Below are 121,896 nucleotides of genomic sequence, written 5' to 3' on the forward strand. Positions count from 1 at the left end.
GAAAGCCGATCTCCGACATTAATTGCCGAAAGCATGAAATTCTGGGATCAAAACAGAAAGGCAAATTGGGAAATGCAGCGGATGAACAGACGCCTTGGAGTCTAATTGACAAGAGTTTAGCACTAACACAGGATATTTTGAAAGGAAACTGTCACAGTTATTTTACACTGATTTTTTTTAATATTACTATTGTACAACTATTTCTAAGTTCAAATATGCACCATAAATATTCCTCGCGCAATAGGAAGATTTATAGATAAGGCAGATGCATTTTACAGTCTCGACCCTCGTTTTTGAAGCTACACTCCTTTTGGGTAGTTTTTCAAGAACTTTCTTGAATTTCGTAAAGTAATGAATTCTCTATTCCACTTTAAATAAACTCTCTCTCTCGTGCTTTCACATTAAAAAAAATAGTTGTAATCATTACGATCATTTGCAGAGAATCTCTGGGCAGTTTTTATGGGCCCGAGCCTGCCAAAAGTATATCATGTCGAGCAACACCGTTGGGGCGAGGACAAGGCAAAATTAAGCACTTTGGCCCAGTTTGAATATTAAAAAATAAAAGTAAAAATCAACAGGCACCTCCCACGGACTTCACTGTGCTAAAATTGCAAACTAAAGAGCAAAGCGAAGAGGGAAATGGTTGAGCTAATAACTTGGAATAGCTGCATTGGTTTGTGGTTGCCTGGTTCGCCTTCTGGCAATTGCCGCTTTAGAACAGCAATGTGGATGGTCTGTCTTCAACCCACTCCCCTCTGCAAAATATTTTATTATAATAGAGAACCGTTATTTTCTCAACTCTGACTAGAATTAGAGGTCACCAAAGCAGCAAGTTTGCGGCACAATCCTACGCGCATCTACTCAGAAGTAAGTGGTACTGAATTCATTCGGGTTTTCCTGCGCGGATCATGCTACCAGGCGTTTATTGCACACACCCCCCCCTGCACGCTTATGCTGTACCCTATGCATGCAATCCTATGTGCATTTACACGGGAGTAAGCGCTGCTGAATGCCATAGGCCTTCCTTCCGATTAAGCACATAGGAGCGCAGTAAGCATTTTAGAGTGCTGCGAGATTCTTCGCTGCAGTAAAGGAATTGGGTTTCCCCGTTGGAATCTACTGGATTCCTGTTACAGTTATGTCTCTTCTCAGAATTCCGACGATGGTAACCTCCTCAGAAAAAAGCTGGAATGCAAACCAGATGCGTTTGCATCCGCTGTAGCTCGGTGCGCTCTGGTCAGACCAGATCTCTACAGATTTAGGCCATCCTTAACGCCCCCCCCCAACTAGGATCTTCGGATCCCGCCCAGTTTGCCCGCCTTACAACGCAATCCTGAGCGACGATCCCAGAGTGTTCAGTGAGAATTACTCCCTCGTAAGCCTGGGTTGGGCCTTTGCAGTCCTGAGAAGTAAGGCTGCAATCTTACTCCCACGTAAATAGAGTTAAAACTGCAGCCTTAGCGCTGCTCACCCAGGAGTAAACCCGCTTTGACTTCAGTAGGACTTACTTCTGAGTAAACATACTTCTGAGCGCAGGACCGGGCTCCACACGCCTGCGTCCCGCAACAATTGAACCAACAGTATAGCTGCTGTTGATCAGCTGGAGCGGCTGGCCCGACGAGCCCTCCTAAGGGTTCCGATCCAAAGTGCGCGCCCAGAGCATCCCGGCACGGAGCGCAAGCGGCGCGTTTGGAGCAAACGCAGTGTCACCCCATTCACTTCTGTAGAGTGCTCTCTGGTGGGGAGGGGGCTCGAGGGGGTCTCGTTGCAGGTGGGAGAGAGGGCTGCGCGGCTCCCTTTGCCAGCCTCGGGAATCTGTCGGAATTTCGGGGAGCGGGGCCCAGCATTTGGGGTGTAGGGAGGCGAGGAGCAAGGACGCCGGCGGGTCTGCACGCAGAACGAGCCACAGGTAAAATCAGCACGCCTGCGCGCATCCTTCTGGTCATTTCTCTCTAAGGCCTGTGAGAGGCGAGGGGCGGCGCGTGGCCTTGCAGGAGATATTCTGCAGGATCGCGCGCACCCGGGGGACTTAGCAGTCCCCGCCTATCCCCAACCAATCATTCTATGACACCTGTATGGGGAGATGCGGGATTGTTTGGGCACGCAGGCAACCGGCCCTGCCCCTGATTTTTAAGAGGGTTGCTCCTGTTAGCAGAGGAATTGAAAACAGGAACTTGGAGATTTCAGAAATGAAGTCGTTGCTGAACGAGGTAGGCGAGTGAGCTCCTGATAGAACAAACACCACTATCACATACTGTATGTATATATATATATATTCCCCCAAAAAAGGAAGTTGCGCAATCCTCTCTTGCAAGCAAGATGTCCTCCCTCCTTGCCTTCAGGAGGATCAAAATGGAGCACAGCTCTTCTTTTATTAGAATTGTTTTAATATGAAAAATAAAAGCAAGGTTTTCCAGAGTGGGCCTGGAACAAAGCTTGGGACAATAAACTATGAAAAGGCAGGAAAGGGTCCCTTCTTAAACGTACAGGGAGTGGATTATAATTAATTAATTTACTTATTTACTCCTAGAATGCATTAAGCTGTTTGTAGCGGTGTGCCTCAGTTTCCCCGTCTGTCAATGGCGAGAGAGGAAGAGGCCGTATTTCAACGGCGCCTGCGTGAGCTTAAGGAGATGGTCAGCGAAGCCGCCTTTGTCTCGGATCCTGCAATCTCCTCATACACTGAAAAGCAAAGGCTGCTGATTTTACTCTCAAGCGAAGGTGGCAGAGAACTCTGTTCTTGTGAAATTCTTCCCTCTCTGGCTCCCTTTCTCCAGAGTAGTCTCGATAAGGTGAATCGCGTTAGCTGTGGGATTCAGAGAAGGAAGATCAGGTGATATCAAATGAGCCCCCGCCTTGCCACCCAATGAATAGCAAAGAAGAGGGGCGGCCCTAGCCCCTCAAAAGGTGTGGCTGGGAGAGACACCCTCTTTGAAACCCCGGAGATCTGCTGCCAGTCAGTGTTGGGCAATACTGACCTATATATTGACTAGTGGCCTGACTCTGTATGAGGCAGTTTCTGCGTTCCCAGGTGTCTGTCCTCTTTAATTTAAAGCGCAATCCAGCACGGATGGGTAGGTCAGTGATCACTGTACCCAGTGCCCTGACTCTTTACACCCTGATTCAAACCGACACCAGCAGGGCGCTGGGCGACTTGGCTGCGAATGAAGGGCATTTTAAGCCAGTGCCGTTCACTGCGGAGCGAACGTGGCCTGGATCCGGCTCTCAGAGTCTTTGCGTTCGCTCTGGTCTCAGCAGCCCCACTGATTTCAATAGGGCTCCTTCCTTTGACCGGCGCGCAGACGGCAGATAAACTCTGCCATCGGAGTAGCTTGACGCGCCAGGATCTCTCTATCTCTACAGTCGCTTTAAACACCATTTTTGTAGGCCCGGAAAGCCTAAACACTTGGCACGAGTGTTCTTTGGGTGTTCATCCCATTTAATGATAATGATAATAAATTGATAGCAAGGTGGGGGGGGACTCAAAGTCACCGTCTTCCCCCCCCTCCCCTGAAGATAATATTTCTCTCTCTCTTACAAATTGCATGCTCTTTCCTAAATTTATATACTGTTTTATAATAAAAAGCTCTCAGAATATTCCACAATTAAAAAGACTTAATGAAATAAAAATATAAAACATCAAATAATCAAACAGCATTTAGAAAGCAGGCAGTAAATAAAGAACACAGTTTGTTTTAAAACATTTCAACAGAGCCTCCACCGTCTTTAGCGCTCCTGTTGAACTTGATCAGGCTTAACGCGTTTGGGGCTCCTATTCCCCTGGCAATTGACAAGGCGGACCATTCTGAATGAAGGCACTTCGGTTGTTTCACATGGGATGCCAGAAGACTTTTCCTTTCCTCTCTCCAAAACCAAGGCTGTGTAGGAAAGCGCTTCTTTTTGCTTTCGTTTTCTTTTTGCCATTTTAATTTTAAGCTCTCAAACTCATTCGGCTTGAGAGAGGCCTACTGCTTCAACTCAAACTTTTCTCTCCAGGGAGGCCTAGGAGCTAAACTACATATCGCACCGCATCCCGGGAGTGCAGTGCCGTACTCGTTCCCACAACCCCTTTTTGGAATTCGCTGCCAGGCGGTTGGGATGGCGGTTGGGTTAGAGGAAACGGACTGAGACTGGAAAGGCGCGAATTCCTAGGAGACGGGCCTTTTGGCCATGTTTATCTCAATGGCTCCTTTTAGAGAGTTCAAAGGCTGCCGGGCTGCCAGGGGTTGGGACACGCAAATGGCAAAGGGTGGATCTTCTTCTTCTTTGGCAATCCCTCGTAGACGAGTAAGATTGTCTTCCATGAACACGGTTTTAACAGTGTCCGTAGGTGACTGTGGAGGCCAGTTCTGGATCCACACGTCCTTCCACAGTGGGGACATATTAGTTTCCGGGCGGGAGTTGATCACGGTGTGGATTTGCCAAGCATGCCTTCCTCTTAGCACATTTTCCCCTTCTGTCCTGAATTCGAGTGTCTTCAAAGTCCATATAAAAAAATTCCTTCCAGTAGCACCTTAAAGACCAACTAAGTTAGTTCTTGGTATGAGCCTTCGTGTGCATGCACACTTCTTCAGATACACTGAAACAGAAGTTGCCAGATCCTTCTATATAGTGAGAAGGTGGGGAGGGGTATTACTCAGAAGGGTGGTGGGAATTGGAGATTGGCAGGTAGCTGAGATGAGCCTGTTGACGACTCAAAGTCCATGACACCTTTGGTAAAGGCTGTTCTCCAGTTGGAGCCTTGGCAGGCCAGTGTTTCCCAATTGTTGGTGTTTATACTACTTTTTAAAAAAAATTGCCTTGGGACACTCTTTAAACGTATTTTGTTGACCACCAGCATTACGCTTTCCATTTTTAAGTTTGGAATAGAGTAGTTGCTTTGGAAGATGATAATCAGGCATCCGAACAACATGACCAGTCCAACGAAGTTGAGATTGAAGAATCATTGCTTCGACACTGGTGATCTTTGCTTCTTCCAGTACACTGATATTAGTTCTAAAGGGTGACTATCGCTTCCCTGACCTGTTGTTGTTTAGTCGTTTAATCGTATCCGACTCTTTGTGACCCCATGGACCACGCCAGGCACTCCTATCGTCCACTGCCTCCCCCAGCATGGTCAAACTCATGTTGGTCTCTTCCAGAACACTGTCCAACCATCTCGTCCTTTGTCGTCCCCTTCTCCTTGTGCCCTCCATCTTTCCCAACATTAGGGTCTTTTCCAGGGAGTCTTCTCATGAGGTGGCCAAAGTCTTGGAGTCTCAGCTTCGGGGTCTATCCTTCCAGTGAGCCTCCCTGACGTATTTGTGGGTTATTCGCTGTTGGAAGCGGATGCCTCTTACTTTAAGAGACGCTAAACAGCTCTTCATATATAATTCTTCTTCCGTTTCTTGATTGGTTTTTGTTTACTACAACTGCTGCGAAAGTGGGAGTCACCTCGAAATGTTGAAATATGAAATGCACCTCGTGTTCAGTGTGCCAGCTAGCCAGCCAGCCAGCCCTGCCCTTTTCTAAGGCACGCCATTCCGCCCCCTGATCCAGCAATCCTTTTTGCCTTCCCTCGCCCACCCTTAAAGAAGCGGCAGGCATTCCGTGGCCAATGAGCGTGCGCTTTCTTCCTCGGTGTAGATTCCGCTTGAGGGTCCCCCTACAGTCAAAATATTATTTGATTGTTTGTAGCTGTACAAACTTTTGGGTCCCCCCAAGCTTGTTGCTTCCTCTGTCGTGTGTCTGGATGGTGCCCTTTTGGCTAGCGCTGGGAGAACTTGCCTGTTCTTCATATGCAGGTATGGGCGTTGCCTGGCTTTATGTTGGGGTAGGTGGAGCAGACCCCTTCATGGATCATGGACATAAAAAAGGAGAAGCTTTGAGAAAAAAGTGAGAGTTCCCAAGGCATGCTCTGGTTCATGGGGTCACGGGGAGTCGAACACTACTAAGACGACTAAACAACAACAACAGGTGGAGCAGAACCTCAGTTAAGTATTTTTATTGATTTGCTTGATTTACTTGCACCCCTCGGCTACGCCAAGTATGTTGGGTGATAAAGATCATCATATTCTGCCCACTTCCTCTGGGGAGCTGATGAGACCTTTCAGGCCTCTCTCATTGGCAGATGAGCGTTTCAGATGCCTTAGGAAATTCCCCAGTAACTGCCGCTGCTTGAGGGTCCGGTCTCAGCTTTAACCATAGAAACCAATAAAATATTTGAGGGGGCCGGCCCACCCCTCTTGTTAATGGGCATTCCCATTCAAATAGTTTCCTTGTGCCATGTGATTGATTATGTGGGGCGCTGTTTACCCGCCCCCAATATTTTATTGAAGTTGGCACCCCTGGCTATAACTCTGCATTAGTGTGGGGTGTGGGGGTGTGGCTGGGGGGTTGCGAGCGAGGGGGGGTACTTTTTTCTTTTTTTCTTACTGTTGAAGCGCCCGTCTTAAGAACCAAGGTGAAGCGGTTTCAGAAAAGGCAATTGAGAGGTGCCATGGGAGAAGTTTTATGGAGTTCAACGTGGCATGGAAAAAGGGAAAAGGGGAAGGTTTTTTTTCCCTCCCTCTCTTCTTGACACCAGAACTCGTGGACATGCAATGAAGCTGAATTTTGGGCGTTTCAGGGAGCATACAGCGCGCGGTCCGACTAGGGAACTGGCTCCCGCAGGAGGCCGTGAGATCGCCACCAACTTGAATGGCTTTCGAAGACGATTGGGCAAGCCTAGGCAGGAGAGAGCGATGGGTGGCTAGCTCCGCGATGGCTCGGCTCTGCCTCCCTCGTCAGAGGCAGCAAAGCTTCAGAAGACCAGTTGTTGGAAAAAAACAGGCGGGGAGAGAGCTCTGGTGCTCAAAACCTGCTTGAGGGTTTCTCATTGGCTGGTCAATGGCCGGGGTGGGGCATTGGTCTGATCAAGACGGCTCTTATGGGGGGTGTGTGTGTGTGTGTGTGTGTGTGTGTGTGTGTGTGTGTGTGTGTTTGTAAGCTACAAGTACAGTGGTACCTCGGGTTAAGAACTTAATTCGTTCTGGAGGTCCATTCTTAACCTGAAACTGAGATACCACTTTAGCTAATGGGGCCTCCCGCTGCCGCCGCGCGATTTCTGTTCTCATCCTGAAGCAAAGTTCTTAACCCTGGGTACTATTTTCTAGGTTAGCGGAGTCTGTAACTTAAAGCGTCTGTAACCTGAAGCGTCTGTAACCCAAGGTACCACTATATTCCTTGGATAACCCAAACCACAGGTCCAATGACATGGGCGTAGCCAGGATTTATTTTAAGGGGGCAGGCTTTATGTTGGGAGCGGGGCAGAACCGAGTTATTTGCGATGCAATCGGTCAGCGAGTTAAGTATTTTTATTTACTTACTTGATTTGGGGGAGGCGGGCAGCTTCCCCCTGCACCCCTGGTTATGTCCAAGACCTGTGATCCGCCTGCCAATGGATGTGACCCTCCTCGTCTCCTCTCACCCTACTCTCCACGTGGAGCCCCTGCAAACTCCTGAAAGATTCCGCCTTCGAGACTGCAGCAGGAGGGTGGGAGCTGTCCGGACGCCGAAGGCGAGCACGATTTCGAAAGGTATTTTCTACTCTTAATATAGGCCTACTTTGAAAAAAAGCTGCAGGATCCTTTTGTCACAACAACACAGTTCTCTTGCAGACACACCAGTGTGGGACAAACCAAGTTTGGGAATTACTGATTTAAGAGTATTAACAAAACGCATGAACGCCATATTAGCCGGAAAGCGAACTCTAGATTCTTTTCCAGAAGATCTTTGCTGCTGGTGGCAACGTATTTCTAATGCAACCTTTTGAGTAAAGAATGCAAAATTAACGAGGACAAATCTTTTCTTTTTCTTTTTTTTGCTGTTGGCTAAGGACTTTGCAAGTTTACTTTGGGTGTGCATTCAGAACCCGCACCAAATATGTGTGGCAGAGTAGACAATTCATTTTACTTCGGGACAGTTTTGAGAAACTGCATGGTTTATAATTCATCACCTCCCTGCTCTTTAACCCTCGCCCAATTCCCAGAAATGTTCGCAAAGGAAAAATATTAATACGTAGGAGCTTCTCAGAGATTAAAAAGTGTGATTTCTTCTATCACGCTTGAAATTTGCGTGTGAATTCACAGAACCAGAGAATTGTAAGGTTGGAAAGGACTCTGAGGGTCATATAACCCAACTATCTGAAATGCAGACGGCCGTCCAACCTCTGTTTAAAAACAACCCGATGAAGGAGAGTGCACCACCTTCGGAGGAAGTCCGTTCCGCTGTCCAACAGCTCTTACTGTCGAAAGGTTCTTCCAGATGTTTAGGTAGAATTGTTGTTGTTGTTTAGTCGTTTCCGACTCTTCGTGACCCCATGGACCAGAGCACGCCAGGCATTCCTGTCTTCCACTGCCTCCCGCAGTTTGGTCAAACTCATGCTGGTAGCTTCAAGAACACTGTCCAACCCTCTCGTCCTCTGTCGTCCCCTTCTCCTTGTGCCCTCCATCTTTCCCAACATCAGGGTCTTTTCCAGGGAGTCTTCTCTTCTCACGAGGTGGCCAAAGTCTTGGAGCCTCAGCTTCAGGATCTGTCCTTCCAGTGAGCACTCAGGGCTGATTTCCTTCAGAATGGATAGGTTTGATCTTCCTGCAGTCCATGGGACTCTCAAGAGTCTCCTCCAGCACCAGAATTCAAAAGGATCAATTCTTCGTGGATCAGCCTTCTTTATGGTCCAGCTCTCACCTCCATACATCACTACTGGGAAAACCATAGCTTGAACTATACGGACCTTTATCAGCAAGGTGATGTCTCTGCTTTTTAAGATGCTGCCTAGGTTTGTCATTGCTTTTCTCCCAAGAAGCAGACGTCTTTTTAATTTCGTGACTGCTGACACCAAATTAAAATTAGGTAGAATTACCTCTCTTGTAATTTGAATCCATTGCTACCCACCTGAGCAGCCGAAAACAAACTTTCTCAGTCATCCACGATCTGACAGCCCTTCAGGTATTTGGAGATGGTTATCATATCACCCCTCAAAACGCTTCGAGGTGTGTTATGGAAAGCAATCCAAAATTTGGGGTTAAATAAGTAAACACAAACAAAACTTTGGAATCCCCCCTCCAGCCTAAAGCTAAACAACGAAAAAGTCAGGCAATCAGATTTATTTTAGCAAAAATGCAAAAGGGTATTGAGGTACATTTCACCCTAATCGGTCTCTCGCACACGGGACCACATGTTGGGCGATGAAATCTTGTCTCATCCCTTGGGCTCCTGAAGCAAAGCCTTTGCTGGCTTGGTCTGTCCCCGTTCGTCAGCAAATGCCTCGGCTTTCCCTCTGCTCTTCAAGAAAGGAGCTCCAGCGAGTCCACCCGGCTCAGTGAAGTCACAGCGCGATTTTATACACCTCTACTCAGAACTAAGCTCCACTGTGTTCAATGGGACTTACTCCCAGGTAAGTGCGTATAGCATTCAGCCTAAGGAAGTTGCTTTGAAATCACTCAGCGTGTGGAGAAGCCTGGAGATGCGTTTACCACAAGGAAGCCTTGGAGAGACATTAAAAAAGAGAGAGAGAAAACTAGGGAAAGCCGCTGAGAACTTGGGGACTTCTGATTCATTTTGTGGACCCTAATAATGGAGCTCTCTAGCAGTCGTCCTTGGTCTTTGCATCATTTTTTCCGCAAATAACCCTGCGGGGTAGGCTAGGGTGAAAAGCAGCGGTCAAGTGGTACACACAAATACACATTAGCAGCAGTAGTCATTCTATCCTGCCGTTCTCCGAAGCTGGGATTCAACGTGGTTTCGTGGAGTGGCTTCTTTTCCTCAACCTAGAAGCTCTCCACGCCCCCAGCCGTCGAAGAAAGGAGGGAGGGAAGCAAATGGGGGCGCAGTGTGGAAAGAGTAGTGGGAGATTTAGAGAGAGGGGATAGGCACGCTCGTGGAGAGAGAGAAAAAACAGTCCCGTTGAGCTCCATGGAAACCTAAGCGGCCGCCACCTGTGCGCATCAGGGCTTGGGTCCTGGGACACTGTTGCAGGCTGAAGTCCGCAGGATGAGGGACGGCGCCCTTCCAGATTTGTCTGGACTCATCCACATGACCAAGGGACTGGAGAGGGGGGCGGTACACCTTCAGGGTCAAAGGCTGCCCATCCTCGGCCTGCTAAGCAAGTTTACTTCGGAGTAAATATCGCCGAGTTCAGTTCAGGCGCCTTCCTATGGCTCTTAGGCCGTTGCCTTGCGTCTGGTTGATTGGAAAGCGAATCTCGCTGCCTGCTTCCGTGAGATTTCCTCCGACATCATCGCGCATAGAACTATAGCCATGCATATAGGATGTTCTGGACATTGATGCGTCTTTTTCTGAGGTTCTCGGTTCTATGCATGGTGCTATTATTATTTAGATTTATAGTCCAGCCCTTCACCCAGAACTCCCCCAGGGTGGTAAACTACAATCCTTTAGAACAGAAGAAATCATTTAAACATAAAATCCTTATAAGGGGGGCGGGAGAGAAACTGACGGCAAAAGAATATGGCTCTTTATATCAGCTGCATAACCTGTACATGATCTGAGAGTAAGCCTCATTGAACTTGCTTCTGCGCAAGCAAGCAAGCATAAAGATTTAGACCGCTGCTTCATACTGAGGGAGCTCTCCGGGGCAAGGACTCCCAGTTCTAAGACTTGGGTCCAAGTGCATGAGACTATAAGGTGTCTTGTGTCTAAAATGGCTTTGCTTTACCAATGAGAGGCTAGAAGCAGGCTCAACACTTCTGGGGGGAGGAAGAGGAAGGGAGTAGGGGAGAATCTGACTTCCATTCATAACTTGATCCCCACCCCTTTCATATCTATCTGTCTGTCTATCTATCTATCTATCTATCTATCTATCATCTATCTATCTATCTATAATTTACCTACATTGTGCAAATCTTTTTAAAAATTATATTTTATTACATTTTCAAAAGTTTAACATATGATCCTCTTGTTAACTCAGTTGGTTAAAACGAGGTGCTGATGACGTCAAGTTTGCAGGTTCGATCCCCGTATGGGCCAGCTGCATATTCCGGCCTTGCAGAGGGTTGGACTAGATGATCCTCAGGGGTCCCTTCCTGCTCCACAAATCTATGATTCTATGATATACACTCCAATACATAATAATTTTTCTTTCTCTTTCGTGGACTACCCACCCCGTTTCCCGTGGTGTTTCTTTTCTATCTTTTATAGCATGACAGCAATACTTTAATCTCTAATTCCTTCTGCTGCTCATAGTTCAAATCCTACTCGCGAGTCCATCCATACAGCCATTCCGCAGTTTCTTTACGGTCTGGAAGGGTTGCAGAAGGAGTGAGATGCCCTGTTCAGAGAGAATTAGGTATTTGCAAGTGAAAGGGCTCTGGGCAGAGAATGAATCGAGACTTCTCTTTTACCCACCGGAAAGGCCACGTGCGCTTTTCGAGCTGATCTCATCTAAGTCAACCCATATCCACAAAGCATTTCCCCGTCGCCCCAATGCATCTGGGCGTCTAGAGACAGCAATCTAGGCGCGGCAATGCAAGGAGACTTTTAAAAAGGCTTGCCACTACAGCTTGCCACTATAGTAAATCTAACCGTCCGAACGCTCATGTAACGCGTGTTAACATTTAAGCTCAGGCGAGACGACCCAGTAACTCTCTCTACAAAAAAACAGCTTGGCAATGCCGCCCGTCTCCCCCTTCCGCCCTCGAGCAGAGCTCTGCAGGCTTTGTGCGGGCCAAGCAGGGCCAAGAGCCACGCCCCCCTCTCGCTGAAAGTGCGCCTGTCATTTGCTGTCCGGGGCGGGGCGGGCGCTGGCATTAAGTTCCTGCACGCAATTGGATCAGCAGTGCGCGCACGGCAGCCGCGCGCGATCGAGGTGGGACCGCATCGCGTCGGCCTGCCTCGTGGACACGCGTGGCGCACTCGGAATGGGGACGCAGCAAGCCAACGCGCTCACTCGCGCGGCCGCCGAAGGGAATTTGGCACAAGCGCGCAGGCTGCTGGACGCGGGAGCGGATCCCAATGGCCTGAACTGCTTTGGCAGGAGTCCGATCCAGGTAGTGGTCAGGGCGGAACGGGCTGCCTGTTTGACAATGAAAGGAAAAAAAGTGCTCAAACCGCGGCTTTCCGTCCTAAGTGCGGGCACGCATCTGGTGCCCAAAGCGCGCTTGGAAACGTTGCAATGGAACCCCGCGGGATGGGTCGGTAATAGGAGAGCGAGAGAATCGGGGGGGGGGGGGAATCTGCGAGCTTACGTCTGCTGCTGTAAAGAAAGATTTTGGAGAACAGGACAAATAAACTTTCCTTGTCGCTGTCAAGGTGACAGATTTAGGAAATTGCCCATAAAAGGATTTCTCTTCTCTTTCGCACCATTTTTCTCCGTCGACAGCAGGGTTTGCACACGCGCGCGCACACTCCTATGTAGCCTAGCTCTGCTAAGCACCTTCTGAAATATATTTCCGCTTCAAGGGATTCCTCCCTCTCAAAGTTTTATCTGCTTTCGTTTCTGACGAGAGATATCCCCTCCTCCTCAACGAATCCCCATATTAAATAGCAATTATCATCTTCTCTTAAGGAGTCGTTTAGGACGTGCGCTTTCTCTAACTTACATTGGTCTTCAGCACGTGGCTTTCCGGGGAGGGCACGTACCCAGGAAATAAATAGAATTTCTTAACTGCCGGCGTGAATGGAGCGTCAAACTCCGGTCGCAAACGTGAGGCGATCGCGCCTTTGATCAATTCGGGTTGCCTCGCAGCCGTCCCGACGGACCTCCATTTTAATCTGCATTATTCTACATCTCAGCAAAATGCTCTTGCCCACCTCCAAAATGGCTGGCTTCTCTGTGGATGGCGACTGTTAGAAACACCCAGGAATTTGTGTGAAACCTATCTTTTTGCAAAGCTGATTTCTGTATTAATTTGTTGGAGGCGGAACAGACACTTTTGCAAAAATAAAATTAAAGGGTGGGGAGCCTCTGAGGCGCAAGACTGCCCGCGAGGTTTAAGCACTGGAGAAAAGTATATATTATATTTCCTTTATAATAATAATCAGAAACCGGAAATGCTCCTAAAAAACATTATAACCAGAAAGGGGAAGGGGGTGTCTAGCTCTCGATCAACGCTTTGCGCAGAAGAGCTGATTCTTAGGCTGCAATCCTGTGCGAACTTAGCTGGAAGTAGGACCCTACTGAATTCGGTAGCACTTGCTTCTGAGTAGACATGGATAGGCATGCGCTATGAATGATCTTTTTCTCGATTATTTTTTTTTAAAAAGACACCTTTAACAACGCGAGTCCGTAGCTGGGAGTCAGCCCTATTGAATTTAATGGTACTTACTCGTGAGTAGGACAGTGCAGGTCAAATTATATGGAACTCAAGTATTTCTGAGAAGATATGGCTAGGCTTGGGCAGGGCTGTAAATTATTTTCCGATTTTTATTTTCATTTTTGCTCCTAACCGTTCTTGGAATTATATAGCTACCGGCGTTGCCGAATGTATCCCACAACTGTTTCCGTCTTTCAAATCTGATAAAAGTTCGACCATATAGTCCCATCAGCATGTGTCTCAGTATGGAGAAAGAGTGTCCCTCGGTGGTACAGCACAATATTTGCGTGGCGGGGTTGACTGTCCTGGAGAAATCGCTGGCTCAAACCCCGGAGAGCCGACTCCAAATACACTGCGATCTGCTCACAGTGGTACCTCGGGTTACATACGCTTCAGGTTACAGACTCCACTAACCCAGAAAGAGTGCTTCAGGTTAAGAACTTTGCTTCAGGGTGAGAACAGAAATCGCCCGGCGGCAGCGGGAGGTCCCATTAGCTAAAGTGGTGCTTCAGGTTAAGAACAGTTTCAGGTTAAGAACGGACCTCCGGAACGAATTAAGTACTTAACCCGAGGTACCACTGTATACAAAACCTGACAGTGGACCAAAGTTGTTGAGCTTTTGTTAGGAAGCCCAAGTTTCCCCCCTATTTTTATTGGTGGGGGGGGGAGATCACTGAGGGGCCAAAGATCTACCAGGATCTACCGGTAGATCACGATCATGCCAGGTCAGTGTAAAGAAAGGGTTCGCTAGATGGACCAGAGGTTTGACGGAGGATGGACCAGCGCTTAGGCGCGTTCCCAGCAGTGAGTAAGACCAGCACCCTCCGTTTCCTTCTCAAAACAGCGACCCCTGCAAGGCAAACTGCTCCCCCGCTCCTCATCACAACCCATCTGAATTCAATTGTGGTTTTCAGTTCGATTCCTTTGCGGAGGAGGGTGTAAAACGGAGGCTTGACATCAATAAATCTACTCAATAAATCTACTCAATCTAACGTTGAGATTCTCGCGTTAATAAAGTCCCACTAACTGAAACCACTCCTAAGTCAATTATTTCGTATTATAACTTTTTTTAAAAAATGTGTTACTTATTTAGAGGTACGGGGAAAGGGTCGGCAGGAGCTGCTCTACAGCTGAGCGATCTTAAGCCTCCTCGACTCCGACGGCAGTCGAATCGCCCATTGAGGTTTCCCCGATTGACACAACGGAGAGACAGCGGTGGATGGATGTTGTTTCTTGATTTCAGTTTGATTATCCAGTTAGTACAAGTGATATACCAAAATCACTACCGTAAGAGACACGCGGTGCTTTCAGAATTATCAAATGGAACTGGGCAATTGTTCTTTTTGACAGTGCTCAAGGGCAGGATCCCTCTAAGGTTGCGCTAAGGTTATCCTGAGCCGTAGCTGTCAACTTTCCCCCTTTTTAAAGGGAAATTCCCTTATTCCGAATAGGATTCCTCGCAAGAAAAGGGAAAAGTTGACAGCTATGTCCTGAGCCTGTCCACTTAGAAGTAAGACTCGCTAGGTCTCCATTCCCTCGGACCCGAAATACCTATGCCAAAAGATTCGGGTAGGTAGCCGTGTTGGTCTGACGCAGTAGAAATATATATTTAAAATATTCTAAAATGTCAACAGGTCTACCACACCTATCAGCCAATCACCCATTCCCACCACCCTTCTGAGTAATACCTCTTCCCACCCTCTCACTATATATATTAAGGTCTGGTGACTTCTGTTTCAGAGCTCATACCAAGAACAAACTTAGTTGGTCTTTAAGGTGCTACTGGACAATTAAAAAATAAATAAATAAATTCTACGCCAAAAGATTAGTGAAATTTAAGGTTGCAATCCTGCCCTTACAGACCTGGGAATAAGTCCCACTGAATTTAATAGGATTCTGAGTAGAGCTGGTTAGGATTCTGCGGTAAATCTCATTGAACTAGTATGCACTTGCCTGGGAGTAAACACATTTCTGCTTAATGAGGCTTCTTTGGAGAGCGGTTTTCTATTATTATTATTATTATTATTATTATTATTATTATTATTATTATTATTATTATTTCACTCTTCATCCGTAGATCTCAGGGCAGTTCACAACATAAAATTGCAATATTAAAAACCACAAAGTACAGAATAAAAATAAGAACAGAACAAAACCGACAATCCCCACTCCCACAATTTACATTTACACCCTAACTTTCCTCAAAGGACCTCAAGGGTGAAGTACATCTCCTCCCTGTGAGGTAGGTTAGGTTGAGAGGGAGTGACTGGCCGAAGGTCCCCCAGTGACCTTCATATATATATATATATATATATATATATACACACACGTGTGTGTTCTATCGTGACCCAAGATAATCATTTAATAAAATCACACACACACACACACACACACACACACACACACACACACACACTGTGTATATATATATATACTCGTGTGTGTGTGTACACATATATAAATATATATATAAATATATAAAATATATATTTATATTTTATAGGTAAAGGTAAATACATATATAAAAACATATATATAAAATACGTTTTTATTAAATGGTTTTCTTGGGCCACAATAGAACATACAGAGTCTTTGTTTTCAGAGACTGATTCAAACAAATCAGTCATATTCATAGTGAGACATTCCTGTTACAGGCAATATGGCCTTGAGGGAAAAGAGAAGAGGGGAGGAAAGGGGAAGGAATTAAAATTTCATTCCTGTACATAGTATATCAGGAAAGCTTTTGTGTCAGCATCACATAAACGCTAACTTTATTTATGGCTGGCTGGGGCGGCGGCGCGGAAACAAGAGGTCCCACGCGTGGTTGGTTTGCCGTGTGCTTTGTTTGGTGTAATGGGGATTTAAGGCCTCGTTTCCCGGATCCTAGCCTAGCACCCTAACCACTACACCACACTACCTCTCTTGCACTGTAGCATTGCACTGTCAATCTGCATCCAACCCCAAGGGCTGAATTATTATTTCACTCTCTCTGTGGCGCTGGGTGAGTTCCCTTCCACCTCTTCAGTCCTGTATTATTACTGTATTATCTCCTGCTATTATTTTGATGCCAAGTCTGGATCCATCCCTTAAGGAGATGAACCCGGAGTAGCTTACAGCAGCCCCTCGGTCGTGGGGGTGCTGTTGTTGTTTAGTCGTTTAGTCGTGTCCGACTCTTCATTAACCCATGGACCAGAGCACGCCAGGCACTCCTGTCTTCCACTGCCTCCCGCAGTTTGGTCAAGCTCATGTTAGTAGCTTGGAGAACGCTGTCCAACCATCTCGTCCTCTGTCGTCCCCTTCTCCTTGTGCCCTCCATCTTTCCCAACATCAGGGTCTTTTCCAGGGAGTCTTCTCTTCTCATGAGGTGGCCAAAGTCTTGGAGCCTCAGCTTCAGGATCTGTCCTTCCAGTGAGCACTCAGGGCTGATTTCCTTCAGAATGGAGAGGTTTGATCTTCTTGCAGTCCATGGGACTCTCAAGAGTCTCCTCCAGCACCAGAATTCAAAAGCATCAATTCTTCGGCGATCAGCATTCTTTATGGTCCAGCTCTCACTTCCATACATCGCTACTGGGAAAACCATAGCTTTAACTATACGGACCTTTGTTGGCAAGGTGATGTCTCTGCTTTTTAAGATGCTGTCTAGGTTTGTTATTGCTTTTCTCCCAAGAAGTAGGCGTCTTTTAATTTCGTGGCTACTGTCACCATCTGCAGTGATCATGGAGCCCAAGAAAGTAAACTCTCACTGCCTCCATTTCTTCCCCTTCCCGGTCGTGTGGGTACCTCCGCTTTAATTCAGAACACCGAAAATGGAATACGTAGAATCGGACCACGCAGCTAGTGGCAATCCTAGGCGGAGCGCGGCGCTGGCGCCTGACTGACGACGCATCTTTTCTCCTTTGCCTTCCAGGTCATGAGGATGGGGGACCCGCGCGTGGCCGAGCTGCTGCTTCGATGGGGAGCGGATCCCAACGTGCCCGATCCCTCCACCGGCTCCTGCCCCGCGCACGACGCGGCCCGGGAAGGCTTCCTGGACACGCTGCGCGTGCTGCGCTCAGGCGGAGCGCGACTCGACCTGCCCGACCGCAGAGGGCGCCTCCCGGTCGACGTGGCTGAAGAGAATGGGCACCGCCACGTCGTGCGTCATCTGGCCCGGCTGGCGATCGGGGAATCCTGGAGATAATCCAGCAACGATCTAACGCTATGGTCAATGCTGCTTATGCTTATGGTAGCACTTCTCCCTTGCATTATTTTGCATGGGTCTTCTTTGTCAAAAAATAAAGCTTTTTTGCAGTAAGTTGCCTCTTCCTTCCTTCCTTCCTTCCTTCCTTCCTTCCTTCCTTCCTTCCTTCCTTCCTTCCTTCCTTCCTTCCTTCCTTCCTTCCTTCCTTCCTTCCTCAGCAACAGCCGGAGGGTCTACTGTTCCCAATGCTTGTTTCAGAGCAAGACACACATGTAGAGAGGATTCCCCCCCCCCTCTTTAAACGCTGCAAAATATATTTTCGGGGAAAATATCAGGCTCACGCTGTTCATTTGCTCTCCTTTGTGCCTGCAGTTGCGATACAAGGCACACACACAAAAATGAGTTCCAGTTAAGGGGCAGGAAAAAGGAGGAGTTTATAATACTTAAAATAACTCAGTTGGAATATGACGTTTGTTCTCCACACCAAGCCTGACGCGGATTTGAATGGCAGAAAGTAGAGTTTGTAAAATTGCAATCGCATAAGCATTCAGGGGCGAGCAAACTCCTTTTGGCAGTCGAAGCGAAGGGCCTTACTTGTGAGTAGACATGTATAGGATCCAGCAATGCAAAACACGCTTATCTGGGAATAAACATCTTAGTAGAGAGGATCTCATTGTCTGGCCTTCCAAGGTCCAGATCATGATTAAACGGAGAGGAAATCCAGGCGGTGGGGAATTCGACTCGAATTCCCTGGTGGGAGCATCTCCTTGTGGATTTCCTCTACAAATTTATCTGTGGACGGCTTAGAGAGCTCTTTGCACAAGCGGTTTAGAAATCATCTTAAGGACGTAAATAAAATTAGAGAGGATTTATTTAGAATACAGTATAGTTTCTCCCAGAAAGCCTTTCTTTAGGAGGCACCGCTGATCACGAGTAGAGTGATACATATTTAACACGTGTCGCTCTCCCCTCTCTACTCGCATGGGCCGAAGGCTGCTAACTGTGCTAACCGTAGTCAAAATAGAGGCCACATACAAAACTATGCGCACTTAAAATTTCTATTGAAATAAATGGTTTCAACCCGCATTTCTGAATTATGGCTGTGGCGTGCATGCTATTTCCTCTTTATTTAATTTTTTTAAAAATGTCTGTACTATGCTATTTCCACTTGATTTACTTTTAAAAAAAACTCTTTACTGCGTCTCAGGAGCGCAACGCAGAATAAGTGGAGGGGAACTGTCTAAGCATGCTGACATCCGATGTCCTTTTAAATTGAGGGTTGTTCTTGTTTTTATTTTGTATTATGTATTTTTTATATTGTGAACCGCCCTGAGCTCTGGGGATATACGGCGTTATCTTAAATAATAATAATAATAATAATAATAATAATAATAATAATAATAATAATAATAATAATTTATTATCTTAACAACAACAACGTCACACAACCCTCCACCCCGCCGCCTCCCACTCCTCCCTCCTATTGAGCATTCCCACGTTATTATAATTCTAGAGAAGTGCCGTGTAAGGCGAACCAGCAGCAGATGACAGTCGCTGGATGAGCCCCTTCACACCATCAAGGAAAGGAGGAATGATAATTTCACGCTAAGCAGCTAACGTAAACACACACTGTCAGTCTCTAGACTACGGTCAAGTGCAAGAGCGACAAACCATTGTCGAGAATGAAGCTATTTTGTTACTTATTATACTTTGGCAGGTGGACTAAAATTAAGTCAATAGCCCCGTCCCTTTTGGAGCCAAAGGACTATCAAGGAATGATTGTTCACGCGCAAGGATCGGGCAAGGGAAAGGATTGATGCCTTTGATCAGCCGGACTTTCAACCAGAGTGGAGTAAAAACAAAAAAGTGGAACTATGCATAGTTCTGATTGTTATGGAAATCTAAACCTCGTTAGGGGCGAAAAAGATAATTATGCCACCACGATAATTAATTGATCCGGCTTCGAATGGGCTGCTTTTAAAGAAAAAGAAAGAAAGAAAGAAAGGAAGGAAGGAAGGAAGGAAGGAAGGAAGGAAGGAAGGAAGGAAGGAAGGAAGAAAGAAAGAAAGAAAGAAAGAAAGAAAGAAAGAAAGAAAGAGACAGTCAACCGTTTCTTTAGGGAAATACACCTATCTATCATCTATATTATCTATCTATATCTACCTACCTACCATCTCTCTCTCTCTCTCTCTCTCTCTCTCTCTCTCTCTCTCTCTCGCCAGCCACACACAGATGCACCAGGCAAAAATATCTCACCAATTTTGTTTAACTAAGAAGGCTAACAAAGGCCTGCATTTTTGGCAAATGAATATATGTAGCTCTATAGGTTGACAGGTGTGTTTTGCTATAGGGTGTGAACAAACTAGATGTCTTATTCAGGCGCCTACTTTTCACTAAGCTTTTACCAGAAGAAGCTTTTACCAGAAAAAAGGATATTTGCATTCGGAAAGATTATTGGAAACAGAGAAAAAAAATGTCAACATCTGGTTAAGAGTGTGGTGTTGATAGGGCCAAGGTCGCAGGTTTGATCCTCCTCTGGCACAGCTGCATATTCCTGCATTGCAGGGGGTTAGACTAGATGATTCTTAGGGTCCCTTCCAACTTTACAATTCTATGATCTTGCAGAGAGAGCTCTCATTTTCTCCGTGCTTGGTAAAGGCGTTAAGTTGTGGGTGAACATATCAGACGACACAGCGATTCTTCAAACAACACTTGTTTATTCACAGGCCAGAACTAAACTGAACTGAAGGGTTCAGCCAGCCTGCTTATGTAGAGCTCCACTAGAACGCAACAGTAACCATTTTCTGTAACTATCCAATCACTGAACGTCACTTTCAACCCCTTATTTGCATATGTGGACCTGAGTGAAAACTATCTACAGTATCCCCCTGCTGGCCCAGGGTGAGAACTTCAGTACATAACAAAAGGAGAATTGATACACACACACACACACACACACACACACACACACACACACACACACACGGCCACTGCAGATCTCAATCTTTCTTGTTATCACGCACAGATCTTGCTTCCCATATGTCGTTTCCACACTCATGGATTCCGAACGGAATTTTTAAAACCTCGCAGCCACCAATGACCGTTGTTTCGTTTTGCCTTTCCACCAAAAGGAGCGGCTGCGATTGCCAAGAGGAACGAGGAGGGCTTTGGCACAGACCCTGCGCCTCCTTCCTTCCCAGCCTTTGGGAGACCACGATTCTCTCCTCCTTACTTGGGAGATGCGCTTTTTTTTAGGCGCTACATGTAAACAACAACAACAAAGCAGTGTAGGAGGAGGGGCTTCCACAGAGGCCCCGCCCCCTTGCCTCTATCTGTGCCCTGGGCGCAAACGTCTGAATGGCGACCGGGCGCCTCCAGGAGGGTCCTTGTCATTGCAGGCGAAGGATCTCTTCCTACTTTGAGATGGCAAGCAGGGAGGGCAGAGGTTACAGTTGCGTTCCCTGCTCTCCCGTTCATTTTAACGACACAGAAATAATACTAATAATACAATTGCTAATAATACACGCAAGTCTGAAGAGAGGAAGGCCGGGCTCAGTTGCAGAGGGGAAGGAGGGGGGCTATTTGGCGTCCCCTGCCGGGGAAAGGAGGTGGGGGATGCGGAAAAGGGATGCAGGGGCGCAGCCAGGGTGCAGGGGCGCAGCCAGGATTTAAGTTTGGGGGGGTGAGGCAGGACACCCTCCTTTCTCCATCTTCTGTCTGGCTCTGTGTAGTGGATTCGAAATGAAATGTCTCAACTACAGTGGTTTTACATTACAGTGGTCCCTTGGTTCTCAAACTTAATCCGTTCCGGAAGTCTGTTCCAAAACCAAAGCGTGCCAAAACTCAGCAAAGAGCAGTTAAAAGAGCTGAACATAGCAGACCTAGTCAAAGAGGCACAAATATTTTATCCCACCACAAAAAAGTCTCTGCTGGCCTCTTGCTCAGCCATGCACCACTTGTATCATACAGCAGTCATTACGCACCTTCCGGAGAGTAACGACCTGGCTAAGGCTTGACACCATCCAGGAGAAGGAAAACTCTGCCCCATAACCTCTGATGCCTTGCAGCTATATTCCTTTGTGAGAAAGCCTTCAGGAGCAAACCCGGAAGAAAAAATTGTACCCCCTGCCTTGTGGGGCATCTTTGGGAGAAGAGGCTAAGGAGGAAACCCAAGACAAATCCCCAGTAGAGTTCCAGATGGTTGGATGGCATCTGGTATGCCTCCTTCCAGCAACTTCTGCAGCCAAGCTGGTGCCACATGTATTGCTCTGCTTGAGGCTGGGAGGAGGGGCTGGCCAGTGTCAGGCAGTGACAGATTTACGTATAAGCAGCAGCGTAGCGTGGGTTGTCAGCACCCGGGGCAAGGCAAGTAATTTGCGCCCCCTAACCCAGGGCAAGGCAAGTAATTTGCGCCCCCTAACCCCGGGCAAGGCAAGTAATTTGCGCCCCCTAACCCCTAACCTGCCGCCGCTGTCAGCTTCTTCTTGCTGCTGCCTGGTCTGGTCTGGTTCTCTCCCGCACTCAGCGCTGCGCTGGGCGGCCGCTGCACTGTCCCTCCCCCAGATAGTCCCTTGCTCTCTCTCCGCATCGCACGCCTGGCACCCACCCCCTCCACAGTGGGCGGCGACCCAGCGGCTCAGATTCGCACAGCCAGCACTGCAGTGAGAGAGTGAGTGAGCCAGGTAGGGGCAGAGAGCTGCGAGTGCGAGCGCGCCCCCCCAGGTGTTGCGCCCGGTGCGGCCGGCCCCCCTGCATCCCCCCACGCTACGCCACTGCGTATAAGCTAAAGAAGCTATAGCTTAGGGCCCCACTCTCTTGCCCCCCCCAATATACTTCTTCTTAATTGTATTTCACCATTAATATACTTCCTCTTAATTGTATTTCAGTTCAACAATTTCTTTGATAAAATACATATTTTGTTTTGTTCAAATGGCTTGAGATACCTATGAGGTCCATAAATTACCATACAGCATATATTCAACACAAAAAAACAGCGACCATTTGTTGTTGACAAAGGACAGCTGGACCTATAAAGGGCCCCATTACCTTCAGGAGCTTAAAGGTAAAGGGACCCCTGACCATTAGGTCCAGTCATGGCCGACTCTGGGGTTGCGGCGCTCATCTTGCTTTACTGGCCAAGGGAGCCGGCGTACAGCTTCCGGGTCATGTGGCCAGCATGACTAAGCCGCTTCTGGCGAACCAGAACAGTGCACGGAAACACTGTTTACCTTCCCACCATCTTATCTTGCACGTGCTTTCAAACTGCTAGGTTGGCAGGAGCTGGGACCCAGCAACGGAAACTCAACCCGTCGCGGGGATTCGAACCACTGACGTTCTGATCGGCAAGTCCTAGGCTCAGTGGTTTAACACACAGCACCACCCGCGTCCTCATCAAACCTAAATCCAGCCCTGGTGTCAGGCTTCATGGAATCTCCCTCCCTCACAGCAGGCTGCCAGTAATGGATGGACAAGGAGTTCTTACCAATGTCTTTTATTCAACATTCACAGAGAGAGGATTAGAAATGTCGTCTCTTGGGGTAATGGTGTTGCTCCAAGTAATCTCCTCCCCGCTTCCCTTCTCAGTCGTCAACAGCACCAGCCCCCCTACGAAGGCTGCTGAAGGCCAATTGCCTCTTAGCCCTCTGTTCTCCTACTTTCACTGTTCACCACGTTCTGGTAGAAGGGGTGTGTGGAATGCTCTCTAGTGATAACATGCCAACCAGCTTCTCCAACTCTGCTCCTCCCCCCTCCTCTTCTCCCATTATTTCCCAGCTTTGCCCCTCTTCTGTCTCTGAGCTGTGACCCTCTGCAAACCAACGTTGTAAATCTATACTGTCCTCCTCTTCTTGGGAAGGTTTCCTTCTCCAATGTCCTGTCCCTGACAGGCAGCCTAGGACCTTCAGGCACACTGCCCAGGCTTGCGCCCTGGGGAGGTCCCTTCAGCGCAGCTAATGCAGCAGAAACAGGGCGGGAGGCAGTAGTTATGAGTCAGCAGTCTCTGCAGCCACAGCAGGCGCTGCGATTCTCTAGTTTGACTTCATGCCTGGATGCACACTCCATTCTCTCTCAAGACAGATAGATGCCAACAAACAACCTTTAGTGCATTTATTTCCTCTTGTTTAGCAAAAATTGGCAGGTGAGTGAGAGATTTTACTTTCTTGGGCTCCATGATCACTGCAGGCGGTGACAGCAGTCACGAAATTAAAAGACGCCTGCTTCTGGGGAGAAAAGCAACGACAAACCTAGACAGCATCTTAAAAAGCAGAGACATCACCTTGCCGACAAAGGTCTGTTAAAGCCATGGTTTTCCCTGTAGCAATGTATTGAAGTGACAGCTGGACCATAAAGAAGGCGGATCACCGAAGAATTGATGCTTTTGAATTATGGTGCTGGAGGAGACTCTTGAGATTCCTGTGGACTGCAAGAAGATCAAACCTCTCCATTCTGAAGGAAATCAGCCCTGAGTGCTCACTGGAAGGACAGATCCTGAAGCTGAGGCTCCAATACTTTGGCCACTTCATGAGAAGAGAAGACTCCGTGGAAAAGACCCTGATGTTGGGAAAGATGGAGGGCACAAGGAGAAGGGGACAACAGAGGACAAGATGGTTGGACCGTGTTCTTGAAGCTACAAACATGAGTTTGACCAAACTGCGGGAGGCAGTGGAAGACAGGAGTGCCGGGCGTGCTCTGGTCCATGGGGTCACGAAGAGTTGGACACGACTAAACAACAACAGCCCTGTGTGCTTTCCCCCCTGCCAGTGCCCAAGCAGATGTTTTGGGGAAGCTCACCAGAAGGGGAGCAGGGCATTAGTCTTCTTGCTTGTATTCCCAAGCAATTGGCATTCAGAGGCGTACTTCCTCTGAGCTTCGCTGGCCTCATGGCCAGCAGCAACTTCATTCTGCACAAATAAAAAAATGGGTGACTCTTACACAGAGATTTTCAAAAGGATATTCTGTGGAACTCTGCAGCATTGATACTTCCTAGAGGTCCTTCAAAGACTTCTTCTTCTTTGGCGATCCTTTGTAGTCGAGTAAGATTGTCTTCCATAAACACGGTTTTAACAATGAGTCCCTAAGTGACTGTGGACACCAATTCTGGATCCGCACGTCCTTCCACAGTGGGGACATTGGTTTCCAAGCGGGAGTTGATCCCGGCGAGGGGTTGCCAAGCGTGCCTTCCAGTGTGGTGTAGTGGTTAAGAGCGGTAGACTCGTAATCTGGGGAACTGGGTTCGTGTCTCTGCTCCTCCACATGCAGCTGCTGGGTGACCTTGGGCCAGTCACACTTCTCTGAAGTCTCTCAGCCCAACTCACCTCACAGAGTGTTTCTTGTGGGGGAGGAAGGGAAAGGAGAATGTTAGCCGCTTTGAGACTCCTTTGGGTAGTGATAAAGCGGGATATCAAATCCAAACTTCTCTTCTTAGCACATTTCTCCCTTTCGTCCTGAGTTTGAGCGTCTTCAAAGCCCATGACACCTTTTGTAAAGGCTGTTCTCCAATTGGAGCGCTCACAGGCCAGTGTTTCCCAATTGTTGGTATTTATACTACTTTTAAAAAAAAATTGCCTTGAGACAGTCTTTAAACCTCTTTTGTTGACCACCAGCATTACGCTTTCCATTTTTAAGTTCAGAATAGAATGGTTGCTTTGGAAGACTATGATCAGACGTCCAAACAACATGACCAGTCCAACAAAGTTGGTGTTGAAGAATCATTGCTTCAACACTGGTGATCTTTGCTTCTTCCTGTACACTCGTATTAGTTCACCTGTCTTCCCAAGTGATATGTATTTTTTTTTCAGAGACACCGTTGATAGATAAATAATGGTGATAGATAGATAGATAAATAATGGTGTGCAACCTCTTCTGAAGCACAGCTTGCCCGTCACTACTAACCTTCCCCTGTAGTGTGTAGCTGCGGTGATCTTTGCTTATTCCAGTAAAAGGTAAAGGACCCCTGGAGGGTTAAGTCCAGTCAAACTTGACTGAGTGCAACACTCAGTGTACTGGAAAAAGCAAATATCAGTGTTGAAGCAATGATTCTTCAACATCAACTTAATTGGACTGGTCATGTTTGGATGCCTGATTATCATCTTCCAAAGAAACTACTCTATTCCTAACTTAAGAATGGAAAGCAAAATACCAGTGGACAATAAAAGAGGTTTAAATATGCTCTCAAGGCAAATCTTTTTTTTAAAAAAATGTTATAAACACTGACACCTGGGAAGCACTGGGCTGCGAGTGCTCCAGTTGGAGAACAGCCTTCACCAAAGGTGTCGTGGACTTTGAAGAAGCACAAACTCAGGAGAAATAGGAGAAATGAGCTAAGAAGAGAGCATGTTTGGCAAACCCTCACCATGATCAACTCCCATCCTGAAACCTATGTCCCCACTGTGGAAGGACGTGTAGATCCAGAATTGGCCTCTACAGTCCCTTACGGACTCATTGTTAAAACCGTGTTTATGGAAGACAATTTTACTCGGCTACAAGTGATCGCCAAAGAAGCAGCAGCAGCAGCTGCGGAACAAACTTCAGCTGTGGTTTTGGAACCGATCTGCTCAGCTAGGGCAAAAGTGAGACCTGTTTGGCTTCACCAGTGCCCGGCACAAACTCAGGGCCTATTTCATTCCTCAGAATCCTCTACAGTGACATGAGTCTTAGGACATGGGTGGGCAAACTAAGGCTAGGGGACTGGATCCAGCCCAATCGCCTTCTAAATCCAGCCTGCAGACGGTCCAGGAATCAGCATGTTTTTACATGAGTAGAATGTGTCCTTTTATTTAAAATACATCTCTGGTTATTTGTGGGGCATAGGAATTCATTCATTATTATTTTCCAAAATATAGTCCGGCCCCCACAAGGTCTGAGGGACAGGGGACCGGCCCCCTGCTGAAAAAGTTTGCTGACCCCTGTTCTAGGACATACAAGCCAATGTGGAAAAGGTTTAAAAATCACTGTTTTAAAGCATTGTGTTTAAGTCTTATTTACTCTGGTGGAAGTAGATCTAAAACCATTCTCTCTATACTGATTGAAGGTGCTGATTTAATACATCTGCGTAGACAAAACAGGGCTATTGAGGGACCAGCAAAGTTTTCAGAAGTTGAAACACCTGTAATTTCCTTTGTTTGTTGAGTTCAGGAGTAAGTGCCAATCCTTGTGTGACCAAAAGAAAATAAAAGGGGAAATCTGTGTATGAAAGAGAGGGCTTAACAGGCTTGGAGGACTTCCAGTGTTTGCATAATTATTATTTTTTTACTTCTGGCAAATGATGTTACGTGTAGGTAGAAGCAACCTTTGAGGTGTGTCTGTGCACTCTCCAAAAGTGTGCTGGCAAGATAGTGGCTGTAGAGTTGAGGGCTGGTGCACTCATCATAAGAGAAATATTCACTGAGTCATCGGTGGCAGAAAAAAGCCACTAAACCGTAGCCTAGTGTAAACCATCCTGGACCTTCAGGCACTTCCTTCTCCTTGGTTGGGGTTGGGCTGTACTTGCAGACACAAGTGCCAACTCTGCCTCTGTGCTTCTCTGGCATCACCATAACCCAATCAGTGAACTCCAATAAGGCTACATTTATAGGACCCAATAATGCAACCCACAACAGCAGGGGCTTCTCACCCTCATCTTTCATTGTGATTGTTGTTGTTGCTTAGTCGTTTAGTCGTGTCCGACTCTTCGTGACCCCATGGACCGGAGCACGCCAGGCACTCCTGTCTTCCACTGCCCCCCGCAGTTTGGTCAAACTCATGCTGGTAGCTTCAAGAACACTGTCCAACCCGCTCGTCCTCTGTCGTCCCCTTCTCCTTGTACCCTCAATCTTTCCCAACATCTATCAGTGCTGCAGAGTTCCACAGAATATCCTTTTGAAAATCTCTGTGTTAGAGTCACCCATTTTTTTATTTGTGCAGAATGAAGTTGCTGCTGGCCATGAGGCCAGCGAAGCTCAGAGGAAGTACACCTCTGAATGCCAATTGCTTAGGAATACAAGCAAGAAGACTAATGCCCTGCTCCCCTTCTGGTGAGCTTCCCCAAAACATCTGCTTGGGCACTGGCAGGGGGGAAAGCACATAGGGCTGTTGTTGTTTAGTCGTGTCCAACTCTTCGTGACCCCATGGACCAGAGCACGCCCGGCACTCCTGTCTTCCACTGCCTCCCGCAGTTTGGTCAAACTCATGTTTGTAGCTTCAAGAACACGGTCCAACCATCTTGTCCTCTGTTGTCCCCTTCTCCTCGTGCCCTCCATCTTTCCCAACATCAGGGTCTTTTCCACGGAGTCTTCTCTTCTCATGAAGTGGCCAAAGTATTGGAGCCTCAGCTTCAGGATCTGTCCTTCCAGTGAGCACTCAGGGCTGATTTCCTTCAGAATGGAGAGGTTTGATCTTCTTGCAGTCCATGGGACTCTTAAGAGTCTCCTCCAGCACCATAATTCAAAAGCATCAATTCTTTGGCGATGAGCTTTCTTTATGGTCCAGCTCTCACTTCCATACATCACTACTGGGAAAACCATAGCTTTAACTATATGGACATTTGCAGTGATCACTGCCTTGCCGTGGCAAAGGGGCTTGAATAACTCGAGAAGCTATGAGCTGTGCCGTGCAAGATGGACAGGTCATAGTGGAGAGTTTTGACCAAACATGATCCACCTGGAGCAGGAACCGGCAAGCCACTCCAGTATCCCTGCCAAGAAAACTCCATGGACAAAGACAACAGGCACACAGGGCTCGTTAAGGCATTTGTCTGATTCGTTAGGTCTCTTTTTAATAATCAGTAAAGGCAACTGACAAGAGAATCTTTCCTATTTGTGGACAAGGGTGGCACCAAAAATGTTGGCTTTTGGAACTTCAAACCTGAGCATTCAGCCTTGTACTTGTTTCCCAGGCCAAGTGAAATGTTTGGATTTATAGGAATTAGGTCAGAAGGGGATTCACAACCAACAGTCAGAAGCCTTCTTTGCCCAAGCATGCAGTGTATTAAGCAACTTTCCTTCCGCCAAACAAGTTAGGGAAAACCCAGAGCCGGCTGCATCAACAAAAACAGTTCCTGCAGTCTGCAAAGAGCAATCCAGCTATAATGCTGGCATTCGTTTATCTTCCTATATACGTAGAAACGCAAGACTGTCGTCGCACAGGCCTCATTGGAAGATTCGTAGTGCCACACCACGCCCCTTGGATTTACATGTAGGCAGGGAAGGGCAGAGGGTCAAAGGAGAAGGCAGGTTTTAAAATGGCGGTGTAAACGAATAAAAGAGGCCTGAATAAAGGTACACATGTGCTGTAAGGATACTGGAGGGGGGCACTTGGAGGAGCTGGAAGGTTACGGGGATCTTGGAGGAGCTGAGAGGATGTGGGGCTGGAAGGGGCTGTGAGAATATGGGGCCTTGGAGAAGCTGTGGGGGGGATTGAAGATGTGAGGGAATGGCGGGTTGGGGTTTGGTGGGGGTAGGGAAGGTTGGTGAGCAACAGAAACAGTGGTAGGAGCTCCTAGGTGTTGTGATGAAAGCAGGGTGGGGTGTTGCTTTTTTGGTCTCAGAGCAATTAGGAGAGAATACTAATTAAATAACTTTCGCCACAAAGACAGGTATCCATTCTAACATTTATGAACTGGATTTTAAAGAGCTATGTGTTCTTTATTTCCAAGAAGGAAAAAAATCTGTAAATATAAGCTGAATATTTGGTGGGCGTAGGACGGGGGCGGGAAGCCTCAGGCCTGAAGGTCAAATATACTTTTGCATATGGTTACACCCACCTCTGCTACATGGCCCCTCAGAAAGCTGCTCACGAGGAAATATGGTCCCTGGACACACACAAAAATTAGGTTCCTCATCCTGAATAGCTCAGGTGGTTAGAGCATGGTGCTGATAATGCCAAGGTTGCAGCTTCGATCCCTGTAGGAGGCAGCTGTCTCGGCAGAGTAGACCTGAAGGAGCGTCTCCTCCCCCATCATCCAGCCCAGAAACAGAGGTCCAGTGCCGAGGGTCTTCTGGTGGTTCCCTCCCTGCAAGAAGTGAAGTTACTGGGAACCAGGCAGAGGGCCTTCTCAGTGGTGGCACCCACCCTGTGGAACGCCCTCCCATCAGATGTCAAGGAAACAGAAAACTATCTGACTTTGAGAAGGCACCTGAAGGCTGCCCTGTTTAGGGGAGTTTTTAATATTTGAAGTTCTATTCTGTTTTAAGTGTTCTGTATGTAGCCACACAGAGTGGCTGGGGAAACCCAGCCAGATGGGCGGGGTATAAATAATAAAAGTATTTATATTATTATTATTGCATGGGGTTGGACTGGATCGACTCTTCCAACTCCACAATCCTGTGATTCTATCCCTGCTCCAAAATATGCCATGTTGGTATAAAGTGTTAAAACTATCTGTAGGAATTGTGCTTGGCAAAGCAAAACAAGCCATTTTTTTTTACCGCCCAGTAATATGGCTGATAGTATCCAAGTTGCCATCATCTTAAAGCAGCCATAGTCCACATTTGTTTTTATGGTGGGTGAAATCTCTCTTCATTTTATCTGACCTCTCACTTGCACATGAAAAACCATTTAGTTTGAATTCTTTCTAACCCCCCCCCCCAAGAAGTCTCGCTTACACACAGGAGGTTACGTTTGGTTTTATTAGATAGAAGAAGCACATTCTTTTTCTTAAAGGCAAGTGTGGGCGTTAAAACAAACACAGTGTAGAAATAAACCGCAGGGATATTATCTGTGCGTATCGCGTACATTCACCGACGCCACTCTAACAAACCGGAATGGAGCCATCGCATTCTTCGGAGGAATAGAGCAGATCGTCACAACACAGTAAGGCAGGTGAAATGGTTTGGTACAGAATTCTCTTAGCGCAGGCCAACGTCTTCCCAAACGCGACGCCTGTGCAATCCCAATGGTCCCCTTAGAAGCCAGCATACCCTTCCCTTCTCTCGCGACGCCACCCTTGGCGGCTAACCAATGCGACTCTTTCCGCATGCTCAGCCATGGCGCAACATGCTCACTTCAAGGAGAAACTCTGGTCCCTTGCGGGGGGCATCAAACAGGAGGCCCCCACCAAGGTCCCTGGAACGCAGTGTTTTTGCTGACCTGGATACAGTCATACCTCACGTTACGGATGTTTCAGGTTACGTATTTTTCGCTCTATAAGACGCACCAGACCATAAGATGCACCTAGTTTTTGGAGGAGGAAAACAAAAAAACCACACCATTCTGAATCTCAGAAGCCAGAACAATGAGAAGGATCGCTGCGCAGTGAAAGCAGCGCTCCCTCTCGCTGTTCTGGCTTCTGGGAAAGCTGCGCAGCCTGCATCCACTCCATAAGATGCACACACATTTCCCCTTACTTTTTAGGAGGGAAAAAGCGAGTCTTATAGAGAAAAAAATACAATAAGTCTTTTCAGGTTGCGTCCTGCGACGACCCGGAAGTACCGGAAAGGGTTACTTCCGGGTTTCACCGCTCGCACATGTGCAGAAGCGCTAAATCACGCTTTGCGCATGCGCACAAGCGCTAAATCGCGCCGCACACCTGCGCAGATATGCTGCTTCAGGTTGCACTCTTTTCAGGTTGCGCACATGCCTCCAGAACGGATCCCGTTTGCAACCAGAGGTACCACTGTAGAAGAGAATAGCTGAGGAGTCAGAAGGACTTCCGGTTGAAGTGAGCATACTTGGGACATCGAGCATGCGCAGAGAGCAGTGGCAGCATGTTGCTGGTGGCCAGCACTAGAATGTCTAACTGGAGTTATTCCATGACCTGCTGTCAGCACTGGGTGGGTGAGTGGGGGTGGGGGTGTTAGCAGCACGTTCATCAGATACCATTCAAACGCTCCCATCTAGAAGGCAACCACTTTTGTAAAAACGTAAATAAATTTATATTAAAAAAGTCTGAAAAGGTCTTAAAAAAATATAAAAAACACAAAAGAACCACAGTTCAAAAAAACAATTTCTTTGCATTTTAAAAAATGCCACTGAACAAAGACATATCAATTCCACTGATTTACAAGATTTTGGGTTTTGGTTTCTGGGTTGTTTTCCTCCCTGTCTGGAGTAGTTAAAGGGTATAGGCTGTCATCTCGCCTATACCTTGACATCTTTGAGATGGGTGATGAGCCAAGAACTTGTTAGAACTGCATACCATGACATCTTATTTTCTTGTTCCATGTCTATAAACAAGATTATTAAATGTTTGCTAATAATTCCTATTGGGTGGTAGTCAGTTCCCGCAATTAATTAAATTCCCAGTCTGGTGGGCATGTTCCACTCCTTAACCTCTACACGTTTTGTGCCAAAACGAAAAGTATTAGCAGATAGAATGAAAATGCTGCGTATTTTAACCATATAATTTGAGGGCATTGCAATGTTCTCAAAAGATGCATCTTCTCAAACCAGCTTCAGAGCATCTTGCCGTGCTTTTAATGTTTTGGTAGCATAACTGACAGCTGCAGAGTATTCTGAAACACAAAAATGAAAAAAGAAAAAGAAAATAGAGGATTACTTTTCAATACAGTTTAAAGCTTTTAATTGCTCAAAGGTATAAATGCTTTATACAAACTTGTTCTAAATTTTGGACAGCTAACTTCCCCCCAAAATTTCCTCCAAGGCAAAATAAACGAGTTCCTTTGAATTGTAAAGGAGCAAAATATTGGTTAAAAGGTAAATCAAGTCATGGAAGTAATTTTAGGATTTAGAGTCACAATAATGAAGCTGGCATTTATTACCACTTTTAAAAGTTCCAGTCACCAGGGACCTTTATGGACCTCAACCCACACTCACACAGAAGATCCTCAGTCCCGAGGGATTTATTTGGGCTTTAGCTCTTAGTTTACTACATACTCCATTTTTTGTTCTACATCTAGAATGCCATGACCTATAGTGAATACATGAAGCAAAGAAGGACAGGGATCCAAGGAAGGCAGGACACATTTTCTCTGTATCAAATGCTATTTCTTGGGAGCTGCAGAATTCCTTCCCACTAAAGGCAAAGGAAGTTCATAAAGTATAAATTTGCCATGTGTCAGGGAACTGCCATCGGAAGGACGGGAGGTGGAAGGGCTCACAGAGGTTGGGAGAGACTCAGCAGCTGAAGAGGGAACCAGCAGGGGGAGAGGAGGAGCTCCGAGGGAAAGTGAGCAGGAGGGATGGCTCAGAGACACTTCCAGCGAAAACAGTGGGGAGGTTTCAGGACCTCCTATAGGGACACCCACTCCTCGCCGGAAACTGTCACGCAGAGAGTCCAGAAGACGTGTTTCCGTTAAGGAGCTTTTATGTTGGAAGAGATTCCGAAAGCAACCACTGTCGGAATCTGCCAGCGACTGACGGAGCCATGCTTAAGGGGCTCCGTTACAGACAGAGGTTTGCGGACTTAACCAAACTCTGAAGGACAAGGATTTTACGCACAAGCAGCTCATTGTCCCATCACACCATGCTAATTGCATGGACCATAAAGAAGGTTGATCGCTGAAGAATTGATGATTTTGAATTATGGTACTGGAGGAGACTCTTGAGAGTCCCATGGACTGCAAGAAAAGCAAACCTAACCATTCTGAAGGAAATCAGCCCTGAGTGCTCACTGGAAGGACAGATCGTGAAGCTGAGGCTCCAAGACTTTGGCCACCTCATGAGAAAAGAAGACTCCCTGGAAAAGACCCTGATGTTGGGAAAGATGGAGGGCACAAGGAGAAGGGGATGACAGAAGATGAGATGGTTGGGCAGTGTCCTCGAAGCTACCAGCATGAGTTTGACAAAACTGTGGGAGGCAGTGGAAGACAGGAGGGCCTGGCGTGCTCTGGTCCATGGGGTCACGAAGAGTCGGACACGACTAATCGACTAAACAGCAACAACAAATTTCTTACAGTGAAAGGTGTGTCCTCCCAGGTCTCACCTGGGAGCACCCTCCTCTTCTCTCAGCGAAAATGAGCAATTCCAGATTTACCCGGAGTTAACCAACTCTCTCTATACACACACACACACACACACATATTCAGTTTTCCTCCATGTGTGGATGCTTAATTTATATTATTCTATGTTGCCCATACAAAGATATTACGTATAAAGCAACCTAGAAAGGACACATTTATGTGGAACAAAGGTAACGTGTTTTAATATAGTTTTGCCTGTTTCCTATGTATATACCCGGGTTATCTCCCGCTTGGAGTACTGCAATTCGCTCTACGTGGAGCTACCTTTGAAGGTGACCCGGAAACTGCAACTAACCCAGAATGCAGCAGCTAGACTGGTGACTGGGAGTGGCTGCTGGAACCACATAACACCGGTCTTGAAAGACCTACATTGGCTGCTAGTACGTTTCCGAGCACAATTCAAAGTGTTGGTGCTGACCTTTAAAGCCCTAAACGGCCTCAGCCCAGTATACCTGAAGGAGTATCGTCCACCCCCATCGTCCAGCCTGGACACGGAGGTCCAGCTCCGAGGGCCTTCTGGCGGTTCCCTCGCTGCGAGAAGCAAAGCTACAGGGAACCAGGCAGAGGGCCTTCTCGGTGGCGGCGCCCGCCCTGTGGAACGCCCTCCCACCAGATGTCAAAGAGAAAAACAACTACCTGACATTTAGAAGACATCTGAAGGCAGCCCTGTTCAGGGAAGTTTTTAATGTGTGACATTTAATGTGTGACATGTATTCTTAATCTTTGTTGGAAGCCGCCCAGAGTGGCTGGGGAAACCCAGCCAGATGGGTGGGGTACAAATAAATTATTATTATTATTATTATTATTATTATTATTATTATTATTATTATTATTTCTGCAGCGGCACCCACATCAATAGGTAAGAAGAGAATAACTTCTCTGGGACAGCATCTCTTCTACCGAATACAAGCTCTTGGTCTATCTATCACGAGCTTCCGGCGCCAGTAAAAATGTCAGGCAAAGGAAAAACAGAGGTCGACTCAGTATTCTGTTTTCCCTTTCCTGCTTTGAAATTCTGCAGCTTTCTTTGGGGCCTTTTTGTCCAGCTAGCCTTCTTTTAATTTGCTGGTTTTTAGTTTTCAAACACACATTAAGCATACACATATATCTGTTGCTCTCCTTTCGCTACACACTAACTTTTGAAACACTTTTAAAGAGTTCAGACACAAAGATATTGGGAGGAATTAAAAATATATTACTTTCAAGTTCTGCTGGGTTTCTGCCCAGTCCATGGAACCGATCAGGGGTATAGTAGTCAGCAGCAAGCTTGTTGCTTTATTGGCGTTTTCCTTCAATGTCTTCAACACTTTATCCACCGAAACCTGGAAGTACAACAACAATGAAAGCAAATTCCACTGAATTAAAAAAAACCACACACACCACCCATATACTTATGAGTTGATATGTATAGGATTGCATACTGGAGAAGTTCAAAACAATATTTAAATGTCTCCGGCATGGGTAGGCAAACTAAGACCCAGCCCAATCGCCTTCTCAATCCGGCCTGCAGATGGTCCGAGAATCAGTGTGTTTTTACATGAGTAGAATGCGTGCTTTTATTTAAAATGCACCTCTGGGTTATTTGTGGGGCATAGGAATTTGTCCATTTCCCCCCAAAAAACTATAGTCCGGCCCCCACAAGGTCTGAGGGACAGGGGACCGGCCCCCTGCTGAAAACGTTTGCTGACCCCTGGTCTCAGGTAAACTTTGTGATGCATTGAATTCAAAAAATTGAGTTTGCAGCTGACTGTTGAGTGGAAGGGGGGAGGAAGAGAGAGATGCTGGCAAACTTCGTGGTATATCAAATGCATTACAGTGGAACCTGGGAAGCCAAACGCCTTTGAACTTGAATGTTTTGGCTCCCGAATAATCAAAAACCGGAAGTGATTGTTCTGGTTTTCAAACGCTCTTTGGAACCCAAACGTCTGATGTGACTTCCGCGGCTTCCGATTGGCTGCAGGAGCTTCCTGCAGCCAATCGGAAGCCGCGCCTTGGTTTCCGAATGTTTTGGAAGTCGAATGGAATTCCAGAACAGATTCCACTCAACTTCCAAGGTACCACTGTACTGCTAAAATATACGCAGGGGGACATGAGAAATCTTCCTCCATGTTTCCCCAAAATACTCCTCCCCATGAAAACAGGGGGCAACTATGTTGATTTTTAGTGCTGAAAGGAAAGAAAGAAAATAAGCAGAACTGGGAAGAAGACGAAACACAAATGAAAGAAGAATGGATTTTAAAGCTAATGGGCTTTGCAAAACTGGTGAAACTAACAGCAAAATTATGAAACTGACATGAGGGACGATGCCTGGAAGAATGGAAGTCCTTTTGGGAATATCTGAAAAAATGCCATGATCAGATGAAATCGCAAGCAGGATTTGAAATATAAGCAGTGGAAGGAAAATGATAATACACTGGTACCTTGGTTTTTGAACGGCTTGGCTCCCGAACAAATCAGCTCCTGAACACCACAAAACCAGAAGTAAGTGTTCCGGTTTGCAAATGTTTTTTGGAAGCCGAACAGACTCCCGGAACGGATTAAGTTCGACAACCAAGGTACCACTGTATTTGAAATGGAAGAATATGTCGTAGGTGAAATTTTCTCAGAGTGCAGTATGTAAATAGGATGGGATTAACAACAGGGTGGAAGGAAAGGCGGGAAGTCAAAAGTTTAAAGAGAAATGTAAAACAAATTTGAAATCTGGAATTTATATGTAAAGATTTAAAAGTGTAGTAAAAATTTCATCTCTGCCAAAAAGGGGGGGGGGGTTCCTTCTGAATATTTTTCGTATCTCCGTAAAACTGGGGTGTCACCACAAACCTGCCAGCGCCTCCCCCTTCTTCTTTTCCCCCCAATTTTTTATTGGTTTTCACAACATTATAAACAAACAAACACATAAGACAAACAAACATAAATCATAGCCTTATTGAAAATTACTCTTATTAACATTGTTAAGTGACTTCCTTGCTTCCCCTTGGCTGAATTTCATTGCATATCCTTTTAACGGTTTTCCAAATTGCAGTTCTTATAAAATTTAACTTAGACATTAACATCCTTAGATCTTCACATTATGAAATTAAACATATTAATTCATCACTTAACATATTAATTCATCACTTAACATAAATAAAATCCTAAACCAATTAAGTATCTGCAAGCTGTTTTCAGTTAATTTAACTTAACATATTTAACTAAGTAATCATTAATTTTTGTCCATTCTTCCTTCCTGATACTCCTCCTCCTTCTGTTAGCGGACTCTTCCGGTTAGGTCGGCTAGCTCTGAAAAATCCATCATCTTCACCTGCCATTCTTCTATTGTTGGTAATTCTTGGGTTTTCCACTTTTTAGCTAACAAAATACGAGCAGCAGTTGTGGCATACAAAAATAATTTAACATCTTTCTTGGGCAATTCCAAACCTGTTATTCCAAGAAGAAAGGCCTCTGGTATGTATGGCGCCATTTTAGCTACCTAAGGATCCCTGCTTGGCAACTGTGAGGGTTTGATTAGCTGCTTGTGCGTGAAAACGTGCTCCCTCAGAGTTTGTGCGCCCCCACAAACCTCCGTGTGTGACGGAGCTTCTCAGACATGTCTGCTCTAGTCACTAGTAGAGTCCGACAGTGGCTGTCTGCGGAAGCGTTTCCAGCAAAGAAGTTCCTTAACGGAAACGCGTCTCCTGGACTCACGGCGTGACAGTTTCCTGCGAGGTATGGGTCTCCCTATGGGAGACTCCGATACCTCACCACTGTTCTCGCTGGAAGCCTCCCTGAGCCCTCCCTCCTGCTCGCATTCCCTCAGAGACCCACTCCTCCCCCTGCTGGTCCCTGCTTCAGCAGTTGAGTCTCTTTCATCCTGCCTGAGTCCCTCCACCACCTGATGCTCTGATGGCAGTTCCCTGACATCCACCTCCCCTCCAGGGCCCCCCTCACCCCCTCCCAATTCCTCCCCCCTGGGAGGTGAAGGGCTAAAACCCCGAAACGAATCTTCCTCATCTTCTGACGTCTCGAACAATTCTCTCCATCGATCGTCGTCCTGGCCAGCTGAATCCTCCTCCTCTTCAGAATCTGGGAACCCCTCCAACTCCTCTTCCTCGTCGGTGGTGGCAAAGTATTCCCTTCGGAACCTCGCTACAGGCTGAGGTTTACGTGGGAACCTCTGATGAAAAGTCTCTATTAAAACCTCGTCATTGACATCCTCTGCCCTAACCCAGGTGTTTTCCGACTCCGGTTCCCCTTCCCACATTACCAAATACTCTACTTGATCTCCCTTCCACCTGGAATCGAGGATCTCCGCTACATGGTAGCTGTGTTCCTTCTCCTCCATTGCTGGTCCCCTAGTGACCCTCCCCTCACTGTCTCCTCTATACGGTGACAACAACGACCTGTGAAAAACTGGGTGCAGCTTCATGTGGTTCGGTAACCGGAGCCTGAAAGCCACTGGATTGACCTGCTGTATGACTTCAAACGGACCCAGCCTTTTGGGTCTTAATTTCTTACAACCTCCTTTGAATGGCAACCCTTGGGTTGACAGCCACACCTGGTCCCCCACCCTGATGCTTTCACCTTCCCTTCTGTTTTTGTCTGCTTGCCTCTTATATTCCTCCTTAGCCCTGTTTAAGTTGAGTTGGAGCTGGCGATGGATCGCTTCCATTTCTTCCACGAACTGTTCCGCAGCTGGAACGCTCCAGTTCTCCCCCTCCCCCCCTGGGAAGGCTCTGGGATGGCACCCGTGATTAGCCAAAAAGGGGCTCATCCCCGTGGACACGTTCTCTGCATTGTTGTAGGCAAATTCTGCCAACGCCAGCTTCTCCACCCAATCATTCTCTCTGTCATTAACATAACACCTCAAATATTGTTGGAGAACCCCATTTGCTCTTTCCGCCTGCCCGTTGGTTTCAGGATGACGGGCCGTCGAGAAATTAACCTCTACATGCAGTAAGCTCATGAGCTTCCTCCAGAACCTGGAAGTAAATTGTTTCCCTCGGTCTGAAACCACCCTCAAGGGGGCGCCATGCAACCTAAACACATTCTCTACAAACAATTTGGCGGTTTCTTCTGCTGTAACCGCATGTGAGCAGGCTATGAAGTGGGCCATTTTAGTTAACAGGTCTACTACAACCATGATGGCTGTTTTCCCTCTAGACCTTGGCAGATCAGTCATGAAATCTATTGCCACTGCTTCCCACGGTCTCTCAGGTGTGGGCAGTGGTTCTAATAAACCAGCCGGCGCCTGCCTCTCCCCCTTGGCTCTTTGGCATTGTTCACACCCTCTCACATACTCCCGCACATCTTCCCTGACCTTGGGCCACCAAAATTCCCTGGTAACCAGCCACATGGTTTTGTGTTGCCCAAAGTGCCCTGCTGTGGGGCTATCGTGCAGCTGCTTGAGTACTTTCTCCCTCAATTCCCCTTCAGGTATATATAACGCTCCCTTATAATACAATGCCCCATTTCTCTCCTCAAAACCACCGGGTTTGTCTTCCTCCCCTCTGAGATCCCTGAGTTTCCCCTGGGCGTATGCATCCTGCACCGTACCCTCTACCAATTCCCTTTGCCCCACCAAAGTCGCCCCACACACCCAGCGGTCCTCTGGAATGATATGGGTTTCTTCGGGTGCTCCCTCCCCCTCCAAATATTCAGGTTTGCGTGAGAGAGCGTCCGCCCTAACATTCTCTGGGCCTGGCACATAACAAATCTCAAAGTTAAATTTGGAGAACTCTTGGGCCCATCTCAACTGCCTTTGGTTGAGCACTCGCGCCGTTCTCCAGTACTCTAGATTTTTATGGTCCGTGCACACTTGCACTTTATGTTGTGCACCAACTAGCAGATGCCTCCATCTCCGGAACGCCTCATGAATAGCAAGCAGTTCTCGGTCGTACACCGTGTAGTTCCTCTCGGATTTGTTCAGCTTCCGCGAGAAGAAGGCACACGGACGCCACTCCGACTCCTCCTTCCCCGGCTGCAGAAGAAGCACCGCCCCTATGGCTCTGTCAGATGCGTCTGTTTCAACCCTTAGCTTCTTTCGTAAATCCACATGCAGAAGTTGTTCTTCAGAGGCGAAGGCCCTTTTCAGTTCCTCAAACGCTCGCTCCGCCTCCGCCGTCCATACAAACTTCTTCTTACTGCTGAGACAGTCAGTGATGGGCGCCGTCAGATGGGCGAAGTTGCGGATGAACTTACGATAAAAGTTTCCAAACCCTAGGAACCTCTGCACATCCTTCTTGGTTTTGGGTGTTTTCCATTCCAGCACTGCCTGTACCTTGCCGGGATCCATGGCCAATCCCTTGTCTGACAGGCGGTACCCCAGGAATTCCACCTCCTTGGTATGGAACCGACACTTCTCCAGTTTGACCCACAGCCTGTTGGCTTGCAGTCTGCTCAACACTTCTCTGACGTCTCTCACATGTTGCTCCTCATTCTCAGAATACACCAACACATCATCTAGAAAGGCAACGCAATTCTTGTAGAGCAAAGGGCCCAGCACGTGGTTCATAAAAGATTGAAAACACGCGGAGCCTGCTTGTAATCCAAATGGCATAACGAGGTATTCAAACGCCCCCAAAGGGGTAAACATGGTGGTTTTCCATTCATCCCCTTTCCTTATGCGTATCAGGTTGTACGCCCCCCTTAGATCCAGCTTTGTGAAAATCTTTCCCTTCCTCACCATGGTCAAAATATCATCAATTCTGGGCATAGGGAACGCCACCGGTTCAGTCACTGCATTCAGCCGCCTAAAATCACATACAAGTCTCGGCTTGTCCGCATTTTTTTTGTCCACAAAGAACACTGGGCTCCCCCCTGCTGCTTTGGACTCTCTGATGAAGCCTCTCTTCAGGTTCTTGTCAATGAACCCTCGCAACTCCTGCATTTCCCTGTCTGACATGGCATACAACTTGCCCACGGGAAGCTGTGCTCCAGGGAGTAAATTGATCTGACAATCAAAGGGTCTATGAGGTGGTAGTTGGTCAGCTTCCTTCTCGCTGAACACGTCGCTGAGATCTGCATACTGTGGTGGTACCTTCACCTTCCCCATTACTTCAGTCCCTGCTAGGGTGGCTTGGGCCCCTACTGAACCCTTCTCCCCTTTGCAGTGTTCTAGGCAATGTGCTGAACCAAAGGACACCACTCTTTGATGCCAGCCAACCAGCGGATCATGTAGAGCTAGCCAGCTCATTCCCAAAATAATGGGAGCGCCTCCCAGGGTGGCCACATTAAACGCTATCAGTTCTGTGTGCCTTGCCACCCTCATTATCATTGGGACAGTCTGCAAGCGGACTCCTCCTCCCAACAACTCCCTGCCATCAATCGTGGTCACCTGCAGGGGGTTGCTTAAAGGGATGGTCTGTATCTGGTGTTCAGCAGCAAACTCCTTGCTCATAAAATTGCAGGAGCTGCCTGAGTCCAATAGCGCCTTTATTTTTAGGGGATGCCCATTCTGCAGCTCTAGCGACACTTCAATCACTAGAGCAGGTCGAGGAGCTTCTGGCACGGGCACTTTCACTGCTCTTTGGCCTGGCTGCAGTGCCCCAATTGTGGCAACCAGGCGTTGGCTTTTACCTGCTCCGCTCCCCCTTCTTCTCCCCCCTCAACAGCTCCCACCATCCCTTGCCATTCCTTCCTCTGGGGGCAGACTCTGGCAAAGTGGCCTGGCTGTTGGCAGAGATAGCATTTCCGGGGGCCCTTTCCCTCCTTCTTAGCTCCCTCGCTGGTTTTTGAAAATGCGCGCGCGCGCGCTGTTCCGATTTCCATCGGCTCTGCCGGCGGGAAAGCTGGCTCAGGAATGTCTGGAATGCGGAACTCCTTCCAACGTTCCCCTCTCCCTTCCCGCCTCTCCAAGGCTCTTGCCTCCTGCCGCGCTCCTATGGTCAGCGCAGATTTGGTCAGCTGATCCATAGACTCCGCCCTGGGGCTCCGTGCCAGCTCGTCTTTCACCCCCGAAGAAAGACCTTCTTCAAATAGCATTTGAACGGGTGCCGCCGATAAATCCCAACTCAGTCTGTGAATCAGCATGGTAAACTCAGTCCAATATTCACGGACAGATCGACTCCCCTGCTTACAAGCCATTAGCTGTCTGCGCACCACCCCTTCCTCAATCTCGCTGGAAAACATGATATCCATTGCACGAAAGAACTTCATTGTGTCCTTTAGTATGTCATTGTGCGTTGCCATTAGGGGTCGAACCCAGTCTCTAGCCCCTTTCTCAAGATGCCCAATTACAAAAGCAACTCGCGATTCCTCATCAGGGAACTCATCGAACTGCACATTAAGGGCATATTGCATCTCTGTCCTAAAAGCATGGTAGTCCTTGGGGTCCCCCCCAAATTTCTGCACCAATCCTGGTACCTTTCTGGGGAATTGAGTGGCTCTCCCCTTCTTGTCTGCATCCTGAGCCCTTCTCTCCTCCAGCCTCGCCGTCTGCAGGGCCAGTTGAACCTCCAACGCTCGGTATCTATCTTCCAAGCTTGGACCAGCTCCAGCCCCTGCTCCTCCGGTTCCGGTTGGTTCGCTCATGATGCCTTCTCTTGCACAGGCAGCGTACAAAGACTGTCGGACTGCTGTGAGGGTTTGATTAGCTGCTTGTGCGTGAAAACGTGCTCCCTCAGAGTTTGTGCGCCCCCACAAACCTCCGTGTGTGACGGAGCTTCTCAGACATGTCTGCTCTAGTCACTAGTAGAGTCCGACAGTGGCTGTCTGCGGAAGCGTTTCCAGCAAAGAAGTTCCTTAACGGAAACGCGTCTCCTGGACTCACGGCGTGACAGTTTCCTGCGAGGTATGGGTCTCCCTATGGGAGACTCCGATACCTCACCACTGTTCTCGCTGGAAGCCTCCCTGAGCCCTCCCTCCTGCTCGCATTCCCTCAGAGACCCACTCCTCCCCCTGCTGGTCCCTGCTTCAGCAGTTGAGTCTCTTTCATCCTGCCTGAGTCCCTCCACCACCTGATGCTCTGATGGCAGTTCCCTGACAGCAACCAAACCTAAAAGCGAGAAGCAACTGTCACTCACGGTTTCTTCATGTTCCTTCCAGCAGTCGTAGTCTGTGGCCATGGCAATGCTTGCATAGCAGAGACCAGCTTCCCTGGCAAGAACCACTTCGGGGACCGTAGTCATGTTGATGACGTCGCCTCCCCAGCTGCGAAACATGAGGCTCTCAGCTCGGGAACTGAAACGCGGCCCTTCGATGGTGATCATGGTCCCTTTGGAGTGGGACTTGATGCCAAGCTTCTTGGCCACATCCATAAGGACCTGGACACACAGAGACAGGACCGTCTTTAGCATATGTGCCGCTAGGGTGCAAAGATCCGCCCAGCGCCCCCAAATTTAGTTTAGCAGTCTTGTTAAAATCTATTTTGGTAAAGGGAGGGACGCGGGTGGCGCTGTGGTCTAAACCAAAAGAGCCTAGGACTTGCTGATCAGAAGGTTGGCAGTTCGAATCTCCGTGACAGGCTGAGCTCCTGTTGCTCAGTCCCTGCTCCTGACAACCTAGCAGTTCAAAAGCACGTCAAAGTGCAAGTAGATAAATAGGTACCGCTCTGGCGAGAAGGTAAACGGCATTTCCGTGCACTGCTCTGGTTCGCCAGAAGCAGCTTATAGTCTTGCTGGCCACATGACCCGCAAGGTGTATGCCGGCTCCCTCGGCCAATAAAGCGAGATGAGCGCCGCAACCCCAGAGTCGGCCGTGATGGGACCTAATGGTCAGGGGTCCCTAAAAGGTAAAGGACCCCTGACAGTTAAGTCCAGTTGCAGACGACTCTGGGGTTGCGGCGCTCATCTTGCTTTCAGGCCGAGGCAGCCAGCGTTTGTCCACAGTTTTTCCAGGTCATGTGGCCAGCAGGACTAAACCACTTCTGGCACAACGGGACACAGAAACCAGAGCAGCGCACAGAAACGCTGTTTACCTTCCTGCCGGAGTGGTACCTATTTATCTACTTGCATTTTGACGTGCTTCCGAACTGCTAAGTTGGTAGGAGCAGGGACCTAGCAAAGGGAGCTCACCCCATCGTGGGGATTCGAACCGCCCACCTTTCGATCAGTAAGCCCAAGGCTCAGTAGTTTAGACCACAGCGCCACCCGCGTCTATTAAAACTATATATATATATATATATATATATATATATATATATATATATAATCTGTTTACAAAGAATTATGACAAAAGCAGCAAGGCACCAGCCCTTTAATGCACCTCTTTAAAAAGTAATATGCAGGTTAACCACAATATCAAGTCCTCCCCCCATCCTTTTTTTTGTAATGTACAAAATATGTACAAATTACCACTGGGGGAGTGGTCATTCTGTATTGATTTGTTTTGGATGTTTGTATGTGATGCCAATAAAAGTTTTGATGATGATGATATGGGTACTATTTCTTGTTTCTCCCTCTTTGCATCTTATATTACTCTGTGTACTTTTGTAATTTTATATTTATTTTTCTAATAATTATAATGATAAAGTAATCTGCAGGAAGAACAGGGAAGTGGCTCAGCATTTATCAAGTGGCAACCCCCCCCCCCCCAATATCAACATTAAATGAAACAGGAGGGGATAAAGCTGGAAAGGAAAACCAGCAACATGTTTCTCTTTCTGTTGAGATTCCAGCCGCAGACGACGGACTCAATAAGCAAAGATCCACCAACCTCTCTAGTTTTGGCGCAGAAAGGTTCTGCCATAGGGATGTGGCAGACTCCCGGGAGGCCGGGACAGCTCCCATCATAAAAGGTGAGATGCCTTTTGGTGGTCCTGTGGGTGGGGAAAAACATTGATTAGAAATTTTAAAAAACACCTGATTGGCAAGGAAAGGTCAGCATGTTCAGTCACTGTAGTATCAATGCCACCCATTCGCCTCTTTTTTCCATCTTGCGAGCCGACAGGAGATCAGTAGAGTAGGGGTCAGCAAGGTTTACCTCACCTGGACCGGTTCACTCCAGCAGAGATTCCTCCAGCAGAGATTTCTGGAGTCTGCGCACCTGCAATTTCAGGTGTCTGCATCTGTGCGCCTGCGATTTCTGCTGTCTGCGCAGATGTGATTTCCGGTGCCGCGGAAGCGAGTCCCCGTGCTGCGCAGGTTTAGCGCAGCACATAGGGACTCGCCGAGCGGGTGCCTTGGTTCGGGGGCGGCTCGTGGGCCGGTTAAACAACCCCCATGGGCCGCCTGTCCTACATTCCTGAGCATTCTCCTACATTCCTAAACATTCCCACACTTAGGTTTCCCCTGAATCAAGTATGTGTAGTGTGCTCTGAGCACCGAAGAATTGATGCTTTTGAATTGTGGTGCTGGAAGAGACTCTTGAGAGTCCCATGGACTGCAAGAAGATCAAACCTATCCATTCTGGAGGAAATCAGCCCTGAGTGCTCACTGGAAGGACAGATTGTGAAGCTGAGGCTCCAGTACTTTGGCCACCTCATGAGAAGAGAAGACTCCCTGGAAAAGACCCTGATGTTGGGAAAATGGAGGGCACAAGGAGAAGGGGACAACAGAGGACGAGATGGTTGGACAGTGTTCTCAAAGCTACCAGCATGAGTTTGACCAAACTGCGGGAGGCAGTGGAAGACAAGAGGGCCTGGCGTGCTCTGGTCCAGGGGGTCACGAAGAGTCAGACACGACTAAACGACTAAACAACAACAACAACAAGTGTGGTCTTGAAGGAATGGGTTTGAACTCCAATAAGGCTACAGTCTTTGGTTCCAGATTCACAAATTGGTATTTCCATTACAACCTCACCACCCCATTAATATCCATATATGAAAAGCAGGGATACTTTGGGAATAAAGCTTCTGCTCCAGCCCAAGATCTAATACAATGATTGCCCAGCCCAGCTCCTCATATAAGATCTCCATCTTTTTTTTTACCTGTCTATGAACTGATCTATTATGACAACGTCTCCAGGCTGAATCTCTTCTCTCAAAGAACCACAGGCTGTGGTCACCAGAAGATGAGTGCAGCCCTCTTCCTTCAGAGCCCACAGATTGGCACGGTAATTGACATGTGTCGGAATGATGGTGTGATGCCTTCCATGCCTACGTAGAGAAAGAGGGGAGGGGGAAAACAGCAAAGCTAAAATTCAAGACAGGGTTGGGGGAAGCAAACAACTCAGGGAAAGATGCGTTTCCTGTTGCGGTTAGGAATGAATTCACCAAACAGTGGTTTTATTCTGTTCCACCACCTCTTTAAAAGCAATTTACTTATGTAAGAATGGTGTGAGGAGAGTAGCTGGGGATCAGGACCAATAGATCTGGCCAATCCAGAGGCTTCAACTTGCTCTCCCATTTCAGGGACAAATGTCATACACCTTGTGTGCCAGAAGCTATGAGGGTTTAGTACATATAGTTTCTAAGGGAGCAGGTGGCGCTGTGGTCTAAACCACTGAGCCTCTTGGGCTTGCCGATCGAAAGGTCGGCGGTTCAAATCCCCGCGATGGGGTGAGCTCCCGTTGCTCTGTCCCTGCTCCTGCCAACCTAGCAGTTTGGAAGCACGTCAAAGTGCAAGTAGATAAATAGGTACTGCTGCGTTGGGAAGGTAAACGGCGTTTCCGTGCACTCTGGTTTCCATCATGATGTCCCGTTGTGCCAGAAGCGGTTTAGTTCTGCTGGCCACATGAAAGCTGTCTGTGGACAAATGCCGGCTCCCTCAGTCTGAAAGAGAGATGAGCGCCGCAACCCCACAGTTGCCTTTGACTGGACTTAACTGTCCAGGAGTCCATTACCTTTTTTACCTATCCATTAGTCCTTCCATGTAGAATAGTTCTCGATCTCATTCATTAATTTTCTTTTGTTTTATGAGTGTTTTATCTTTTTGTCTGTCTTAGGTGATTTTTTATAAGCAGCTTATAGGCTGCTTATATTAAATCAAGGGAGCGGGTGGCGCTGTGGTCTAAACTACTGAGCCGCTTGGGCTTGCCGATTGGAAGGTTGGCAGTTCGAATTCCCACGACGGAGTGAGCTCCCATTGCTCTGTCTCAGCTTTTGCCAACCTAGTAGGTCAAAAGCACATCAGTGCAAGTAGATAACTAGGTACCACTGCGGCGAGAAGGTAAACAGCATTTCCGTGTGCTCTGGCTTCCGTCATGGTCCTCCATGTGCCAGAAGTGGTTTAGTCCTGCTGGCCACATGACCCGGAAAGCTGTCTTTGGACAAACGTCAGCTCCCTCGGCCTGAAAGTGAGATGAGCGCCACAACCCCATAGTCGCCTTTGACTGGACTTAACCATTCAGGGGTCCTTTCACTTTCCCTTTCTACATATAGTTTCTGGTTCAAATCCTCAGCCCTGGGATTCAAGGCCTGGGATTTTAAGATTTTTAGGACTGGTAGATTTTATCATTTTTTATGTTTCTGTATTCTTCTGTCCCAAACTCTCAGGAAAGTTTACATTTAATTTGCACCTATCTGTTAAATTTATATCCCAACCTTCCTTACAGGGCAGCAAAAACTTCTGTGATTAAAAACAAAACTCCACAATTTAAAAAAGAATAAAAACATATTCAAAACATTTAAAAATCCGTTAAAAACAATAAAACAAACTGAAGTACAGATGAAACAAAATAACGTGTCTGCACAGGCCAGCTGAAACAGGTAAGTTTTCAGCAAGCACATGTGTTGTTCAACACAATTAACTGAACTTGGAAGTTCTAAAGAAAGAGGAACAATTTTTAAGGCAGAGAACTCAATAAAGCCAATCAAGAACTATAAACCAATTAAAATTTACTGAAATGCTGGCGATAATTCTCAGCATTTAGCGTGCATCTTTAGCAGGTTAGATGCCTTGATTTAATGCATTTACGGCAAACCTTAATTTTTTCAGTAGAAGAGAAATACAAGTGATGCTTAAGGAATTCTTACCTGGCTAGAAGCACACAGTCAACGTTTTTTATCTTCCCCAAAATCAGAGCATCTGATGGCTAGAGTTAAAAACAGAAATAACACAAGAGAGGGATGGAAGACAACACGTTACAGAATGCCAACTGTGAATTTTAAACAATCTTAATTGCTATTTAGGCATGATTAAGGGGGCGGGGGGGGGAGATTCTTATTATTTATTTATTTATTTATTTATTTATTTATTTTCATTTAAAACAATCCAATAAAAGCCACATTAATACAATACCAAATTAAAATTGAATTTAAAAAGCCAATTATCCAAAAGGCTATTGGTACCTACCTTTCCATAAGGCGTATCAACGTATTTTTCTGTTCGTCCTTCTAATATGTCTGGGTCGTCCAGACCGGTCCCTCCGATAATTCCAATCTTGAGCACAAGAAACACGCATTAGTTTGGAAGACAACTGAAACTATTACTAAATGCTACACCACAATACTGTTTGGTTGTCACCTGCCCCCACCCCACTCGCCATTCCCCCCTTCCCTCTCCCCCTTTCTTCTTCCTCCTCCTAATTGTTTAAACCAATTCATGAATCAAGAACTAATACACTGACCACTAGTAATGAAACATATGTTGTAGATATTTTTCCACATTTATTATGCTATTTTTGTGATATACAAATAACATGAGAAAACTTTCTGCTGTACTTTATTGGAAGGAGAAAAACAACCATTTCCTTAATAACAATTTAAACAATTGATTTAACTGAAACAATAGCACTATAGCATATGTATCCATGTTTGTTAACTGATGTGGTTAAATAATTTTTTTAAAAAAAACAACAACTTAGACTGAGTTTTAGCACACATGAAAAACATAAAACAAATCCTTATTCCTGATGAATAAGTCTTTGGATTATAATTTAACTTAAATAGGAAACTATCGTTAGAAAGATTTTCCCTCCAAAAGCATTTTATTTTAAAAATCCGATGTAAATATATATAAAATGTGATTTTTCAAATTATTTTTTTAATAAATAATTGATTTTTATCCACCCTAATTCCTGCAGAAATCCCTGTGCCAGCGATGGGAAACCGGTGGGACTTCCACCATCCTTGACCACTGGGTACTCTGCCTGGGAGAGAGGTGAGCGAAGGCTGCAAAACCATCTGGAGGGGCTTTGTGCAGAGATGACCTTGGAGAAATCCAACGTGGTTCGAAGTTTAGTAGGATTGTTGGTGGCTAAATGAAGTTGTTTGCTGGGGTGTAGCAAGAACGGGTGATGATTTTATTTTTTTCCAAAAATGTTATTGGTTTTCACAATATTACAAACAGACAAACAAACACACAAGACAAACAAACATAAATCATAGCCTTATTGAAAATTACACTTATTAACTTTGTTAAGTGACTTCCTCGCTTCCCCTTGGTTGAATTTCGCTGCATGTCCTTTCAACGGTTTTCCAAATCCCAATTCTTATGAAATTTAACTTAAACATTAACATCCTTAAAACTTCACCTTATGGAATTAAATATATTAATTCATCACTTAACATAAATAAAATCCTAAGCCAATTAAGTATCTGCAAGCTATTTTCAATTAATTTAACTTAACAAACTTAACTAGATAATCATTAAATTTATTCCACTCTTCCTGGTACTCCTCCTCCTTCTGGTCGCAGACTCTTCCGGTTAGGTCGGCTAGCTCCGAAAAATCCATCATCTTCATCTGCCATTCTTCTATTGTTGGTAATTCTTGGGTTTTCCACTTTTTAGCTAACAAAATAGGAGCAGCAGCTGTGGCATACAAAAATAATTTTACATAGAATCATAGAATTGGAAGAGACCACAGGGGCCATCGAGTCCAACCCCCTGCCAAGCAGGAAACACCATCAGAGCACTCCTGACATATGGTTGTCAAGCCTCTGCTTAAAGACCTCCAAAGTAGGAGACTCCACCACACTCCTTGGCAGCAAATTCCACTGTCAGGAAGTTCTTCCTCATGTTTAGGTGGAATCTTCTTTCTTGTAGTTTGGATCCATTGCTCCGTGTCCGCTTCTCTGGAGCAGCAGAAAACAACCTTTCTCCCTCCTCTATGTGACATCCTTTTATATATTTGAACATGGCTATCATATCACCCCTTAACCTCCTCTTCTCCAGGCTAAACATGCCCAGCTCCCTTAGCCGTTCCTCGTAAGGCATCGTTTCCAGGCCTTTGACCATTTTGGTTGCCCTCCTCTGGACACGTTCCAGTTTGTCAGTGTCCTTCTTGAATTGTGGTGCCCAGAACTGGACACAGTACTCCAGGTGAGGTCTGACCAGAGCAGAATACAGTGGCACTATTACTTCCCTTGATCTAGATGCTATACTCCTATTGATGCGGCCCAGAATTGCATTGGCTTTTTTAGCCCATCTTTTGCCCATCTTTCTTGGGCAATTCCAAAGCTGTTATTCCAAGAGCGGGTGATGATTTTAAGGTGTCCAGCGGGCGCATGGTTAGGACTCGGCTTGCGGGCAGATAGCGTCACTTTAGGATGGAGCCTGACAACTTGTGACTGAGCCAGTTTACGTCATTCAAATGAACTGCCAGACCCAGGGAGGATGATTCCTCAAGAAGGCAGAGTTTGGGCATCTCTGCTACAACAATGAAACCATTCTTGTGCTGGGTTGTGTTTTTTTTAAGGTCAGGAATGGAAAAAACCAGTCACCCTATTTTTAGTCCTGGGCAGCTTCCTTACAGCTGGCTGGGATAGGGAAGGGAAAACTCTGCCACCCACACGCATTTCCTCCTTCCGCAGAGGGCAGCCGGTGTGCCAGTCCGGGGCTTTCCGCCTCAACCAGATGAGAACAGCAAATAGGTATGAATGGGACTGATGGAAAACCAACCAACCCCCCCCCCATTCCCGGCCCCCAGCCTCAGTAATTGGCTCTAGGTCAGGAGTCAGCAAACTTTTTCAGCAGGGGGCCGGTCCCTTGTCCCTCAGACCTTGTGGAGGGCCAGACTATTTTTTTTGGGGGGGGGGAGGAGAACGAATTCCTATGCCCCACAAATAACCCAGAGATGCATTTTAAATAAAAGCACACATTCTGCTCATGTCAAAACACCAGGCAGGCCCCACAAAGAACCCATAGGTGCATTTTAAATAAAAGGAAACATTCTACTCATGTAAAAACTCGCTGATTCCTGGACCGACTGCGGGATGAATTTATAAGGCGATTGGGCCAGATCCAGCCCCCGGGCCTTGGTTTGCCCACCCATGTCCTAAAACTCTTGCCACTGTAGAGGATTCTTTATATTTTTGGTTTTTTTAAAAAAATCATTTTTCATTTTCGTTCATCACATACCGAATTTTTCGCCCTATAGGACGCACCTATTTTTTGGGGGGGGGCATAAAGAAAAAAAATTATTCCCCCCAGCCGCGGCTTCAGCACGCCCCGCGGTCCGGGCAGCAGGCTGCTATCTGCAGCCTAGGGAGCCCTGTAGGAACTCCTGCGGGCTCCCCAGGCTTGCGGATAGCTTCCTGAAGCCTGGAGAGCGAGAGGGGTCGGTGCGCACCAACCCATCTCGCTCTCCAAGCTTCAGCGAAAGCCTGCATTTGCCCCATAGGACGCACACACATTTCCCCTTCATTTTTGGAGGGGGAAAAGTGCATCCTATGGGGCGAAAAATACGGTATATATTCCTCCCTCCCTCCCCTCCAAGACTTCCCCCAACTTGCATTTCTGGTTTGTTTCTATTTTCACCCGCTTTGCTATCTCTCAACAGAAAAAGTTATTAATAACATAGCATCAAACCTTAAAAACATAAAAACAAAATTAAATACATCGTCTTATTTCACTATCTTCCAAACATTTTCTGATGCTAATAAAGTGGATGTTTATTTAAATCCTGCCATCAAGTCTACTGCCTTTCTTTGTTTCTGCAAATATAATATGAATGTTTCCCAATCTTTTTCAAAGTCTCTGTTGTCTTTTTCTCTTAGTCTTTCTGTCATTTTTGCCACTGTAGAGGAGTCTGAGGAATGAAACAGGCACTCAGTTTGTGCTGGGCATTGGTGAAGCCAGACAGGTCTCACTTTTGCCCTAGCTGAGCAGATCGGTTCCTACAGCACAGCTGATGTTTGTTCCGCAGCTGCTGCTGTTGCTTCTTTGGCGATCCCTCGTAGCCGAGTAAGATTGTCTTCCATGAATGTGATCTTTACAATGTGTACGTAAGTGACTGTGGAGGCCAATTCTAGATGCTCACATCCTTCCACAGTGAGGGTTTGCCAAACGTGCCTTCCTCTTGGCACGTTTCTCCCTTGCGTCCCGAGTTCGAGTGTCTTCAAAGTCCATGACACCTTTGGTGAAGGCGGTTCTCCAACTGGAGCACTTGCAGGCCAGTGATTCTCAGGTGTTGGCGGGCCGGATTTAGAAGGTGATTGGGGCGGATCCGACCCTCGGGCCTTAGGTTGCCTACCCATGCTCTAGGTAATAAGGCTTAAGTCTTCCGTTAGTGAGTGGAAGAACTCCAGTACAGTGGTACCTTGGTTCTCAAACTTAATCCATTCTGGAAGTCCGTTCCAAAACCAAGATGCGCTTTCCCATAGAAAGTCATGCAAAATGGATTAACCCGTTCCAGACTTTTAAAAACAACCCCTAAAACAGCAGTGTAACATGAAATTTACTATCTAACAAAATGAAAGCAACAAACAATGTACTGCAGTCACACAATCAATCAATCAGTAGCTGAACTGAAAGAAATTCACGATATATCTGAAAGACAATTGTAATCAATTGACATCGCTTGTAGGGTTACAAGACGTTTTGTAAGGAGAACTATATGAATTATTGCGAAAGAGGACTAAGAAGGAGTTTGCTTAGGATTTGGATTTCATAGCAATAACTATTAAAATAAAATGCAAAATTAGAAAGGAAGTTAGAAAACCACCAGTCGAGGTTGAGGGAAGTCCTAGGCGGTGATAGCCAAAGGTCTGTTATGTTTTCTAAGATGGGATGTAATGTTTGGAAGACATGTATAAAAACTAATAAAAAATATATTTTAAAAAAATCAGTAGCTGAACTGGGTTCCACCCAGTCACAAAAACAAAAAAAGCCACAAAAACACAAAATAAATAGCAAAAACAGACAGACCTCAGCATAACACTCAAAACGGAAGTGTGTCACTCAAAATGGAAGTGTGTCACTCAAAACGGAGCACGTTTGACTTCCGAAAAAGTTTGCAAACTGGAAGTTACTTCTGGGTTTGCAGTGTTTGGGTTCCAAGTTGTTTGAGTACCAAGGTACCACTGTAAAGTCAAAAAATGAAGTTCCCCTGTAACATCAAAAATTAAAGCACCGTAGGGGTGGCTTTAAACATCTAATAGCTTTCTACTTGCAGAGAACTCTTTCCACATCAATTTGTCTACCGTGGAATCCCCACATTGCAGGAATTTCTGGGAGGAAATCCCCAGAATTTGCAAAAGGTACATGCCAGGTCTGTTGGACCTGCCTTAAAATAACCACCTCAGGTAAAGTTTAAGAGCATCGAATGAGTTGTCTCTTAAGCAAGCTTGGCTGTTGATGCTGGTTTCACTTAGGACCTTAAATAGAAAACTATCTTAAAAAGCAGAGACATCACCTTGCCGACAAAGGTCCGTATAGTTAAAGCTATGGTTTTCCCAGTAGTGATGTATGGATTTGAGAGCTGGACCATAAAGAAGGCTGATCACCAAAGAATGGATCCATTTGAATTGTGGTGCTGGAGGAGACTCCCATGGACTGCAAGAAGATCAAACCATTCTGAAGGAAATCAGCCCTGAGTGCTCACTGGAAGGACAGATCGTGAAGCTGAGGCTCCAAGACTTTGGCCACCTGATGAGAAGAGAAGACTCCCTGGAAAAGACCCTGATGTTGGGAAAGATGGACAGCACAAGGAGAAGGTGACGACAGAGGACGAGATGGTTGGACAGTGTTCTCAAAGCTACCAGCATGAGTTTGACCAAACTGCGGGAGGCAGTGGAAGACAGAAGTGCCTGGCGTGCTCTGGTCTATGGGGTCACGAAGAGTCGGACACGACTAAACAACAACAACAATCTTTAAAAAGATTTTTCCTCCAAAAGCATTTTATTTTAAAAATAAATAACTGGGAGATTTCGAGGAACCCCGAGTTTTCCTGAGACGCAGCTCGAAAACCACTGGATTAAGTAAACCATTGTGGGGGATAAATATCTGTGTTGCCAGATACTTACAATAAATAAATAGCAACAGACATAAAATACTCCATCCCGTGCCTACTTCTTTAAGACGGACCTCTTTTTTATTTAAAAAGATCTTTCTTCACTTTCAATTATAATAGGAACATTTATTTCATTAGGCTAAGGCTATGTGGTTCTTGTGATCAGTCCAAAGCTCTGGTTGAAGTTCATGCCATAGCTTGGAAGAACCTGCCAAGGACCAGCAAACAGAAACACACATTCTTTCTGATTTGCTGCCATCTTGTGGCATGGAAGTGGTAGTGCAGGCAAACTGGGTGCAACATAAGTGAAGACAGATTTGCAATTTCCAGTGTGCTCCTAAAAGCAGTGTGGATAAAAATCAATGCTTTTAAAAAAATAAAATTAAAAAATTGGATTTGTTTAAATTTAAATCGGATTTTTAAAATAAAATGCTTTTGGAGGGAAAATCTTTCTAAAGATAGTTTTCTATTTAAGTTACATTATAGTCCAACGGCTACTCATCAGGAAATAAGGATTTGTTTTAAGTTTTTCATCAGTCTAAGGTTGTTGTTTTTTATCATTTAACCACCTCAGTTAACAAACATGGATGCATATGCTATAATGTTATTGTTTCAGTTAAATAAATTGTTTAAATTGTTATTAAGGAAATGGTTGTTTTTCTCCTTCCAATAAAGTACAGCAGAAAAGTTGTCCAGATACAAACAATAATTTCATAATTGCCTGTCTTTGTATTTCTAATAGTATAACCAAATCAGTAATTTTTTATATAACTGTAAAAACCACTCTGAAAATTTATTATTCCAAAAATGAAACCTTCATCTGGTTGTAAATGTTAAGATTATACCAGCAAGAACGAGTCTTTCTGTAAAGAAATGAATTAAATCGATTTGATTTAAATCAAATCCACCCTGCGTAAAAGCATCAAATAAGGCTGGAATAATATTGCCTGAATGTTACCATCAAAAGGTTCCCGTGTCACGCAACTGAAGCTACCATTCCACGTTACAAATACAGTGGTACCTCGGGTTAAGTACTTAATTCGTTCCGGAGGTCCGTTCTTAACCTGAAACTGTTCTTAACCTGAAGCACCACTTTAGCTAATGGGGCCTCCTGCTGCTGCCAAGCCGCCAGAGCATAATTTCTGTTCTCATCCTGAAGCAAAGTTCTTAACCCGAGGTACTATTTCTGGGTTAGCAGAGTCTGTAACCTGAAGCGTATGTAACTTGAGGTACCACTGTACCCAGCTGGCAACCAAATCCCTTCCACATAGAATTATAGAGCTGGAACGGATCTTGAAGTTTATCTGGCAACCCTCGCTGTTACGCAAGAGCCAGAGCTACCAACTTGGGCTTCTGAGTTTGGCTGCTTTTGGGTTTCAATTACATTATGTTCTGCTGTGATCAGCTGGATCCCATTTTGCTGCAAAAGCAATCTATCTATGTGCTCGCTCCAACTGCTTAGTAATGAATGTTACACCTATGCAAAACGGAGAGAGGCTTTCTTCAGGCAAGGATAAAATGCACAGGCCTCAAGTTTTCTGAAACTATAGGCAGCACTGAGTTCGTACTGTTAAGCCAGTTGAAGTCAATGGGATTAAATGAGCCTAACGTTGTGATGTCTGGAAGTGAGAGCTGGACCATAAAGAAAGCTGATCACTGAAGAATGGATGCTTTTGAATTGTGGTGCTGGAGGAGACTCTTGAGAGTCCCATGGACTGCAAGAAGATCAAACCATTCTGAAGGAAATCAGCCCTGAGTGCTCACTGGAAGGACAGATCCTGAAGCTGAGGCTCCAATACTTTGGCCACCTCATGAGAAGAGAAGACTCCCTGGAAAAGACCCTGATGTTGGGAAAGATGGAGGGCACAAGGAGAAGGGGACAACAGAGGATGAGATGGTTGGACAGTGTTCTCGAAGCTACCAGCATGAGCTTGGCCAAACTGCGGGAGGCAGTGGAAGACAGGAGTGCCTGGCATGCTCTGGTCCATGGGGTCACGAAGAGTCGGACATGACTAAACGACTAAACTACAACAACGTTGTGCTGAAGACTGGCCAGAGGGAAGATAAGTGCTTGAGATGAAGGAAGGGAAAAGAAGAGGAGCAACTTGACCACTGTAGCAATTGCCTCCCATCAGTGGGGGTCTTTGCCACTTCTCAGGAGGGGAGGGGTGATGCAGCAGAGAGGCCAGAGTTGTGCGGATGCCCCACGCAGAAACACCAGATAAGCTCTATCAGGGCACCTGCGCAGCCATTATCTCACCACCACCTGGCTAGTACCACTCCCCTACCAAAGTGGTAGCAACTCCATTGCAGGGAAGCTACAGCTGCAACTCTATCCCACTGGCCAGTGTTTGAAATTAGCCAGGAGTCAGACACATTTTGTCCCTGATTACTGGCCACTTGTGGTCACAAGTGAAGATACCTTCGCTCGGTGGAACGTCTCCACCCCATTGATCTGCCCGGACACTGAGGTCCAGCACTGAGGGCCTTCTGGCGGTTCCCTCACCGCAAGAAGCGAAGTTACAGGGAATCAGGCAGAGGGCCTTCTTGGTGGTGGCACCCGCCTCCCGTCAGATGTCAAGGAGCTTCACAATATTCCAATATACCTGAAGGAGCTTCTCCACCCCCATCGTTCAGCCCAGACACAGAGGTCCAGCGCCAAGGGCCTTCTGGCGGTTTCCTCATTGCAAGAAGCCATGTTACAGGGAATCAGGCAGAGGGCCTTCTTGGTGGTGACACCCGCCCTGTGGAACGCCCTCCCATCAGATGTCAAGGAAATAAACAACTACCTGGATTTTAGAAGATGTCTGAAGGCAGCTCTGTTTAGGGAAGTTTTTAATGACTGATGTTTTAATGTATTTTTAATCTTTTGTTGGAAGCCACCCAGAGTGGCTGGGGAAACCCAGCCAGATGGGCGGGGTATAAATAATAAACTATTATTATTATTATTATTATTATTATTATTATTATTATTATTATTATTACCTGGGTAGAGTGTTAGGAACTCATATACATAAGCTAGGCGCCAAATGGCTCCTTAAACCAAGGTTACAGTCACCAAAATGGACTGTCTAGTTGCCATTTTGGGGCAAGACGGATCTAAAGTCTTATTTTTCGAAAGATGGACTCACTGTGGCTGACCCTCAGTTGAACATCTGGCTAGTTCAGATGTCAATCTTGAGCTGGGTTGAGAGATCTGAGAACTTAAAGAAGAAATGTCACCTGACCCAGGGACAGTCCACATATATACAGTGGTACCTCGGGTTAAGTACTTAATTCGTTCCGGGGGTCCGTTCTTAACCTGAAACTGTTCTTAACCTGAAGCACCACTTTAGCTAATGGGGCCTCCTGCTGCTGCCGCACCGCCGGAGCACGATTTCTGTTCTCATCCTGAAGCAAATTTCTTAACCCGAGGTAATATTTCTGGGTCAGAAGAGTCTGTAACCTGAAGCATATGTAACCCGAGGTACCACTGTATTGGCCTCTTTTTCTTACTGGTGGCACGGGCCATTCAGAATGTAAGAATATTCTTCACAACTTTGAGCAGGGCATTGGGGTGGGAGAAGTGAAGACAAGCAACAAAAAAATCGCTACTCCTGCTAAGGTTGCACCAAAAATGCATTTTGGTTCCAGAAATCCATTCTGATGGGGCAGATAAAATGCAACGGATAGAAGTCTAAAGGATGTGTGTCATTAGTGTGTGAAAACAGTCAAGCTCCAAGGGATCCCCAGGCATGTACCTCCAGATGGTAGATACCATCCTGGCATTCCCTCTAGGCCGCGAGTGGCCAATATCCCGGTGCAAAATGCGCCTGGTGAATTTTGAACACTGTTCATGAATGCCAGCCATTGTGACTTCAGGAATATCCCCCGCCTCTGCCAATTTTCTTCCTAATTTCACATTCAGAATGAAGACTAGGGAAAAGTCTTGGAAGCCCAGAGCAGTTCCAGGGGGGATCCCTCCCCCCAGCTTTTCAAAGAGAACTGGGATTCTCATGTGCAGCAGAACAGTGACCAGCTCCAGCCCTTCTCTCTGAGCTTGGAGGTCAGGAGGAAAGGCAAGGTTTCGCCCTGATCCCATCCACCCCCTGGCGGAATCACCTGTCACAAGCCTGAATGACTTTATAGGTTTCCCCATGAAGTCGGAAACGGTTTGCACTTATAGCTTCAACAAACCCTAACTCCTGTCGGCTATGTGTGACACATTCGAACTTTGTGGACACACAGAATAATTTTTTAAAAAAGGATAAAAAGGGACAACTCAAGATAGGTTAAAAATAATACATACAATGAAGGCATGAAAGAGACAAGATCAAATTCAGCAAGATCTCACTGTTTCCTCAGGTTAACCTCGGGTTAAGTACTTAATTCGTTCCGGAGGTCCGTTCTTAACCTGAAGCACCACTTTAGCTAATGGGGCCTCCTGCTGCTGCCACGCCGCCGGAGTCCGATTTCTGTTCTTATCCTGAAGCAAAGTTCTTAACCTGAAGCACTATTTCTGGGTTAGCGGAGTCTGTAACCTGAAGCGTATGTAACCCGAGGTGTCACTGTGATAGGAAGCATTCTACCTCTACAGCTCTTCTCAAGAGGAGCGGCTGCTGTGCGTGTATCTAAGTGCATGCATTCTGTCAAAGCAACAGATACAATCACTTTCAGAAATGGCAAACTAGGGAATATCGATCACATGGATTGGAACTATCCAAAGAATGCAAATAGGCCGTTCATGGTATTTCAGCGTGCCCTAAAAACCAATGTGGTATCCTGTATAAGGAACAGGTTCTGTGACTCACAGCTCAGTTGGTTAGAACTTGGGGCTGATAACGCCGAGGTTGCAGGTTCGGTCCCCTTATGGGACAGATGCATATCCCTGCCTTGCAGGGGGTTGGACTAGATGATCCTCAGGGGTCCCTTTCAACTCTACTATTCTAGGATTGTATGATATAGGTATCTAAATGCACGACAGTTCACCCGATTTCTAAAAGCCGTTGATTAGCTATATTTGAGCGGCACATGGTGGAAAAACCCTCTGTGACTAATAGAGGAAACTCATCTGCATAATTAAGAAATAGAGGGTGAGAACTCAGTACATGTCTCAGACTCCAGATCACTTACAGCAGATCCATTACTCAGGATGGTCCTATGGGGCAGCAAACAAGGGGAGTGGAGGCAGGGGTAAAAGCGCATTCACAGGGCAACTGTTTTCTTTGCCGCACAAATCTGGGGGGTATTCATTCCGGGATTCTTAATACTGTAGTGTGCGGTGTTTCTAAACCACTGTGCTTTCCAAGAAAGAAGAAGAAGAAAACCCCGAAGGCAAAATCCTCGGTTTAACAAAAGCCAGGGACGCTTGGCCAAGCGTCCCCGAGCATGTGTGCAGAAAACCACTGTCGCCTGTGCACAAAGCCCGGCGTGTCGCCAGGCACTCCTCGCGCTCAAGCGGGGTTTACTCTCGGGTAAGTGCACCCAGGGGACTGCGCGCGCACACCCACCCACCCTCCAGGCTCCAGCACTGCTGGAGAAGGCGCCTTTACGCGCGCCAAAGGCGCCTAGGCGCACGACTTGTGCAGGCCGACGGAGATCCCCAAGGGCTCCCGGCCCACACCAACGCCGCCGCGCCCGCGCGCTCAGGCCCCGCGCACGCCCAGGCCCCCTTCCCGTTCCTCGGGAGCCCAAGGGAGCCGCCCCTTCGGGGAAAGGGAGCCGCCGAGATGCGTCCCCAGCCGGGAGAGGCGGCAGAGGCAGCAGCAGCAGCAGGGAGGCGCCTCGCTTACCTTCACGGGCGGGCAGGCGGCGGCGGCTGCAGCCATGTTGCTCAGGGAGGAGAAGCGGCGGAGAGGAGGGCGGTCCCTGGCTAGGCGCGCCCACCGGCTCTCCGCCCCCGGCAGGAGGCGAAGCGCAAAGCGCGGGGATCCCGCCCAGCCAGCCAAGGGGTTCCCGTTTGTCGCTCCAGTTCCCTTCCCTTTTTTATTTCAATTAATACATTTATTTAGTTAGTTAGTTCTTCAAATTAGAATTTTACAACCGCATATCCAACATACAACTTAAAAACAAGATTCCAGAGAATCTCCTGGATTTCCCCTCTCCCTTTGTGGGTCCTGTTATCAATCATTTCCTCCTAAACATCCAAATCCTTTACGTCTCCAAAATTCGCCCTTAAACTACAAGTGTCATTTGCCGCTGCAGTTTCCTAAGCAGTACACGGAATCTAGGTGGAAACCTTGGGAAGAAGCCAGGTTAAAAGAAAGACACCCGAGCAAGCCGACCGCAGCGATCATTGCTGGCCGTGATCGTGATCCACACAATAGATCCGGCTGTGGCGCGTTAATTGCGCAAAGCGCGGCGGAGGCACCCCAAGTCAGCCATTTATTCTTTGATTGGTATGTTCTCTCTCTGTCTCTTCCTCTCTCACACACAGACAAACTGCATCATGCTGGAAGCAGCTTGCAACTCAGATAAACGGGGGGCACTTCCAGCAAACACCACAGAAGCTTAATAAGTGAGCGAAACAAGAAAACAACATGTCAAAACTTTAGCAAATATAAGAACAGGAGAAAAAACCCCCAGCATATTCCAATGCTATAAATATAGCAAGATTATATGCAGCATCCATAGCAAAAAATAACAAGGGAGCTGATAACAAGGTGCTGAAAACGCCAAGGATTGGGACCCCGTAGGGGCCACCTGCATATTCCTGCATCGCAGGGGATTGGGCTACGTGACCCCAGAGGCAGGGCCGTCTTTAGCGTAGCAAAGATCTGCCCAGTGCCCCCCAATTTAGTTTAAAGGTAAAGGGACCCCTGACCATTAGGTCCAGTTGTGGCTGACTCTGGGGTTGGGGCGCTCATCTCGCTTTATTGGCCGAGGGAGCCGGCGTACAGCTTCCGGGTCATGTGGCCAGCATGACAAAGCCGCTTCTGGCGAACCAGAGCAGCGCATGGAAACGCCGTTTACCTTCCCGCCGGAGTGGTACCTATTTATCTACTTGCACTTTGATGTGCTTTCGAACTGCTAGGTTGGCAGGAGTATGGACCGAGCAATGGGAGCTCACCCTGTCACGGGGATTCAAACCGACGACCTTCTGATTGGCAAGTCCTAGGCTCTGTGGTTTAACCCACAGCGCCACCCGTGTCCCTTAAAATTTTAGTTTAGCTGCCCCCAAATTATTGAGGGTTTTTTTTTGGGGGGGGGGATCACTCACATGTAACAATGAAGCAGCGAAAAAAACCTGCTTTTGTTTCCTGACTCTTTGGGAATATTTGACGCTACAGAGTAAAAGAGCAACAGAGGAGGGGGGCGGGGGCCTTCGCTCCATTGCTTTTCACAGCCACCAATCGAGAGGGACCAGTATACAGTAGGTATACATTTGGTTCCCCCCAGAATTTGGCGGCCAGGTGCCTTGCACCCCTTGCACCCCCGGGTAAAGACGACCCTGCCCGGACATCCCTTCCAATTCTAGGATTCTCAGTTTCACTTTAATCCTAGAAACATCTCTCCCATGATGTTGCTCACAGTCTCCCTGGGGCAGCAGCTTCTTATAAGGCTTCCATGGGCGGCGGCGGCAAGGGGGGGGGGGGATGAACAGCAGCCCATAATGACAATAATAAACAGTTTACAGTTATGCCAAAATTTAAATAACTGCCAACCCCAATTAAGCATTTAACTAACACCAACCTGACAAAAACAAAACAGAGGAACCAAAATTAGAAGCGTTTAAAACAAAAACCAAAATTAGAAGCGTTTAAAACATTTTAGCCAGGTACCCCTACCCAAGAGTTGTTCCAGCAATGTCCCTCTGGCCTCCCAGGTGCCTTTTAGCTGTTCAGGGTGAGTGTGGGCCTGCCCCCTAGGACAGGTGGAAGGGGGCATTGCAACAGGGAGCAGGGATTCCTTCCAGCAGCAAATTGTGATCGCATGTAATTCTTTTCAGTAGTAGTAATAGCAATAGTGTGTGGATCCGGTGCAAATGCTTAAAAACACAATGCACAAGGCTAAAGTTGGTTCCTGGTAGGTGGGAATCGTAGCTCTGGGAAGAATAAACTACAGTTCCGAGGATTCTTTGGTAGAAGCAATGTAAAGTGGTAGCTTGGTTTGCAACCGTTTTGGATTACAACTGTTTTGGATTACAACCACGTCAAACCCAGAAGTCTGTGTCCCTTTTTTTGGGGGGGGGAGGCCCTATTGGCGAAAACGCGCCTTGGGTTACAACCTCTTTTGGTTTACAACCAGACCCCTGGAACAGATTATGGTTGTAAACCAAGGTACCACAATAACAACAACAACAACAACAACAACAACAACAACAACAACAACAACAACAACAACAATTTATTATTTATACCCCGCCCATCTGGCTGAGTTTCCCCAGCCACTCTGGGCGGCTTCCAATCAAGTGTTAAAAACAACACAGCATTAAATATTAAAAACTTCCCTAAACAGGGCTGCCTTCAGATGTCTTTTAAAGATAGGAAAGCTGCTTATTTCCTTCACATCTGAAGGGAGGGTGTTCCACAGGGTGGGCGCCACCACTGAGAAGGCCCTCTGTCTGGTTCCCTGTAACCTCATTTCTCGCAATGAGGGAACCACCAGAAAGCCCTCGGCGCTGGATCTCAGTGTCCGGGCAGAACGATGGGGGTGAAGACGCTCCTTAAGGTATACAGGACTGAGCCCGTTTAGGGCTTTAAAGGTCAGCACCAACACTTTGAATTGTGCTTGGAAACGTACTGGGAGCCAATGCAGATCTCTCAGGACTGGTGTTATGTGGTCCCAGTGGCCACTCCCATCACCAGTCTAGCTGCCGCATTCTGGATTAATTGCAGTTTCCGGGTCACCTTCAAAGGTAGCCCCACGTAGAGCGCGTTGCAGTAGTCCAAGCGGGAGATAGCTAGAGCACTGTACTTTAAACATATAAAGTTTTGGGACACCCTAAATGTCACATCCAGGCCATTGGGAGACTAAGAGATGTGTTGTGTTGCCATGCCACCTGTTGTACACACAAACACATTAGAAGGAGGGGGCTACGTATCCCCAAATAACCTGTGGGCTTTCACACATGCACTGCTACCCCTGGGACACTCACCTAAAATTGTATCTGGCTTAATGCTTCATTTTACATTAGTCCCTGTCTAGTGTGCTGAGCTCATGCCAAGGACTGGCAAGACATGTACAAATGAATAAAGGACTGCAGGTTTGCACCCCCTCCTCTCTCTCTCTCTCTAAATAATAATAACAATAGTAATAATAATATATTTATACCCTGCCTAACTGGCTGGGTTTCCCCAGCTACTCTGGGTGGCTTCCAACAGAATATTAGAAACATGATAAAACATCAAACTTCCCTAAACAGGGCTGCCTTCAGATGTCTTCTAAATGTCAGGTAGTTGTTTATTTCTTTGACATCTGGTGGGAGGGCGTTCCACAGGGCAGGTGGCACCACCAAGAAGGCCCTCTGCCTGGTTCCCTGTAACTTGGCTTCTCGCAGTGAGGGAACTCAGTGAAAGGCCCTCAGAGCTGGACCTCAGTGTCCGAGCTGAACAATGGGATTGGAGACGCTTCTTCAGGTCTACTGGGCCGAGGCCGTTTAGGGCTCCCTAAAATAGATACCGTATTTTTCGCCCTATAGGACACACTTTTCCCCCTCCAAAAATGAAGGGGAAATGTGGGTGCGTCCTATGGGGCGAATACATGCTTTCGCTGAAGCCTGGAGAGCGAGAGGCTCTTGCTCTCCAGGCTTCAGGAAGCTCTGCGCAACCCTCCGGAGCCCGGCGCCAAGCCGCGCCAGCCTCCGGAGGGTTGCGCAGAGCTGCCTGCCCTCCCGGGGTCTGCGCAGCTCTGCGCGACCCTCCGGAGCCCGGCGCCAAGCTGCGCCGGCCTCCGGAGGGTCGCGCAGAGCTGTCTCCCCCCGCGCCAGCCCCGTGCCTGGGGGGGGGAATAATTTTTTTTCTTTATTCCCCCCCCAAAAAAACTAGGTGCGTCCTATAGGGCGGTGCGTCCTATGGGGCGAAAAATACGGTACATTTATAGATACAAATGAGATGGGCCAAACTCTCTTGTTGGTTTCAGTATTGTTTACGAGGCTTCCCTGACAGTTGATGCTTGCACTGGAGATAGCATTCCATTTGCACACCTCTTCCTCAAAGGGGCCTCAAAATACACCCCCAATCACTAAGGTACTCCCAGACCAGTCAGAATGTTGAGAGGCACAATATTATTTACAACAGCTATAAATTAACACCAATGAATATCCTGCAGGGGGCAGCACATTCACATGTTACCAGGCTTCTAAACGAAAGCCCGGCAGCTATTTGCCATAAAATTTGTTAGCTGCATCTTAGCTTGCATATTAGTCAATACTATCTCCTCCCCAAATAAAAAAACTTGTAAAAAATCCTATCTTTGCCCAGCTATAATGCTATAATGTTAAGTCCTCTATACTTTTTTGGGATATGTAAGATTTATATTTTGACAGTAAGGAACCAGATGTAATTAAGTACTTAATTTGTTCCGGAGGTCCGTACTTAACCTGAAACTGTTCTTAACCTGAAGCACCACTTTAGCTAATGGGGCCTCCTGCTGCTGCTGCGCCGCTGGAGCACAATTTCTGTTCTTATCCTGAAGCAAAGTTCTTAACCTGAAGCACTATTTCTGGGTTAGCGGAGTCTGTAACCTGAAGCGTATGTAACCTGAAGCGTATGTAACCCAAGGTACCACTGTACTTTACTTTTTTATTTGTTCAATCTCTTTCCTCTGTATGGCCACGGCATGTAGGATAATATCTGCCCTTGACTTCTAGCCTCCTCCCCTTTCAAAGGACATTTTGTGTTAAATGATCCTGTGCATATTGCTTTGAAGTAAGTTCCATTGTCTCCTCTTCAGGTAGGTTTGCTAGGTGCAACAGCTGGGGATTAAGATCATGGCAGTACCTATGGTTGCAATCTGTACACACCACACTTAACTCAGAACTGCAATACCTCAAGAAGAGCCTCTTCCCATATGAACCTACCCGGACCCAGAGATCTTTTAAGGCCCTCCTTCGTGTGCCTCCTCCTCGAGATATTCGGGAGGTCTGGCAACACGAGAACGGGGCCTTCTCTGTGGTGGCTCCCCGTTTGTGGAATGCTCTCCCCAGGGAAGTTTGCCTGGCGCCTTCATTATACACCTTTAGGCACCAGGCAAAAACATTCCTTTTTAACCAGGCCTTTGGTTGACCTTATCGACATCCAACACCTTTTAAGAATGTGCTTCTTTTTTTGTATGTTTTTAATTGGGTTAATGTTTTTGGTTTGATTTTATATGTTGTCGTCTTGTTTGTGAACCACCCTGAGACCTCCGGGTATAGGGTGGTGTAAAAATTGAATAAATACTACTACTAATAATAATAATAATTACTTTGAACAATTAAAGACAGGAGGACTGAGTAAACACACATAGTTTTAAGCTAAGAGGAAACTCATCTCAGAAAAATCTAGGTGCTTTATTTATACCAGGGGAGAATGTGGCAAAAGGGAGATTCTATCCGAGCTAATATGGGAGAGGGCATATCTTAAACAGTGCCAATGTGACATTGAGCTTAGAGTGGGCGCTTTGAATGTGGTTCTACAGGTATTTATCACAGCTTTATTTTTATTGTACTTTTGTAATTTCAACGGTGTCAACGTCCCATCCCTTCCCCCCCAGTTTTGTATTGTTGCTTCATGGATGATTAGCCACCCTCTGCTCCAGAAATGGAGGATGGGAAGAATAGGACAATAATGAATTATGTGCAGTGGTACCTTGGTTCTCAAATGCCTTGGTATTCAAACAACTTGGAACACAAACACTGCGAACCTGGAAGTAAGTGTTCTGGTTTGCAAACATTTTTCGGAAGCTGAACATTCTCCATTTTGAATGCCATGCTTCTGCTTTGACTTACGCTGAGGTCTGTCTGATTTTGCTATTTATTTTGTGTTTTTGTTTCTGCCGTTCTTTTTTGTTTTGTTTTTGTGATTGTGTGGAACCCAGTTCAGCTACTGATTTATTGATTGTGTGACTGCAGTACATTGTCTATTGCTTTCATTTTATGGATCAATGGTCTCGTTAGAGAGTAAAATTCATGTTAAATTGCTGTTTCAGGGGTTGTTTTTAAAAATCTGGAACGGATTAATCCATTTTGCATTACTTTCTATGGGAAAGTGCACCTTGGTTTTGGAACGCTTTGGTTTTGGAACGGACTTCCGGAACGGATTAAGTTTGAGAACTGTAAATAAATAAGGGTGGAATGGAAGAGGTGCACTAAGAGAACCGCCAGGCAGGAAACATAATCTATTTTTTGGGTAAATATTCAGAAATTATTTTAGGCAGATAATTGAGATTAACTAAGAATAACATAGGGACGCGGGTGGCTCTGTGGTCTAAACCACAGAGCCTAGGGCTTGCCAAACAGAAGGTCGGCGATTTGAATCCCCGTGACAGGGTGAGCTCCCATTGTTTGGTCCCTGCTCCTGCCCACCTAGCAGTTCGAAAGCACGTCAAAGTGCAAGTAGATAAATAGGTACCGCTCCGGTGGGAAGGCAAATGGCGTTTCTGTGCGCTGCTCTGGTTTGCCAGAAGTGGCTTAGTCATGCTGGCCACATGACCCAGAAGCTGTACGCTGGCTCCCTCAGCCAATAAAGTGAGATGAGCGCCGCAACCCCAGAGTCTGTCAAGACTGGACCTAATGGTCAGGGGTCCCTTTATCTTTAAGAATAACATACATGTGATGTAAAAATCATGCTATAGGCATACTGGCCTTCTGGTCATAATATAGATTAGTTCTTCAGCAAATGCCTTTAAGGAACTTCAATCTCAGCTTTCAGAATTGTGGTTGCTCAATTCCCCCCCCCCCCCACAGTTGCATTTTATAGCTTTACTCAGCACTTTGTCACAACCCGGATTTCTCATGAGCTGCAAATTGGCAGTTAAAACTACTGATGCAGCAGAATTTGCTCAGATGATGACTGTATAATCTCAGATGGTTTGTTATGAGATTAACAGAGATAATCTTTTTCTTTAATTTTTTTTTTTTTGGTAGATTTATAATATCACAAGCCCCGTAAAGAGAAGACATATGTTTTGTACTTGGAACCTGAGTGCAAAATTCATTGATCAGAATAATTTAAAAAAAAACACATGCTAAATGTTAGAATACATATATATTATAGAAAACGAGAGAGAAAACTACAAATTATTCCTAGATCTGGCAAACATTGTATAGCATTCCAGTTTTTATAAATGATATCTGTGAAATCCATTCAGTGCCATGAACGCATTTCCAATGTTAAATATTATTGTAGATTGTAATTTGTAAAGTCTGTTCTCTGGCAAATGTGCTGGGAAGTTAAAGGAGCACGTAAAGGAACCGTGAGGGGAGAGACTTCACCAGGCAAGGCCTTCTTCCACCTGTCTTGCTCCACCCTCCAGTTTCTGCTTCTCAATTTGTATTATATTATTTTTATGCACTGTGGATTGCCGTTGTTTTATTGATTGTAGTTTAGAAATTATTTATTGTAATTGTTAAGCGTGGATTTCTGTTTAATTTTTATATGCTGATATTATTACCATAGATTACGGCGTATTAGGCGACTGGGCGTATTAGACGACCCCCCCAAATTGGCAGCTGCCAATTTGAGGGGTCGCCTTATACGCGTCGGCAGCTTTGCTGGGCAGCGGCAGTGGGCGGCGGCCTCTGCGCCGGGAGGAAGCCGCCCAGCGAAACTGGCTTAGCATCACTGGGCAGCTTCCTTCCGGCGCAGAGCGGAGCCCGCCGCCCACTACAGCGATACCCGGCGTATAAGATGACCCCCGACTTTTTAACTTCTTTTCCGGGGTTAAAAAGTCGTCTTATACGCTGGAATCTACGGTATTCTATATACTACAGTGTTACCTCGGGTTAAGTACTTAATTCGTTCCAGAGGTCCGTTCTTAACCTGAAACTGTTCTTAACCTGAAGCACCACTTTAGCTAATGGGGCCTCGTGCTGCTACCACGCCGCCGGAGCACGATTTCTGTTCTTATCCTGAAGCAAAGTTCTTAACCTGAAGCACTATTTCCGGGTTAGCGGAGTCTGTAACCTGAAGCGTATGTAACCTGAAGCGTATGTAACCTGAAGCATATGTAACCTGAGGTACCACTGTATTCTAATGGTTGTCGAATGTTCCTTTATTTGATGTAGGTTGCTTATTTTAAAGCTATGTTGTATTATCCCGTTTTTGTATTGCATTAGATTGTTGTAAGGTGTACATTCTTTGTTTCTTCAGCTTGTAAACCGCCTTAGGTATTGTATGTTAGAAAGACAGTATGCAAATTAAAAGTGGTGATGATGATGATGAAAATGTCTTATTGGATATTTGCCGTTCAGGACATTAGGGGTGGTGTTCAATTAGATATTTGTATGACTGCAAGAATTAGCACCAGCAAAGCAAGACTTTCAGTCTCTCTCCTTCTTGCATGTATTCCAATCTGTCCCCAGTTCTGCTCTGGAGGGTTCGGGGAAAACCCATAGAAAATATTTAGGGGGCATTCAGGGGGAGAAGGGAAAAACATTCTGTTCCAGAACATTCTCCCCAGTACTTAGTTGAATACAACTAACACAGACCCTCCAAGTGTCCCTATCTTCCAGGGACAGTCCCAGATTTACAGAAGCCATCCTGGTTTCTGATTTGATCCCAGAATGCCCTGCTTTTCCTTAGGATGTCCCTATTTTCATCAGTCATGGAGTTATGCATTCCTTGAGCCAGGGAGATACAACCTTTAGAAGATACAGTGGTACCTCGGGTTAAGTACTTAATTCATTCTGGAGGCCCGTACTTAACCTGAAACTGTTCTTAACCTGAAGCACCACTTTAGCTAATGGGGGCTCGTGCTGCTACCACGCCGCCGGAGCACGATTTCTGTTCTCATCCTGAAGCAAAGTTCTTAACCTGAAGCACTATTTCTGGGTTAGTGGAGTCTGTAACCTGAAGCATATGTAACCTGAAGCGTATGTAACCCGAGGTACCACTGTATCTGAAGACAGGAAAGTTTTTGAATGATGGAGTTATTCCACCCCCAAGTTAAGGAGATAAGTAATTATGCAACCTTTATAAGATATCTTAAAGGCAGCTCTGTCCAGGGAACTTAAAAAAAAAGAGAGTTGAATGTTTTATTAAATTATTTATTAGTGTTTTATTCTACCAGATAGGCAGGGTATAAATAATAATTAGTATTATGGAATGGGATGTCCCTATTTCCATTGGAGAAATATTGGAGAGAATGCTCATAGAATTGTAACTTGATTTAAAGCATCAGGTAGGTAGCCGTGTTGGTCTGACGCAGTCAAAATAAATAATAATAATAAAAAGAACTACGTTTGTTCTGGGTATAAGCTTTCGTGTGCATGGTATCTGAAGAAGTGTGCATGCACACGAAAGCTTATACAGTGGTACCTCAGGTTACATATGCTTCAGGCTACATACGCTTCAGGTTACAGACTCCCGCTAACCCAAAAATAGTACCTCGGGTTAAGAACTTTGCTTCAGGATGAGAACAGAAATCGTGCTCCGGCGGCGTGGCGGCAGCGGGAGGCCCCCATTAGCTAAAGTGGTGCTTCAGGTTAAGAACAGTTTCAGGTTAAGAACAAACCTCCGGAACGAATTAAGTACTTAACCCGAGGTACCACTGTACCTAGAACAAACTTAGTTGGTCTCTAAGGTGCTACTGGACAATTCTTTAATTTATTTTGATTTAAAGCAGTAATTGGAAGCCTCTGTCCCTCCAGCTATTTGCTGGACTACAGCTTCCATCACCCCTGGAAATTGGCCATGCCAGCATGGGCTGATGGGATTTGGAGTCCGACAACATCTGCTTGCCTGCTCCTCATTCACAACTGTAGCCCGTTGCCCACAGGTGTAGTGGAGTTCATTGTCTTGTTGTGAGTATTTAAGTAAGAGACAGCAGCCAGTGGGGCTGGGTACTACATGAAATCTAGAGAAGGGTAGCAGTCAGCAGCAAAATGCCTTGGACTGCTCCTGGTCTCTCTTGCTATTAAGGAGACGCATCCTACTCCTTCCTAGTCTCTGCACTAGGTTTGCACAACTTCTGTGCCACCAAGGCAAATATAATGACCCATTCATGGCAACATGCAGTCACTGTCTTATTTTGGGGAGACTGCCAGAGCTGAGTGGTTGTCAAGTCTTGCAGACAAGACACAAAAGATGGCTGCTGAGCTGTGCTTGGCTTAGTAGATGTCAAGTGCTGGATGGTGGGGGTCACTCTCCCCTTCTCCTGAACCTTCCTGAGAACAGGAGGACAGTATAGATTTAGAACAGTGGTTTGCAGAAGGGCATAGTTCAGAGGCTGCAGAGGGGAGAAGCTGGGAAATATTGGAAGAGGAACAGCAGGTAGATGAAGCACCAGGGGAGCGACAGCTGAAAGACCCAGTGTCTTTGGAAAGCATTCCTGACCACCCCCCAGGACCAGGCGAGCACTGAGGGTAGTAGAACAGAAAGCTCAGAGGCAGAAAGCCCAGATTAGCCAACACAGGGGCGATGTAGAATAGGAGAGAGATAGGGAGTGGGATTTTATTTAGAGCAACGCCGTTGTCTTTGGGACACCGCATTCCTTCCTCTCTCTTTCTGTGAACATTGAATAAATCACTTGGTAAGAACTCCTTTGTTTTCTCTGCTTCTTGGTTGCCACCGTGGGAGGACTAGGATTCCCTGAAGCCTTGACAATAGGTCACAACTTCTGTGACCTTGTTCTGCATAGACCATGGAAGGCTTCCCAGAAGCAGATTCTAGTAGAGATTCTAAGGCACCCAACTTGGTGCCCTCTGGATGTTGTTGCCTTGCTACTCCCATGATGCCCCACCATTGGCTGTGCTGACTGGAGCTGATGGAAGTTGGAGCCCAAAATGCCTGGAGGGCAGTAATCTGGAGTAAAGCTGCTCTAGAATACCCATGGCTATGAAACCAGGCTCTACCTTAGCCTCCAGAAAGTATCAGCACAAGAATACTGGCTGAAGAACATCTCCAAGAACTCCCAGAGGCCCTCATCCTCCAGCTGATGCTGATTCTTGTTGACGCGACAGCTGCAAGCAAATCCCTTGCGGTCCCGTCTCCCTCCCTTTTCTCATCCATAAAGCAATGAGGATAATAACAGCGTGTTCCTAGATTTCAAAAGCATGTGGATTACCCAGTCAGATGTTCCTCAGACTCTTTGAAGATGAAAAGAGCCAGATATATTATTATTAATATTATTATTATTTATTGTCATAACCAAATCAAAAGATAGTGGGGAGATGTAATTGTACTGAGCATCACGGTGGAATGCTTGCATGAGGGTTAGTTCAAAGCAAGAATGCACACATTAAAATTTTTATTTTATGGGAGGTGAGGAGAGACAAACCAAAGCCACAGTGACTTTAACATTTGTTCTCGCCGCTTCCAGTTTCACCGGCTCCCCTGCGTAGCGGCTGTTGAAAAATTCTTTCTGCTCTCTACTTAAATTAATACAAGTATTTCTATAGCTCCAATTCTTTGGTTGGTTGGCGTCCATCCATCTTGGGAGACAATGGAGGAGTGCGTCTTTCGGGCTGAAGTCAACCTTGCATTCATAGAATGTAACATGGCAGTATATCTACAATAAAATATAATAATAATAAAAGCAATTCAAAGGACTAGGGCGATCAAAAAAGGTAAAGAGTTGCAGAAGTCTGTGTACATAAAAAGTACTTTACGAAAATGTCTGGAAGTCAAAAGAGAAGATGCATCCCAAATGGGAAGAGTTTGTTCATTTACTTTATTGCATTTTTAAAACAATTACAAAAAAGAAACATTCAGATAACAAAATAAAGGTTTGCCCTTAACAAACCTCCTTGTATCCCCCCCTTTCCTTAATAAAGAAACTAACTGCATGTTCGCCTCACATCTCTCTCTGACCTGTGAATGGCCTGATCGTCCTGACAGACCCTTGACACATGTCTAGAGACCACAGGCCCAAGTGGTTTTCCACTTGTCGCATGCCTTCTAGGCACAGGGCTGAGCAGTTTTGCCTTTGCCCGGCCACTTTCCTCGGGAAAACCAGCTCTTTAGTGTTAATCAGAACAAACAGCAATCCAAGGAAGACCTGGCTGCCATTTGTTCCGGTTCAGTTTTAAACCACGGGGCACTGGGGGAAAGAGATTGGGGGATCCGCAGATTGGGATTGGGATTGGGATAGGGATAAACCTATATGCCTGGAGGCTAGTTGAATCTCTATAAACACAGGGGATGTAGGAAGCTAACCCTTATATACACTGTAGACCAGGTCAAGCAGTTGGTCTTGGCTTGTTGAAGACAGTAAAGGAAACAGATAATCTATTGAAAACAAGGCAGTTCAGGGAAGCTACTGGGTGAGATCAAAAGCATCATCCTATTAATTGCTTTGACTCCTTGTTTTTTTACATGATTTTTATTAAATTTTCTGTTTTACAATTTAAAACACTCATTTAAACAACCTTAAAATATCAATCACTTCCCTTCTTCTCTTTCCGTGGTTCATTTTACATAATAGAAATCCCTGCATATTTTATATAAACCAGACCATTCAGTATTCCATTATTACACCCACCAAAACTTATTTACACTGTTGAATTTATCTTAATGCTGCCAGCATCTTCAGCTGTACACAGTTATTTCTCATAGATTCAATAAATGTTTTCCAACCTTCTCTAAACGTATGTTCTTCTTGTTCTTTTATTCTACATGTTAAGTCCGCAAGCTGCACATATTCTATCAACTTAAGTTGCCACTCTTCTTTTGTTGGGACCTCGCTAGTTTACCATTTTGGGGCTAACAAAACACGGGCCGCAGTAGTAACATACATAAATAATCTTTTTTGACATCTGGGAATTTCCATTTGAATTATCCCCAACAGAAAGGGCTCTGGGTTGTGTTGTTGTTGTTCATGTGATGATTTTAGCTTATGAATTTTATTGTTTAATGGCTTGGTCTGTACATTGGGGTACTTTTATAGCTCTGTTTAGAGTACGTAATGTTTTGATAATATAAATGTTTTAAGTCTTTTGTATCAATCCAGTATATTTTCTTTTAATTGCTAAATGATTCTGTGCTGGAGCTGGAGAGGATTCTGGAGCTGGAGAGGGGCTCTGGTGAGCTCTGGCTGAAAAAAAGCCCTGACAAGATCGTATAAGCAACAACCTTACAATAGTCCCCTGATTATTTTTAATCTTATTTCTACAAGCAAGGAACTGATGGATGTGTCTAATTCAACCAGCCATGATTGGAGCACAAAGATTCATAACATCACCTGTTCAACCAAAGTGCTTATCATACAAGACAAGGAAGAATAAATTGCTCAGGGTCTGGCAGCTGATCCATAGGCTTGCTGGCATTTGTTCCAGCAGATATTGGCTATGTTTATTTATTTTGTTTAGCAAAATCTATATATTGCTCAATAAAACTTCTCTCTCTCTCTTTAAGCGGTTTATATAAAACGGTGCAAAAATTCTACTTGAAGTTGCAATAAATAGACTTCAAGATGCATAGACGTAATGAATTATCAAAATATAGATAAAATCAAGCGTTTTTTTAATAAAAAAATTAATGTGCATAATAAAAATTTCACGTTTCGGCTTGCCTAAACCAAAAAGATTTCAGCAGGCATCAAAAGCAGTACAAAGAAGGCGCCTGTCTAATAGTAGCACGCAGGAAGTTGCAGAGAATAGATGCTGCCACACTAAAAGATCAGTTTCTCTCAAGTGCAGAGTGTATATTATTTGGCCCTTGTAATAGTGCCAGTCCTTAATGCCGCTAGCATAAAAGTATTGTTTCTGAATCGTATGATCCTTTTTGTTTGTTGAATAGGCTAAAAGCCAGCCAGCAAAGCCAAGCACCACCTTAAGCAAAGAACAAGGTGAAAAAGAGAAAAATCATTATCTCCTCCAGAGGAACACTGCAAGGCAGTTTAATAAACCCAACTCCAACCTGCTGAGTCATGACTTTCTCCCTGGCTTTGAGGTTCATCGCGCTTACGTGCTGTCTCAGTCCTGCTGGCCAGAAGCAGGTGGGAGATTTGAAGCCAAGATCCCACGCTGCCCTTGCCCCTGCCTGCCCGCCCTGCTCTGGCCAGGAAACAATCCAGCCTTGTGTAGGGCTGGAAGGGAGAATCTAACTTTCCTATGTGAGGACCAAACTCAACTTGCGATCTTCCTTTGTGACTAGCGATGGATGAATGCGTCAATTTCTGCTTCTCTCAGTTTCTCGTTTCCCCAGGATTTACGTATAAGCTAAACAAGCTCTAGCTTAGGGCCCCACTCTCTTGGGGGCCCCCCAAAAAATTAAAGGGAAAAAACTGGAGGTACATTTCCAAAATATAAGATAAAAAACAAATAAAATAAAACTTACATACAACAACACTGTTTTGTGTTGTGTAGGCTCCTATGATGTAAGTCATGGGCCCTGACTGCTTGCCTGCTCCCTAAAATATCACTGGTTTGCTCCTTTCTATATATAGGGTGCTTACATTCTGCATGGACAACATGCGCAAATGGCTTGAGATACGTATGAGGTCCATAACTCACCATATAGCATATATTCAACACAAAAACAGAGACAATTTGTTGTTGACAAAGAACAGCTGAACATAGAAATGTCCCCATTACCTTCAGTAGCTTAGGGCCTCATCAAACCTAAATCCAGCCCTTCTCTTCACGTTCGGTTTTCTACAGTAAAGCTTTGGAACCCATTCTTGGGGTGGAAAGCTAACTTATTTCTACATGAGGTCCAGATCAGGGATTCCGCTGAACAACTCTAGCATGAGATCCACTGGGACCTCAGCTGGAGTGACTGGCCTCACAAGACAGCAATCATGCAAAGTCCTCCAGCCCATGTTCTAGCCCCTAGCTGTGGCAGAGATCTGGACTAGACCATGGCCCTGCCAGACCATAATGCCCCTATCCATAGTGAAAGTGGATTTCATGCTCTTTATTCAGCTCATAGTGGTGAGGAGGAATGGAAGTTACCCCAGATTGTCTGCTTTATATACATTATTTACACAATGGGGCCCACATGATTGGCTAATTCCAGGATTCTCTTGTAGGCCAATCAGGTTGCAGATTCCCTTCCACCTGGAGCTGGATTGGGTGGCTCCAGTGGACCAATCAGACTGCTGCATTCTGAATCCTATTGTTCTAGGACCAATCAGACTGCTGCCTTTTGGATCCTATTCAACACATAGGTAGGTTTGGATGGGCTCCTAACTGTTGGTCTAACATTCCTCTATCTAGTTTATTCTACTTTTAATATTCAAATAAACCTAGTATACATACATTTTTCAAAGCAAACACTAGGTTGTAGCCAGTGCTAGCCCTTACTCAGAGTAGACACATTAAAATTAATGGACATCCACCTGTATTCCCTTTGCAATGCATTTTTGTGCCGTATGGTTTGCAAAACATTCTCAGAGAAAGCACACCTCTTTGAGAGCCTGTAACAGGCTGCAAGTAGGAAGCAACTAAAAAAAGAAACATTTATTTTTTGCCAGAGACAATGAAAAGACCTTGTGAGCATAAAGAGAGGTTGCTCTCTGTCCTCTTTATTCAAACCATCCTTAATCTCCCCTCCTGCAGTGGGCTTTTCTCACAGGCTAGTTTTCTGCAGGTATTTAGGTCAGCCACTGAGTACAGAAATTGACCAAAAAAGCCCATTGACTCATCGGGATTGTTAAAAAAAGTACCTGAAATGAAGAAAAAGAAGTTGGTAGGGATACAAAACAGTCATGACGGAACTGAGCTGTTGGGCAGCCATAAACAGGTCAGAGGAAGATCATGTCCCAACTTTCAGCTGTAAACTCCAAGTTGTTACCCTTTACTTTTTGGAAAGACTTTTCAAACTAATACTTCTTAGGTTAGGACTGCCAACTCTTTCCTCTCCCTTTCCCCCAGTCTTCGGTCGTGGGCCAGCAGCTGCAGCTTGTTCTGTATACACGAAACAAATGAAATACTGTGAAAATCCCTGAAACGAGAAGTAATCGACTAGAAATATTATCTTGTGGAAATAAACTAAATAATAAGAAAAATCAAAAAGCTTAAGAAAAAAATAGAACAACCTAAAATTGAACAAAGCCTTCCCGTTAAATTTTTTCCTAATTTTTTCCCTTAAGCTTTTTGAGTTTTCTTATTATTTAGTTTATTTCTTAACCTGAAAACTGTTTAGGTTATTTCTTAACCTGAAACTGTTCTTAACCTGAAGCACCACTTTAGCTAATGGGGCCTCCTGCTGCTGCCGCGCCATTGGAACATGATTTCTGTTCTCATCCTGAAGCAAAGTTTTTAACCTGAAGCACTATTTCTGGGTTAGCAGAGTCTGTAACCTGAAGCGTATGTAACTCAAGGTACCACTGTATTATATCAGGGAGCTCAAAGTGACCTATATGGTTCTCCTTGACTCCCTTTCACAACAGGGGTAGGTGAGGCTGAGAGACTGGTTCCAGGTCACCCAGTGAACTCCACTGCTGACTGGGGATTTGAACCCCGATCTCCCAGGTCTTAGTCCGATGCTCTAACTACAACAGCATCCAGCATACAAATAAAAATTTGTGGCACAAGCACCAGTTCAATGGTGCAAAGTCAGCATTAAAAGGAGGAAACGTTTCCATCGATAAAGGAATATGGGCAGTGCAAAACTTCAGTCACGGGAAAGATCCAAGCTTTTGCGCAACTGAGCAGTGGCTTAATATGGTTTGAAATACTGTGCAATCCTCTCCTTGTGTGCTTAGCAATAAAGTCATGCTGTGTTTAATGGGACGTACTTCTTTGGAAAATGCCTTCGGTATTGCAGCCTAAATATTCGTGACGGATGACGTGCAATACTAAATACCTTGATCTGCATTTCCTGTCTTTTGTTACTATTGTATCGCCGGCTTCACGTTATGTAATCCAATCTTTGCTTTGGCAAATTGTTTGCCTTTGTAAAAAAAAAAAACTGGGCAGATTGGTGCACTGAGACGTTCAGGTGTACCTGAAGAATTCTTCCCTCTGGCAGCTCTTTCAACAAATCGGTTTACCTAATCTGGCCTGATCCATACCTTTTGTTACACATGCAAGAGAGCTACTTTCTGTCTCTCTGGGCTTTAGATATGGAATTGATACCTTGTTTAGAAATGGGGGTCTGTAGCTAAGTGGAAGCAACAATAGATCAAAGCAAACGGAATGTGTTGCAGTAGCAAATTTAGATAAAATGTGTGACGTGTGTGTGTGTGTGTGTGTGTGTGTGTGTGTGTGTGGAAATAACCATAAGAAAAAGATCTGCACCGGTTTGCGAACTGCGGGGTGGGGGAATTTTGGGCAGTGGTAATGGTGAAAACCTGTGTCACCTGCTAGAGCGTTTTATTTTGTATAGCAGTGTGATAAAAGTGTCTCTAACTGGGATAGAATTTAGAAAGCATTTATTTATTTCATTTGTGGCACTTTTATGCACACAGGGCACCAAGGAGCTCAGGGTGGCATATATCACAAAAGAGAGCCAAGTGTGGTACAGTGTTGAACTAGGAGACCTGGGTTCAAATCCCGACTCAGCCATGAAACTCACAGGCTCTGGAAACTTGCTGGTGCATTTTAAAATAGTGAGATCTGCATAGTGTGCACACATTTGAACATTAGGATCATGAAAGCTACTTTTTTTGGTTTTTAACAGTTTCTGTAATTCCGATAAGGGGACTATTACAGAACTCTTTGTCTCCAAAGGCCAAATTCTAAGGAAAAAGCTTTCCCCTCCTATTTATAGAAAGGATCTTAGAGGGTTGTAAGTGACCTAAGCTTTGGAACACAGCTCAGAAGCTTTGTCTGTAGCTTAAAACTACCTCTTCAGCTTCTACATGCTGCCAGGTTATTGTTACGAAACACAAAAAATGTTTCAGTGTTAAATTCTTTTTAAAGGTGAATGTTTCAATGCTTAGAGGCGATCCATTGAAATTAGTGAGATTTCATCCCATGATTAACTTGAGTTCTATTGATTTCAGTGCTATTTTTATAGAAAAAGAGGTGCTGGTTGCTATTCTGACTGGTGTGTAATTGGAATTTGTAAGTTATTAGAATGCTGAGTTAATGATCAAATCATCAATTCTAGCATTCGGGGGGCCAACAAAATGATATAATTTGGCATCTGAAGAATTGACATTATTAATTGTACTATAATTTGGTATTATAATTTGGTATCGACAATGAGGCTTTTATTGGGTTATTGTAACCGAAAAGTAATAAAAAATATTATACAAAAAAGAAAAATAGGTGCTGGAACTCACCACGACAGCGTCCCTTGTTCTCTTATACTGGCAATGGCACCCACCTGAGTGAGCTCTGGTGAGTTCTGGCTGAAAAAAAGCCCTGGTCTACTCTAAGTAGGAAACAGACATGAATACCCAACCTGATATTTTTGCATGTTTCATACAGGCTTTGCCTGCCATGATGATTCTTTGGTGCTTTTTTCTTGCAGATTTTTGAAAATGGTATTGTTAAGAAACATGCCTTATAAAATGAACTTCAAGCAATTCAGTGTAGAGACAGAGTTTGTACTCACCGAGGTTAGCTTTTTAGACTGAAAGATTGTATCCTGCTAATGCCACCTTCCCCAAACTGGTGCTGTCCTAGAAGTTTTGGACTTCACCTCCCAACTTCCACAGAGAGAAGGTCTAATACTTCCACAGAGAGAAGGTCAGGTATGTTGGGAGTTGTAGTTCAAAAACATCTGGAAGGTACAAGACTGGGAGGGTTGAACTAGTAAAGACAAGCTGAGCATTCTCGTCACCAGCAAACGCTTCCAACCAGTTACAATAATGAAAATCTGAATTCAGACTGAAAATCTGCATGCAAACTTGCACACACATGCAAAACACACAAAGGCACAGGGGAAGGCTGTGGAGTTAGTCAGGACCTGTAAGCTTTTATAAGTGGAAGAAGAAGATGAAGAAGAAGAAGAAGAAGAAGAAGAAGAAGAAGAAGAAGAAGAAGAAGAAGAAGAAGAAGAAGAGTAGTAGTAGTAGTAGTAGTAGTAGTAGTAGTAGTAGTAGTAGTAGTAGTAGTTTGGATTTGATATCCCGCTTTATCACTACCCTAAGGAGTCTCAAAGCAGATAACATTCTCCTTTCCCTTCCTCCCCCACAACAAACACTCTGTGAGGTGAGTGGGGCTGAGAGACTTCAGAGAAGTGTGATTAGCCCAAGGTCACCCAGCAGCTGCATGTGGAGGAGCGGGGAATTGAACCCGGTTCACCAGATTACGAGTCTACAGCTCTTAACCACTACACCACACTGGCTCTCTTGAGTCATGTGCCTACAAAGGTTCGTCTCTTCGGGGGCTAAACACTGGGATGCTCATGCACCCCTGGTTCTTAGAACATCTATGGAAAACGACTTCACTTGTTCAGATGCCTGGAACTATCTATACAGTTGGGAAAACCAACATGGTACCCTCTATCATCTCTGACCATTGGCCTCACTACTTGGGCCAATAATATCTGAAGAATCACAAGTTCCCCAGTCATGCCTTTTGCCTTCCAGATGTTTTGGGGCTACAACTCCCATCACCCCTAGCTAACAGGACCAGTGGTCAGGGATGATGGGAGTTGTAGTCCCAAAACATCTGGAGGACCAAGTTTGGCCATGCCTGAATTAGATGCACAATGAAGCCCTCTAAAGATTTATGCTGAATAGACCCTTTTTAAAAAAGCAGCAGGATGGGTGCATCTCCAGGAGTAATAGCACTCTAAACAAGGAAACAGCAACAGGGAGACAGGAGAGCTTGGGAGACAAGAAAAAAATAAAATCTGATGCTGCCGTCTCCACCTGTCCCTCGGGGAAACTGAAAATTAAAATTTCAGCACCTGGAGTGACGTATTTCCTAAAATGGATAGACAATTTTCAGTTGCAATTTGGCTTCTCCAAAATGGCCTCAGGTGACCCAAAGAAGAATATGCATAACCATGCGCTTCAGAAACAGTTTAGGAAGGAAAACAGACAGCAAAGCCTTTCCAGAAAGGATTACAAAATGAAAAGACAACACACCTCCACAAATGCCATTCGTCACAGTGGGGCTTGCAGGACAGCCTGCCAAAATCAGTGACTATCTGACAAAGGCCTTGTGTGAGTTCCTGGTTCCCAGTTCCTATCCTTATCTCCTCTCCTCTCCCCCCCCCCACCCACCAAAGTATGAAACAGTTTCATTAATGGAAACCTTCATGCTTTTGCACTCCATAGCATCCATCTCTGTTATGTACTGAGTTGAATAGGATTCAAAATGCAGCAGTCTGATTGGTCCTCGAACAATAGGATCCAAAATGCAGCAGTCTGATTGGTCCTAGAACAATGCAGCAGTATGATTGGTCTGCAGGAGCCACCCAATCCAGCTCCAGATGGAAGTGAATCCACAACCTGATTGGCCTACAGGAGAATTCCGGAATTAGCCAATCACGTGCAGCCCATTGTGTAAATAATGTATATAAAGCAGATACTTTGAGGGGACATTCATTCCTCCTCACCACTATGAGCTGAATAAAGAGCATGAAATCCACTCTCGACTCTGATTATATTTCAATCTCCAAGACCAAGCAACGGTCCCCTTCAACCTGCAAGTATCCTTTCCAATCAAAACCATTAAATGACCCCTGGATAGTTAAGTCCAGTCAAAGGCGACTATGGGGTGTGGCACTCTTCTCACTTTCAGGCCGAGGGAGCCGGCGTTTGTCCACATAGTTAGAAGCTAGAAGCAAGAATGTAGACTGGGCAGTTGGGAGACAAAGCCACAGTTGATTTCCGCTCAAATCCAAGACTGTAGCTATGGGAGAAGCAGGACTCTCTTGGGGTGTTAATGCTGTGAACCCCTCCATCGTAGGCTCAGGTTGCATATATGTGTAAATCATATATCATCAAGATACCAATGCCTCTGCTGTACCTCATTCAAAAGGAAATATGAACTCTGGGTTCTGGAATCATGCACGGCTTGGAGATTGGGGTGTCTTTATGACATATGGCTCACCAATAAATGCACCCATTTGCCCTCTGGCACCAAGCCATTTCCTTTATTACCTAAATAGCCCATTACCTCATCAGGAAGCTATTCCCGGAATTGAATCCACGTTGGAAGCAGGAATTAGAAGGGGGGCTCACAAAATTAAAAGACGCTTGCTTCTTGGGAGAAAAGCAATGACAAACCTAGACAGCATCTTAAAAAGCAGAGACATCACCTTGCTGACAAAGGTCTGTATAGTTAAAGCTATGGTTTTCCCAGTAGTGATGTATGGAAGTGAGAGCTGAACCATAAAGAAGGCTGATTACTGAAGAATTGATGCTTTTGAATTATGGTGCTGGAGGAGACTCTTGAGAGTCCCATGGACTGCAAGAAGATCAAACACATCCATTCTTAAGGAAATCAGCCCTGAGTGCTCACTGGAAGGACAGATCGTGAAACTGAGGCTCCAATACTATGGCCACCTCATGAGAAGAGAAGACTCCCTGGAAAAGACCCTGATGTTGGGAAAGATGGAGGGCACAAGGAGAAGAGGACAACAGAAGACGAGATGGCTGGACAGTGTTCTCGAAGCTACTAACATGAGTTTGACCAAACTGTGGGAGGCAGTGGAAGACAGAAGTGCCTGGCGTGCTCTGGTCCATGGGGTCATGAAGAGTCGGACACAACTAAATGACTAAACAACAACAACAAGAGCCAGCCTACCTCCTCCAGACTCATTACACTCCACCCCCTCCCGCAGAAGAAGACATCTGTCCCCAAATGTACAAACAAACAGCAGAACACAGCTTCTCTGCAGAAAAATAACAGACACAATAGCAAAGGCTTCGAAAAAAGACAATAAAACACAATAACACTTTTAACCCAACAGCAACAGCTTATTCCTTTCAGGCAAGCTTCCAGTCCATTTTCAGGAACACTTTCGCCTCACACATGCACATTATTTGGTTTTTGTTTTTGGTTTGGTGTGCATTATTTGGTTGCAGAACTGCATTACAAACTTCAGAGGAGTGGGAATATCGAAAGAGTGTTGTGCTTTGGTATAATAATAATAAATTTTTATTTATACCCCACCCTTCCCGGTTCAAAAACCGGGCTCAGGGCGGCTAACAACAAATTTAAAACACTTAATTATAAAAGCAACATAAAATACAGTATAAAAACATGAATAACAACACAATTCAAAAATCAGTTTAGGGGAAATAAGCATTAGATAATCCCCAGGGCTAGCTGGCTGAATTGGTCCTACTTGGGCCAGCGAGGAGACCAGGGGAGAATTAGCTGTGGGGTCTCAGAGCGGCTGATCTTCATAATAGGGGAGGGGGATGGAAGAGAAGGGAAAAAGAAGATCAGGCTGAATTCAAATTAAAGGCCAGGCAGAATAGCTCTGTCTTATAGGCCCGATGGAAGCGGATAAATCCTGAAGGGCCCTGGTCTCATGGGACAGAGCATTCCACCAGGTCAGAGCCATCACTGAAAAGGCCCTGGCCCTGGTGGAGGATAGTCTGCGTTTCTTATGACCTGGGACCTCTAAACTATGGTTATTCATGGACCTTAAGGTCCTCTGTAGGGCATACCAGGAGAGGCGGTCCCATAGATACGAAGGGCCTAAGCCACATGTATTGTTTCAGAAAGCATGAATCAGGTAAATCCATGTGAAAAGTCAGACCAAACAGAATTTCTCCCTCGGCCCTAGAGTGGGCTCAGTGAGATTGGGTTAGGGCCAAGTGTGTATGACCTCCCAGCCCATCAATATGCCCTATATGTTGGGAGTGGCGTCTGAATAGGGCTATTGGCTTCATAGGAAAGGAGAATTCTGCAATTAGGAAAACTACTTTCCCCAACATACTGTCTCCTGTGATCATACATTCCAATCCACCCCTGTAGCATGTAAAGCCATTGTGAAGATCCTTGTGTGTGGTGATGATGATAAAGCCATTCAGGAATCTACTAGAACCCAGTCAGCATAAAATAAACCAAACAATTGAAGCTGCAGCATTTTGTGCCGGGAGAGATTTGTTATTTTATATTACATGTTTTGATTTATAGGTGGTGTTCAGCTTTACCTAAATATCTAGTTATTCAGCAGCTGGTATGAGTCAGCCGGATAGGGGATTAGTGTTGAGGGGTTTTTTTTACAAAAAAATATGTGGTAAAATATGCTTTAATCATGAGCTACAATAGAAGAACAAGTTTGGTCACATCAAGTAATTTTGGTTCTCTGAATACTGCTTAGAAGTGCATCATCGCTCCTAGATTCCCGAAGTGCAATGGTCTGACACAATTCAGCATAGAAACACTGATTGTAGAAGGCTGAAATGGGCCTTGACAGATGAGACATAGAATCATTAGTGGTTTGAAAATGCATGTTCCATCATTCATCTTCATTCGGTTTGGATGCCTATCTTCAGCCACCGGCCTGCCTCCTTTTCTTGACTGGCAGGCTAACATCATTTTCTCTTTAACTGCTAGGTCAGTGGCTCACACATTTCTTAATCTCTTGGGAATATTCTCCATATTGCAGCCTTCAGCAACCTGGTTTCAGGACCAGGGCCGGATTTAGGTTTGATGAGGCCCTCAGCTCCTGAAGGTAAATGGGGCCCTTTCTATGTCCAGCTGTCCTTTGTCAACAACAAATGGTCACTGTTTTTTATGTTGAATATATGCTATATGGTAATTTATGGACCTCATAGGTATCTCAAGCCATTTGCCCATGTTGCCATGCAACCAGTCCATGCAGAATGTAGGCACCCTATATATAGAAAGAAGCAAACCAGTGATATTTGAGGGAGCAGGCTAGCCAGCGGGGCCCATGACTTACATCAGAGGAGCCTACACAACACAAAACACTGTTGCTGTATGTAGGTTTTGTTTTATTTGTATTTTATCTTATATTTTGGAAATGTACATCCAGGTATTTTCCTTTAACATTTTTTTGGGGCCCCCCAAGAGAGTGGGGCCCTAAACTAGAGCTTGTTTAGCTTATACGTAAATCCGGCACTGTTCAGAACTACAACTCCTGGCCAGGAATCCTGCACATCTGTTGTGTGATCCTTTAGAAGACACCATGCTTCATTGTTCAGCTCCCCTCAGTTCCCTGGGCTGCTGACCTTGCCTTTAAAGCCTCATCATCATTGTTTTTTTAAACTGAGAGGGTGTTCATTACAGACTGTCCAAGCGTCCCTGTTTTCCAGGGACAGTCCCGGATTTACAGAAGCCGTCCCGGTTTCTGCTTTGATCCCAGAATGTCCCACTTTTCCTTAGGACGTCCCTATTTTCATCAGATGAATGTTGGAGGGTATGCAGTTATGCCATCCCCAAGTTAAGGAGATAAGTAACTATACAACCTTTTGAAGGCAGCCCTGTACAGAGAACTATTTTTTTAAAAAAATAGGAAATTTAACATTTTATCATGCCTTTATATATGCTGGAAACTTCCTAGAGTGGCTGGGGCAACCCAATCAGATGGGCAGGGAATGATGATGATGATGATAATGGAATAGAACACCCCAATTTTCATCAGAGAAATGTTGGAGGGTGTGTCATTCAGGTTATAACTTTTGACTTTCTTTTCCTTTCCAAAAATTTTTTCCTGTATCATAAAGGGATGAACTTTTGCTTAGAAACACTGAAAAAGGGCCAATTCTTCTCAATTGTGAAAGAAGTTCACCCTGAAAGGAAAAGTTGGAATCACCATATATGTAACGTCAGTACTCATAAGTATTAGCACTTTTTAAAACTTTATGGAACTGTTTAGAAGTTTTACAGCTGTCTGGAACTTCCTAAAACTGCTTAGAATGTTTTTAGAAGAATCCAAATATTGGTATATAGAAAGAACATGCAATCAAAGTGATGTGTGAACTTAATGGTGTTTGCAGCAGAAACAAAGGCAAACCGCAAACTCAATTTATTCTAAGCAATAAGAAGTGATGTACAGTGTACAAAACATTGTACAAGTATTATAAAATTTACAAACTCTCTTTTCCTGTACATGCTGCGCATATTACATCATACATTATCCAGCTGCATATATAGAAATCGATTTATTGATTTCGGGGTGACTTTCCCCCCAAAAGATTTTGAAATGGCCATTCATTCCTTTGTTTTGAGGCAAATGTTCACCTAATTAAACTACAGGAACATAAGGTTGTAAAAAATAGTTATAACCCTGATGTTCATCTTTGAGGTGCCATGTGATTTATTTATTTTTAGTTCTAAAATTGTTTTCTTGGTCACCCCTGAAAACTGTTATTTTTGTTACAAACCTAAATAATTAAGGAAATTTAATTAGAAATAATTCCTAAATGAAATAGTAATGGTTTTAAAAAATGAATTTTATTAAACAAACAGATTGATATAAAACAAACAAATATTCCAAATATTACGATGAGAAAAGAGAAGAAAAATACCTAAGTGAACAGTGTCCTTATTAGAAACTTTGGAAAGAAAAGATATTTAAATGCCAAACAGATTGGACTGATTACAGCAGCAGACCTGGAAAGTTAACAACGATCTTCTTTAAACCTTGAAGAGAGTCAGTGATATGAAATAAAGAAAATCCAGAGCTAAAGTTTAGAATAACACGCCTCTCTCTCAATCTCTCTCTCTCTCTCTCTAAAAAAATAATAATAATAATAAAAATGGAACCAGAACTGGTCTAGCTTCTTTTGGTGAGAATTTAATGAAAGAGATTAAAGGATCCCAGTTATCAAAAAATTAAATAATGATTTTTAATACAGTGCACCATCACAGCATATATGAATTCTACCACACTGAGAAATAAACGTGTGTCAATCTATTGGGAAGTTACAATCAGAGAAATCAGACCAGAGACAAAAGAAATGAGGAAAAAGTAGTGACTGGGATACAAAGCGAATGGAAAATTTTTAAAAATATTTTTTTTACTCATACAGTTTGGGATTTATCTTGAAAACATCACATTATGGAATCTTTTTTAAAAAATAAAATAAAAAATAAAATAAAATAAAATAAAAACAAAACGAGAGAGTTCACAAATCTGGCTCCTTGTTCAACTTTTTTTTTTTTTAAAAAAAAGTCAACTGTTGAGAATCAGTTTGACTAGTATTATATTCATATTATAATATTATTATTTTGGCAGTTAGGCTGCTGTACAATCCAGTTCTAAGCACCTTTGCTCGAAGGTCCATGGACAGGCGAACTTCTAAGGAAGCAAAGTGCTTCGAATTGCTGCCTTAGGATATTATCTTATGTCCCATTCACTTCAATGGGACTTTACAGTAGGGATGTATAGGATTGCACTCTCAGTTCCATTGACTTGATTGGGACTTTAGCATCCCGGCTGTATACAGCTTAGCAGTCTATCTATGCTATTGGTCTTAAGGAACTCACCGGTCTATAAAATAAAAGAAATTGTTCTGGCTCCCCTTACCTGGAGTAAACCCCATTGCATTCAACAAGACTTCGTACTGAGTAGACATGGTTAGGATTGTGCAGTGAATATATCAAAGCAGGAAGTGCTAAAAAAAGTTTGCACATCTCCCATAGATTCTAAACACAAATGTGAAATTAAGTTCCAGTAATATCAGAGACTTGCATGCATCTGTTACATCGAGACTGACTTCAGCCCTACGTTCGCCTAGCTGGTAATAAGTCCTACTGTACTTTTTTCTTTCTTTTGAATGCTTTATTGGTTTTAAAACTGCAACAGAAATAGTCAATAGACGTCAAAGACAAAATAAAAATAAACAATCATCCATTCCTTAATTGATACTTGTTTTGTACATAATTTTGTAATTAAATTTAACCTGACCTCTGATCTTCCCACTATGTTCCCGAATTAGATTCCTTGAATACACACTTAACTTTATTTTCTCCATGTTGTTTAACTTACTTTATATTTTATAAAGTTATCCTATTTACACACAGAAACTCAATCAAAACCTGCCAACAGATTAATATTTTGACAGGGTTCTTTTACATAGACTCTGTATATGTCCTAAAGGTAAAGGGACCCCTGACCATTAGGTCCAGTCATGGTCGACTCTGGGGTTGTGGCGCTCATCTTGCTTTATTGGCCAAGGGAGCTGGCGTACAGCTTCCAGGTCATGTGGCCAGCATGACGAAGCTGCTTCTGGCGAACCAGAGCAGCGCACGGAAACACCGTTTACCTTTCCGCCAGAGCGGTACCTATTTATCTACTTGCACTTTGACGTGCTTTCGAACTGCTAGGTTGGCAGGAGTAGGGACCGAGAAACGGGAGCTCACCCCGTCACGGGGATTCGAACCGGCGACCTTCTGATTGGCAAGTCCTAGGCTCTGTGGTTTAACCCACAGCGCCACCCATGTCCTGTATATGTCCTACTCTCTAGCAAATTTTTCATCTGTAACATCTCTTAACCTTGCTGATATTCTCGCTAGTTCAACGTACTCTCTTAATTTGTTTTGCCAGTCTGATTTGGATGGGATAGCCTCTCCCTTACAACCTTTTGCAATTAAAATTCTGGCAGCAACATACATAAAGACTATCCTGAACTTTTTTGGAATTTCATTTCCCATAATTCCTAGCAGGAAGGCATCAGGCTTTTTAGGGAAAGAGCATTTAAACATTTTCATAAGTTCGTTGTAAACCATTTCCCAAAACTGTCTGATCTTTTTACAGTTCCACCACATGTGAATCCACTGGACTTCATAGGACTTGTTTCTGAGTGGATGTCACAGAATTGAACAGTTAGCCCCCCCTCCAAACAAATTAATGTGGCTCAACAGCATCTCAGTGTCATATGGTTTAAACAAAGAACATATATTTTTTCAGCTTTCTTCAGTAATGATAGAGTCACTTCTGATTAAGATATTGGAGACTAGCTGAAATGAAAAAAATGTTTAAGATAACATTTGTTTAAAAAAACAGAAGCTTTTTTGCTAGGTATTATAGGTCAAGACTTGCCAAAAGAGTGGAAGCAGCTATTTATGTACCGTATTTTTCACTCTATAAGACGCACCAGACCATAAGACGCACCTAGTTTTTGGAGGCGGAAAACAAGAAAAAAAATATTCTGAATCTCAGAAGCCAGAACGACAAGAGGGATCACTGCTCAGTGAAAGCAGCGATCCCTCTTGCTGTCCTGGCATCTGGGATAGCTGCGCAGCCTGCATTCGCTCCATAAGACGCACACACATTTGCCCTTACTTTTTAGGAGGGAAAAAGTGAGACTTATAGAGCAAAAAATATGGTATGTTACAACAGCGACTAGGATATTACTAGCCCCAAAATGGAAAGATGACAAGACACCAATGAAAGGAGAATGGCAAGCAAAATTGTTGGAATACACTGAAATGATGAAGTTAATGGGAAAAATTAAAGACAAGGACAATAGAGACTTTAAAAAAGATTGGGAACCATATATGATGTACTTACAGAACTATTGTAAAGAAGTGGACTCACTAGGAGGGTTTGAGTAAACACTTGCAATTAAGAAAACAAGTGTAAAAGTTAAGATGTAACAATTGGGAAAACAGTAAAATGTAAGATTTGATTTGGGAAATATGGTACAAAAACGATAAGAATGCAATAATATTTAGTGAAAAGATTACAAATTTCAGATAGAACAAGATAAGCAGCAGAAGCAAATATTTAAAGAACCAGAAGATGAGGTTGAGGGTGGGTGGAGATTGGGATCTACATATTTTTCTTTGTGATAAAGATGACTGTGTTGAATATAAAATTGTAAAATTTAATAAAACATATTATTATTATTATTTTCAAAAAAGAAGATGTTGAAGACTAGCCTACTGGCTTTGCTGACTACAGAAGTGACTTACACATGTGGGGAACAGAATGAAGACATGATGGTGATGATAGTTGCAAGCAGCAACGCATCTTTCATATAAAGAGATGATTGAGAAGCCATAAAGGTAAAGAGACCCCTGACCATTAGGTCCAGTCGTGGCTGACTCTGGGGTTGCAGCGCTCATCTCGCTTTATTGGCCGAGGGAGCCGGCGTCCAGCTTCCGGGTCATGTGGCCAGCATGACTAAGCCACTTCTGGAAAACCAGAGCAGTGCACGGAAACGCCGTTTACCTTCCCACCAGAGCGGTACCTATTTATGTACTTGCACTTTGACGTGCTTTCGAACTGCTAGGTTGGCAGGAGCAGGGACCGAGCAACGGAAGCTCACCCCGTCACGGGGATTCGAACCACCAACCTTCTGATCGGCAAGTCCTAGGCTCTGTGGTTTAACCCACAGCACCAGAAGCCATAGTTTGCACTAAAACCTAGTGCTGGTTTTAAAGTGGAATAGCAAAGCATAGACATACCTTTACAAATCTCTACTCTGCTCCCTGAATTTTCGAGCAGAGTGAACTGGATCAGTGAAATGAAAAGTCATAGAACCATAGAATTGAAGAGCTGGAAGGGCGTGGCACCCGGTGCGGTGGGGTGTGTGCTGTGTGTGTCCGGGGGGGGGGGACGGTTGCGATGATACCCCCCTGATGGTCCCAGGGGCGGTACGCTCCCCCCAACCCCATTCCTCTGCCAGTGCTCACTACCTTCCGTGGTGTAATAACACAAGATATTAATCGAAGCAATGAGTTTCTAAAATTGTACTAAACTAACATTGGTACCTGATTTTCACCATAACACACATTTTAATTTTCTTCAATTAAATTAGGACATCTCTGACTCTCACAAATATGGGGGAAATTGATTTATCAAAGCTGATCATTTATATTGGTGACATATTATCATTTCTATTGGTTAACCTCACTTCTAACTTCATCCCCCCCCATATAATTTCTCGACTTTCTTTCTCTCCCTCCGCAGCCTTTTATCTACACATCTCAAAATGTCCTGGTTCTTGAGCTGAAATCAATAACTCCAAGCTTGGAGCAAATTAGTTTCCTCCGCCCCCTTATAATAAGTGATCGTGCAAGGAAGCTCTGGTTCTCCAAACAGGCCTCACATTCCAGTGTGAAACCCTAAACAGAGGGGCGGAGGAGAAAGGCAAGAGTCACGAAGCAGCAACAAGAGATCAAAAAGCGAAGGCAGGAAAACCAAAATTCACTTTCTGCCAGGAGGGCATTCCATAGCTGTGGCCCTGCAACCCAAGAAATCCCATCCTGCATGCAAAGCTGAGAGCTGGTGGCTGGTCCCAGGAAGGAAGCCAGCAAAAGCAATGGTCAGTCAAGTGAAAATGAGTTTAAAATGTGAAACTGCACATGCTCAGAGTATTTTTATTTTGGTTTGTCAAGGGTGGCAATGTGTTGCTGTTTTTGTTTGACTTTTGCTGTGAGGTGTGAAACTCTGTGATGGCCTGGGACTCGGGCTCGGACTCGGAACCAGAGGAGTCTCAGTCTGCACTGGATCCTTTGCCTCAGGCATCATCTGAACCAAGTCTGGGGCCTGATTCTGAAGAGTCCCAGTCTGCACAGGTTCCCCTGCAACAAACACCAGCTGGGCCAAGTTAGGGGCCTTAGCCTGCCATGGCGCCAGATGTGGGGATAACCTCGTTTCCTTCAGCTGGGCCATCACTTACAGCTGCTCCACTACCGGTTGGGTCAGGGGAGGCTGAGGTGGCCCCTGGGTCTAGTAACCCACCGACATCTCCCGAGCTGCAGAGACTAAGGTCTGAGAGAAGGAGAGACCTGAGTACTCGCAGGAGGAGCACTCACCTTCAGGTGAGACAGGGAGGTGAGTTGCCAGGGGATCAGGACCGGCCGTTACCCCGACAAAGATAAAAGGCTGTCGGACCTTGCCCCAGGTTGCGGGAGCAACATTGCTGTATGCTAGATCCTGCCTGAGATCCTGTCCCTGTCCTTGCCTGGTTTCCTGCCTCGTGTCCTGCCTCGGCCCTGATGGACTGACTCCTAGTGGAACCTTCGGATTCTGGACTGGACCTGGACTGTGTTTCACAGGTTACCCCGGGCCCAGCACAAACTCTACAGAGCATGTCTGTGTAGCCCACAAAAGCTGAGCCATGCTATATTTGTTTCTGCAGAGTCTTTCCATTTCCCCACAACTATGCCCACATTTTGCTCTAAGCCTGAAAGGTGTCTTGGGTAATGAAAGCTCTTGAGCCAGCCCCAATAACACGTAGGCAATAGCTTGTTCATAACAAATGTGGCAGATACAGTGAAAATGAATGACATGTGTGTATGTGTTTAGGGATTCCCTCATTAGGGGAAGGGCCACAGTTTGGTGGTGCAGCATCTCCCTCACATGGAGAAAGGTCCCCTGTTCAATTTTCAGCACACCTAGGTAGGGCTGGGAATGTTTCCCATCTGAAATGCAGCTGCCAGTCAGCATAAAAGAACTGAGCTAAATGCACCAACGATCTGACTTGGTGTAAGGCAACTTCCAAAACGCTGAGACATAGGTTAAGGGAAGGAAGGTATGGGAAGAAAGTGTAGCAAAGAAGCATAAAGGTAAAGGTACCCCTGCCCGTACAGGCCAGTCGTGTCCGACTCTAGGGTTGTGTGCCCATCTCACTTAAGAGGCCGGGGGCCAGCGCTGTCCAGAGACACTTCCGGGTCACGTGGCCAGCGTGACGAAGCTGTTCTGGCGAGCCGGCACCAGCGCAGCACACGGAAACGCTGTTTACCTTCCCGCTATAAAGCGGTACCTATTTATCTACTTGCACTTGATGTGCTTTCAAACTGCTAGGTGGGCAGGAGCTGGGACCGAAAGACAGGAGCTCACCCCGCCGCGGGGATTCGAACCACCGACCATACGATCGGCAAGTCCTAGGCACTGAGGTTTTACCCACAGCGCCACCCGCGTCCCTTTTAGCAATGAAGCATAGAATTCTTCCAGGACACTGGCATTAGTTATCTTCTAAGCAAAGAAGCATAGAAGATAACTAATGCCAGTGTCCTGGAAGAAGCAAAGATCATCAGTGTTGAAGCAACAATTCTTCGACATCACCTTCGTTGGGCTGGTCATATTGTGTGGATGTCTGATGATCGTCTTTCAAAGCAACTACTCTATTCCAAGCTTAAAAATGGAAAGCGTAATGCTGGTGGTCAACAAAAGAGGTTTAAAGACTGTCCCAAGGCAATTTTTTTTTAAAAAAAATGTAGTATAAACACTGACAACTGGGAAACCCTGGCCTGCGGGTGCTCCAATTGGAGAACAGCCTTGACCAAAGGTGTCATGGGCTTTGAAGACACTCAAACTCAGGACGCAAGGGAGAAACATGCTAAGAGGAAGGCATGCTTGGCAAATCCACACAGTGATCAACTCCTGCCTGCAAACCAATGTCCCCACTGTGGAAGGATGTGTGGATCCAGAACTGGCCTCCACAGTCACTTACGGACACATTGTTAAAACTGTGTTAATGGAAGACAAGTCGGACCATCGGCTGGGTGAGGACTGCAGGGCCTGCTCCCTTCCAGGGCCTTCTCCAACTGGCCCAGGGGGCGTGGCCCAGGCCCTTTCTCCCGGCTATAAAGGGACTCCTGCTGCAGGGAAGCCTCGGACCATCGGCTGGGTGAGGACTGCAGGGCCTGCTCCCTTCCAGGGCCTTCTCCAACTGGCCCAGAGGGCGTGGCCCAGGCCCTTTCTCCCGGCTATAAAGGGACTCCTGCTGCAGGGAAGCCTCGGACCATCGGCTGGGTGAGGACTGCAGGGCCTGCTCCCTTCCAGGGCCTTCTCCAACTGGCCCAGAGGGCGTGGCCCAGGCCCTTTCTCCCGGCTATAAAGGGACTCCTGCTGCAGGGAAGCCTCGGACCATCGGCTGGGTGAGGACTGCAGGGCCTGCTCCCTTCCAGGGCCTTCTCCAACTGGCCCAGAGGGCGTGGCCCAGGCCCTTTCTCCCGGCTATAAAGGGACTCCTGCTGCAGGGAAGCCTCGGACCATCGGCTGGGTGAGGACTGCAGGGCCTGCTCCCTTCCAGGGCCTTCTCCAACTGGCCCAGAGGGCGTGGCCCAGGCCCTTTCTCCCGGCTATAAAGGGACTCCTGCTGCAGGGAAGCCTCGGACCATCGGCTGGATGAGGACTGCAGGGCCTGCTCCCTTCCAGGGCCTTCTCCAACTGGCCCAGGGGGCGTGGCCCAGGCCCTTTCTCCCGGCTATAAAGGGACTCCTGCTGCAGGGAAGCCTCGGACCATCGGCTGGGTGAGGACTGCAGGGCCTGCTCCTTTCCAGGGCCTTTTCCAACTGGCCCAGGGGGCGTGGCCCAGGCCCTTTCTCCCGGCTATAAAGGGACTCCTGCTGCAGGGAAGCCTCGGACCATCGGCTGGGTGAGGACTGCAGGGCCTGCTCCCTTCCAGGGCCTTTTCCAACTGGCCCAGGGAGCGTGGCCCAGGCCCTTTCTCCCAGCTATAAAGGGACTCCTGCTGCAGGGAAGCCTCGGACCATCGGCTGGGTGAGGACTGCAGGGCCTGCTCCCTTCCAGGGCCTTCTCCAACTGGCCCAGGGGGCGTGGCCCAGGCCCTTATTTGGAACAAACTTTTGGGGAAGCTGGGAAGTGCTCTGCAATTGCTTCCCTGTTCCAATGTGTTTTAAAATGTCCTCAAGCAGTCGGTGGCAATTTAAATTTGTATTTCTTTTTTTCCTTTTTTCTCTTGCTGGGGGTGGGTGGGTGTAATGGATATTTGGTTGGGGATTAATTTTAGTGTAATTGTTCTGTTTTTGTTTTCTGTTGTTTTATTGGTTCTGTATAGTTTGTGTTTTCTTTTTAAGGGGCGGGATCAGGGCTGCCTGGGAGTGAGGCCCCAGCCAACACGATGGCTGGGACAAGTTCCACAGGGGGGGAAGCACTGGGACATCCGATCTCGGTGATCATGGGCAGGAGGCGGAGTTACGCTAAGACCAGACCATGTCATTACCGAGGAGGCAGGTTTAGTCGTTGTTTGAAGACTATCCCTGCCTCCGGGTCTGGCCTTGGCCAGATGGATACTGGAATCAACAGGGGAAACCCACATAACCTGAAGGTGTTGCTGTGTAATGCCAGGTCAATGGTGAATAAAACCACTGCCATCCACGACCTGATTGTGGATGGAGGATTTGACCTGGCTTGTGTGACAGAGACCTGGTTGAATGAGACAGATGGGCCCGTCCTTGCTGCCGCTTGCCCACCAGGTTTCTCTTACGCACAGCAACCCAGGTCATGTGGGCGGGGAGGGGGGGTTGCAGTGATTTTTAGGAAGTCATTAGTCTGCACCAGGCGTCCTATTGGGAAGACCCAGTTCTCTGAGTGCATGTTCTGGAAGTTGGGCAATAGGGGCAGTACAGGATTCCTTTTGGTGTACCGACCTCCCCGCTGCACCAAGGATTCCCTGCCCGAGCTGCTTCAGGTCGTGGCGGATGTTCTCCTGGAGACACCTAGCCTGGTCGTCCTAGGGGATTTTAACATCCACGCCGACACGACCTTACAAGGGGCCGCTCGGGACTTCGTGGAAAGCATGGCCTCCATGGGGCTGTCCCTGAATAAGTTGGGCCCAACTCATAGTCATGGACATGCCTTAGACCTGGTATTCACCTCTAGCGACGTGGGTGATCTGACACTAAGTAAAAATGAAACCAAAGAAGTGCCATGGTCAGATCACTTCCTGGTGCAACTGGACTTCTCCGCGACCCTTCCCCTCTGCAGGGAGGTGGGACCAATTCGGATGGTCCGCCCCCGCCACTTAATGGATCCAAATGGTTTCCAGAGAGTGGTAGGGGATGCTTTATCCCATGTTGATGGCCTTTCAGCTGATTCCCTGGTGGCCCGCTGGAATGCGGAGTTAACCAGGGCTATCGACTGTCTGGCTCCGAAGCGCCCTCTCCGATTGCATGGAGCCCGGACAGCCCCGTGGTTTTCTTCGGAGCTGAGGGCGATGAAACAATCGCTGAGACGGCTAGAGCGTCGGTGGCAGAAAACTCACTCCGAATCTGACCGGACACAGGTTAGAGCTCAACGTCGAGCCTACCAAGTGGCGATAGCGACGGCGAAGAAGACTTTCTTCACCGCCTCTATTGCATCTGCAGAAAATAGTAGCAGGAGACTCTTTCAGGTGGTCCGCAATTTAACGGAACCACCTTTACCATCGGGGCCTTGTAAAGACCCCAAGATCTCCTGCAACGATTTTGCAAAGTTTTTTGCAGATAAAATCACTCATATTCGGAAGGAGCTAGACACCACCGTGGGAGCAGGGCTGGGGCGGGAGAGTGCTAGAGCCCTGTCTGGTCAAGTTGCATGGAATCAATTTCAATCCGTTACCCCCGAGGATGTGGACAGGCTGCTTGGACGAGTGAAACCAACCACCTGTCTCCTTGATCCTTGCCCATCCTGGCTAATAAAAGCTAGCCGGGAAGGGCTGGGCGATGGGCTCTGCGGGGTGGTGAATGCTTCCCTCTGTGAGGGAACATTCCCAGATCCGCTGAAAGAGGCGGTCATTAAACCGCTTCTTAAAAAACCATCTTTAGACCCGGCCAGTATGGCCAACTATCGCCCAGTCTCAAATCTTCCATTCTTGGGCAAGGTGATTGAGCGTGTGGTTGCTGAACAACTCCAGGCACGCCTGGAGGATGCGGACCATTTGGATCCCTTCCAATCAGGGTTCAGGCCTCATCATGGGACTGAAACTGCCTTGGTCGCACTGGTTGATGATCTCCGGCGAGCTAGGGACAAAGGTGAGAGTTGTTTCCTAGTTCTGCTGGATCTCTCAGCGGCCTTTGATACAATCGACCATAACATCCTTCTGGACCGTCTAGAGGGGTTGGGAGCTGGGGGCACTGTTATACAGTGGTTTCGCTCCTTTCTCCTGGGCCGTGTTCAGAAAGTGGTGGTGGGGGATGAGTGTTCAGACCCTTGGGCCCTCACTTGTGGGGTGCCTCAGGGTTCCGTCCTCTCCCCCATGCTTTTTAACATCTATATGAAGCCGCTGGGAGAGATCATCAGGGGGTTTGGACTGGGTGTCCATCAATATGCAGATGATACCCAGCTCTACCTTTCTTTCAAATCAGAACCAGTGAAGGCGGTGAAGGTCCTGTGTGAGTGCCTGGAGGCGGTTGGAGGATGGATGGCGGCTAATGGATTGAAGTTGAATCCTGACAAGACAGAAGTACTGTTTTTGGGGGACAGGAGGCGGGCAGGTGTGGAGGACTCCCTGGTCCTGAATGGGGTAACTGTGCCCCTGAAGGACCAGGTGCGTAGCCTGGGAGTCATTTTGGACTCACAGCTGTCCATGGAGGCACAGGTCACTTCTGTATCCAGGGCAGCTGTCTACCAACTCCATCTGGTACGCAGGCTGAGACCCTACCTGCCCGCTGACTGTCTGGCCAGAGTGGTGCATGCTCTAGTTATCTCCCGCTTGGACTACTGCAATGCGCTCTACGTGGGGCTACCTTTGAAGGTGACTCGGAAACTACAGCTAATCCAGAATGCGGCAGCTAGACTGGTGACTGGGGGCGGCCGCCGAGACCACATAACACCGGTCTTGAAAGACCTACATTGGCTCCCAGTACGTTTCCGAGCACAATTCAAAGTGTTGGTGTTGACCTTTAAAGCCCTAAACGGCTTCGGCCCAGTATACCTGAAGGAGCGTCTCCACCCCCATCGTTCTGCCCGGACACTGAGGTCCAGCGCCGAGGGCCTTCTGGCGGTTCCCTCATTGCGAGAAGCGAAGCTACAGGGAACCAGGCAGAGGGCCTTTTCGGTGGTGGCGCCCGCCCTGTGGAATGCCCTCCCATCGGATGTCAAGGTGATGGACAACTACCTGACATTCAGAAAACATCTTAAGGCGGCCCTATTCAGGGAAGCTTTTAATGTATGATATTTTAGTGTTTTTTGGTTTCTGTGGAAGCCGCCCAGAGTGGCTGGGGGGGCCCAGCCAGATGGGCGGGGTACAAATAATAAATTATTATTATTATTATTATTCCTCAGCTACGAGGGATCGCCAAAGGAGAAGTTATTTTTAGGTTGGTGAAGGCAACAGATGTGGAAATAAGATGAAAATGGGCTTGCCCCAATGGCAGTGGGAAGGTGAACATGCAAAGCTACCCCCCCTTTCTCTCCTGCATCCCTTCTGGAGCTTCTGAGACCATCCCAAATTTTCCTTTGAAATGTGACAGGTGGCGAGTGGAGCTGGCTTGGGCCACAGGGCAAATGAAACTGAGTGGTGGCGCACATGTGACCTGTGGGCCAGGTGTTTCCCTCCCTAATGCAAACACTGCTGAGCTAGGTGGCCCCATGGCTCCATGAGCACACCTAGATGGCGGGCGCATGTGCCACTGCAACATCACTCCCACTCTGTGCATTCAAAGCGAACACCTGAAAGGGGCTGACGGGATATTGACTTTGTCAGATGGTTACCTGAAGATGGGGTGCTGAAACACCCAATTCCTACCACATTGGTCATTGGTCATCTTCTTCTCAGAATAAGTGACATGCTGATGGTTCATTGGAAAAGGTGTTTTCTCTTCTTTAATTATAGAATCATAGAATAGTAGGGTTGGAACTCATGCAATGCCGGAATCTTTTGCCCAATATAGGCTCAAACCCAAGATTAAGAGTCTCATGCTCTCCTTGACTGATTGCAGCCCAACATTTGTTGTGGCTGTAAAGGTTTAATAGGGCATTAGTCATTTAACCCAAGGTGAAATCTTTCATAAGGAGCTACTAATGAGACGGTGCGTGTCTGTGTTTATTTTGCAACTGCTCCTTTCCTTGGGCCTATGAAATTTATGCAAGCCCTGCAAAAATGCAACAGTTGTGCATTGGTAAGAATGCTGAAAGTGGCTACAGGACGCCACTGGGTGAAGTGTCAAAATATTTATTACATTAAAACATTCTCTCTGTCTCTTTTTCTCTCTCCCCCCCCCCTTCAACATCACTGATTGCAAGATACTTTGGAAGAAAAACCCTGCCAAATTAACTTCATGTCGGAGAAGGAAGGCGTACAGACTTGCCTCAACTCTCTCTGGGTCTCTTGCACGTTACTCATCTGAATACAATACCGAGAGGTCTCTACACAATAATCATTCATTTTTCCACCTTGTTAGCATGGGGTGGAGCTGGGGGAATATGCAAACTTTGAAGCAGCGGAGTGGGGGTGGGGGGAGAACTCTGTGACTCAGGCTCTTGGCAACAGAGTAAAGAACCAGAGAGTTTGGCAAGTTGGAAAGCGAATGAATGATCAGGGAGTCTGAATTAACTGGCACCTGAGTATTCCTACTGACGTTGAACTCCTGAAGATGGAAGGAAAAAGTAGTTTGCCCACAGACTAGGTGTAAATCAAATCCCCAGGCTACAGTCGATGGTTGAACGGTTTTAGAAAGGGAAGCAATGAATTGATAGGCAGGGTGGGGACACGCGATTCAGAGCAAGGTCTGAAAGTCTGCTCTTGAATTTATTCAAGATTAAGGGCCAAATTAGGGACGCGGGTGGTGCTGTGGGTTAAACCACAGAGCCTAGGACTTGCAGATCAGAAGGTTAGCGGTTCAAATCCCCGCAACGGGGTAAGCTCCTGTTGCTCGGTCCCTGCTCCTGCCAACCTAACAGTTCAAAAGCACATCAAAGTGCAAATAGATAAATAGGTACCGCTCCCGCGGGAAGGTAAACAGCATTTCCGTGCACTGCTCTGGTTCACCAGAAGCAGCTTAGTCAAGCCAATAAAGCAAGATGAGCGCCGCAACCCCAGAGTCGGCCCCAACTGGACCTAATGGTCAGGGGTCCCTTTACCCTTTATCTTTAAGAGCCAAATTAGGAGACTCACATGATACCAGGCAACAGATCTCCTGTGTGATTATTTTTATTTTTTTTAAAAAAAAAAGTTAAAAGAAACCAGCAGTCATTTCAAGGAGGAGCCTTAAACTGTGTCATATTCCCTATGTGAAACTGCCTCCTGATGCTGCTATCCGTATTTTCGCAATGGGGAAAGATGTGGGAGTGCCTGTGTGCTACCATTCTTATCCCATAGGTCTTATGGCATGAAATAATACCAGCTGGTGAGGAGAGAGTGAAATCATGCCAACTGCAGGGTCTGCTTCACCAGTAATGTCTAGGCAACACGATGACCATGTACATACGCAATAGACAATCTTTATAGAATACCTTCAAACCATAACAAGTACAAAATGAAATCTTTATGGTTTGAAGGTATTCTATAAAGATTGTCTATTGCATATGTACAGTGGTGCCTCGCAAGACGAAAAGAATCCGTTCTGTGATTCTCTTCGTCTAGCGGTTTTTTCGTCTTGCGAAGCAAGCCCATTGATGGATTAGCAGATTAGCGCTATTAGCGGCTTTTAGCGGCTTATCGGCTTATCGGATCAGCTGATAAGCGGCTTAGCGGCTTAGAAAAAGGGGGGGAGGTAAAAAAAAACCCCCGCAGGAACTCGGAAGACATTTTCGTCTTGCGAAGCAAGCCCATAGGAGATTCGTTTTGCGAAGCACCTCCAAAACGGAAAACTCTTTCGTCTAGTGAGTTTTCCGTCTTGCGAGGCATTCGTCTTGCGGGGCACCACTGTACATGGTCATTGTGTTGCCTAGACATTACTGATGTTCTCTTTGCAACACAGGGGTCTGCTTCACCAGCATGTTCCCAGCAGAGAACGCACTGGGGTTGCACAGTCCAGCAGGGTTGAAAAAGGGGCGGCCTAAGGTGGAAAGACAAGGCCTAACACTGGGACTGGGGTGGGAGGAGAAGAGGCCAGAAGAACCAGCCCACACTCCAGTATCCCTAGCCAGGGATCAGTTGGTCTCTCACTGTCAGTTATGGCCAACATGGTGCAGGATGGGGGCGGGGGAGAGATTCAGCTTCTTCTTTTGCCATCCCTCCCAACCGTAGGTTTTTGAAGTCCTGGTTAAACATGAGCCCCACCCACAAATCGATTTGGGTCTAGGTACTGCTTGGGTGTAACCTAGGGTTACCAGATGTCCCCAGTTCCTGGGGACAGTCCCCGGATTTGCAGATCTGTCCCTGGACAAAATTCGCTGCTGGAATGTCCCCAGATTTGCAAATCTGTCCCCGGGAAATGTGGCAGTGGCAGTCTCAGCAGCCCGGAGCCAGCCTGTTGGCTCTGGCTGGCTTCAGGAGCTGCTTGCTGCCATGGCGCCCACCATTTTTCCTTGCCGAAAGTCCCTATATGATGTTTCTTGTGCGCAACACATCGTATGGGGACTTCCAGCGAGAAAAATGGCAGGCACCATGGCAGCAAGAAGCCAGCAGCCAGCCAGAGCCAACTGCACTACCAGGCTGGCTCCAGGCTGCTGACTGCCGCTGCTGGCATCACTGCCGAAGGGGAACTGGGGACGTCCGGCAGTACAGATCTCCTGCCCCCTTCCCCCTTTGTTTTGACTGATCAGGGGAGGCTCGGGAGTCACGACCGGATGGCCATTGCCCAGGTTTTTTTTAAAAAAACCCTCTGCGCATTCATGTTTCACAGGGTGCGAAAGAAGGACTTTGCACCTTGCTGGCAGAGAAACCATGCGCCTTGCACCCCTCCTGGGCAACACCCACCCACCAGCAACTCCCGAGCTTCCCCCGATCTGTCAAAACAAAGTGGGGTGGGGGCAGATCATCGGGGAAGGCTTGGGATATGCATGTGTGCTCGGGCCCAGGGTCTTTTGCCTCTACATCCCCACTACTGACTCCCTGTTGCTACTAAGCTTCAAAACAAAAAAAAAAAGTGTCCCCAGATTCATTGAAAAAAATCTGGTAACCATAGTGTAACCCAAGTCAGAGGGAGGCAAGCTGTTGGCTTCCATCTGTTTTGAGAGACAATGGAGTGCACCTCCATGGGTGAAGTCAAATCACTGGAGAATCGCAGTGCAAAGGCCAGTAATTTAGAACTTCTGCACCCCACATTGGTTTCTTCCCGTTTTAGCAGCGCCAAACCGACCTCCCCAGGGCACAAGCCTGTGCAGTGTGTATGGAGATCCTGACCTGCCCAGATGATAAGACCCTCTCTTGGCCTTACTGATGTGGCCCCAAGGAGAGCAGAGCAGTACATTTGGGAACACCTTGCCTGCAGGAGTTGCCAGAAGGAGAGAGGCATGTAGAGTGCTTGAAACGAACACATTGCATTGTCAATTTGCAAATCTCAGCAATTTTGCCAGGCACTTTCTCTCGGTCTCCTATATATTTGGGGAAGTTGTTTGCTATATATTTGGATACCTGTTAAGAAAGCAGAATCCAGTTTTGCATGACAGTTCCTGAAATCTACTTGGAAGCAATTGGATGCCATTTTGAATCAACACGGCAGGCTGAACCTTTCAAAACTATGCCATACTGATTTGAACCACAAATTCTTTGGGTTTCTTAGATTTCCCAAGCAGTGCTGGCCATGAAGCTGCAAGTTGTTTATGGTGAGAACTTCTTAGTGTATGGAAGTGCAGGGTAAGCCACAGAGGTAGATGTTCCTGGTTTAAAAATTCACATAAATGGGGAGAAGACTGCCTCTGATCTCTCCAAATCACTGCCCCTGTGGTTTGTATGCCATGTATAAGTCTGAGGCTGACATATTGAAGATATTTTGCATTTTCTCTTTGAGGGAAACTAAAGGCTGTTGGAATTCATTCAAAAGGGAACCGTTCTCTGCTTTGGAAAGACATACCATATTTTTCGCTCTATAAGATGCACCAGACCACAAGACGCACCTAGTTTTTGGAGGAGGAAAACAAGAAAAAAAATATTCTGAATCTCAGAAGCCAGAACAGCAAGAGGGATTGCTGCACAGTGAAAGCAGCAATCCCTCTTGCTGTTCTGGCTTCTGGGATAGCTGTGCAGCCTGCATTCGCTCCATAAGACGCACACACATTTCCCCTTACTTTTTAGGAGGGAAAAAGTGAGTCTTATAGAGCAAATATATGGTATGTCCTCAGAGAAGGAGGGGAGAGATTATCTTCTTGGTGAATTTGAAATAACTTGGTATGAATCATTAGCAGGGCTCAAGTTGCCTTGTGAGCATAGTGGATGAAATTGTGATCCTGGGGAAGGGAAGAGCTGCTATATGAACCCATGAAGCTGCCTTTTACTGAGTCAGATCATGTATTTATATAGTTTAGATCCACTGGAAGTGGATCTCCAAGGATTCAGGGAGGGAGTCCTTCCCAGTCCTTCCTGGTGATGGAAAGGATCGAACCTGAGACCTGCATGTAAGGTAGAAGAAGAAGAGTTTGGATTTGATATCCCACTTTATCACTACCCAAAGGAGTCTCAAAGTGGCTAACATCCTCCTTTCCCTTCCTTCCCCACAACAAACACTCTGTGAGGTGAGTGGGGCTGAGAGACTTCAAAGTGTAACTGGCCCAAGGTCACCCAGCAGCTGCATGTGGAGGAGCGGGGAAGCGAACCCGGTTCACCAGATTACAAGTCCACCGCTCTTAACCACTACACCACACTGGCTCTGGTAGAAGCTCTGCCTCTGAGTTATAGCCCTTCTGTGTTATGAGTCAATTGAGTTGAGGCACCCCTGAATGGGACCAACCCGATTTCAGCTATTCCCCCAGTCATGTTAGTCACATTCAGAGGCCCAATTGTAATTCCTTTGAAGATGCAATCCGTTGAGATTATCCAGTATGGATACACATAAATATCCATAGCAATACAAAAAAGTACACATTAAAAAGGAATAGTTAAAAAATAGTTTCCTTTATCTTCAGTACAATGTCATATTTGGTAGAATTAAAAGATGACTCAAGTAACAGTTACTGATCAACTGCCGTGCTGGGATAATGCAAACAGGATTTTGCATTAACAGACCATCGTAAAAATCACAACTGCACAAGGATGGCTGTTCATTTTCATTTTTATCTCCTCGTTCCGTGGTTTGTTGGAGTAATCTGGGTTTCCTAGTAAGAAAACATTCCCACACAATCAATGCTGGCGATCTGTTTTGCAACGATAATTAACTCACGGAGATTTCCCGCAAAAACAGACGTTGTCATGTAGGGATTGCTTGGTTCAGAAATTGTTTTACCAACACTAGTGAAGATGGAGGAGATAACTGGGTAATTACACAAGTAATTGGAATGTCACTTGACTCTAGAGTAATTTTCTTTGGGCCCAATCCCCCCCTGAAATGTGTACTGCTTTGCCTTTGTGCAACTCCCATTCTTTCCAGTGGGCTCATGCGTGGAATGAACACAATCCACCCCACTCTCTGGAATCAGAGAAAACCGCTCTGAGAGCTATGGATGAAGGGCAGTATGTTAATTAATTAATTAATGGATCCCAAGAGGCTCTGCTGCCTAAAAGAGAGAGGCTGAAGGGTAACGCCAGGGTTGAACGGGGTCCCAGGCAAGAAATGCCATCAAGATAATTCTAGCATGATAGGAAAAGCATCTTATTTCTGTTTCCGATGCCAGATTTGAGTGCAAGAATATTTTCAAAGCCCCTTGGAGAGCCTTTTGGCTGTCAGTCTGCTCCCATCTGCTCCCACTTCGACTTGGTCACTGCTTTTACATATTGTACGTTTACATATTGCCAGATTTATTCTTTTTGTTCAGATGGTGTCTTCAAAGAATAAGCACACACGGGCTTCCAGTATTACAGAAAGGACTAGGAAGATTCTTTTAATTTTTGGACAGCTTATATACTCTGTGTATTTCAGGGGGAAATCTCTAAGCAGTTTGCAATATAACTAAAAAAAACATCATAAATGAAAACAACACACGGGACCAGGAAGAAGAGTCGGTGGAAGAAGATTGGAAGAAATTTAAAGATTACTTACAGAAATATTGTAAAATTAATGAATGTTAGAATGATGTTGGATAGAAATTAAGTGGTTTCTAGCTGTAATGCTTTAAGAGAATATGAAACAAAGGTCTATAAATGGGTAAAAGCTTAATGGTAAGGATTTGCTGAACTAATAAATTTAAAATAAAAAAATTCCTTCCAGTAGCACCTTAAAGACCAACTAAGTTAGTTCTTGGTATGAGCTTTCGTGTGCATGCACACTTCTTCTGTGCATGCACACGAAAGCTCATACCAAGAACTAACTTAGTGTGCATGCACACGAAAGCTCATACCAAGAACTAACTTAGTTGGTCTTTAAGGTGCTACTGGAAGGAATTTTTTTATTTTGACTATGGCAGACCAACACGGCTACCTATCTGTAATAAATTTAAGTGGAATACAAAAATGGGAGGTATGAGGAGGTCCGGGGAAATAAGCTTAAGGAAAATAAGAAACGGAAAATTAATGTGTTTTTAACTGTTTTTATTTTGCATTTTTCTTTTTCTTTTTCCATTTTTATTGTAATGTATGAAAAAATCTTAATAAATATCTTATAAAAAAAAGAAAACAACACACAAAAAAGCTAGGGAAATTCCACATTCTTAAACCCTACAATAATGAACAACCAGATAATTTTTAGACACTGAAATCGGATATTTCCCCCACGAACGTTTGTTTGCAGGTTACTTTGTTATTTTATATGTGTTACTTTCCAAAGAACATAAAACATATTCAAATTCACATTGACTTTTTTTATTATTTCTGGGAACTCTCAAGAGAATCTCCCACCTTGACCCACTTGCGAGTTCAAGACCATAAGTCACCAAAGCGGATGCTGAATTTTCATTGTGGAAATGAATGATCCTATGGGCTGGACGTGTTGGCTCCTTGATGGATTACTCACTGTTCCCATTTGCTAGTCATTAGCCTTGGTCCCCTTGCCAAAAGGGGATGATGAGGCTGCCTTGCGGGCCAGCAAGCTCTGCCAACATATATAAAGGCTGGGCTGGGGAGCAGGCTCAAACCTGAAGGTGTCCACCAATTCACGTGGCCTCTGCCACAAAGAGACTGACTCATAATAAAATGGGAGGTTCTAGAACACGTGTCGGAACCTTGACTCCTCAGTGGACAAGAAAAACAGGTGTACATTAATAGCATCCTCTTCCAGACGATTGAACAAAATGTTGGGCGTCGGGATTGAAAATCGAAGTTTCTGAGTACTGCAGACAAAGGGACAAATGTGATATTTGCTTTGGCTTTACCTCAGAACCAGTGCCGGATTTTTGCTATTGTTGGAAAATTAATAAAATGTTATGGGGAAGTCCTATCGACTCAATGAGCCTTATGAAATAAGTAGAATCATAGCACCATACATTTGGAAGGTGTTAATGGAAAAATCCGAGGGCTCCCTTGGACAAAAAAAACAAGGACACTAGCCAGGAATACCAGAGCAAAACAGCAGCCAGTAGGCTTGGTCTTTATTGAAGACTGTCACAACAGGACTCCCACCTGCCACCAGGTGAAACAAAATGGAAGTCCCGAACAAAAGAGAACCCTAACTTTTATTAGTTACTAATCCCCCAAACTACACCCCTAGAACTACATCACAACTACATCATGACTACATTATTGACACATCACAAAAAGGAGGGGTTGAGGGAGGAGTTGTGGAGGTAACCTGAGTGTCTTGTCACCTGGCTGGTTCCTCCTTTCAGCCTCCCCATGAGTCACTTCCAGGAGACAAAGGGGAGCTGGCAGTTTCCTGCCCCCAGAGGGAAGATCTGATCATTGTCCTTTGTTCCAGTCCATGTTGAATCCACTCCCATATGCAAGTCCTTTGTGACCTTGATGGTCTTCTGTCTGGGACCATCAAGGTTGTCATGCCAACTGGGTAGGGCTCCTGTGTATGTGCTGGTATGGTTAAGGGATTATGGCCATCCTGTATCAAACCATCCCCCTTTGATAGTCCTTCCTTCATGGAGTAAAATAAAAGTGGACCGGTGTAAATCCGATGTATGGTTGATTTACTATGAATTTATAACTGAAACGTCACGTATGTCGTGTGTGTGGTGTTTGTACAAACTGAATGATGGGGGGGGGGTTTCCTTCCGGCAACAAAGGGACCACAGGGATCCTTTTGGCCCAGTGTGGGGCTTGAACACAAGCAGTGCCAGATTTAGCTATGCTTATTTAGCTATGATGTAAGGAAGGGGCCCCACATGCTCGCCTGCTCCCTCAAATATCACTGGTTTCCTCCTTTCTATATACAGTGGTACCTTGGTTCTCAAACTTAATCCGTTCCAGAAGTCTGTTCCAAAACCAAAGCGTTCCAAAACCAAGCTTAATAATTATTTCACTATTATACTTCTATACTTCTTCTTAACTGTATTTCACTATTAATATACTTCTTCTTCACTGTATTTCAGTTCAACAATTACTTTGATAAAATACATATTTTGTTAATTGCAAATGGCTTTAGATACCTATGAGGTCCATAAATTACCATGTAGCATATATTCAACACAAAAAACCAGCGACAGTTTGTTGTTGACAAAGTACTGCTGGACATAGAAAGGGCCCCATTACCTTCACATAGCTGTCAACATTTCCCCCTTTTTAAGGGAAATTCCCTTATTCCGAATAGGATTCCTCGCAAGAAAAGGGAAAAGTTGACAGCTATGCTTCAGTAGCTGAGGGCCACATCCAACCTAAATCCGGCCCTGAACCCACAACCCTGAAATGGAGAATCTCATGCTCTACCGACTGAGCTATAGTGAAAGTAGACATGTCTTGAGTGACACTGTTACTCCTAGGTAAGTGGGGAAAACTGCAGCCTTAATCACATACTGTACTCCTGCTTTAAATACATAATTGAGGCCGTCCCGTTTAAAGCCATCAGTCGCCTGCCATCACATGCAATTTGGCCCAGGAGAAATAGTAACAAACTCTCAAGAATGCAAACTTGTGCACAGACAAGTTAAAACATCCACTGGAAGGATCTGCCGAAGTAAATCGAGCTCAGATGCATGGTTTAAAATTTATCTTCCTCTCACATCAAATAAAAGAAGAATATTTCACATTATTATTATTTTACTAGGTTTTGTGGACATTCGTCACGATCTCTATACAAATCAGATTTTCCGATTTCTCAAAGTGTTGTCAGTAATATTTCTTTTTTAAGCAGAAGCGACTAGTCGCTGCATCCTGCACGACAGGCATGATATTAAAAATAAACAAGAGCCGCCGCCGCAAAAACATCAGTGAGTCTTTGTGAAACTTTGAATACCTTAAAGCAGGGGTCAGCAAACTTATTTTCAGCAGGGGGCCAGTCCACTGTTCCTCAGACCTTGTGGGGGGCTGGACTATATTGGGGGGGGGAATGAATGAATTCCTATGCCGCACAAATAACCCAGAGATGCATTTTAAATAAAATGACACATTCTACTCATGTAAAAACACGCTGATTCACAGACAGTCCGTGGGCTGGATTTAGAAGGTGATGGGGCCGGATCCAGCCCCCGGGCCTTAGTTTGCCTAGCCATGCCTTAAAACCTGTAGCAAATTAACTAAGGAATAAACGTCAATGGACTAGAATCCACTTCATCAGATGAACGAAGTGTTATCCTAAGTTGGGGAGCGAATGTGAGAAGCAAACAAAATGCAAAAAAATAAAATACAGACTGTGAAAATTGTATCAACCCTTTGCAAAGCAGTCTTGATTACACAACACACCCTGTCATTCCTATATAGGCCACCAGTGATAGAATTGAACCTCTTTGACAAGTTGCAATTTAGCAATTTCACACCATTTGTTCACGAATGGCCCTTTAAGTCAGTAACAGAGTTGCTAAAATATTTCCCTTCCAGTTTCTGAATGCTGTACTGGGTCTCCCCACATTTTTATTGCAGTTTCCTCTAACATATGATTGTTTGGAATGCAATTTTTGACTGGAGAACTGCACCACCAAAATCGGGGGGGGGGGGTCACATTTTGAAGGAATACTGTGCTTCACTTGACATACTGCTTCAGCAAGTTTGAATTAGGCAGATGTGCAATAAAATGTCAGCCAAGTGAATTTGTTCCCCATCACAGCATAAGGCAGCTTCATATGGTATAAGTCACTTTAGTAAAACACCTGAAATTGAGAGTTTACAGGGTAAGCAACCCAGGCTCTTTGAACCCCCAAAACACATGTACTTCCAGAATATGTTTTATACTTAGGATTCTCATTGTAACAATAGCTTTTGTAATGTTGGAACAGTGTTCATACGGCGGTGGCAGTGCGGGGGGATATTGGAGAAATTAAGCTATAATTAGAAATTATTCATTGACATGATCAAGCGTTGCTTCGATTTGAAGTTACTGGTTCTATCGATTTGGTATGAAGCCATAGAAAAAAGTCATGGTTGCCATTAAAAAAATAGCAATGTAATGCCATGGATGAATCATAAATTTGTATTTAATAATGCCTCTTATTTAACAGTGCCATTTTAGCTACTGATGATTAAGGAGAGCTGAATTAAGTAATGAAGAGGAATATTTCCTTATGGAAAGTAAAATCAGAATGTGATCAAAGCCGATTGCGAGGAAAATAAAACAAGTAAACTGACAGTGTGGCATTTTTTTCTCCTTAGCAGGGACTGAGCCCTTGTTTCGAAGAATATATGAAATTAGAACAAAGGTCTTGAGACGTTTCTGGGCGCATGTCAGAACTCTTTGTGGTTTCCATGATTCAGTGCAAACAACCTTTTATCACAGACACAGCACAAGAGTCATAAAAATCTGTGTTGAGATTTCTTTGATTCTTATGTATCTTTCTTCTTAATATTTCACCAATGTTTAAGAAGCCAATATAGTTTGGAAGTCACAGGTACGTACGACTGCAGCAAACCACTTTGGGTGGTGGAAGACATTTTGCTTTTCTGTAGCAACTTCCTTCCCCATTGCTTTTGCATGTACAGATTTCCAGCCACGGTCAAATCACTTGAAAATGCATCTCGCAGTCCTCCAGGGACTGAACAATTTCAGGAGGCAGGCCGGGAATGTTGGTGCAATATATGCAGAATTTCCCTGGATGCCAAGATGTAGGTTTGGGGAAAGAACTCTTTGGAGATTCCAAAAGATCCAGCCTGAGAAACATCTGCCCCTGTGGAGATGGTAGCATCGAAACGTCCTCCTGTCTTGCACTCTCTACAAAGACCTGAGCATAGCTGTCAACTTACAGATTTGAAAATAAGGGACCAGCAGACTCGAAAATAAGGGATCAGCAGCCAAAATAAGGGATCAACAATTACTTTGATAAAATACATATTTTGCTGCGTGCAAATGGCTTTAGATACCTATTAGGTCCATGAATTACCATATAGCATATATCCAACACAAAAAAACAGCAACAATTTGTTGTTGACAAAGCACAGCTGGACATAGAAAGGGCCCCATTACCTTCAGTAGCTTATTTAAGGGACATCATCAATAAGGGACAGCAGCGGGACATGGCCCTGGGATAAGGGACAGTCCCACCAAATAAGGGACGCTTGACAGCTATGGACTTCAGGAATGAGATTATCACCCCACTCGTACTGACCATCCCGGGGCGCTCAACCACTGCCACAATGTCCTTTCTTCTATCAGATCAAAATGAGCAGCTAACAGCAAAGGTTGCTAGATTCATAGCAGGGGCAATCAGAATAAGGGCCACTAACTGACTGCTGATTCGGGACTTTAAATTGTGCTCTTATATCAAATTTCCCTTTCTGCGTATACTGTAATGTTTTATTGTTGCTATGGCCATTGGCTAATGCGAATAAAGTTTTTTTATCTGTCTACTCTTTGGAGAGAGAACCCCAGGAGAGATTTAAAATCACCCAAAAATGCAGCAAAGAAAAGCGTGATCAGAGCTGGTCGGGAGGAAAATATAACAATAGAAGATTAAAAACAAATAAAATAAAACCTACTTACAGCAACAGTGTTTTGTGTTGTGTTGGCTCCTATGATGTAAGTCATGGACCCTGCCTGCTCCCTAAAATATCTCTGGTTTGCTCCTTTCTATACAGTGGTACCTCGGGTTAAGTACTTAATTCGTTCCGGAGGTCCGTACTTAACCTGAAACTGTTCTTAACCTGAAGCACCACTTTAGCTAATGGGGGCTCATGCTGCTGCCGTGCCGCCGGAGCACGATTTCTGTTCTCATCCTGAAGCAAAGTTCTTAACCTGAAGCACTATTTCTGGGTTAGCGGAGTCTGTAACCTGAAGCATATGTAACCTGAAGCGTATGTAACCCGAGGTACCACTGTATATAGGGTGCCTGCGTTCTGCATGGACTGGTTGCAGGGCAACATGTGCAAATGGCTTGAGATACCCATGAGGTCCATAAATGACCATGTACCATATATTCAACACAAAAAAACAGTGACAATTGGTTGTTGACAAAGGGCGGCTGGACATATAAAGGGCCCCATTACCCACAGTAGCTGAGGGCCTCATCAAACCTAAATCCAGCCCTGATTAGGAGAGAGAGAAAGACTGCTTTTGTAATCAAATGGTAACAAGGAAGTAGTGGTAGTTTTCTAAACTCAGCAATCAGCCACAACTTCTTTCTTTCTGTTTCATGGGAGCAGTCTGCAGAGAGGAGCCCAACAGAGTTGGCAGTTAATGTGTAGAAAAGAAAAAGAGACAGAACTGAGGTTGAGAGGGAAGAGGCTCAGCTACAAACAGCGACTCTCCCATTCCGAAGTATTCATGAACTTTGACTTTCCGGTCCTGCCAGTATCCCTTTTGAATCTAATTTAATATTGGACAGCCTCAAACTCCACCCCTAAACACTTTCAGTATCTTTACTGCATTTTTCCATGTATAAGACAACCCCTATTTTTTGAGTCCGAAACTAAGAAATAAAATTATTTATATATTTCATTACAACATTCCCTGTATAAGATGACCCCCAATTTTAAACTTAAAAAATTTGGGGGGAAATATAGTCTTATACATGGGGGAAATACAGTACTTGATAATTATGCTATCTTTGTCATATTTGCTTGATCCACAAATATGGAAGCAGGGAATGCTGGAAGCAAATGGGTCAGGATGGGAAACCTTTTCTAGCCCACAGGAAAAAGCCATCCCAGCCCAAAGGCTTCAGCATCACGTTATTTGTAGCGATCTCTGTCCAAAGTGAAACGTAAAAGTAATGGTTTTTCTGCTTCTCCTTTAGGTGCTGATGGGTTGTTGTTGTTTAGTCGTTTAGTCATGTCCGCTTCTTCATGACCCCATGGACCAGAGCACGCCAGGCACTCCTGTCTTCCACTGCTTCCTGCAGTTTGGTCAAACTCATGCTGGTAGCTTCGAAAACACTGTCCAACCATCTCGTCCTCTGTCATCCCCTTCTCCTTGTGCCCTCCATCTTTCCCAACATCAGGGTCTTTTCCAGGGAGTCTTCTCTTCTCATGAGGTGGCCAAAGTACTGGAGCCTCAGCTTTAGGATCTGTCCTCAAGTGAGCACTCAGGGCTGATTTCCTTCAGAATGGAGAGGTTTGATCTTCTTGCAGTCCATGGGACTCTCAAGAGTCTCCTGCTTCAAAAGCATCAATTCTTCACCGATCAGCCTTCTTTATGGTCTAGCTCTCACTTCCATACATCACTACTGGGAAAATCATAGCTTTAACTATACGGACCTTTGTTGGCAAGGTGATGTCTCTGCTTTTTAAGATCCCCTTCATGGATCACTGATCCAAGATCCCCTTCATGGATCCCCTTCATGGATCCATGATCCCTTTCATGGATCACTGCCTTGGCGTGGCGAAGGGGCTTGAATAACTCAGAGAAGCTATGAGCTATGCCAAGCAGGGCCATCCAAGATGGGCAGGTCATAGTGGAGAGTTTTGACCAAATGGGATCCACCTGGAGCAGTATCCCTGCCAAGAAAACTCCATGGACAAAGACAACAGGTGCTGATGGGTATTGCATCCCAAAAGCTAGAGATAAAGCTGTCAGGAATAGTACACAATTAACTCACATCGAGCTAGTCATCTTGAGCTAGCCCAACAAAGGATGATCAGCCAGCATATTCAACAGTATTCTCTATTTTGTTTGTTACACATTTGTAAAGTGGGCTCTGTGGCATTGTTATAAGTGCTCCAACCAACCAACCAACCAACCAACCAACCAACCAACCAATCATATCATTGCCACAAATAAAATCATGGCTGTATAATAATCACTACAGGTCTTTTCTGGCTTGTATTGCATTTTCTTGCCTTTGCATATTGATGTTGTATTAAAACATGTACTTTGACCCTTAAGGTCAATTATTAATTGAGACTGAATTTACAAATCATGTAAGACGCCACGGCTGAATGCGAACTGCTGCAATCCTATGCACACAAACTCAGTTTAACCCAGGCTTCCTCAACCTCGGCCCTCCAGATGCTTTGAGACTACAATTCCCATCATCCCTGACCACTGGTCCTGCTAGCTAGGGACCATGGGAGTTATAGGCTGCCGTTGAGGAAGCCTGGTTTAACCTTGTTTGTAAGCTCCTTAACACTATTAGTGTACCAGCATAATTGAGAAACAAGATAAATAAGGCAGATCTCTGCTTTGAGGAGCTTATAGTTCAGCTATATTACATTGGAGCTCCATGTTTGGAACTTCCAAAGTAATTTTATTTTTGAAAAAGCAGCACAACCCCATTTTGGATTAGAGTCATGGCAATGGGGGTGAGACAGGACTATTTCATAGGAGAACCTATTTTTTCACCCCAGGTGATGGGCCAGATAGTACTCCTAAATTGCTGCTAGTGTTTCTGTGTGCTGCTCTGGTTCGCCAGAAGCGGCTTAGTCATGCTGGCCACATGACCCAGAAGCTGTACGCTGGCTCCCTCGGCCAATAAAGCGAGATGAGCGCTGCAACCCCAGAGTCGGCCACAACTGGACCTAATGGTCAGGGGTCCCTTTACCTTTATCTAGGGAGAAAGGGACACGGGTGGCACTGTGGTCTAAACCACTGAGCCTAGGGCTTGCTGATCAGAAGGTCGGTGGTTCAAATCCCCATGACTGGGGTGCGCTCCCGTTGCTCTGTCCCAGCTCCTGCCAACCTAGCAGTTCGAAAGCATGTCAAAGTGCAAGTAGATAAATAGCTACCACTCCAGCGGAAGGTAAACGGCGTTTTCGTGCGCTGCTCTGGTTCGCCAGAAGCGGTTTAGTCATGCTGGCCACATGACCCGGAAGCTGTACGCCGGCTCCCTCGGCCAATAAAGCGAGATGAGCAACCCCAGAGTCGGCGACGACTGGACTTAATGGTCAGGGGGCCCTTTACCTTTTGTCTAGGGAGAAACTTGGGAGCTTTCACTTATAAGATTGCAAATTTCCCCTTCTGTGGTTCATAGCAGCTCTGGAGAGATAATCCTTGGGTTGGCTTTGTGGGAGAGGAAAAGGTGTCGGATCCTACTTTCCCCTCACATGGCAGCCTCAACCCAAGTGGGGGTTCCCTGTGGCTTCCCTTATAAAAGACTAGCTTCCACCTGAAGGAAGCTTGAAGAGGTTGACAGGACCCAGGGTGAGGTGGGCTGAACATTCCTATGTTCTCAGTCACAATCTGACTACAAGCGCAAAGTATTCCGAGTGACTCACACACTGAATATGCCCAGACAGGAAACTGGCACGGATCCCTTGTCTAATATCATATGCACTGTGTGGTTATCATTCTTGAAGAACTTTGCCCTCGCTTCCTGCATGCATGTTCCTGGAGAACGCAGACTGCAGACCTATTCATAAGGTTTCAACACAACACAAACATTCTATGGAAACCCATTGAAATCTACTTAATTAACTCCCCGGTCCTTACCTGGAAGTCAGTCCCACTGAGCCCAATGGGACTTACCTTTGAAGAGATATGCATCAGATTGCGCTGCAAAGAAGGCTGTCCCAGAATGCAAGTTAAAATGAGAAATGGGATACTCGTCCATATCACCACATTGTTTGAAAGGATTTCCACTGCAGATGTTTCTGCTACCTGGACTTCTACACTGGACCAGATTAGAGATGGAAAGGCCTGGAAAACCCCCCCGGAAAGATTGGAAAAAATCAGGGTTTCCCTCCCATTTTTTTCAAAGGCCGTTTTTCCTGGAAATTTTGGGGAAAAAACAACCAGTTTGATAGTTTGAATATTGCACAGATTATTGTCCCCCAGTTTAAGTGAATGCTATGGCATTTGTTGTTGATCTTTTCCTGCCTTTGAAGAAAGTTGGGAACTTGAATGATTGGACCAGAGATTAAGGGATTTTTCAACTCCCCTCTGATTTCCATGGGAGAAATGTTAGCATGAGCTCTGCTCCCCCAGTGGGGTCAACGGGACTTAAAACTATTAAACTTGGGACCAGAGCGTGCCCTATAGTGCTTTTCTCTGAACCTCCTGGTCTAAGAAAGAACCCTGCAAGATCCCAAAGGCTCCCAAATCCTTAAATACAAGCTTGGCCAATAAAAAGAGATCGCTTCACCTACTTTGCATTTTTCAAACAAGTTCAGGCAGCAGTATGCTAGAGGAGGCATGAAAAGGAAAGAAAAACCAGCCAGAGATGTAATATAATTACAGGGTAATAAGACTATAAACACTGTTAATACAATAATTTTATATTTGGCTTTCCCCATATTTGGCACAGCTGTCCAGAAATTTAAGTATTGTCGCTATTGCTTTTTTTAAAAAAATAAAAATAAAAATAATAAATTGACTGATACTCTTCCACACGATGGAACATGTCTGGATTTTAGACTGGCACCATCCTCTGTGACAGTCATTTGTGGTAGCTTTGTTTAAATGAACGGGACTTCAACTGCTACAGCTTCCATTCGTAGCAATGGGGGCTTCATCTGCAAGAGATTATCCCAGGAGATGGTGGCCTCTGGGCAAGATTAGCTGACAGAGAAACTGATTTGTAAGAAGAATACCGTGAGCAGAAGCTTAGCAGACAGAACATCCATCATAATGCACAGCGTTCATTACCCGAGGGTTGAGAAGAAAGACTCTTGCTTGATTTAAAGCAAGATATTGTCAATCTGGGGCTGTGATTACATTTTTAAAGAACTCTTTAACTTGCTGATCTTCAAAAATTCCCAAAAACTATTATATTTAGAGTAATGAATAATGTCATTGCTATTACGAAGCGATCATTTTCATACAGTGTTGTCTTTTGGTAATTTCAGACTCCTGTGTTATATCAGGCCTGCACAACTTTTGACCGACCGAGTCAAAGAGTGTCAGTCGGACTTATAATGTGGCTCACAATGGTTGTTTTCAAAAATGGATGGACTGTAAAGAATCTAGCCAGGGGTGGGTTACGGTTGGTATAGGGCTGTAGAAAGCACTGGTGATAAACTGTGTGCTTGCTTCAAAAGATTGCCGGATTTACGTATAAGCTAAACAAGCTACAGCTTAGGGCCCCACTCTCTTGGGGCACCCAAAAAATTGAAAGAAAAAACAACCGGATGTACATTTCCAAAATAAAAGATAAAAAACAAATAAAATAAAACCTACACACAGCAACTGTGTTTTGTGTTATGTAGGCTCCTATGATGTAAGTCATGAGCCCCGCCTGCTAGCCCGCTCCCTAAAATATCACTGGTTTGCTCCTTTCTATATATAGGGTGCCTACATTCTGCATGGACTTTTTAACAATTATTTTGATAAAATACATATTTTGTTATATGCAAATGTACATATTTTGTTATGTGCAAATACCTATTAGGTCCATAAATTACCATATAGCATGTATTCAACACAAAAAAACAGGGACAATATGTTGTTGACAAAGGACAGCTGGACACATAAAGGGTCCCATTACCTTCAGGAGCTGAGGGCCTCATCAAACCTAAACCTGGCCCTGTTGATATATGAAAGGAAAAAAAAACCCATGCATGTCTGGTACACAGTCTGAATCCCATTGAGGTAAATGGCAAATGATATATTTATTTGAATGGAGCTGAAATGCATAGTTGCTAATATTTGACATAGATGCCAACTAATATACTTGTTGCGTGACCAGGGTGGGCATGTGGTAAACAAGGCAAACTGTATTTTATTTTTATTTATTGAATTTATACACTCCCCTATACCTCCAGGTCTCAGGGTGGTTCACAGAATAAAATCAGAATATAAAAACAAAAAATACATAATCAAAATAAAAACAACAACAACTCAATAACAAGCACCCTCATTTCTATGATATCAGGAATTATACCTTACCAAAGATGTTTGGAAATACTGACTTCAGAATATATATTTCTTTACAGCTCAGAAACTGCTTTATTATTATTATTTTTATTATTATTAGTTTAAGAAATTAACATATTGCCTTTAGTCAAAGACCATAGGGCTGTTTAGTGACATAATAAACAACAACGTACACAAGTGACATAATAGCCATAAAATAACAAAAAATAAATCAAATAAAACAAGTATATAAATAATAGTCATAATTACCAATTCATAATAAGAACCACTAGCAAATTATTCACAAAGTCAGCCCAGTAATAAACACCACCACTTAACCCCTGAGAGTCTGATAAAATAAATTATTATTTGCTTACCTCAGGTGCAGCTAGACTACATAATGCATATTTAACAATAGCAGCTATATAGATTCAAAATCCGCAGCAGCATACCTAATGCGTAGAAGCCGTATACAGCGTAAAACATACAAAGTGCGCATAGTTGTATTTGTATAGCCAGAGCATAGACTTCACTTCCAGTATATTAAGAATCTCCAAATCTGGCACACACTAGGAAAGGAAGTGAGAGCTGGAAGTGAGAGCTGGACCATAAAGAAGGCAGATCGCTGAAGAATTGATGCTTCTGGTGCTGGAGGAGACTCTTGCGAGTCCCATGGACTGCAAGAAGATCAAACCTATCCATTCTGAAGGAAATTAGCCCTGAGTGCTCACTAGAAGGACAGATCGTGAAGCTGAAGCTCCAATACTTTGGCCACCTCATGAGAAGAGAAGACTCCCTGGAAAAGACCCTGATGTTGGGAAAGATGGAGGGCACAAGGAGAAGGGGACGACAGAGGACAAGATGGTTGGACAGTGTTCTCGAAGCTACCAGCATGAGTTTGACCAAACTGCGGGAGGCAGTGGAAGACAGGAGTGCCTGGCGTGTTCTGGTCCATGGGGTCACGAAGAGTCGGACATGACTAAACGACTAAACAACAACAGGAAAGACATCAGGTCCATTTCCAATATTAAGGAAATGTATCTAGGACACAATAAAGTTCAGCTGAAAACTGATCAAAGCGATAAGGGGAAACGTCAGCAGCCTCTCTAGGTATTAAGAAAATAGATACTGCACAACTGGAAAAGTTGCAAAAAAGTGCTGTGGGTAGGAAAAGAACAATGCTTATGGTCGTAACAGGATAAGCTCTTAGAAGTCACGGTGCTGGATTTGGACCTGAGAGAACTCAGCCATGTCTTGAATTATCCTAAGATAGAAAATGTAGCAAATCACATATGTGAAGACATCAGAAAACTGGATGCAAATACATGTATTTTTTTCAACTTGAGAAGCATGAAATGTCTTGGGAAAAGCTCAGAGGCTTTGCAGGATACATTTCTCATATTTGTTATCTGACCCTTCCAACATATACCAGTAATTGCTGTTTATATAACACATTTTAAACACTTCATGTACATTACTTTAGGAATCTGAACAACACTCTTGCAAGGGAGGCCAGTGTTATTATTCCCCAATAACGGATGAGTTGCTAAGGCTATGAGGAAGTGGCTTGTCTAAGAGCTCATCCAATGAGTCGGGGGGGGGGATGGGATCTGAACAAAGGATTCAAAATCTTGGCCAATGCCAAAGGATTACTCTCAACTTTGGGGCTTGAGTTAACATCCTCAGGTATTCTCTGGCCACTTCCCTCTCCAGTTCTCAAAGCAGAAAAATGTTACAAATTTATAAATCCATCCGTTTTAGAGATGGGAATGCAATATGGTTCCGTCGGCATTTTAATGCAAACCTACCTAATTCGCATGTCTCAAATCTATCCTGCAACCGAAACATGGCTATCCTTTGCAATGTGTGCTTCTCCGAATTTTGTAATGTGGTTCTCTGACCAAAATATGTGCTTCCATTAGTGTCTCCAAATGCAAAAGAAAACAGGGGTCCATTTTGTTGGTGTTAGTAGTTCTGTAGAAAAGGGGATTTCAGTAGGTACAGCAGTGCAGGAAACCTGTTCAGCTTTGCAACTGGACACCCTAGCAATAATCACATGGCAAACAAGAACAAGCAAATTCCTCTTCTTCTTTTTTCAGTGTTATGGCAAACACCATGCTACCCGTGCAGTGCCAGATTTCTGTATAAGCTAAACAAGCTATAGCTTAGGACCCCACTCTCCTGCCCCCCCCCCAAAAAAAAATTAAAGGAAAAACACCTGGATGCACAATTCCAAAATATAAGATAAAAACCAAATAAAACAAAACCTACATACAGCAACAGTGTTTTGTGTTGTGTCGGCTCCTACGATGTAAGTCATGGGCCCCGCCTGCTTGCCTGCTCCCTAAAATATCACTGGTTTGCTCCTTTCTATATATAGGGTGCCTACATTCTGCATGGACTGGTTGCAGGGCAACATGTGCAAATGGCATGAGATACCTATGAGGTCCATAAATTACCATATAGCATATATTCAACACAAAAAAACAGTGACAAATTGTTGTTGACGAAGGACAGCTGGACATATCAAGGGCCCCATTATTACCTTCAGTAGTTTAGGGCATCATCAAACCTAAATCCGGCCCTGTACCCATGTCTGTGACAGTGTGGAACACTGGTTAGTGTGTTGAACTAATTCCTGGGAGACCAGTGTTCAAATCTCCCAGTGAGGAAGCTCACTGGGTGACCCTGGGCCAGATCCTGGGCCTCGTCTCAGCCTAATCTACCTCACAGGGCTGTTGTGGGGATTAAAGGAGGAGGAAGACCATGTCCTCCTTGGGAGAAAAGTTGGGATGGAAACAAAAAATAAATAAAACTGTGCTAGCTGTAATATAATGGGTTGCATCCAACTAAATGATACTTGGAGTAGACCCATTGAAATGAATGAGCCTAAGTTATAATGCGATCCTAACCATATCTGCACAGAAGTAAATCCAACTGGGGCTTACTCCCAGGTAACGAGGAGCTTAGGGCTGCAGCCATAGTCCTGCCCATTCTACTCTAAGTATGACTAACATTATACAACCCAATTATTCCCAGAATATAAATATATATATTTAAGTTGCCCAAAGAAGAACAATGATAAAAATCGTACCACCTACAAAGAGCTGTTTCTCCCAAGGAGGTTAGAATATCAACTGATCAGCATGAGCGAAAGCCTGCAATTAACTCATTGCTAAATTAAATGTTGGACGTGGAAAATGTGTTTCGAGTTGAAAGGGAGAAAAGGCAAACATTCCCATGCCACACTCAAGTTTCATTTTAATCCATCCTGGATTAAAAAGAGAAAAAGACAGAAAAGTAATTATACAAAATAAAATGTTGCAACGAGGTGCCTTTCTTTCTCTTTAATAAGATCCCAATGCGAAGTCTTCCAGTCGCTAGCCTAAAAAAGAATGGCAACTCTAAGCAACTCAAACCCAATGGCATTTTTCAAAGGCCACCCCCCAAAGGCAAATTTATGGAAGAAGAAGAAGAAGAAGAAGAAGAAGAAGAAGAAGAAGAAGAAGAAGAAGAAGAAGAAGAAGGGAACAAAACACATAGAGAAAAAGGTTAATTGGGATTGTACATTTATGTGCATCCTTCCACCCTCCCAAACAAAATTAAATTTCTAAAAAACCAGGGGAGATTCTGTAGTGCGTGTATTTGCTTATTCACTAATAAATAATTTAATTATCACTCCCCATATCTTTCCAAGAGGCAAAACAGGAGTAGGAATGAGAGCAAACAAGCAGGAGTCATGTCAGAAGACAAGGACCAGCTGCTGCTGCTGCTACTACTATACGGAGAAGATGCCTTCAGTTCTAGTGGTGGTCCCCCCCCCCCAATTTAAGGGAGAGCTAAGGTAGATAGGCAAATCTATGAATCTCAGTTTCTCATTTTTGCAGCCTTCAGTTCAGCTCTGTACATTTCTGTATCAGTTTGCTTTTTTTTTTAAGTCCTCGCGAAAATTCATGTTTTAATGCAAATTTATCCTAATAGGCACCTTTTCCTATGGAAATTTGCCTGATTCACACCAATGTTATTTTCACTTACATAGCCACAATTCCCTCTTGCTATATGCATTTAGTTGGGGTGCTCCACCATAGGATTCAGAGAAATGCAGATTTTGAAGGATAGCTCTCTGTCAGTTCACACATCATTTGGGAAAGTCTGAACTGGATAGGTTCACATTAGAATTAGAATTTGAAGTGAACCAATTTTTTCTCCCAGACCTAGTGGCAGCAACTACAGCTCTATAACCATGTATATTTGTGAGATTGTGGGGTAGTCTAAAACACACACAATATTAATCACTCCAGTGTGCTTTTCTTCCAACCAGCTGATTTCAGCGTTTGGATCCAGACTGGCCGGGGCAGGGGGAATTCAAATGATCTTGAAGCTTTCAAGGAAGTAAGACAGGAGAGGGAGAATTGCACTTTCTTCCTCCACATGCTCCTCTTAATGTTCAGATCATGAAACAAATGGTTAATGATTGAACAAGTTTTCCCAGGGCAAAATCAGCTATTCAGATTAAACTTCTCGGTACCCTCTCACCAGTTCTTCAGCTCTGATCTGGCTGTGGCAAGTAGTGACTAAGACTGCAACCTTGTTGTATAAAGTGAGTAATAAATGTTGGAAATGTAAAAAAGGAGAAGGAACATTTTACCATATGTGGTGGGAATGTAAAAAAGTGAAAAACTTCTGGGAAATAATATATAACAAGATGAAAAAAATGTTGAAATATACATTTATTAAGAAACCAGAAACATTTTTACTTGGCATTGTAGGAGATGATATAAAAATAAAGGATTGTAAATTATTTCTATATGCAATGACGGCAGCAAGAATATTACTGGTACAAAATTGGAAACAAGAAGAATTACTGACAAAAGAAGAATGGAGGATGAAACTGATGGACTATGCAGAACTAGATAAATTAACAGGAAGAATTTGAAATCTGCGGGGCCAGAGATTCACAGAAGACTGGCATAAATTTACGGATTATTTGGAGAGTAATTGTGAGGATCAAAATACGTTTGTAGGTTTGCGAGAAGTTTTGTAAGGTGAACTATTTGAAACATTGCAAAAAAAAAGATAACGAGGGGGACTGTTAGTTAAGATAATTAAAGGCAATAGGAATTTAAGAAATGCAGAGTAAGTGATAAGAACGGAAGACCATCAGAGGGGCTGATGGAAGTCGAAAAAAATTGTATAAGATGCGAAGTTCTGTTGTATGAATGATAACTAATATGTAAAAATCAATAAAAAATATTTTTTTTAAAAAAAAAAAGAAGACTGCAACCTTGTGCACACTCAACCTGAGAGTAAGTCACAGGAAACACTGTCAGATGTCAATCCAAGCAAACAAGCATGGGATTGGGCTGTCCCATTGAATGTAATGGGGGTTAGACAGGTTATGATGAACATCCCTTTGCTTTCAATGGAGCATCATCTCAGCTAATCTTTATCTAGATTGAGGCCATTATGTCTTGCAAATATTCCTTAGGGAATAGCAGCTTGCGAAACGTCTAAACGGCACACATGCACCTTGCCTATGCTTCATCAAGGCAGGATAGCATCTTTTTAATCTCTTTCTGAGATTCAAAAGTTAGTATGCCTATTTCATTAAGCAATAGGTCTTTAAGTATATATTATATTATACAATCCCTTCCAGACTAAATATTGCACACACAAAACAACGCAGGGAGAATGCGAGTGCACCTGATTTTATTACCTCGTTCTAAATGAGTCAGCTTATTTATCCTTCAGGGGACAATCCCCAACGCACAGGCTATTGGACACAGCGGAGTTACCTTCCAAGCGAACATATATAAGGCAAATTGCACTGTAAAAGTCTAATGAAAACCCTAAGCGTCTCTGTGCCAGCCACAAACACAGCAACGCCCACTGGCTTTTCAACTCCAAGAGCAAAAGAGAAGGACTCTACCAATAATATCCTAAGAGATTAGTAACGCAAAGGCAGTTGAGACCTACCTTCAGCGAAAAATCCCGGAGCCATGTGAAGAGGAGATAAATTGTGGGAACCGAAAGGAAATCATCCACTCATCTTGAGAATTCGGCTCATAAGAAAATGTTGTAAGAGCCCAGAAGCCAGAGTAAGGAAGTCAGAACTGATCTATGATTCAGCCTAACATCTGATTTGCAAAGATAATTGGGAGCCTGGCATTAAATGCATTGAGATTTCCCCAGCATGTGCATACATATGCGTATTTATATACAAATTGTGTAAGCAATGCTTTTTAGTTACACACACACACACACAGAGAGAGAGAGAGAGAGAGAGAGAGAGAGAGAGAGAGAGAGAGAGAGAGAGAGAGAGAGAGAGTTGTATTTTATTTCAGCAGGGTTTTATTATGCCTATCTGTTTATAGATAGAGATAAACTAATATATCTTCATTCTCAGGATCAGAGGTAGGTGGGGAACCGGTGATCCCTGAAACAAGCATTGCGTGAAAGTGCTCATTGTGGGTTTGCATATTTTGGGAAGAAAGGGACAGATATTTTGCCAGAAGGTGCATAAATTGCAGAGTTGCACTCGTGATGATAATGAGCACTACAAAAAGTCGTTTACAAGGCTGATTGCTCTAATTTTAAACCTGTTTTCAGCCTTTCCCAGTGATTAGCATTGTATGGAAGTAAAAAACGAAATAATAC

General features: G+C 45.2%; 2 protein-coding genes and 2 long non-coding RNA genes across 6 annotated transcripts in view; 1 reads left to right on the forward strand and 3 right to left on the reverse strand.

The window, feature by feature from the left end:
* Nucleotides 1-18,563, forward strand: part of LOC308576969 (cyclin-dependent kinase 4 inhibitor B-like) — a 20,645-nt gene extending 2,082 nt beyond the window's left edge. Inside the window, exons 1-2 of one of the 2 annotated variants that reach the window (XM_081177096.1) lie at nt 11,825-12,023; nt 17,197-18,563. In XM_081177096.1, coding sequence (XP_081033222.1) covers nt 11,895-12,023; nt 17,197-17,469 — 402 coding nt within the window. In that variant the 5' untranslated portion in view covers nt 11,825-11,894 and the 3' untranslated portion in view covers nt 17,470-18,563. Of the gene's footprint in view, nt 1-11,824; nt 12,024-17,196 lie in introns of those variants that run through there. The other variant, XM_081177097.1, reaches the window with a different exon arrangement.
* Nucleotides 18,564-30,052: 11,489 nt separating this feature from the next.
* Nucleotides 30,053-59,274, reverse strand: MTAP (methylthioadenosine phosphorylase). 2 transcript variants are annotated; one of them, XM_081176942.1, is made up of 8 exons: nt 59,159-59,274; nt 47,510-47,596; nt 47,191-47,249; nt 45,205-45,372; nt 43,992-44,094; nt 42,362-42,601; nt 34,562-34,684; nt 30,053-31,895 (listed from the first exon to the last, which is right to left on the reverse strand). In XM_081176942.1, the coding sequence occupies exons 1-8, from the start codon at nt 59,192-59,194 to the stop codon at nt 31,857-31,859; spliced, it is 855 nt and encodes a 284-aa protein (XP_081033068.1). In that variant the 5' UTR covers nt 59,195-59,274; the 3' UTR covers nt 30,053-31,856. The 2 variants fall into 2 exon arrangements, with proteins under 2 accessions (XP_081033068.1, XP_081033069.1); XM_081176943.1 differs by lacking the exons at nt 30,053-31,895; nt 34,562-34,684 and adding an exon at nt 36,817-36,852 and having other exon boundaries at nt 42,329-42,601.
* An 11,463-nt stretch (nt 59,275-70,737) lies between these two features.
* On the reverse strand, nt 70,738-121,336 carry LOC308577043. The gene is made up of 2 exons (XR_014003379.1): nt 121,216-121,336; nt 70,738-71,015 (listed from the first exon to the last, which is right to left on the reverse strand). It is a non-coding gene; the product is annotated as an uncharacterized lncRNA (long non-coding RNA).
* Nucleotides 101,933-104,071, reverse strand: LOC308577057. The gene is made up of 2 exons (XR_014003396.1): nt 103,942-104,071; nt 101,933-102,284 (listed from the first exon to the last, which is right to left on the reverse strand). It is a non-coding gene; the product is annotated as an uncharacterized lncRNA (long non-coding RNA).
* Nucleotides 121,337-121,896: the final 560 nt, after the last annotated feature.

This window comes from Podarcis bocagei (assembly GCF_964188305.1).
Source record: "Podarcis bocagei genome assembly, chromosome: 17".
Classification (NCBI taxonomy): Eukaryota; Metazoa; Chordata; class Lepidosauria; order Squamata; family Lacertidae; genus Podarcis; species Podarcis bocagei.

Bases quoted from the DNA above. Each gene is read 5' to 3' on its own strand.
- MTAP (XM_081176942.1), bottom strand. From the start codon at position 59,194: ATGGCTGCAGCCGCCGCCGCCTGCCCGCCCGTGAAG. The intron at 47,597-59,158 runs GTAAGCGAGGCG...CTTGTGCTCAAG, and splicing joins CCGCCTGCCCGCCCGTGAAG to ATTGGAATTATCGGAGGGAC. The intron at 44,095-45,204 runs GTAAAAAAAAAG...CCCCACCCACAG, and splicing joins ATAGATCAGTTCATAGACAG to GACCACCAAAAGGCATCTCA.